The 120,016-nt window shown below is 34.5% G+C and overlaps 14 protein-coding genes and 1 long non-coding RNA gene across 30 annotated transcripts; 10 read left to right on the top strand and 5 right to left on the bottom strand.

Annotated features, from left to right (window-relative positions):
• Positions 1-1,573: 1,573 nt before the first annotated feature.
• LOC108215828 (OVARIAN TUMOR DOMAIN-containing deubiquitinating enzyme 12) lies at positions 1,574-7,751 on the bottom strand. 2 transcript variants are annotated; one of them, XM_017388415.2, is made up of 11 exons: positions 7,527-7,751; positions 6,452-6,899; positions 6,194-6,366; positions 5,863-5,936; positions 5,339-5,393; positions 4,700-4,774; positions 4,500-4,573; positions 4,364-4,412; positions 3,645-3,729; positions 2,765-2,821; positions 1,574-2,014 (listed from the first exon to the last, which is right to left on the bottom strand). In XM_017388415.2, exons 2-11 carry the CDS (start codon positions 6,786-6,788, stop codon positions 1,929-1,931), a joined length of 1,065 nt encoding a protein of 354 aa, XP_017243904.1. In that variant the 5' UTR covers positions 6,789-6,899; positions 7,527-7,751; the 3' UTR covers positions 1,574-1,928. The 2 variants fall into 2 exon arrangements, with proteins under 2 accessions (XP_017243904.1, XP_017243905.1); XM_017388416.2 differs by having other exon boundaries at positions 6,452-6,894; positions 7,527-7,667.
• A 2,557-nt stretch (positions 7,752-10,308) lies between these two features.
• LOC108219593 (protein EDS1) lies at positions 10,309-14,223 on the bottom strand. 2 transcript variants are annotated; one of them, XR_010291492.1, is made up of 4 exons: positions 13,728-14,223; positions 12,481-13,239; positions 11,444-12,261; positions 10,309-11,271 (listed from the first exon to the last, which is right to left on the bottom strand). XR_010291492.1 is itself a non-coding variant. In XM_064092588.1 (3 exons), the coding sequence occupies exons 1-3, from the start codon at positions 14,049-14,051 to the stop codon at positions 11,551-11,553; spliced, it is 1,794 nt and encodes a 597-aa protein (XP_063948658.1). In that variant the 5' UTR covers positions 14,052-14,223; the 3' UTR covers positions 11,419-11,550. The 2 variants fall into 2 exon arrangements, 1 of the variants encoding a protein (XP_063948658.1); XM_064092588.1 differs by lacking the exon at positions 10,309-11,271 and having other exon boundaries at positions 11,419-12,261.
• A 280-nt stretch (positions 14,224-14,503) lies between these two features.
• LOC108219592 (probable disease resistance protein At5g66900) lies at positions 14,504-19,347 on the top strand. Its single transcript, XM_017393105.2, has 5 exons — positions 14,504-15,594; positions 15,691-16,115; positions 16,480-16,853; positions 18,016-18,233; positions 18,347-19,347. Exons 1-5 carry the CDS (start codon positions 14,904-14,906, stop codon positions 19,156-19,158), a joined length of 2,520 nt encoding a protein of 839 aa, XP_017248594.1. The 5' UTR covers positions 14,504-14,903; the 3' UTR covers positions 19,159-19,347.
• Positions 19,348-20,769: 1,422 nt separating this feature from the next.
• On the top strand, positions 20,770-24,325 carry LOC108215934 (protein EDS1B). Of its 2 annotated transcripts, XR_010291493.1 has the most exons (5): positions 20,770-21,299; positions 21,739-22,500; positions 22,587-23,371; positions 23,525-23,610; positions 23,837-24,325. XR_010291493.1 is itself a non-coding variant. In XM_017388567.2 (3 exons), the coding sequence occupies exons 1-3, from the start codon at positions 20,979-20,981 to the stop codon at positions 23,262-23,264; spliced, it is 1,761 nt and encodes a 586-aa protein (XP_017244056.1). In that variant the 5' UTR covers positions 20,770-20,978; the 3' UTR covers positions 23,265-23,423. The 2 variants fall into 2 exon arrangements, 1 of the variants encoding a protein (XP_017244056.1); XM_017388567.2 differs by lacking the exons at positions 23,525-23,610; positions 23,837-24,325 and having other exon boundaries at positions 22,587-23,423.
• Positions 23,612-24,593, bottom strand: LOC108215935 (uncharacterized). The gene is made up of 2 exons (XR_001806015.2): positions 24,197-24,593; positions 23,612-24,103 (listed from the first exon to the last, which is right to left on the bottom strand). It is a non-coding gene; the product is annotated as an uncharacterized LOC108215935 (long non-coding RNA).
• An 11,925-nt stretch (positions 24,594-36,518) lies between these two features.
• On the top strand, positions 36,519-41,251 carry LOC108219083 (E3 ubiquitin-protein ligase WAV3-like). 3 transcript variants are annotated; one of them, XM_017392343.2, is made up of 2 exons: positions 36,519-37,031; positions 38,836-41,251. In XM_017392343.2, exons 1-2 carry the CDS (start codon positions 36,810-36,812, stop codon positions 40,765-40,767), a joined length of 2,154 nt encoding a protein of 717 aa, XP_017247832.1. In that variant the 5' UTR covers positions 36,519-36,809; the 3' UTR covers positions 40,768-41,251. The 3 variants fall into 3 exon arrangements, with proteins under 3 accessions (XP_017247832.1, XP_017247833.1, XP_063947716.1); XM_017392344.2 differs by lacking the exon at positions 36,519-37,031 and adding an exon at positions 37,343-38,170; XM_064091646.1 differs by lacking the exon at positions 36,519-37,031 and adding an exon at positions 38,214-38,734.
• Positions 41,252-42,988: 1,737 nt separating this feature from the next.
• On the top strand, positions 42,989-50,775 carry LOC108217593 (receptor-like serine/threonine-protein kinase NCRK). Of its 5 annotated transcripts, none has more exons than XM_017390431.2 (10): positions 42,989-43,136; positions 45,147-45,277; positions 45,536-45,655; positions 46,223-46,342; positions 47,225-47,497; positions 48,287-48,528; positions 48,621-48,917; positions 49,249-49,482; positions 49,821-50,054; positions 50,339-50,775. In XM_017390431.2, exons 2-10 carry the CDS (start codon positions 45,208-45,210, stop codon positions 50,651-50,653), a joined length of 1,905 nt encoding a protein of 634 aa, XP_017245920.1. In that variant the 5' UTR covers positions 42,989-43,136; positions 45,147-45,207; the 3' UTR covers positions 50,654-50,775. The 5 variants fall into 5 exon arrangements, with proteins under 5 accessions (XP_017245920.1, XP_017245919.1, XP_063947187.1 ...); XM_017390430.2 differs by lacking the exon at positions 42,989-43,136 and adding an exon at positions 43,590-44,077; XM_064091117.1 differs by lacking the exon at positions 42,989-43,136 and adding an exon at positions 44,268-44,364.
• A 1,442-nt stretch (positions 50,776-52,217) lies between these two features.
• On the top strand, positions 52,218-57,639 carry LOC108219416 (protein CNGC15b-like). Of its 2 annotated transcripts, none has more exons than XM_017392862.2 (8): positions 52,218-52,475; positions 53,045-53,120; positions 53,274-53,826; positions 53,915-54,127; positions 54,791-55,083; positions 55,572-55,683; positions 55,863-56,099; positions 56,774-57,639. In XM_017392862.2, exons 2-8 carry the CDS (start codon positions 53,092-53,094, stop codon positions 57,464-57,466), a joined length of 2,130 nt encoding a protein of 709 aa, XP_017248351.1. In that variant the 5' UTR covers positions 52,218-52,475; positions 53,045-53,091; the 3' UTR covers positions 57,467-57,639. The 2 variants fall into 2 exon arrangements, with proteins under 2 accessions (XP_017248351.1, XP_017248352.1); XM_017392863.2 differs by having other exon boundaries at positions 52,335-52,475; positions 53,052-53,120.
• Positions 57,640-67,155: 9,516 nt separating this feature from the next.
• LOC108215826 (uncharacterized) lies at positions 67,156-76,203 on the top strand. The gene is made up of 15 exons (XM_017388413.2): positions 67,156-67,378; positions 68,274-68,326; positions 68,439-68,550; positions 68,625-68,732; positions 71,599-71,703; positions 72,178-72,261; positions 73,000-73,115; positions 73,217-73,318; positions 73,415-73,528; positions 73,626-73,682; positions 74,352-74,418; positions 74,528-74,581; positions 75,076-75,150; positions 75,421-75,456; positions 75,682-76,203. The coding sequence occupies exons 2-15, from the start codon at positions 68,307-68,309 to the stop codon at positions 75,769-75,771; spliced, it is 1,140 nt and encodes a 379-aa protein (XP_017243902.1). The 5' UTR covers positions 67,156-67,378; positions 68,274-68,306; the 3' UTR covers positions 75,772-76,203.
• Positions 76,204-77,152: 949 nt separating this feature from the next.
• Positions 77,153-79,638, top strand: LOC108217104 (UDP-xylose transporter 1-like). Its single transcript, XM_017389953.2, has 7 exons — positions 77,153-77,328; positions 77,413-77,597; positions 77,816-77,883; positions 77,968-78,100; positions 78,451-78,612; positions 78,716-78,985; positions 79,331-79,638. The coding sequence occupies exons 1-7, from the start codon at positions 77,208-77,210 to the stop codon at positions 79,385-79,387; spliced, it is 996 nt and encodes a 331-aa protein (XP_017245442.1). The 5' UTR covers positions 77,153-77,207; the 3' UTR covers positions 79,388-79,638.
• Positions 79,639-80,280: 642 nt separating this feature from the next.
• LOC108218747 (G-type lectin S-receptor-like serine/threonine-protein kinase At2g19130) lies at positions 80,281-83,122 on the bottom strand. Its single transcript, XM_017391836.2, has 2 exons — positions 82,709-83,122; positions 80,281-82,639 (listed from the first exon to the last, which is right to left on the bottom strand). The coding sequence occupies exons 1-2, from the start codon at positions 82,884-82,886 to the stop codon at positions 80,655-80,657; spliced, it is 2,163 nt and encodes a 720-aa protein (XP_017247325.1). The 5' UTR covers positions 82,887-83,122; the 3' UTR covers positions 80,281-80,654.
• Positions 83,123-83,400: 278 nt separating this feature from the next.
• LOC108218746 (receptor-like protein 9DC3) lies at positions 83,401-88,270 on the top strand. The gene has a single exon (XM_064091463.1). It carries the CDS (start codon positions 83,703-83,705, stop codon positions 86,229-86,231), a length of 2,529 nt encoding a protein of 842 aa, XP_063947533.1. The 5' UTR covers positions 83,401-83,702; the 3' UTR covers positions 86,232-88,270.
• Positions 88,271-90,833: 2,563 nt separating this feature from the next.
• On the top strand, positions 90,834-94,349 carry LOC108218750 (GATA transcription factor 8). Of its 2 annotated transcripts, none has more exons than XM_017391840.2 (3): positions 90,834-91,043; positions 91,847-92,069; positions 92,942-94,349. In XM_017391840.2, exons 1-3 carry the CDS (start codon positions 91,018-91,020, stop codon positions 94,109-94,111), a joined length of 1,419 nt encoding a protein of 472 aa, XP_017247329.1. In that variant the 5' UTR covers positions 90,834-91,017; the 3' UTR covers positions 94,112-94,349. The 2 variants fall into 2 exon arrangements, with proteins under 2 accessions (XP_017247329.1, XP_017247328.1); XM_017391839.2 differs by having other exon boundaries at positions 90,836-91,043; positions 91,847-92,075.
• Positions 94,207-98,486, top strand: LOC108218748 (cysteine-rich receptor-like protein kinase 10). Of its 4 annotated transcripts, XM_017391837.2 has the most exons (9): positions 94,207-94,338; positions 94,434-94,668; positions 95,328-96,202; positions 96,317-96,451; positions 96,601-96,722; positions 96,880-97,090; positions 97,430-97,667; positions 97,796-97,949; positions 98,037-98,485. In XM_017391837.2, exons 3-9 carry the CDS (start codon positions 95,734-95,736, stop codon positions 98,364-98,366), a joined length of 1,659 nt encoding a protein of 552 aa, XP_017247326.1. In that variant the 5' UTR covers positions 94,207-94,338; positions 94,434-94,668; positions 95,328-95,733; the 3' UTR covers positions 98,367-98,485. The 4 variants fall into 4 exon arrangements, with proteins under 4 accessions (XP_017247326.1, XP_063947534.1, XP_017247327.1 ...); XM_064091464.1 differs by lacking the exon at positions 94,207-94,338 and having other exon boundaries at positions 94,485-94,668; positions 95,479-96,202; XM_017391838.2 differs by lacking the exons at positions 94,207-94,338; positions 98,037-98,485 and having other exon boundaries at positions 94,485-94,668; positions 97,762-97,882.
• Positions 98,487-104,052: 5,566 nt separating this feature from the next.
• On the bottom strand, positions 104,053-115,098 carry LOC108218706 (uncharacterized). 2 transcript variants are annotated; one of them, XM_017391781.2, is made up of 19 exons: positions 114,804-115,098; positions 113,752-113,855; positions 113,557-113,643; positions 113,357-113,432; positions 113,181-113,255; positions 113,009-113,062; positions 112,047-112,106; positions 111,828-111,944; positions 111,082-111,176; positions 110,783-110,985; positions 110,553-110,650; positions 109,594-109,697; positions 109,292-109,457; positions 108,922-109,044; positions 106,937-107,019; positions 105,721-105,862; positions 105,573-105,602; positions 105,310-105,380; positions 104,053-105,172 (listed from the first exon to the last, which is right to left on the bottom strand). In XM_017391781.2, the coding sequence occupies exons 1-19, from the start codon at positions 114,840-114,842 to the stop codon at positions 104,413-104,415; spliced, it is 2,487 nt and encodes an 828-aa protein (XP_017247270.1). In that variant the 5' UTR covers positions 114,843-115,098; the 3' UTR covers positions 104,053-104,412. The 2 variants fall into 2 exon arrangements, with proteins under 2 accessions (XP_017247270.1, XP_017247269.1); XM_017391780.2 differs by having other exon boundaries at positions 104,180-105,175; positions 114,804-115,063.
• Between the last annotated feature and the right edge of the window lie 4,918 nt (positions 115,099-120,016).

The following is a 120,016-nucleotide window of genomic DNA, read 5'->3' as shown; positions in this document are numbered from 1 at the left end:
AAGTGCCAATAGTTCAGGGACGTTAAAATTAATTTGCCGATTTTCTTATTGTTTTTGTGATATAAGTATTGGCGTGCGGGGTGCTTAGATTTTCACCTTTACAACCACTTACAACTAGGGGTGTAAATGAGCCGAGCCGAGCCGAACTCTAGAGTGCTCGTGTATCGTTTGTTAAAAAATTAGCGAATTCAAACTCGAGCTCGAGTTTTGATCGAGCCAAAAATATTTTTTGATGATCGACTCATTAAGGAATAACTATGTTCACGAACGGCTCGCGAACTGCTCATGAACATGTTTCACGAGTTTTTGCTCACGAATCGCTCATTAACTTACGCTCACGAACATGTCTCACGAATTTTTGCTCACCAACCGTTCCATAATTTTGTTCACGAGCTTGTTTAATAAACTTTGCTAACGAGCTAGCTTATACTCATAAATTTATTTATGAGCTTGTTTGTTATTTAATTTAATTAAAAAAATAAATTAAAATTCAAACAATATTTTAATTTCTGCTCTAAGGAATCATAAATTCATAATAAATCATCCATTAATAAAACTCACACATCCTTAATCCAAAATAAACAAAAAAAACAAAGTTCGACATAAACAAATTAAAATAGAAATTAATGTTGACATCCAAATTAATATATATATATATATATATATATATATATATATATATATATATATATATAATACAATTAAATTTTTATAAAATATCGAGCATGTTAACGAGTTCAATTCACGAGCTAGTTCACGAACTACGCTCACGAGCCATGATCACGAGGCATGCTCACGAGTCATGTTCACGAGCCAAGTTCACGAACTACGCTGAGCCAAGTTCACGAACCATGTTCACGAACTCATGATTCGAACTTGTTCGCGAACTATCGAGTCGAACTCTACTGTGCTCAAGTTCAGCTCGTTTATAAAACGAACCTTAACATTGTGCTCAAGATCGACTCGTTTATGAATCGAACTGAGTTTTTTTCGAACCGAACATCAAACGGTTATCGAGCGTATCAACTCATTTACAGCCCTACTTACAACTCATTATGCAATTAAATGTAATTTTCAATATTATATTTCATCATGCATCATTATGAAATCAAATATAATTTTCAACATTATATTTCATTATGCGATTAAATGTAATTTTCAACATTATATTTATGGTTGCATATAGGGTTGCTACGATACGTATTTTTACAAAAAAAAAATTAAAAAAATTGGTAATTTTGTAAATTTTATTTGAACGATTATAATTTTACATTTTTCTTTAAGAAATTACATATTCTTGAAAAAAACTTTTAAGACTTGGGTATTTGTGGAAAAACCCTATAATAAATTAAAATTTATTTAGTTTTTCATAAGAAAAATACAGAAAACTGGTAGTTGGAGTATATATCAGCTATCAGATTAGTTTGATTTCCTAGCACATATATAATCACCCTAATTTGATTGAAAAATTTAAGAACCAATACTTTTTCATTATGACTTAAGCTATTTTAAACCATCTTATCCACCTGTGTTTATGCAGTTACAATAAAAAAAAAAGCTATACAACAAAAAATGAGGAGAATCAGAAACTGTTTGTGAATACAAGTTTCAGCTGAAATGAACAATTTTACAAAATCTGAATTCTAGATAAATTTAAGACTTTATTGAACGAAGAAAAAAAACCTACCAATTATGCAATCAGGTGCAGTACCCTTCCGGAGATGCTAGATTATGGAATACTTATTTTTTTTATTTGACGACGAGCGAATGAAAGTTGCAATAAAAAGAATTCACAAAGTTCTAAGCATGACATCAAAGGGGAAGGAGAGACTACAGTCCAGTAAGGAACCGACATGTAGATAATTATATGCAAGTAAAATCCTCTCCTGCTGATAGCTGAAAGCAGACAGCAGCATATATGACATCCTTCAGCAGTCATCGTCCTCTAAATCCAAATGCTCACATTGAGAACTCCACCTCTTCTTTTTCTTTGTGCTTACCAGTGAAGGCATATCTGGGTAAGAACACATGACAGAAAATGCAGAATTATAGTTTGCTGCAGATAACCTACTGATGTTTGATAGTTTGCTACTATTCTCAAGCCAACTATATCAATTTGTGTGTCTAGTGATATATGAATGCAGACAAAGGCAGATTTGCAATTTAGATTGCCACCATAAACTTATAGGTCTTAATGCACACGCTACAACTACTGCATATCAACTAAACTGATGAAAGACAGCAGCTAGAATAGTTGTATCAATTATTATCATTCCCCAATTTAACGAGGAAAGGTATTAACATATAGTAAACTACATCTTCGTTTGGCTGTCCTTGTTCATAGAAGTTTATGACTTCGGGAGGTTATTACTGGTTACAATTCTTTCTTCATCAAAAATAATTGAAAAAGATCTCTGGTTATAGATGAGTGAGACTGGTCGCTTGGCATACACAGCATACTTGACTTAATGTGATTCTTCATTAGTTTTCATGTGGATTTTAATTTGTTTCATGTACAAAAGAAAACTGGATGGCATAATATGATAATATCATATGGTGTGCAAAGGATTAGCCCTCTATTTTCGTGTCTCTCCTAAATATATGTGGATTATGAATATCAAACATTGTAACCCAAATAATACGCCTCCTTTTATCTGTTCAGTAGATTCGTGGATATTAAATTGCTGATGAAAACAGAACAGAGCAAAAACAACTTTTATCCCCATAAAGGAAAGAGCAGTATGTAAGTAGAAAATATTTATACCTCCTTCAGGATAAATTGAGTTGTAGTGCACCTCTGCCCAGAAGCTCAAAGAAATAACTGCAAACACAGAAACCTCTGCATGATATTCAATGCTATAGGTTCTAAATAAATTAAGTATGGAAATTTGGAATTTGAACCCATACAGTAAAAGGTAATAAATACTTCCTAAGCAAGCGGTTTCCATCTTAAAAAATAAGAAGCAAAAAAATAAGGGACAGGCATTTGAATTCTAATAAAAAAAGATCAGTTATTAAATCTTAAAAGAGATCACGAAAGAAATGACTCAAGCAAAATAACCGTCGGATGATGGCAAAGAAATAAATTATCTACAGGATTCAAACTTTCAAAAATACCATGATATCCCATCGATGCAGACTGCAGAGTTTTGAGTAAAGATAATTAATTGAATCACCGGTGTGCACTTTCTTCTTATTCTTTTTTGATAAAATAATGTACAGCAAGAAATTACATACTCGATGGAAAATATTATTACAGTTAACCTACACTAATAGACGTTTTGTAAAAAAGAATAATCTAAAATCTAATTGAATATGATGATACATGAAATGATTCGTAATATTCGCCAAACTACCATATCATGATCGAAAGTAAGGCTCCGCTCTCAAAGGCAACTAGCAAAATAAAGGTAATGCTGATGCACTTATTTCTAAATTTTTAAATAGGATTACTTTGAATCAGTTGTTATGCAATTGAACATTATTGAATTAAAAGTAATTTGCATTAAGTTGACAAAGTTAGATGAAGTATTTAAGATACAAATTGCAATAGGTCCCTTTTCATAGGTTTCCTCATGTATGTATCCAATCTTTCTATCATACTGTGCGTCAGATAAGCACATGTAAACCTTAAAGTAGGTTACCTCGGTTGGATCTTTGAACTTTAGGAAGAATCTCGATATAGCAGGTGTCCTTGAATGATGTTATGACAAATATTTTAAGACCATACTGCACAAAAAATATCAAACTGATTGGATCAATTGCTGGGAAGTAACAAAATTTTAATATATTACAAAAGAGAGCTGGTGAAATGACTTATAAATGTTATATTTTACCAACCTACAAGGGGATGTTTTTTTTCATCAACAGAGGAGCTCTATTCGCTAAAAAACTAATAAAACTTATTGAATAATGGTATCAAGAGGGTGAATATTGACAAATTTATGTTAGGTTTTGCTAGCTACCACAAAATATGGTATTACCTTTTTTTAAGCTTAAACCCTAAAACTTACAGCTTAAACAGAAATTTGGAGATGCAAATAGTTCGAAATAGTTTAAGTAGGACTAAGGTGTAATTTGCTCTGTACATTAAAAATTAGGGCATAACCTGATACTTACGTACAACATTATATGTTAAGCCAGCAAGTGGTCAAATTTTTTAAATATGTCCATATATAGAAACAATGTAGCCCATGGCAGTGGGATGGCATTAGTAAGTATGGTATGCATGAAGGATCCTTTTTTTAAAAAAAATTTGGCAGCTGAACCTAACAAGAGTAGAAGTTGGCATACAGATCATTCCTTTTGACATTAAGGTGAAATCAATTAACAGTGTGGATAATATCTTAAATTCAAGACATACCGAATCTGCAGCAGCCTGCAAAGTGACATGATCACCCCATTCACCACCCCTAGAATCAAACATACGGTTGCCAAAGCATATCACAATGCATTCATTATAAACACAATTCAGAAAATGAGATAGGATGGAAAATTACTTGATCATCTTCTTCAAATAATCACCATAAGCCATTGGAACATACGCCTCATATATCTCCGGATGAGACTTAAGCTGACCCAAAAGAAAAAATAAGATGTGAAAACATTGCTTATTAAGTTTACCAAATGAGCCATTTAAGAGACCATTTAATCATTAAAAAAATACTAGATTGAATTGCAATTACCACATGGAACCAACCTGCTTTGCAACTTGTTGTCTCACAAATTTGTGGTGCTCTGGTGTACGATATATCTGATCTGATAGAGCTCGAAACTGTAGAAGATACACGAATATATCTTATCAATACAAAATCTATAATATCCAGGTTCACAACATAAGATTGTGTCTGGGAATATATATTTCAATTCAAAAGTAGAATTACAAATGGCATGATTTGAGTTGTCATTTCAAATTCTCAAGTTTATAGTAGTATTTGAATGTTTTGGATTTCAAATAATATCCAATCCAATTTATTTTTGTCTATCCAAAAATGTTATAGGAGTATTTATCTTTAACAAACAACATCGACTATTATGCTAAAAGTATAAAACTATTACCATCTGATTTCATGATCTGTTAGTCATCACTTATCTCCTATAAATGAGTAAATAAGACGAGCATATATTTAACCATTATACTTAGAAGATTCCAAAGGAGACCCCCCCTGCAGTTAATGAGTAGGGTGAAGGGACCTTTCATATCCCTACAGCTTATGTGGGGCAAGAAAAAAAATCCAACAACGCGATTGAATAATCAATGATGACATGCTTTATACGGACATAAACTATATGCTGCAAACTACACGCAGTTCGCTAGCATGCAAATAATGATGTGTACCTGGCAGTTGCCATCACCTAGAACTTTCATCTCCACTAATTCATATAACTGCAACCTGTGACAAATGGGTTCAGCATTATAGTCAACCTTGGAGGAGCAATTACAATACCAAAACAGTGATACGATTGAGTTCATACAGGTAATAGCTTTGGTGGCATCAAGCCACCAATGCCTTAAACCTGAAATCAAGATTCCCTTGTTACTTAGTGCTTTATTTAAACAAACAATATGAGTTTTTATTAGAACATAAGTATTATAAGGAAATAAATTATTTCAATCTAAACTTAGGATTATCTATCAGCAACAAATGATATTAACTTATATACCACACTCAAAAACAACAAGATCAACTCCACAAACCAAATAAAGCTCTCAATAAAATATAATCACTAGATCAACATGCACTTTCTAGGATTCGAACAGAGTTTAGGGGGAATGAAGCAAACACTAAATATATAAAACAATGTGTTAATATCGAAAAATCCAAGAGACTAGAAGATATCAAATATCTGGACACATGATACCTGTCCAGCAATCTCTGATGATCTAAAGTTACCTCATCCATCGAGGGTATTTCTCCATTGATTTTCGGAATATGCTGCCATGCTCACATAAAGAAAATTAATTTAGAGTATGACTAATATATCAAATAATAATTCAGATGACCGAGGGAACATAAAAATAATATGAAAAAAACTTTAAGCATTTTCAGTTTATAAACATGTAGCATCTAATACACCGATTATAATTGGACAAAATTAAGAATTCCGAAGCACCATTTTCTCAAACATTTGTAATAGATATATTGTTGCATTCTCTGTGACGCTTGAATTGATATTCTAGTTGGTAACTTACAGGAATAGGAACCATTTGATTCAATCTTTTTCCTACTTCACCATCTAGAACATACTCATCCGTAGGCTCTATAGAATAAGCCCACTCCTCCTCACAGTATGACCTCCTTCCAGGGCTAGAACATGAACTGGAATGTCTGCCATCATCTGCCTCTTCATTGCCATAGTTATTACCTGCGAGTTATGGCAGAAATATGGACAATTTAGTAAAAGAACAAACAGACCATGCGAGATTGGATCTCATATAGCTTTCTAGTACCAAAACTGTAGTTTCCCGTTGACTGACACGGCCACTCCTGAGGATAGTAAGCAGTCTGCAACGGCTCTTCAGTACAAGTTCCTTCGGTACACGTTCCAGGTGCATCTGCCATTGACAACTGGGAGAGTTGTTGTATATCATGTTCATTTAACTCATTATTTGCCAAGCTGATGCATCCCATGTCATAGCGGTCCTCATTATAATACTGCTGCTGATAATAATCCTCTGCATTATATTGTGCATTGGCATCACAATATCCACAATCAGGTACTGGATGGCCATCAAAAAGCTGGAGTCCCCACCGAAGAACATCAGGATCTTGCTCATAGGTAATCATTGACACTACTTACAGGTAAACTATTGAATTCAGGACTGTTGTGCAAAGATCTTAGATAAACCCATCACACCCTCAAAAAGACTTCCAACAAAGGCATCACTTACGCCTATCCTGCCAGATAATCACAAATTTAAGTAGCAATCCTTTAAACAATTACAACACTTTTCACGTGCATAAAAATGAGCAAAAAGTTGCAATAAAATTACAACATCATATCAGATCACAAATACCAACAAATCTCACAACTTGCTACAATTTTAATTTTACATGAGCTAGATGCTTAATGCCATTTCCTTAACCTAACTCTTCAAGCCATTTTTAACCGATGCAAGAAACAACAAAGTATCACTAAAATATTTAGATTCTTCAATTGGAAATTATACCAAACTACAAACAAGAACTAGATTCTTAACAAGCCTAATGCATCATATATATACATATAGAATATACATCAACTAAGTAGAGTTGATGTATATACCAAGAACCATATCATATACTCACATCAAAACTAAAATTCTCAACTTTCAATCCATAATCACCTCAACAACAACCATCACATCAAATTACAAAACCCCACCAAAACAAAAACACATAATCATCACCAAACTACAAGGATCATCATAATCACACAAAACAAAGCAAACCCATTAAAGCAACATTAACAAAGAGCAAAACCCATGAACAAAATAGCTTAATTCAATCAAATGAAAATAATCAAGATCGACATGAAACACATACCATTGCATAAGGGGCGCGATGAAAATGTGTGTGTATATGTGTAAGTATATATAGTGGAGAATGGGGGGACAGAAAACGTGAAAGGCGGAAGTCACGAAGTGTAATGAGTAGGGAGTGTGTAAGTATAGGTGTATGTATAGGTTTGTATGTATGTGAGTAAATATAAATGGGGGTAGATTAAGAGGAGGAATGAGATTTGATTGTTTTTAGATGGGAATGTACTATGTACAGTACTACCTACGGTGGACTATATTTAATAAATATCTGTCTTCGTCAGATCTTTTTTATTTACTTGCCTGCAATAAACATTTATTTATGTGCAGTTAAATTTTTATTGATGCCGGAGATTTGGGAATATGCCTCTTTTACCGAGTTCCCTTTATGTGAAAATCTTGTTTGTAAATATGAGATGTGTTTAATTTTTTTATTATGACAATTAAAGATCTCTTAAATTTTAAAGATATGTATCCTTAGAGATAATCTTCTGTATTAAACATATATTTATGTGGAGTTAAATTTTTATTAATGTATGAGATTTTGAGGCATGTGTTGGGTTAATGAGAATTTATCCATTTTTAATATTATTTGACATTAGAGCATCTCTAGCAGTTTAGCTAGATGGTGTCCTAAGAGCATAATGTCATCTTTAGAGTATATTAATAACATACTATTTTTAAATTATAGTCAACCAATATAACCAATGCCATCGAAGCATAATGTCTTACTGGTTCAGCAAATTTTACATAATGTCTTACAGGTCCAATTTAGCCAACGATTATAGCCAACGTCATTGGAGATGCTCTAAGCTATTATTACAAGGAATATGACACAAAACACAACTCCAGCAGAGTCCTAGCAATTCCTTAAAAAGTTAGAATGCCACCTTCATGCCTCATTTTTAAGGACTGTGGAACCATTTTTCATACTATTTTGAAGAATAAAATATTCAACTCTTTTATTTTTCCCACTCTTTCCCTCCTTTCTCTCTCTTATTACAAGTTAAATATAATATTATAATAATTATAATAATAATAATAGGGAACGTAAATAGAGAATGTTGTTCGAGTTCCCATTCAATAAAATGTAGTAATCACTTAAAAGATACATATTTAATATATTTTATTATATATTTAGTAACCAGTTAGGGTTCTGTTGGAGATGCTTTTAATATCATCTTACTTGATGATAAAAATATTACCTCATTATTTCAAAAAAAAAAATATTACCTCATACACATTTTTGAACTTGATATCTTCATATACGTATTTCTAAATGAGCATTGCATGTAAATTATTTATTTATGTTCAAAAATAATTGTTATGCATTCTTAGAATGACTATTTCAGATAAACATTCTCTTCCTCCCAAACACATTCTGAAAACATATATTCTTTAAATTTCATTTTCTTATTCCGTACCAAAAATGTGTATTATACATATCATCGTCTGTTTAACACCAATCATTGTCACATCGTCAATCGTTATTCCACGAAATTGTAAGTATCGAATATGAATAAGGTGGATTACCCGGATGTTATTTCGACTTTCAATTTGAAAATTCATATTTTCACATATGTGCGAAAAAAATATGATAATTCTGACAATTTTCATATGCCTCTTCAAAAATGATGTTTGAGTGATCTTTTGTGTAAATATGAGATATACTTTATACTTAATTTTTATTTAAAATTGATCGGTTCATTATAATTTTTAGGTATTGTTTGGAATTGTTGTTGCCAACAACAATTTTTTGCTGAAAAACATGTGAAAAATTGTTTCAAACAACTTTTCAAAATATCAGTTTTTGGCCAAAAGCTGCTTTTAGAAAAAGCAGGTATTCCTGTACTTTTTAAAAAATAACTGTTTTTCAACTTTTGTTGAAAGCAGTCATAAATTTCACGATCAAGCATCATTTTTTTTTTGTCAGGCACTATCAAACATCATTAAAAACAATAGCTTTTCTAAAACTCAAACAACTACCAAACAAATATCTAATTTCTACAACAACGTGTTTTTTAATCGCACTTTTTCTGACAGCACAATAATTTTTTTAAAACATTAAAAACTTATACGCACACACACACTTCTTCCAATTTAAATAATTTTAATAAATACATTTTTATATAGATACATACATAATATATAAATTTATTTTAAGAAATTAATGAGATTTACAAGTTTGATCAGTCAACTGAACGAGAGCGGTTGAGTAAATTAGGTCATGGGTTTTTTAGAATTTTATGAAACTTGTTAGAAATCTGATATAGCTCACGAATGATTCACTTGATCTAGAAAATAGGTAGTTATATTCGGGGTTCATCTACTATATATTGTTAGTTGTTACCGCTTAATGATACTTGTTATTGTAACATTGCGAAAATTTGAAATGCATTAGATGGATGTGAAAATGATTTTTTCAATTAGAGATTTACATGAAAAATCTATATAAAACAATCTGAGAGTTTTGTCGTTTCAGGATGGGAACATAAATATAAAAATCAGTTAAGTCAATATATGGCTTAAAACAGGCGTCACATAATTGACATCAGAAATTATAATTAGAAATCGTCATCTGAAGTCATTGGAATTTGAAATGTACTATTTGAAAGTAAAAAAAATTAATACTCCATCCGTTTTGAAATATAGGTCGCTTGACTTTTTTGCACACACTTTTAAATTTTTTGACCGTTTAGTTAAAATTGATATATTTTTTTAAATTTTTTTTCCTGAATTATACTATTAATCATATACTTTTATTCAGAAAAAGAAAATTTTAAAAATAATGATTTTAACTATGCGGTCAAAATACTTAGAAATATGTGTGTCAAAAAATCAAACGACTTATATTTCAAAACAGAGGGAGTAACATAAAAGAGAAATGAGCCCGCATTACGTGAAACATTGCGGATGTCTGAAGCATTGTCAGCAACTTACTCGAGTAACCTCAACTAGACTTTCCTGCAAAACTGGCACCTTCCTTCTGAGTCTTGCTGACAATTGTATAACAAAAATGCAAAATAAGACTATTAACTCTTACTCCAATGCAAAATATTTAGCTTGCTGCTAATTATCTTTTCAAGCATTCACAGATAATGCTATACTAGCATTGACTGAACAGCCCTCTAATGCAGGACTCAGATTTATGTTGCTGAGTAAGTGAATTCCACCACTGAGTAAAGGTGGACTTGTCAAAAAACACTCCATTCTCCAACACTCTTGCCTCATGCCAATGCAAAATCTGTCTCTCCAATCTTGTGATCCTTTCCTTCAAACCATCATATGACCCCTTCTTACCAAGAATCAATAGCTCCTCTACCTCGGCCCAGAAACATGACTCTGATATTGATTCCACCGCTAACTTTTCCTTGTGTTCCAACCATCTTTGAGTGAACTTATCACATTAGACCTGCCGATGTTCATGAAAGGTCCTGCATCATCGTTCAATCCCCGTGCATAGTAGCTGCCAATGGCACTAGCTCATTAAGTCATGTGTGCTTGGTTCCCAACTCTATCCACTCTTTATTTCCCTCAAATTCATCTGGAAGCTGATTCATTTTTAACATTTCATTTGCATGATTCATAAATGAATCATAACGACACTCCTTACCGGCATCACAGTTCCTACAGTATTCTTGCAACCAATCCAGTTTCACTATAATTTCTTTTCTGTCTATGTTTTTCTCACAAATTAACTTCTGCTCCTCAAACTCTCATGCTGTTAGGAGGCAAAGCTTAGCTCTCAAGCTCTGCAGTTTCAAGACAACACTGTTAGCTCATCATATATGTAGTTAAGCCTATTTCTTACCTCAGAATCTAGTTGTATAATTGTTCTCAGCATATTTTGCAAACATAATTAACAAGGTAATTGCAAGTATAAGAAATGATAAAAAAAATAAAAAAAGACTGACAGTTGTGTACCTAAAATGCAAATAAGACTACAATTATTCCAATGCAAAATATTTAGCTTGCAACAGAGCTTCTTCTGATTATTTGTTCAAACATTCCTAGAAACAGATGATGCCATACTAATATTGACTGAACAGCTCTCTAATGCATGATTCAGATTTATGTTGTTCAGGAAGTGTATACCACCACTTGGTAAATGTAGAATTTTCGAAAAACACTCCACTCTCCAGCACCCTGGCCTCGTGCCAATGCAAAACCTGTCTCTCCAAACTTATAATCCTTTCCTTCAAACCATCATACGTCTTCTTTTTTTCAAGAATAATAAGCTCCTCTACCTCGGCCCAGAAGCATGACTCTGATATTATTTCCACAGGAAACTGTTCCTTGTGATCCAACCATCTCTGAGTGAACTTAAATACATTAGATCTTCCCTTTATCATGAAGGGTCCTGAGTCATCATTCAATCCGCGTGCATAGTAGCTGCCAATTGCAATAGGCTCAGCAAGTCGTCTGTACATGGTTCCCAACTCTATCCACTCTTTATTACCTTCAAATTTGTCCGGGAGTTGATTCATTTTTAACATTTCAAGTATATCATTCCACATTCCTCCTAGTTGCAGGCTTACCACCCCAGCATGAAAGTCGTCTTCATCTGCTTTGATCCTGAATGCATCATAACAACACTTCTTACGGTGCTCACAATTACTTCGGTAGTCTTCCAACCAATTCAGTTTCTCTATAATTTCTTCTTTGTCTATGTTTTTCTCACAAATTAACTTCTGCTCCTCAAACTCTACTGCTGTTAGGAGGCAAACCTTTGCTTTCAAGCTCTGCAGTTTCAAGACATTGCTTTTAACACTAGTTATATACATCTGCTTAGCTTTTTATTAACATATATATTAAGGTAATTGTAACTTTAAGTTATGAAATCAACTGAAAAAATTATTGACAATTAAAATGATAGAAAGTCGGCACTGAACTTTCTCCCTCCCCTCCCCTCCCCCTCAAGCACAAGATTAAAAACAAGCAGCAAGAAATAGTGTACTCACCAGGCCAAGGTCATCGAGTGTCATCTTTTCTGTCTTCATAAACTCCACAGATGCACTATCCAAATAAATAACACGTTCTTCCTCCACGCTTTCCTGGAATATGTCTTTGTAGCCCAAACTCATTTCTAATACTTGCCCTGCAAACATGGCACATTCATCTCTCGATTGCAGTTGTGAAGAATGAAATAATAACTGTAAAACAGCGTCTGAATTCCTCACCACGACCATCCTTCCATTATTAGAGCAAAATATATATGTTCCAAAAGGTCTGTAAGGACTAAGCTCCATAAAGCTAGAAAAATTGTCCACCAACAAATTCTTGCATCCCGCGAGGTTACATGCATCATAGCTTGCTACAGATGACAAATTTGTCAAAACTTTCTCAACAAAAGATGACGCCTCACTTGACAAGAATACAGAAGAATTCTTGTATAGTACCGATCTTGGGTTTAGAAAGTCAAGAACTTTTTGTAGTTCCTTCTCAACAGACAAATAAGGAGCAAACATAATGCAAGGAACAATGTCATGCCTGATTACAAAATGAATGAAGTATTGACTCCAATTTTCACGCCTAACAGCATGAGGCAATATGCGATTACCAACTAAAGGAGACCCGAAAGTCACACATCTAGGAGTTGCAATGCAGCCGATTCTTGTATATTTTTCCAAAAACCAAAGTGTCGCGAAATTGGCCATTGGACCGCCTAGGCCATGCCCTGCAAAAACAACTTGTTTCTGCTCTTTAACAGCTCCATCTACCTGATTATTATTACACAAATGCATAAATATCACCAGAAAAGAATAATGCAGTGACATGATGATGACTAATAGTTTCTAAAGTAAACTTCAAAGTTTACACCGATTTTCAAAAAGTTGGTCATAGTTCCAAATTCTCAGAAAGGTAGCCAAACTTTGGCTCCGCTTTTTTTAAAATTGTGGCTCCCGTTAAATGTCACTAACATGAATAACGGACAGTGGGGTAAAAATGAGTTCCAAATTCTCAGAAAGGTGGCCAAACTTTGGTTCCGCTTTCTAAAAGTGCGGTTCCCGTTAAATGTCACTAACGGGAGCCATACTTTTAAAAAAAAGGAGTCAAAAGTTTGGCTACATTTATGAGAATTTGGTACTCTGACCAACCTTTTGAAAATCGGTGTAAAATTTGGCCACAACTCTGAAATTTACTCTAGTTTCTATTTTCTAACATACTGCAAATTTAAGAACATAAAATCTGAAAATAAATAAGTTACCTTAACCGAGAGAGAAGAATTTCCAAAAACAACTTTAAATCTACAAAGAAATGCTTCATTAACAAGCGCAGCTTCTTGGCTTCCGATGCTTTTCAGCGACGGAAACAGAGCTAAATCAATCTTTGTTTCCCCATAACTAGAACAATTTTCGGCAAACAAATCAGTGACAGACCAAGCTCCGGCAAAGGAGAACACGGCAACTGCAGTCGAGTCAAGTTGACATTCTTCGTAAAGATAATTACTGGATTCATCACAGCACTCATGAGCTTTCATTGATAACTCACAAGCTTTCTTTATAACCTCTTCACTAACCCCAAAACTCATATTTCACAATTGTTCAATAAGCCTAAATTTTTTTTTCGAAAAGTAAAAAAAAAAACACCCTTTTGCTTAATGGCTGTCTTGTTGATTTGTGTATAGTGATTATACAATAAAATCAAGGCTTGGTTGAACTCCAGGTGATCAGGACAAAATAAGCTGCAGATAAAAAGACTTCAACTGCACTATTTTATTAGCAAGTGCCTAGAAGGTGTCTGAAAACACGTTTTTAAAGTCTCTAACGAATTAACTACTCTACCGTGCTTGGTCCCCGCATTATTTCGGTTCGTCCTGTTTGTAAAATCACCTAATTAATAAATACAAATCTAGACTCGAATCTACTTAAATCACCGAATTTAAATTAGCTTTAAATTTATTCAGGAGCACGAACCAGATTTTTGAAATTCAATTTTAAGAGCCAAAATTTGGGAGGAAAAATGAAATGTGATAGCTAAGATTATTTGATAATCATGATACTACTTAATATATTGAGTTTCGATGATTGATTGATGTTTTAGTTTATTACAAAAAAGGGGTCAGCTTAAGTGGACTAGAAAGAGCAGAATGTAGTTTCATCTTTCACACCATGAAAGTTCCCACAGACCAAGGTTGACCCTGAGTGGAAGAGAAGACCTACAAGTATCTTCTTGATTCTTATTTAATAATTTTGATAATTGCTGTGTGTGTGAATGTGTTACACTATTTATTGCTGAGTAGTGTGTGAATTTGGGTGTGTTTAAAGAATTTGTATGTGTAAATTTGAATTGTGTATAATTTTTTAGAAGTACAGAAATAGAAGATGATTAGTGTGTTTTGGAGGGGAGGAGTTGTTTGATTTCGGTTGTGTATAAAGTTCAAATGGATTTAATTGGAGGGGGTATTATAGGAGTAGCTTTTGCGGATCTAGAGAAGGCATTTTTGAAGGTGATCAAGACGATTGCTAGATTTAAGTCCACTTTCAAGCGCTTAAAAGCCACTATGGATGCCATAAATTTGATTTTCAGTGATATTAAGAAGTTGGAAGAAATCCTGGAACGTCCGGAAAGAGAGATTGATTTCTTTGCAGAAGAGTTGAGAAGGGGGACTGACCTCATTCTCTTGTGTTCGAAGATCAAGTCGTGGAATCTTTACAAGAAATATGTTTACTCGAAGAAGCTTCAGAGTTTTGATGAGGTTTTGACTAGGTTCTTTCAGATTAATGTGCAGGCTCACCAATTGAGGAGTATAAGGCAGGTTTCAAAAGGAGTGAGTGATGTGAGTTTGAAGTTGGATGTAGTTAAACGAGAAATCTTGGATGATGTTCTTGAGAAAATTGATTCTATGAGTGTAACCTGCAGCAGTTCAGCGTCGAGCAGGAAGTATAGAGGCTCTGCTTATGTTGGCGAAATTCCAGAACTTGTTCTTGGATTAGATGTTCCACTTGAGGAATTGAAGGTAATGTTGCTAAAAGACAATGATGTCTTGCCAACAGTGGTAGTGCTTTCGGCTCCTCCAGGTTGCGGAAAGACTACATTGGCTAACATGGTGTGCCTTGATTCGACAATCAAAGGTATTTTCTTTTTCTGTCTATTGCTGCTCATAGTTTGATGTTTTAAAATAGCTTTGTCAATCTCATGTTTATGTTTAACTGTTTTGTGACATGTAGAAAAGTTTAAGGAGAACATATTCTTTGTGACCGTCTCAAAAGCAGTCAACATTCAGATTACAGTTGAAACAATATTTAAACAAAAGGGCTGTCTTGATGAGTTACTCCAGGTTCGAAGTGATGAAGATGCAGTCAACCAATTGGGACAGTTGTTGAAGCGGATAGGAGGAGGGCCAGTTAAAGATCCTATACTCTTGGTGTTGGATGATGTGTGGTCACCAGGTCTCGAAGCTTTTGTGCAAAAGTTCAGGTTCAAGGACATACCAGAGTACAAGATTTTAGTTACATCTAGATTTGCTTCCAAGCTTCATTGGGAATATAAGCTCAAACTATTAAGCGATGAAGATGCCAAAGAGCTTTTTTGCCACTCAGCGTTTCCTTCTGGAAGTGAACACCCTAAAATCTCAGACGAAACTGTAAATAAGGTTCGAATCTGAAACTTGTCATCATCTTCTTTCGACAAACCAATCAGCTCTGACTGTTGTTGTTTGTGTATTGAAGAAGATGATATCATTCTACTTACAAAGAGTTTCTCTTTCTGTGTTACTTCTGAATATTTGTGTCCCAATGACGTTGTAGCTACAAATTTACCTGCATATTTTAGATGACAGTTTGCTAACTCCTTGATCACACAAAATCTACATGAACCATCAAAATTGTAAATTATTTAGAAACAGGGTTCATAAGAGGAACAAGTCATAGTTCTTATTTGCATGACAATGATTAAAAATTTACTGGTATTCGATAGTTAAAAATAGACTTATTTGGATTTGGTGCAATTTCTTGCAGGTAGTTAAAGCTTGCAATGGATTTCCACTGGCCCTGAATGTGGTTGGCCTTTCACTTCGTGGCAAGACTGAGGAGACCTGGAAAACGACATTAATTAAGTGGTCAAAAGGACGGTCTAGTATATTTGATTCCAACAGTTTACTACTGAACAATCTGAAAACCAGTTTAGATGCTCTGGACGAGGAGAAGGGCATGGAAACACTGAAGGAGGGATTTCTGGACTTGGGTTCCTTTCCAGAAGATCAAAGAATTTCTTCCCCTGTTCTGTTGGACATGTGGGTAGAGTCGTATGATTTAGATGAACAGGGCATAGAGACCTATAGTAACCTTCTTGAACTCTCAACTAGGAATCTTCTGAATTTTGTGCCTACAAGGTAATAACAGCTGTTAAGTTTGTTCTATCTACTTCTGAATACTATTTCATACTTTGTTTGATAGATTAGCCTGCACAGCATACTTTTTTCTTGCAAACGGTCTTGATAGTCTATACTGATCCTACTATACAATTCCTAGTTGAGTTTTCATCTTTATAGAATACTTTAGATCTCAATAAACTCTTCCTACACTCAAATGGTAGCACTGGTGCTTACTATAATGATGGGGACTGATGGTGTTTCATAGACAAACAATTCTGAAATCCCAGCAATATCAAACATGATACATAGCATGTACAAAATTAAATTCGCTTGAAGAGGCTAGAGTGAGTGTCGTGTTCACACGCACTCAAGTAGGCTTCCTTAGTTTCTTTCTTTTATACTTAGGTGGATCAGTTCCCTGTAACTTTCTCCTGCATGTAGAGGAAAAACTTTTACTTAAGAGTTAGAAATACAATTCTTACGGGATTGCCTATCAACAAGCCTGCCTCATATTACTTATATCATCTGTTATTACCGATAAAAACTGGTAAATTGGATTTATAAACATAAAGTTTTGGTCTTTTTCAGCTGCAACAGTCTAACAATTTGCCAGGACCCTAAATATTTTTCAGCTGCCTCATATTACTTTGATTGTATGCATTTCTTCAGTCTTTTCTAAAGGAACCAGATGTTCCATATATCTGGGGGCCCTTGAAAATTTTCTCACAATTTATATAGGGCTTCCATTTGTAGCTAATATATTTGGAGAAGTCTGCTGAAAAGCTTCCATTTGTAGCTAATATATTGGGGCCCTTTACATTTGGAGCTAATTTATTCAGAAAATTTGGGTTATTAATTTATATATATTATTAAAACTTAAAAGAACCAGAAGAACTAGTCACTAATTTATGTTCACTGTTCCTAATTATATTCTTAGTTCACTTTTAGTTACTCATGGTCTAACTATATTTCTAGTTTATATAACCATTTGGGACAACATAAATATGAAAATAGTTATGCTCTGTGAAACCCTTTTTTCTGTATTAATTTGTAGTTCAGATACTTTATGTTTGCATAGTTATCTTAATGCATAACTGTATAATGTCATTTTGAAATGGGCGTTTAGTTTTTGGCAGTTGTTAGAAACGTATTCAATTATCTGGTATATGCTTCATTACAGGAAAGATGATTCAGGTGACCTTGATGACCGCTACTGTAATGGCCATTTTGTTACACAGCATGATATGCTAAGGGAGCTGGCAATACACCTAAGTAGCCAAGAGGCTATAGAACTGAGGAAAAGACTGATAACTGAGATTATAGGGAAAGGCCATCCCAAGGATTGGGTTGGAATGTTGAAACAGCCCCTTACTGCGCGCCTTGTTTCTATTTCTACAGGTATGTTTGGTTTCTGTTCTTCCCTGCTTCCCACAATCCACCTTAAGATAAAATTGCATTCAACAGCTTCAACTCTTGTTTCCTATCTACATTATTCAGTTTGTTGACTGCAGATGACACATTCACTTCAAGCTGGCCAGACATCAAACTACCTGAAGCTGAGGTTCTAATCCTCAATTTCAGGTCAAAAAACTATGCTTTACCACAGTTCATGGAACATATGAACCAACTTAAGGTTCTGATTGTTACCAATTACGGTTTCAGTCCTGCAAAACTGGAAAATTTTTCAGTTGTCGGAGATTTATCCAGCCTAAAGAGGATCAGACTCGAGCATGTATCCATTTCTTCGACATTAAACGGTTCACTTGGTTTTCAATTAATAAATTTGCAGAAACTGTCAGTGACTATGTGTCAGATTGGCGATGCTCTGGACAACTGTGCCAATATGTTCCCACATCTCAGAGAATTTGAGATGGAATATTGTCGTGATTTAGTTGAACTACCTGTGGGAATATGTGACATCATTCATCTTGAAAAGATCAGCATTACTAGATGTAACGAGCTTCGTTTGCTCCCTGAGGAGATTGGAAAGCTGATCAATCTGCAGTCTTTGAGACTTAATTCTTGTACAGCTCTAGAGGAATTACCTGAGACTATTGGATGTCTCCAGGAGCTAAGATTGCTTGATATATCTGATTGTTTAAGCCTTGGTGAAATGCCGATACAGATTGGTGATTTAAAAGGTCTAAGAACACTTCACATGAGAGGCTGCTGGGGAATGTTTGAGTTGCCGGCTTCTGTTGAGGATCTGGAGAATGTAATGGTATTTTGTGATAAACAAACTGCTGATTTGTGGGAAGATTACACCAATGTGGACAAAATTCTGGTAAAAGAAGATATTAATCTTAATTGGCTCAACCATTAATCTCTGCGGAAGCTTCTGAAGCTTCTTTTATTGTTTTCTTAGTTTGTGTGTGCAATTTTTTCACCAAATTTGCTTATTGTTTCCTTGTACTCTTCTGTTACTAATAAGAGTTTTCTGCTCAAGTGAGCAAGATTATGTATTAAATTCTTGCCTCATGCCAATGCAAAATCTGACTCTCCAAACTTGTAATCCTTTCCTTCAAACCATGATACAACTGGTTTTTTTTACCAGTGATTATTAGCTCCTCAACCTCTGCCCAAAAACATGACTCTGGGATTGATTCCATTGCCAAATTTTTCTTGTACTCTAACCATCTTTGAGTGAACTTAAACACATCAGACCTTCCCTTTATCATGCAGGGTCCTGCGTCGTCATGGAATCCTCGTGAATACTAGCTAGCAACTGCACGAGGCTCATCAGGTCGCCTGAGCTTGGTTCCCAACTCCATCCACTCTTTATTTCCCTCGAATCATTTGGGAGTTGATTCATCTTTAGCAATTCTATTATTTCATTCCAAATTCCTCCTAGTTGCAGCCATGCCACCCAAGTACGAAAGTCTTATTACTCTGCATTGATCTTATATGCATCATAATGACCACCCTTATGGAGTTCACAGACCCTACAATGTTCTTGCAAACAATTTAGTATGTCTTCTTTGTCTATTTTTTTCCGCCCTCTTTAACTCCTGCTGCTCAAAGTCTTCAGCTGCTAGGAGGTAAAGCTTTGCTCTGCAGATACAAGACAGTGCTTGAGAACATTTAAAACAAGGTAACTGCAACTATTATTTATGATATTAATCGGGAAAATTTTAAATAGATGAGAAATATTGCATTATTGGCCACCCCTCCTCTCACTCAAGCAGAAGAGAGAAAGCAAGCAACAAGAAAGTGTGTACTCACAAGGCCAAGGTCATCAAGTATCATTGTTCAGGGTATGAAATTGGAAAAAATGAGGATATGGGGATATATTCCTACTTTCATACAATTCATACAAATCATTAAAATACAAATAAAATACAAACAAATACAATTAAATAGAATGCTAAGAGTTTTCGAAATATTGTCGAGCCCGACACTCGGGCAAGTATCCAGTTTGAACACTTTCAGCCGAGTCCAGACAAGATAGCTATTACTAATGATGTACAGTAATGATTTTACAAGGGAGGAATCTACATATCTGGTTAAACAAAGAGTGAGCTGTTAGGTAAGTAGGAGTATTATACTGACAAGTTGATTGTACAAGTCTAGTTTTGTACACGTGCACCTACTAAAGTTGATTAGAAGAGCAGAACGAGGTCGTTTTCACACTCATATAACTGATTGTTTAAGCGTCGGTGAAATTTCCAAGAACACTTCACATGGGAGGCTGCTGGGGAATATCTTATTTGAATATGTTTTCCTTCCTGTGTCACTATTTGTTGGAATATTATATGATCCAGGTAATCTCTCCTCCTAACATGAGAATATTAATTATAAAAACGCTTGTGATCCTGAAAAACCCTCCTAACATCTTAATTTTAAAAGAATCGGTCACTTAACATCTTCGTTAATCAATTGAGAAACTTCAAATCAGTAACAGGATTACTTAGGTAAGCAGTGTGAACATAAGCATACCTGCTGTTTTCTCAAAGCACCTGATTACCTACGCGTATTATTCTTTTAATCTTTTCAACTAATGATCCACCTAACATATACTAATTATATTTTACATTTTATGATCATAGTATATACAACACATATCACCAGCTTAAGGTTCAAGCTAAACAGAAGAGTGGTTCTCTCTTGCAAGAGTATAATTGGTTTGATAACATTTCAGAAATAATGAATTTTGGTATTAGTGAAGAGCTTATAAAGAAAGCTTGTGAGTTATCAATGAAAGCTCATGAGTGCTGCGATGAATCAAACCAGTACATTTACAAGGAATGTCAATGGAGCTTGCCAGCGGCGGCCTTGTTTTCTTTCGCAGGAGTTTGGTCTGTCAGGGATTGGTTTGATGAAAGTTCTTGTTACGGAGAAACAGATATCGATCTTGATTTGTTTCCGTCTCTTAAAAGCATTGGAAACCAAGAACCTGCACTTGTTAATCAAGCATTTCTTTGCAGGTTTCGAGCTATTTTGGAAAATTCTTCCCTCTCTGTTGAGGTAACTGAGTCATTTTAGTTCTTGAATTCACATGATCTCAATTCAATTAGGGGTGGCAATATCACATACCACCTGAAACCCGACCTGAACCCAACCTAATCCGCAATCTGATTTACTGAGGCAAAACCCGAAAGTGACCCAGAAATCACCCGATTGATCCGAAATTAAAATTTCATTTCTAAAAACTTCTAATTTTCAGTTTTATTCAATTTTAAGGGATTTTAGCTTGACACGAACACGACCAGTTACTCGAAATTGTCACTCCTAATCTCAATTTTTTTTTTTGCGGATTTAGAATAACCATTTAAGTTGGAGAACAAACTTCTTGTTATGTAGAATTGATTGTCTAACATGCTTAGATTCCCACATTGTGTTATGGACTGGTGCTATAAGTTTGTTGATTCTATTTGAAAAACCCGAATTTGTGATTGTTGTTTAGGTTGATGAAACTATCAGAGAAGGAAAACAAGTAGTGTTTGCAGGGCATAGCTCAGGTGGTCCAATGGCCATTTTCGCAACACTTTGGTTTTTGGAAAAATATACAAATACAGAATGCAGCGCAGCTCCTAGATGTGTGACTTTTGGATGTCCGTTAGTTGGTAATCATATTTTCCCCCATGCTATCAATCGAGAAAATTGGAGTCAGTACTTCATTCATTTTGTGACAAAGTATGACATTGTTCCTCGCATAATGTTTGCTCCTTGTAATGCTTTCGAGGGAGGGCTACAACAAGTACTTGACTTTTCTAATCCGAGATCCATATTTTACAAGCACACTTCTCTTATTACATCAAGAGAGGCATCGTCGTTTGTTGAGAATGTCTTGACAAATTTGTCCTCTGTAGCAAGCAATGTTGCCTGCAACCTCATGGGATGCACAAATTTGCTGGTGCAGAATTTTTCTAGTTTTGTAGATCTTAGCCCTTACAGACCTTTCGGAACATTTATATTTTGCACTAGAAATAGAAAAATGGTTGTGGTGAGGAATTCAAATGCTGTTCTGCAGTTTTTGTCTCATTCTTCTCAGTTACAATCTAGAGATGAAGGTACCAATTTCGCGGGACAAATCTTAGAAGAAAGTTTGCTCTATAACGACATATTGCAACATAGTGCAGAGACAGACAGAGTGATCACTTATTTGGATTCTTTATCTGCTGAGGCTCTGAAGACAGGCGGTAGAGCACTTGATGACCTTGGCTTCGTGAGTATTTACTTTCCTTATCTATAACTGTGCGTTATTTAAAAGGATTTATGTGATGAGTAAACACAATTGTACTGAAATTGCAGAGCTTAAGAGCAAAGCTCTGTCTTCTAGCAGCAGAGGACTATGAGCAGCAGAAGTTAAGACGCGAGGAAAAAATAGACAAAGAAAGCATCAAAGAAAAACACAATTGGTTGCAAGAATACCGCAAGGATTGTGAGCTGCGCAAGGGGGGTTATTATTTTGCAACGAAGACGAAAGCTGATGAACAAGACCTCATTGCTGGAGTGGTAGGGCTGCAACTAGGAGCAATGTGGGATGAAATAGTAGAAATGATAAAAATGTATCAACTCCCGGATGAATTCGAGGCAAAGAAAGAATGGATAGAGTTGGGTGCCAAGGACCGACAACTCGTAGAGCCTATAGCAATTGCTGCCTACTATGTACGTGGATTGAATGATAACACAGGACCATTCATGTTAAATGGTAGGTCTAGTGTGTTCAAGTTGACTCAGAGATGGTCGGATCACAGGAAAAAGTTGCCCATAGAATCAATTACAGAGTCATGTTTTTGGGCTGAAGTAGAGGAGCTAATGCTTCTTTGTAAAAAGAGCTCGTATGAAGATCTGAAGGAGAGAATTCTGAGATTGGAGAACCAGATTCTACACTGGAATGAGGCTAAAGTGTTGCAGGAAGATGTGTTCTGGGAAAAATCTATTCTTCGGCAATGGTGGAATTTGGAAAACACTTCCAGACCAACATAAGTCTGAATCATGCATTAGACAGTTTTTCCAATGATTAAAACTCTTGTTTATAAATCATTACAATCTCCTAATCTTTTAGGATCAAATTACACTCTGATATACCCTAAGTGAGCCTCATTCCTAATCCTTCAATAAATTTTGTCTTGTTTGATTGTCGTTTATTTTCATTTTTTTTGTTTATTCACTTTCGTTTTTGTTTCCTCAACAACCGGTATTAGAGATTCAGGTCGGTTAACTGCTTGAATATGACTTGATTTCAGATTTCATCCTCTTCGTATTTTTTCTGCTTCAAGTGCTTCAGATTCTTGACCCGCTTGTCTAAAGAAATATAACCAGGCAAGAAAAGGTACATATTAAACATATCCATATCCTTTAGTTTACAAGTACAATATCACATAGTATAAGCACACTGCATGCTCAATTACACATACCACATTTACAGATTTACTCAAAGTCTCAAACTAAACACTATTCATTAACAACTGAAACAACTTATTGCTCATATGACTTTAGAAGTTCAACAATACACAAAACCTAATTCTTCTCTTGTGACTTATCACTGTTATCATCAGGTCCTCCACTGGGAGTTCCACCACCATATTTCCCATAGTCCTGCCTCGGAATAAAATGGTGGTTGTTCACATCACTGTTCACACCAGGATGCTCAGAGTTGCTCCCTGCAACAGCAGATAGTTTCCGCACCTCGATGTCGTGGAGATTCATTTCTGCCATCAGTGACTTCACGTTCATGGACATGCCAGAGTTCATCAACATGGTTATCAACAATGGGAGAACAAACACTAGATAAAGTATCCTCTTCATTCTTCAAGGCTCTCACACTGCAAAAGTATATGATTTTGGATACTTTTGAGTTCTATAAATAGAAAGAATTTAGTGGTATGCTATGCAGAATCAGATATTAATTGACTTACCAGAAATGGGCAGTGCAGGCAGGTGATATATCTGCGTTGGTGGGAAGCAAGGACAGAGTTGTGCTGCTTTTATAGTGAAGCTAGTCAGGTGACTGCATGCATATCATGTGCAGGATAATTTTTGTTAAATTACTGTCTCTCCTTAAATCACTTCACCATCTCGGATGTCAAAAAATTGAAGAAAATGACGTTAAATATTGGTGACGGGAAAGATGACCCAAATCTATCACTTTACAATCTAAAATGCTTGATCTAGTGTTTAACGTTTTATTCCAAAAACGTCAGATCGTGTTATATTTTAAGGGTTTCTTAGACCAAAACATAAAACCATCTAGCGTTTTCTTCTAAAAAATTAAAACGTTGGATCATCCGACGTTATTTTGAAACATTTTTTCGAACTCTGTTATTTTGGGTATTACTTGTGTATTTTGTGACATCTGGCACCTTAGCAGAGTTTAAATATCTTCCTCTAGCAGAATTTAATAAATTTTTTAAATATTTTGTCAAACTCCGGAACATCTAATTTGAGTGAATCAACCGTGTACCTGATTATTTTTCTTTTGAAAATGTTACTTTATCGATTCTACTAAAATTTTCGACCATTTTAGGAGAAGCATTTAACAAAGCATATAATAAATCATAACAATTTTATTTACTGATGTAAAATTTGTTGGTGCGCCACAAACGAGGCAAAATTAAGTGGAATGCCCATACTCCACAATCAATTAGGTTTTTAAAGTGTGCAAAAGATGGAGCCAAATGAAACAATTTGTCTCCAATAAACCTAAATAGAGAAATTCCACCATTTAAGTGGATTATTAACGCAGCCCAAAGTCAATACAAAAGAGTAAAGTGGCATCCTCAGCTCTCTGATAAGGGGACAACAACACTCTTCATTTTACAAGTTCTTTGCAGTAATTATAGCTAGAATTAACTAGTGGCACAATTTTATGTGAAACTTTTTCCTATTAATGACACTCATACTTCATGTTGTAGTGTTATGTCGGGACCATGAAGAGATATGGTAAGAAGATGAATCTGAGGGAGAACTTGTTTGGACAGATTTTGATAACCAAATAAAATGTTAAGGAAGATGATCAACTGAAAAAATATTTAATTATGATAATATTGTGTTGTGGCCAACACTATATCCACAACCATTCTATGGTAATTTAGACTCCAAAACATTTAGGTGTGTATTTATGTCCTAGATTTTCAACTAAACTATGATTATATATTTGACGAGTTATTTTTTTATTGTCAGAGACGACACCTCAACGTCCATTCAGCAATTTCAGAAAATTAGAAAAATAACGGAACTCTCTCAGAAATGTCACCTCAACGCTACTTGTTTCTCCTTTGTATACAAGTATATTGAATTCTCCGATCATCTTCCCGTTAGTTAACTATATTTTTTCTTGGGAATTATAAAATTATTAAATAACAAATTTCATGATATACTAAAATTAAAACATATAGGAAATCTGTAATAATTTATCACCTAAAAAAATCATTACTTCTAATTTTATTGGATCTTTAATGACATTGATTAAAAGATCATTGTTTTATAATCAATGAATATGAATCGTTCAGATGATTCAATTTGTTTGAAATCAATCCTTTTACGATAGAATGAAACATAATACAATCCGAACAGAGGAGGGTTTTTGGAGTTAGCTCACTCTCGAGGGATCGCGACCCTTGTGGTCTCATTCATATACAACAATGTCATTGTCTTTCTTCATCACACTTCATTACCTTCTTTCCACTGATCAATAATAGTGATGACAATTTATATCTAACCGAGAGATATTTCATCTGTACCAATCCGATTAAATTTTATCAAAATCGAATATTTGAGGTTTGAATTTAATTTTTGAACCGAACTACTCTCGTATCTGAGGTGAAGTTATATCATGCATGGTAGTGTCTTGATGAGTTTTCTTCTGGGCTTGTAAAAATATTGGTTTTATGAGAATAGTCGAATAGACCAACACCATCACTCTGCTTTTAATACATCCATAATCCGTGTATGTTTTGTCCCATAATTTTTCCTTTTTCATGTGGTAACAAACTTCAATTTTTCTTATGACGTTGTCTTGAAACTTCGACCATGAACATACAGTACTTACCCATACTTGAAGATAATTTCTAGGAAAAGTTGCTCAAAATGTTCAAAATATTCGCCAAAATTTTGTATATAACGTTACACAATACAATGAGACAAAAGTCTTTCATATTGTCACTGTTTTCTTCTTATAAGACGAGCACTCGAGCAGCCTCTTTCATCGTTCAAGGTTACCGGAAGCGTAATTGAGAGTAATAAATATTAGATTTAGGGGCTGGTATTGTATCATGATTTTTAATGACTTTTATTGACTTTTAAAATCTTGGTGTATTCAATTAAAACTTTTAAATACTCTTTAAAAGTAAAGAGGTATTGTATCAGGATTTTTAAAAAGTCTTTCAAAGCTTGAGGTATTGAATTGCAACTTTTAAAGAGTTATTAAAAGTCAGTTGTTATTCAATATATCAATGACTTTGGTGGAAAAATATATTTGATAGACTTTTAATGACTTTCTATGAAAAATTGCATATATCTTTTCAGAAAATTGTCAGGCCATTCTTGAAAAGATTTGACATGACTTTATCTTCCCTCAATTAACTGGTCGCTCCAACCAGTTAAAATGTAAATGACCTGCATGTAGCTAATTGAATTTTTCATAGACAAGTGCACAATAATTTTACACGAATAGCTAATAATTTATACTTCTTGCTGTCGCTAATAATTAAATTGATATCTCCACACAACAAAAACAATATGCTAGTTTTGATAGGACGGATGATACATTAAATCCAGACTTTAGCTTTACGAAGAAAGAAAACAGACATTCAGGAGTAAAACTCAAGGCTCATCGACAACCTATTCATTAGAACGGCAAATGTTACATTCAACTAAATATAATCACTCATTCACTTGAGTTCAAAATTGCCTAGTTTAACTCCACTAAAGCTTCTGTGATCACAAAAACGGGAACTCGACCAAACATGCAGGAACTAATAAAAATACCAGTGACCACTATACGCGTCCAAGTCCAGAACACTCCTGCATTAAGGTTCTGCATTGAGGCAATTAGCAATATTATGTTCATCAGACCCTCAGGTCCCCTGACTCCCACCACGTGGGGTTCTGCCATCGCTGCGTTTGACTAGTTCGCACCATTATAATCTGGCACACAGACTAGTATATCAGGACTGACTAGTTCGCACCATTATAATCTTATATAAACAAAATTAATATATTAGAATTCTTTGATGTACTTGTGAGTTGTGACAAATTGGAGTTGCAATAGTGACATTGTTTTGGTCTATTTATTTCAGATTGCAGTTTTAATGCCTTCTTTTGATCTATTTAAATCAGTTTTGTGCATTGTCTTCAACAGATAGCAAATTAGAGCAAATCTTGAACTTACTCTTTGAAATACAGACACAAGAGAACTTAAGTAACTGCAGTGATAAATTACCTCTAGAGTACTTAAGTAACTTAAGTACTGTTGGAACAGAGATTTGTACAAGGTCACATAATAAAAAGAGTGAAAAACACATAATTCTCGAATCCTAAAATCCGTAAATTTATGGTATCAAAAGTGAATACAAAAATCTGATACAAGGTCACAATTAACATTATGTTTATAAATATGATTCAGTAAATAGTATTATAGTATATATAATACAGCAATAATACCTTGTACTCGATTTTATAGTCACCAGATTTGTGAACATACACCCAACTTGGGTATAGCAAAAGATCGAGAGGGTATAACAAAAAGTCTAGAGGGTTTCAAATAGGCTATTTATGATTTTAATAAAAGTCTATTAAAGTATTTCAAAGTCATGAATTTGTAAAAAAAAAAGTCTGTTAAAGTTTTTAAAAGTCATTGTCTCGGGAGTCATGAATTGTTTTTGAAATCTTAAGAAGTCAACGAGAGTCATTAAAAGTCTATAAAATCCATTAAAGTCATCCCTTCAAAATTTGTCATTAAAAATCATGATACAATACCAGCCCCTTAATAATTTATCATGAAGAAATGAAATCAATAAGACTACATTTATAATACTTCTGACTTCTGAGTATTCCCCTAGTATATTTATCATAATTAAATTATATCTATTTTTTGTAATATATATATATATAGGTTTTTAAAATCACTATGTATTTTCAGAAAAGAAAAATACAAATTCTCTTCATCCGGCTAAAAACAATAAACTCTACATTTTAAATAACTAGTTGAGAAACCGCGCGTTGCGGCGGCCTATAAAAATTATATTAATGATTCAATATTAATATTTATAGAATAAAAAAATTTTGTGACTGTCTATAAAAAGTATATTAATGTTTCAAAGTTAATATTTGTAGGATAAAATAAATTTATATTATAAAAATCTTGTTGTAATACCAATACTAATATATAAAATTGCAAAATTGGATTATAATTCATGGTGAAAAAATGAAAATAAATTTATACACGTAATTAACAATTTCATGCATGACGAATCTTAAATTTTTTTTAAAAAAGTAATCATGTTCTTACATTGTCACCTTCCTCCAATTTTTTTGGATTGATTGTGCACAAAAACATCTAACTTAAATCCGTGAGATAACTGGCTATAACTATCCTCTTATAAGTTGCTTGAACGGAGCAAACAGATAATGCATGAATAATTTTTCTAATATACATAGTAAATCATATAAAAATTAACAACAACAAACATATCTGATGAACAAAATAAATATTATAAAAGAATAACCAACAAACATACATCACTAATAGTTTTTTTTTGTTGATATCAACCATCAATATCATGTCAAGATTATATTCTTTTCCCGTGTTTGGATTTGTCGACTCCAATATAACGGTCTATGACTGCCTTTGCTTGCAACAACCTTTGTTTTTTTAATACTGTATAAACAATCTTCACTTATCGTTGCAGAAAAACGGCACCTTCGAGTTAGAATTCGAGCAAGAGAAAGATAGTTCTAATTTTTGATATTTTTCATCCAAAAATTTTAGAAAATTAGAAAAATAGAACGGAGCGATGTGAGAGGTGCCATCTACACGCCCCTCGCTTCTCCTTTAAAAATCAAGTAAGAGATCTATCACCGAAAAGAAGTAGGTTTATGGCATTGATAGAGGAGGTTGTGTTTAGATTATCCAAAACCCTACGATCTATACGGGTATTTATAGTTGCAAAGAGACTTGTTTGCTACTCTTTCCCATAATTAAATAATCTGAACAAAATCAGATTAAAATTTTCAAGCTACTATATTCCATAAATAATCCGTCTTTCTCATAATTAAATAATCTTAAATAAAATCAGATTAAAACTTTCAAGCTACTATATTCCATAAATAGTCTGAAACAAAATCAATTACTGAAATTCCATAAATAATCTGTCTTTCTCATAATTAAATAATCTGAAACAAAATCAGATTAAAACTTTCAAGTTACTATATTCCATAAATAGTCTGAAACAAAATCAGATTCTGAAACTAAAAAAGATAGTTCAAGTTTTTGATATTATAAAAGAATAACCTTTTATATTAATAGTAATATAAAAGAAAAATAGAACGGAGCGATGTGAGAGGCGCCACCTAGACGTCCCTTCTCCTTTATATAAGTATATTGATTTCAGTTGACTTTTACAATTATATTTCAAGTTTTTGTCTAAATGACCATAACTATTGTTTTTTTTTTGATGAAGTAACCATTATCTACACAAATTTATTTGTAAAGAAACTTTTTAAAATAATACATAATCATATTATGCTATAAACATACAAATACAATTATATATAATGAAAAAAGATGGAGTAGCCGGTTATATAATTACCATACCACTGCTGATAAATTTTTGTTTTAGCATAATTGTTATTATCAGGTGAGATAAATTGCCCAAAGTGGTCAACAAGACTTTTGACCTGTTTTTTTCCCATAAAATTCCGCATCTTCTAAAGAAAGCAGAATGGGCGAATAAAAGTGTTAATAATTTTGACATGTAGCCAACACAAGTGCCATAATAGTTCATTGGACCTTGGTACACTTTGTTGGTTCATGACAGGCTGTGTTTGTGGTATTATCATATCCTACTTCTCCCCAAATGGCATATACAGATAACTTGAGTTAAATTTTGTGTAGTTGGGACTTTGGAGCACTAAAATTTTCAGGCTTTATATAAGTTCATTTTCAACCTATTAGTTGGGTGTTGTATTAGATTTATGGATTCACTGCATCCACGGTTGCATCATCAACACATTTTTATTAATTCGATCTCAATTACCATGAATAACTTATTTTACGTGTTTGTTTTTTTATACGAAAAGAGTGAGACTTCAGATCAACTATGATAAATAACTTATTTTTCGCGTTTTTTTACATGCGGAAAGAGTGAGACTGCGGATCACCTTCTCTCAGCATCTAAAAGACATAGAATAGTCTTCTTTTTGGTGAACCTAAAACATAAAATCAAAAATGTACTCAATTCTACATTTCTTAATACTGATGAATACAAAGTAATAGTGACATGTTTGTAATATAGGGGTGATTTCAGTAGTGTACACTAATGCAAGGGTTTACTACAAGTGCTCCTTAACAATAGGGTTGGTCTATTTGAAAGGTAAGCTAAGCTCCATATATTAAGGGTAAAGCTACAAACTTATAATTCTACAAGGAGACATGTATAGGTGACAGGGGACCCCAAGACATCCATGTTTTTCTTTTAAATCTTACTTCTTTTGAGACTACAATAATTTTGAGCTTCATGCGATGATTTTAAGTTACACTTGTGCCAATTTAGTGGTGAAACCATTTATAAAGAACCCTTGGGCTCTTTTTGTGGGACTAGCCCTTCTTTTTTATTATTTCTAAATCCACCATACTTTTTGTGGCAAGTCAATATAAAGTGTAAAGCAATCTTTTTCCAGGAACATATCTACTCATGGTAACTTTAAAATAAGTGTCAATGGCCTTGGTTTCTCCAACTTTGATCAATGGAAATTTCGATCCAATTATACTTATAATGACCATTTCGCTAAATTTTTCAGAAATAAAGAACTTATTTCTGGAAAAAAATATTAGTATTTTTTTGAGTCCTTATTTTTGACTAAATAACGAATATAAAACACTTTTTTAATATATATATATATAATTTATTAAAATATGTATTTAAGTTTTGGCGTCAGCCCATATGCGTTGGTTAAGTAACAGTGGTATATTTAAGCTCGTCCTCTCACGTCTGTCGTTTAAAGTAAGAATCATAAGTGACGCCTATGTTAATTTTGTTAAACCTAGTAAGGGCCTGTTTGGTTGGAAGATGCTTCTGCTTTTTTGACTCGTATGTGTAAACAAGTGGAAACGCTTTTAAGAAGATTAGAATACGGCCTTTTCTCTCACAGTTTCTACTTCTTTTCCCAACACTTAATTAACTTATTTATTTATCACTTGTACTCTATTTCTTTAATTTAAGTAAGAAGTCAGTTCTTTTAAATTAACCCAACGCTTGTTAGTTTTCAAAGTGTGACTCTTATTACATTTGGCAGGAGGTCAGTTCATGAAGCCATGAATGGTCTAATTGACATGAGAAACGAATTAACAAGACATGTGAGTTACTTGAACTAACGATTGGACCCTCTATCTACATTATTAATTTCACATTCCATTTCTTTACAAATTTCCAACAAGCAAAAGCACTTTGTTTGCTTTATTTTGTGCTTCCATTTATTGCCTTCAACTTCTTTCAAAGCTTTGATCCAATCTCAAGCGCATACAGATGGTTCTTGCTGCTTAGATATAGAAAATTGAGATGGAAATTTCAACAACTTGACTTCCTCCCTATCATAAAAGATATTTGACATTCATCAAATGCACAAATTATATAATAAATATAACGATTCCCATTACAGCAATATTAGAAGTATCAAAATAGCTTAAAAAAACATATTACATGTTTTAATTAATTAAATGAACATTTATATAAGGGATCTTTTATATTTATAACAGAAATCAATAACAATTTGTCACATTACATTTTGAAATATTTTTCTTTTAAATTTTCTAATATTCTCTTACATATGCCAAATATTTTGTTGGAATGAAAGATATTATGCGTTGTATGAGAAGATGAAATTTATTTGAATTCCAAATTTGGTTAAAAAATATAGTTTGAAATTTAAAATAAAAATTCAAATCATATTTTTAAATCTAAAATTTAAAATAGAGTATATGTTCTCAAACACAACCTTTATCTAATTCTAGTTTATTTTGTCCGGAAAAATAATCTGGGATTCGGGTCTTTCTTTGCCGGTTTGGCATATGTTTGAGCAAGAATAAACAGACGACGAATCTAAATGCCAACAACTAATGAGGTGAAGTATCGACAGGGACTGGGATATTTATATTAATCTGAAATCGACATTATATAACAAGTCAAATACTAATAGCTTGTGATGGGAACCACTACTAAATTTGATTTCAAACATCTCATGCGAACTTGAGTGTGAGTGAGGCTACTCATAAACTTTCACCAACATACGGTTGAGAATCAAACCGGTTTTGTGTTTCTTGTATCGATTTTTCTATGTCAAATATCTTTGTAATTATCGTTTGGGGCTGACGTCAGGTCAAAGATAATAATAAAATACGAGCTTCTTTCGTGATTTTATTTATGTCGCTTACGCATTTTTGCGACAACACGCCAATGAAAATTATTAGGGTATTTATCTAATATACCCCTTTTTAACATACTAATTGCAATAATACCACCTCCCCCTGAAACTTGCAGATTTACGATTCAATGCTCAAAGCATGTCTACAATTTGCAAACATACGGTTCTTGCTCTCCCCGTCTTTTCTCACTCTCTCTCATCCCTTTCTCTCTGTCTTTTTATCTTCTCTTTTTTCTCTCTCTCGCTCCATTCTTTCTCAATTAGCTAGTGAGATGAATTGAATTTCATATAGTGGAGAAATCAAAAACAGATTTATACTATGTGTGTGATTGATGGTTATATGTATCTTCGGGGTTGATTGTTTGCGATGGTTTTGTGTTGATTTCGATGGATCGTCGAGGTTTGGAAAAAAAATGGGGCTAGATCGGGTGAAGAAGGCAGCATGAACATGGAGTTTAACAAGACGCCGTTGAGAACGGAATTAAAATTGAAAAATGAGCAGGCATGGTAGTGTGGGTTGTGGGTAAAGGATAGGTTGAAGATGAGATTCAAGATTTTGGAGACAGTGATGGGGAATACGGAATACCAGAGGTTATGTTTAACTGATTTTTTATTTTTTTAAAGTTGCTTTTGTGGTTGTTGGACCCACAGGGTCATTTTTTGATATTTGCAACTAGTTGCAACTTATTATGCAATTAAATGTGATTTTTAAAAGTTGAATTTGTTGTTGCATATATGGTTGCTAACAGTTGCATATATGGTTGCATATGCAACCACCGTATTTTCGCAAATATTTTTTGAAATATAATATTTTTGTAATTTATTTTAAAAGACGACAGTATTTTTGCAAAAATTCTTTTTGACTTAGGTATTTATGAAAAAAGCCCAAATTATTAAGTACAACTAATTGACTAAATTATGGATTACGCATCTACGGTTGCACATAGTATTTTCTAGCAAGAAATTATTATTCCGATTTAGGGAGTGATGTGTCTTTTATTATTTTTTTGTCAGTACTAAAAATAAATAATGTAAATAACTTTTGCAGGATAAAGTCGTAGGCCTGTACGCGGTTCGGATTGGTTCGGTTGGAAGGTAATAACCGAACCAAACCGCAACTTGCGGTTTTCTAAAATCTCAAACCGCGACGAAACCGTTGGTTAAAAAAAACCAACCAAATCCACCCATGTAATTGCGGTTGGTTGCGGTTTGAGTTGCGGTTCAACCGCTAAAATAGTTAGACAAAAAAATTCTATCATACACTCTTATATAAGTTTCCATTTGGAGCATCGAAATAAATTACAGTCATGGACACATTGACTAATTTATATTGGGGCTTGCTCAACGAGTCCAAATTTCAGTAATTTAGTAACTTTTATTTATTTATATGAATATCTATATGTAAATATATAAACATATATAATAAAAATATTTAAATTTATATAATATGTGGTTGGCGGTTGCGGTTGGTTTACTGCGGTTTTAAAAAAATGAATCCGCAACCAAACCGCAAATTAATGGTTATTAAAAAATCCATCTGCGACCGCCCACATTGTGCGGTTATCCATAATACACGGATCGGTTGCGGGTGGTTGTTGCGGTTGATGCGGTTGAGCGGATTGAATGTACAGCCCTATAAAGTCGCATTGTCGACGTGATTATAAAATTTTATCGTGGGCTAATAAGTCCTATACTAGTCATTTGTTTTTTTTTTGAACAAAGTAATTTGTTATTATTATACATCATATACACAGAAGATTAGGAGATAAATGCATATCTTTGACTATTGTTACTGTCGTGATTGATACAAAACCGCAAATATTTAAAGATAGTCCTAAATTTTAGCGTTACATAAATCGGTAATCGGACATAATCGGTTGAGCTACCGATTCAGGGATTAATCGAAAATCGGGGATTAATCGGAAGGATTAATCGGAGTGAAAATCGGATTTATTTTAATATTAAAATATTATTTAATATTTAATTATTATTATATTAGCTATTTAGTAACTAATATATTTACTATATTCATAAACTCTATAATTATACATACTTAAAGTAATATAGTATTTTAATTTTAATAATTTATTATATATACTTCGATTAAGAAATATATATAAGGATTAATCGGATTTCAGAAATCGAATCGATGACTTACTTTGTAGTGGATTAATCGGTTAAATCAGGAATTTTTATAACACTGCTAAATTCTAGTTAGTGTAACGTGATTCTCAGAATTAAGAATCAATCTCGTGAACCGCGATAATATATCGATAACAAATTGTTATCACTATTCCTTCGAAAAAACAAACACAAATAGTTTTAAAACATTGTGTGTATTTATTTTGTTAAAACCAAAAGAACAAAACTGTTAACGCATAAAGAATATTGTATCATCAATTTAATTAACATTGATCTACCGAAGTTATTGTATTTTTTATTGAAAAAATGACAATTATCAAATTAAAATTAATCATTTATTTATCATGTTTTTTATTAAAAAGTTCAAAGCATCTGAAATATATATAAGTTTTTTTATTTATTTAAAGATCGGAGCTTAAACAAGAATTAAATGAACATCAATCGGACAGAGTGTTCGGATTTGATGACATAAAATTACAGCAGTAAGTACACGCAAACCGGCAAGACAACCTTATTCGATTAATTCTTCTGGCCGTAAATAAAACTAGCCAACAAACACCTAACAAAGCGCGCTGGTTGTGTTAATTGTTGTAGTTACCATTCTTTCCCAACTAATCAATCTCCCCTTTAATATTTCCCGAGTCAAAACCCATTTTCCATTTTTACCCCGACTCTTATTTCCATTTTATATGTCCTCTCTCTTCTCTATTTAACTAAATCAACTTACAAAAGTATACAAGTGATTTTTTTCTTTCATAAAAAATCATTATTTCTTTTTTCAAAAACATAAAAACAGTCTTCAAAAAATAATATGACATTTGACCATGTTCTTATGATATTTTTTTAAAAATATATAAACAGAAAATTATTATTTTATGAGAATAAAAAAAATGTTATTTCGGAAATGACATATAAGAAATAATGTCAAACATCACCTATTTTTTTGAAGAAAACATCTATAAACATATTTACTAAAAAACCATTTTCATTCCCACATAATTTCTTGTCCATATTCGATAATATCGTTTATTAGTACTCTCCTTATCCCTTTTTAGTCGTCATATTTCTGTTTTTTATGATCAGATTGACGAATTTTTTATCAAAAATTATAAATCACTCTTACATTATTTAGAACAATTGAAATTACATATTAAAGTAAATTAAAAATTATTTCTGCTGACATATTTTTTTTATTTTATCAATTGATTAAATATTAATAAATTTCAGTCAAAATTTATTTGACTAGTTAAAAGTCAAATGTGACCAGAGTACCTTATTAAAATCTACATGAACAGTTCTGTGATTCTGTCAAAAAAAATTTACATGAACAGTCAAACCAACAAATAATAAAGACAAAATAAATCAATTAACTAGCTTCCTAAAATAAGATGGTCAAACAAGAAATTTCCAAATTTACCCCCTCTAGTTCCCTTTAATCTCTCCTCTCTTCATATCCACATACACTCACTTCCTCGTAGACATAAACTCATCTCTCTCGTCTCATCTCTCTCTCTCTCTCTCCACATCTCCGCACAATCTCATTACATACAATCAACTCCCTTACAAACCTCTCGGCAATCGCGTTACCATAACCCATCTCATCCAACACGCATTTAGAGATCTGTTCTCCCTGTAAACCATTGTTCCCTTTCCTTATATAATCACCACAACATGTGTATATATACTCGCTACGTGCATGCATTTTGCGTACACCACTAATACTCTCTCCCTCTCTCTCTCTCTACAAAAATGGGAAGCAAATGGAGAAAGGCCAAGATGGCTTTAGGCCTCAACAGCTGCTTGTATGTCCCCAAGACGTCGGATGATGCTTCTCCGGCCGCCGGAACTAGAGTCTCCGATGCTTCTTTGCTCTCTCCGACGAACCCTCCGGCGGATTCTCCCCGTCCCGCCACTCCTGCTCCGTCGTCTTCTGGGTTGCGTCTGCCTAAGCACGGCAGTAAATCATCAAAGGTATTTGCATATTTAAAATGATTTAAATGTATTATTAATGTTTATATTAAATTTATACTGATTTTAAAAGAATTTTTAAGAAAAAATGGAATGAGACCATGTGTGTGCAATATGTGTTTGATCTTAATTTTAAAGCTATGATATTGTTAAATTGAGTAGATGAGGTTGACAACTATAATTTTTTGTTTGTGTGGATATGAATTTGTTACATGTGACCCTTATTTGTTTGTGTCATTGTGTATATTTGAATGTAGAATTTGGATTTACAGAAATTTAAATACCCACGCACGCACACAGACGACAGTCGGCGTGAGATATTTAAATGCTCACAGTGTTTGCAACATTGACCTCTTGGGACAAGATGAAATTATGCATTAGTTTACTATGCTAGCCAACATTGTGTGAAACTATGTACTAGTGATCTACTAGTATTACAGTGGACTTGTGGGGATGGGTAATTGTTAAGTCATGTAGCTTTCAACATGCTCACTGTGGTTTTTGTGGAGTGCAAGTAGGGGAAGAGTAGGACCATAGCCACTGTCTTTAGCCATATTATACAAGGAAAACAACAAGGAAATTGAAGTGGCTTGTATAGTCAGCAACTGCAGTGTTTTCACTAGCATACCTGTCAATCTCTTCATGTCTTTCTCTCCTCTTTTGATAATAAGTTTTGGTGGGCATTTTATTTTTAACTTTCTGTTACTAAAATTTATCAAAGTAAGGAAGGGAGTTGAAAAAACAGTAGGAATTTTATGGAGTCTAATGATTTTCTGAGTCTTTTGAGAATGTCTCTCTGATCATTTTCTTTTTTGTGCCTCAAAAGCTTCATCACTACTTTGGGTGGTTGCTTGATCAACCTTTACTTTTCCAAAAAGTTTACTTGTTGGGTTGTACTGTTTGTTACCAATTTCTCTATTTTGCTTTGACTATGTGAAATCTACAATGAGTTGTTTTTTTCTTTACCCAAGATTCTTTTTTATGTGATCTGGGTTGTGCCCATTTTATCCCTGAGAAGGTGGTGGTACCATTTCTTGAACTATCCAGTGGGCCTTTACACCACATGGGAGTTGGGACTGGCCAGTGGCCATTGATGCACTCGAGTAACAGTTTAAATAATGTGACTTTCCGGAGACACAGGGGTCTGTACTAACACTATGGTTATGTGATATGTTTGATTTTTGCATCAATCTAGTGGGAGCAATCATATGACTATGTTGCTCATTACCTGTAAATGATGCTCTTTTATATGAAAAAGCTTGGTTTCTTAGATACTTATTCGTAGAAGTATATCATTGGAGTTGGTTGGCTGAGGTGGTTCGATTTTGTTTAATCTGAAAATGTAATAGGGGAATTCAAATTAAACATGAATGAAGTGTATCTGAAAAAGATGCCTGTAAATTTGTATTTGTTTATTTAAGTACACATATACACCGAAATTAAAGATAATGAATCACTTTATGAACCGGGTATTTACTGTTACTCTCTTTTTCCTAGTAGTAACTAAGTAAGAACGTAATCTAGTTTTTGAATGTCATGACTAAATTGCTCTGTGATATGCCAACTATTTTAATCTCTATTTTAATCTCACACTGATGCTATGCCAACTATTTTAATCTCTATTGACATGTAATTCCTGTTGTCCACAATTGAACTAGTACATAGGTATATATTCTTGCTTGAATGTTCGCATCAAACTGATCAAGGTTCTGTCTTTGTGTTTGATAAATTTTTCATATTGTCTTAAGTATGTTTTGAAGTTGCACAATAATATCTTCACCTGATATGCACCCCTTTTTCATTCCAGAGGATCTGCTCAATATGCTTGACCACTATGAAAGCAGGCCAAGGTCATGCCTTATTCACTGCAGAATGTTCACACTCCTTCCACTTCCAGTGCATTACATCCAATGTAAAACATGGTAACCAGATCTGCCCCATTTGTCGAGCAAAATGGAAGGAAGTTCCATTCCAGAATCCTGCTTCTGATCTCTTTAATAGACGGTCTAGAATTAGTCGTGGTGTTTGGCCTCAAGATGATGGCTGGATGAATGTTGTTCCACAGATCCCTCATCCTCGTTTTGATGCAAATCGGCATAGCGCTCCGCTCCTTCAAGCCCATGAGCCAGGTGTGTTTGATGATGATGAACTTTTCGCCCCCCAAACTGAGGATACTGCTTCACATGAAAATACTTCAACTGATGACCGGTCTATTGGATCAATAGAAATCGAGACATATCCTGAGGTTTCCGCTGTTGCAAGATCAGCATCTCATAGTAATTTCAACGTATTATTACATCTAAAAGCTCCAGTTAATGGTGGAGAGCAACGCTCTGATGCAGACCAGGCAAATCCACTTTTAATTTCTCAGAACTCTCGTGCGCCAATAGATCTTGTCACTGTGCTTGATGTCAGTGGTAGCATGGCAGGTACAAAACTTGCTTTGCTAAAACGAGCAATGGGATTTGTCATACAAAATCTAGGACCTTCTGATCGTCTTTCAGTCATTGCCTTCTCCTCTACAGCTCGTCGCCTCTTTCCTCTACGTAGGATGACAAATGATGGAAGGCAGGAAGCACTGCAGGCTGTTAATGCGCTAATTTCAAATGGTGGTACCAATATTGCGGAGGGGCTGAGAAAGGGTTCCAAGGTTATGACAGACCGCAAGTGGAAGAGCCCAGTCAGTAGTATTATACTATTATCTGATGGGCAGGACACGTATACAGTATCAAGCCCCCGTGTTAATACCCATACTGCTCAGCAGTCACTTCTCCCATCGTCTATGCGTCGTGATAGTGGTGCAGGCGCCAACATTCCAGTCCACTCATTTGGTTTTGGTGCAGATCATGATGCTGTTTCAATGCACTCGATTTCTGAAGCTTCTGGGGGGACATTTTCTTTTATAGAGGCAGAGAGTGTGATCCAAGATGCTTTTGCACAATGCATTGGAGGGCTTTTGAGTGTTGTGGTGCAGGAACTCCAAGTTGTAGTTGATTGTGTTCATCCAACTTTGTATCTCAACTCAATAAAAGCTGGAAACTATAAGACGAATTTAACGGCTGATGCTAGAACGGGATTCATAGAAGTTGGGGATCTGTATGCTGAAGAAGAGAGAGATTTTTTGGTGGTACTCGATATTCCAGTTGAGAAATGCACTAATGACATGACTCTGGTAAAAATTAAATGTCATTACACAGACCCTATCACAAAAGAATCAGTGACTTTGGAAGAACTTAGGAATGTAGTGATTGAAAGGCCTGAAACTACTGGAGAACTTTCAGTGTCCATGGAAGTGGACAGACAGCGAAACAGGCTTCACGCAGCAGAGGCAATGGCAGAAGCACGAGCTGCTGCTGAACGTAGTGATTTAACCGCTGCAGTGTCAGTCCTTGAGCATTGCCGCAATAAGTTGTTAGACACGGTGTCAGCCCGAGCTGGTGACAGGCTGTGTGTGGCATTGGGTGCTGAACTGAAAGAAATGCAAGAGAGAATGGCGAACCGTCGTGTCTACGAGTCTTCAGGAAGAGCTTATGTCCTTTCAGGTTTAAGCTCACATTCATGGCAGCGGGCAACTGCAAGAGGTGATTCCATGGATAGTACAAGCCTGGTGCATGCTTACCAGACCCCATCAATGGTCGACATGGTCACTCGATCCCAGACAATGTTTTTTGGCAATCCATCATCGCAATTTACAGCCAGACCTGCTCGGTCTTTCTCAACACAACCACAGCCAAGGTAACTGGCGTAATTATCATTGAAGTCTTCTCGAGTCCTCGCCTGTTAAGAGTGGTTCGGAAAAGTGGACAACCTCTTGTCAAATGCAGGTAGAGAGCTACTGGAAGACTTCTGTTTTGCATTTTCATTTCATAAGAATGGGTATGGGTATATTTCCTTGTGTACATGAATAAGATTAGGGGAAGGATTTACGAGGATAATTGGTGGATAAAGGACAAATGGGGGTTAGGATTTACAATCAAAACATGGGTTTGTGTATAAGAGAAGAGAAGGGGGTTTTTTTTTGCTTTGGAAAAAAGTTTGGTGCAATGCCTTATAATTGTGGGGGATACTGGAAAAATTCTTCTCTTGATTCTTTTCGCAAGTCTCTGCTTATGCTGCTGCACTTGTGTATATTTTGTTTTTCAAGATTTGAAATCTCTGCTTATGAATGTTGCAATTGTGTATATTTTTGTTTTCAAGTTATTAAGGCTTAAGCATGTTTCCCATTGTGTTATGTGTATATTTCAGTTATCGCTCGAAGCTTTGGCTTTACTCTTGCTAAAAAGAATTATTCTAAGTGTTTTACTCTGGTACACAATGCTTTGAGATATATTGCATGGATAATTGGATACACATTGACCCTTTCGATTGGTAAATAGTAAATACCCATTGAATTTCATGTCTCAACCCTGATTCTTTTGTAAAAAATTGATGAATTGAATATCTTTTTTAACAATTTTACAAAAATACACTCCGATAGTCTGCACTTGACCTCATGGATGTATGTAAATTACCTGATTAAAATGAATCTTTTATTTGTCACCTCTTCTTATCCGAAAAAAGTATGGTCACCTTACGTCGGTATATGTAACATTATTTATATTATATACTCCCTCTTCGTTAGCCTCATTTTCTATCGTGCTTACGTAAAAATTATTGTTCACATTATAGATATGATAAAATAAGTAAAAAGTTATGTTAATATAGTTAAATATATAATATAATATTTTAATAATAATCAATTTAATGTGAATGAATAAAATGAAATTTCTGATTATGTACAATATTAATGACAGAACGATCGAAACACGAACTACTGGGCCCCAACACCACCAAATAAGCAAACAAAAATGAGGGAAGCACCATCTGCATCTCTTCCCATCTCATCTACGTCATTTCTTAACCTGAAAAAGTAAGATTGTCCGAGCATCTCCAACCATCTAAAACCCTTGTTAAAAAGTGAGTTGACATACTTAAAATAAAAAAATTTAGCCAACAGCTCCAAAAACTCAACTCCAACCATCCTTAGCTGTTGTCTATAAATTTAGTCAACCTCCTATGGATGACTAAATTTGTCGAACCTCTACAGGTCTGTAAGAAAATCTGTAGGAAGATTGTACATCATTTATTACTATATTGAATTAATATATTCTATTTTAACAATTTAAATATTAATAGCATATCATTTTTAAATTATAGCCAACCACTATAGTCAATACCATTGAAGCAAAATATCCAATTTAGCCAACGATTATAGCCAACACTGTTGGAGATGGTACTAGATACATTAAAAATAATAATTTCTGGCAAAATGGACTCGTAGGCTCGTGATGGTTGAATCCATAGGCTCGTGGTGGTTGATATTTGTAAAAACTACTCCGTTCATCATGTTGCTCACGTTCACCTATTTTGAGATTTTTATAAAATATAATTTAATAATAATTTTTTAATTTATTTTTTCTAAATAAAAGTTTAAACGTCAAATTTTTATTCAGAATTTTTATAAAAAGAATACATTATAAAATTATAATTTATAAGAGTATCAAAATGGGTGAAAAAAGTAACGTAAAGAACTGGACGACGGAAGGAGTACTCTGTTACTCCCTCCATCCCATTTAATTGTATACGTTTCTTTTTAACTATTCGACACGCATTTCAACGCTCTTATAAAATATAGTTCCATTACTTATTTTTCAGATTTTCTTTTTCTGTATAAAAATAGAACATCCAAACTTTAATTCAGAAAAAGAAAATTTTAAAAATAAATTACACAACTATACTTTACAGGAGCATTAAAGTCCGTGCCGCGTCCCCGTCCCCCAATATATACAATTCAGGGGGACGGAGGGAGTATATCCTTAATATTTGAATACATATTCGGCCACAGTGGAAATGCGGCATAAATATGTGTGTCCGCTTGTGTGTTGATTTTCGTGATCCATGACAGTAATACTATAATACTACTCCGTACTAGTTCAATTCGGCTTGTGTTGAAAATTTTGTACTTTTGAAATACTGTCTCACTCTCTTCTTCTACTTGTCGAGCTTCTCGTTTCCAAAGGAATTTACTCGAGGAGCTCCTCAGATTACTCCATCTTCATTCACAAGGAGGTACCAACACTTAACCACTGATTACTTCCTTCTCTCTTCTGTCCTTTAACTTCTACATTCAAATATTCCTATTGCTTTTCTCATCCACCATCCACGATATATATTCCTGACTCGTTTATATTTAGTCACTATTATTAATATCGTGAGGACTTTCGTTTCCTTTGTAGTTTAAAATGGTGACCACGCATTATCTTTTGAAGATTACTGCTTGTGTAATAGTTATATTTGATGGACCACCACACACATAGTTATTTACATTTGCATACTATCTGTCATTTTTCTGTAGCAATTTCACCAAATATAGATAGTTAGATACTGTTTATTATGATGCTACCAAATTTATAATCTATGATATATTGCTTGGAATGATTATGCACTTATTCTATTCATTTGGTGAATCAATACCTTAACTCGAAGGAAACGAAATAACACCAACTTAGATGCTAATGAGTGATGACACAGTGAAGATGAAAGTCATTTACTAGTGTTTACTGTTTTATTCTAAGAAAATGTAGGAAGCTAATTTGCGGAGATTTATATTGAGGATGGGTTTTTAATTTTATAGTTTTGTAGTATTTGGTTTGCTTGATTGTGGTACTGCTCAGTTAGTTCATCTGGTCTGTTCTTTGATAAAACAGTGAATTTTAAAGTGGTGTATGGTGGGGTGGGGCTGAGATTTCTCATTTAAGCAACAAGTTCTTTGTTAAATACTAGTTCATTCACATACACACTATTGCTCTTCATACTTTTTGGCCTTTTTTGGTTGATGGGTATGCCCAATTTTGCTTCCTACTTAAATCTATCCTGATGGTCATTGCTTCGGACATTTTGAATGCCTGTCTAATATCTGCATTCAAGCAGGAAGTTTTTAATCTGAATTCTCCTCAAGTGTAGTTTTGGAGCAACTTTGGTCCATTACCCTATTGAATCAGCCTTCACATGTAAATTACATCAACTCGGGTTTCTCCTTTCATGTTTTCTTATGCAGTATTTCACGGATACAAATTGATTTAGAAGGGCATGATTAGCTAAAGATGAGTTTGTTTTTCCTCTTTTATTTTGTTTGTTGCGACCATTCATCCTAAAATTTAGTACTTATACTTTTTAGTTTTTTTGACAAGTAGACTTATGCTTTTTTTGTTTTTGATATTTGGAACAGTTGAAATAGGCCTGTCAGCCGCTTAGCATTATTTTACACTTCCTACCAAGTCAATGCTATGGGTGACAAGTTAGTTGTTGTTTTGATGTTAAAATAGTTAACTGATTCAGTTTTCTAACCTAAATCCTCAACTTATAATATTTGGAAATTCTGAGGCACTTGTGTTTTCCAGAACATACTAAACTTTGAAGACACTTAACATCTACAATCTTAGAAATGTCAACAGTTTGTTAATCAACCAAATACTTAATTACTTTTCCATATATGCTACTTTGCTATTTTTCTCATCTGAGTTAGATCTTTCTATTTTCTTGCATCATCAGTATGGTTCGATACTTTGATTTATGGAATTTGTTATAGGCTGCTTTTAGCATGTAAAGAATTTTATCAGCTGTGGTTATGTTTACAGTTCAGCAAACTTTATAATGATTTTTTGAAATATCCCCATCCTCTTATTTAAGTCATGTCTGTTTCAAAAGACATGGAAAACTTATTTAAGTCATGTCTGTTTCTAAAGACATGGAAAATGTATCAGTATTTTGGACATTCTATCAAAAGAGCAGAATTCTATAAGATAACAAGATAGATTGCTGGAAATCTAGATTATATAACTGGTCTCTGTGGCAAATAAATTCGTTATCACATTGAATTGAAATATAGGATGTATATGCAATGTTTGTAACGTGACACATTTCTTCTGTTTCATTACTCTATGATTCAAGTTATCTAATATACTAGGGGTTTTATTTTACAACAGTGAGTATGCTAAATTATCCAACACTCCAAGAGTTCAAGATGTGGTGATATATATGCACTGCATCATGAGCTAATGAGTCTTCTTACTGTTGTAGGCTTGTGGTATCAGCTTATGCAAGACCTCTGATAGCATGCCTTGCCAGGTTGTTGTTCTGGATGAAGTCACAAATGAAAGCTGCTCTTGCCTGTGTTATTAGCTTCATTTGGATTCAATATAGTCTGTGTGGTCAGTCTCAACTCCTTGTACTATGTCTAGGAATTCAGTCTATTATCGGTGCTAGAAGCAAAATTCTAGTTATGAACCTGCTACTTAATAGTATATATTTTTAGAAAATTTCTCCATATAAACTATATAATTGAAAAGCTTTAGTTCAAGTAAGATCGTGTTCATTATTATTTGTGAATCTTTCATACATGGATGGGATGAGAAGTAGCTCTTTCTTGATTGAAAGTAAAAAAACTTACTCTTCTGTATATGTGGCAGATGTACTTCCTGATTCATCAAGTGGAAACAAGTGGACATGTACTTGTTTTTCTGCCTATGGAGGAAACCAGAGTGCTGCTCATATACCAAGCTGTGCTTCATCATGCAATTGCAGTTACGGTAAAGTGTTTCATGTTAGTATACTGTTCAATTGGTTTCTTATTACATTCTATTTAGGAAATATAAAGCCCATGGCGGTCTAAAAGCACCAATATGCGAAGAAATTATTTGCGATATTAATAAGAAGATAGAAACTGAAAATACGATCATGTAGCTCGTTATTAGCAGCTTTAAGAAGCAAGGCTCTGTTGTTTTGTAAAGCCCCTCATTAAACTCTGAAATATCAATATTTGCGACAATTGAATATGATACTTGCACAATTAGTTCCAACTGTAAAGTTTGGGATTGTGAAATATCACAATGGATTGACGTGCTTGGTCTATTTAGCTTATTCACTCTTTATCCTAAACATATCTTATCTGTATATACAGATATCTGAAGTAGCTACTGATGAGGGTTCATGTTTTTATTATTACATGTCTGACTGCAATAGATCAGTTCCTCCAGTTTTAATTAAGTTAGGATGCTTTCTTGGATTTCTCATGTAGATGTTTAAGTGGACAGGGATATATATCACGGTCCAACATATGTTTGTTTGTTTGATGTGCCTGCATGACATTTTTGCAGCCACAAAAAGATCAGAAGGATATAAATGGGTATGCCTATGCACTTGGGATGAATTACCTAGAATGTCCACAGATGCTGATCATGGCACTGAATGCTTCACGTCCTGCAATTGCAAGTCAGGTATATGTCTTTTATCATATAGAAGAATTAGTGCCAAACAGTGTTATTCTTCCTTGTGTCAACAGTGACCATTTTTCCGCATCGGGATATTGCTCATTACTGCATGCATTATCTACTTATATTCATTGAAAAAGTAGTCCCTTATCGCTTAAAAAAATAAATTACGTGCTTTCTTTCTGTAACCTTATGCTAAGTAAAGGGTTTATTAGATTTCCGGGAGAATGAGCTCGGTTAACTGGAATCGGAACCTCAAACTCGTGTGTTGTTGTTTGGATTAGCAGTTTTTTTGTGTGGGATGGAAAATTCATTCCCTCTTGGTGGGTAAAACATTCATTCCGCACCACTTAGGATACCCATTCCTAATACCCCTATTTCCATACCCCTCAGTTCCATTCCCCCACCAACCAAACTCCCCCTCAGTAATTCATTTACCAATTGAATCATTTAGTTCAAGGTGTATTGGCTATTTGAATTGCTCATTTAGCTGCAACGGAGGGTAAGAATCCTCTTCTTTGTTGATAAAGAAGCTTTGTTTGTTTTTAATAAACAACACTAAATGGCCCTTTCGATACTATCAGAACCAAATTTTTAAGACAAGGTGACTACTTTTGAAAGGAATTTAGCTGCACCTATCACTAGGGCCGTTTAGATTCAGCCCTAAAGTTATAAACAAATGCGCACTCTAGTTCTGTCAGTATAGCCCTTTATGAAACCATCATGTGCTTCTTCTGTTCGCTTTGTCACACTTGCAATATAGCTTTGAAATATATAAATCACATTGTAGTCTTGACATGGAGTGACTAGTCCTATTATTATCATGTTATGATTTTATCAATAAATTTGCACTTTTTTCAATTTATGTAACTTGTTGTTTCTCAACAGGATCTACTGGTGGGGCAGTTCCCACGGAAAAACGAGAGTCCAGCAAATTTCTTGTGCTTATTCTCTTGTTTTCTGTTGTTGTGACGGCCCTCGTCTTTGTTGGTTTATTTGTATGTTACGTCTATCACAGAGACAAATATCCTTTTTCACAACATCTATCCTTATCCGACAAAGGAACAAGTTACAACAGTGCATCCCACCTAATAAGCCATAATGCAACTTCACTGCCAGAATTTAAAGTCTACATAAGCTCACCTGCCACTCGTAATACCGGTACGACTGGAATTTATATGTCTTTGTTTGCATGTTGTAGGTTGGACAATACTGTTATAATATTTTACTATACATAAGCTCTCCCGCTAACCCTATTACAGGTAATATGAGCATCATTTTGAGCACACCCAGATTAACCTTTTAGAGTGTTTTATAAATGCAAGCTATTAGATTTTACCATTTTTCCCCTATAAAAATAGCAAGAAAAATGGTAGTTTGTAGTGTCCACCATGTATCTTTGCCATGATCTTCTTAAATCTCTTTTGCAAGTTTAGCTCATTACTTCCGTATTCACTGTAATTTAATGATAATCTGTACAAAAAGTTATTTCATTTTAATTACACCTTATAATCTGTTAAAGTTCGTCTTCGTTGTACACAGAATGTCTACACCAGTCAGTTCTTTTCCTTGCAAGGTGAGTTGGCTGAAAGGATTTTGATATAAATTAGAAAGAGCAAGAAAGAAGTTCATACAGTGGAGTGAATTTGTGACTGTAGTCATGGATACAGGGTATACAGCTATGACCGGACCTAGTACTACCTTCATAAGTATACGGGCCATATGCAATTCTTATGTCAAATTCTGCTTGATTTGCTGCTTGCCTGCTTCTGATTATAGCATTGGTTTTATCGTCTTCCGGCTGTCCTATATGCTCTTTGATTTGTATGCTTTCTCTTTTCTGTGCGTTTGGTTATGGCAATAAGTGTATAATTTCTTGTAACTGCAGATCTCCTTCACTTAATATTGTGTAGATATTAATAGTGTTCCATGATCTCACATGTTCTGCAGGATGCTTTCAGAAGACTTCACTCTTGTTCAGGAACAGAACAGAAGTAATATACGGAACACTTGTACGATTTTCATACTCTGAGTTGGAAAAAGCAACAAACAAATTCTCCAGCTCTAATTTGATAGGAATCGGGGGGAGCAGCCACGTGTATCTGGGCCACCTCAAAGATGGTACTGAATTTGCAATTAAACGAATGAAAGCCGAGCGAGAGATAGGCGTTGAGAATGATTTTATGACGGAGGTATTTTCTTAATTACCAAAATATGCCATATAGCTTCCTAGGACTATACCTGTTAAAGATGTGAAAACTTTAATACAATTGCAATTATGTAGATTGAACTTATCTCGCGACTTCATCACCGCCATGTAGTACATTTGCTTGGCTTCTGCTTAGAAAACCAAGGAAAACATATGGAGAGGCTACTGATATTTGAGTACATGCTGAAAGGTAATCTAAGAGAACGCCTGGATGAGGCTACAGAAGAGTTCCTTGACTGGAGAACCAGGGTTTGTATTGCACTTGGAGCTGCGAAAGGTTTAGAGTATCTCCATGAAGCAGCTGCCCCGAGAATTATGCACAGAGATGTCAAATCTACTAACATCTTACTGGACGAGAAATGGAGAGCTAAGGTAGGGTGATATGGAACTGATTCTGGAAAATGATGAACATATTCAATTCCAGTAGATAAAATATATGTTATGATGTTGACTATAGGTAAGTTGGTATAAGAACAGCTAGATGTAATTTCTATGGTAGCTTTTTTTAGCTACAGTTCAAAGACGAATGGAACAAGATGGTAAGTGTTATTTAGTTTACCGTTGCTCCTTCAATTTCTGCACCCTCAGTTCAGATAATAAGAAATTATTATTTGTAAATTGCTAACTACCAAGTGGAATTTTTAGCAAAGATAATTACATCTAGAAGCTATTTCTAGTTAAATAGTTTATTATTATTCTGCAGATTAGCGACTTAGGTATGGCTAAGCGCTTGAGAAATGATGGCCTATCAAGCCCTTCAAGTTCTCCAGCTAGAATGCAGGGGACTTTTGGCTATTTTGCACCTGAGTATGCTATGGCTGGAAGAGGTTCTCTGAAGTCAGATGTTTTTAGTTTTGGAGTAGTTCTTCTCGAATTAATCACTGGCCGGCAGCCTATTCAAAAGTCAGCTGGAAAGGAAGAAAGTCTTGTCATTTGGGTATGTATGCTCATCCACATGCTTTATACCAAATTGGTGTCGTCATTTAAACATGTAAACGATAAAAAACTTTGCCAGTCTATTGTTAATGTGATACTTGGTCATGGTTATATTGATATGATTGTCAAGTAAAAGTCCAATATTGACCACCATGTCGGTGGAAAAACATGAGCCCCGGAGAAATTTCAAGTGTATGAAAGTAGAATGTTGTATGCGGTCGATAACTACTTCTAAATTACAAATTATGGGAGCTTAGTTTTTTCACCTAATTCCAGACCCTCATTATCTGATTACATCTGGTGATTATAGAGTTGGCTCCAATTTCTACCTTATTTCAGGCTACTTTGCGGTTGCTAGATAGAGAGAGAGTACTTTTGGAGTTTCCGGACCCAAAACTACAAGGGAATTACCCAGCGGAAGAGATACAGATAATGGCATATTTAGCAAAAGAATGCCTGTTATTGGACCCTGATTCTCGACCAAGCATGAGTGAAGTTGTTCAAATCCTATCAAGTATTGTCTCCGGAAAAAGTGGTGGGAGAAACTTTTCTTTTAATCATATTCAACCACAGGTAAGAAATATTTTCAAATTTCAAAAACTAATTTGCATGCTCAGACTATGTCTGCCTCTGTTCCATTTTATCCGTCTTTACTTCTCACCCCCAAGAATCGGAAAGGTCTAAATTCCTCCATCACCTTCAAATACCTCCTGGAGAACGCGCAACATTGAAGGAAAAGTCTATATCATTAATACCATTTCACATACTTATGTTCCTCTTGGATTTTTTGAACTGATCTATGCACTTGCACGCCTTAGACACTTCAAGACTTAAAAAACTGAATTATCTTTGTGCAGAGCTCATCAACTCCTGCTATAGAGAATGAACCTGACATCGAGATGCCTGTCAAACAGACTCAAATTTCTACCGAGGCTGAGGAGCTCAGGCGTTTCACATCCGATCAATCTCCACCTCCTCGATGCTCCCTCCCCTCGGAGAAAAATGTGAAGAAACACCTCCTCCATACAAGCACAAGAAATATCTCTTCTGAAGCTGAAGAAGCAGTGGACATAGTTGAACCTCAGTTTGAATCCTTCAGTGTTGCACATTCGAGTGAAACTTTAGAGTTACATGTATCTAGTAGGCAAAAACAACTGCTTCGGACACAGTAAACAAGTTCAGTACAGAAGAATTGAGACAAAGTACTATATTTCAGTTCATAATCAGATTAACAAATTATGTATTTACTTGTTTAACTAAAAACATTAGCTTAACAATGTTGTAATTTTTTTGATGTAGTACTTTTCCAACCAATCTTTCTAAAAGTAAACTGAATATTATATTCACATGCACTGGATAATGGGACCACCTCATTACCACAACAATTCCAGATTTGAATTTATAAATTTGAAAATAATATAGAAAAATAAAATAATGGACACCAAATTAAATTTAGGTACAAAATTAGGGACATTTAAACAGGTAAATCAATCTGAGGATTGTGTGTCAATTGAAATTATAAGTGCATTTTGAAATGCACCATCCATGTCCGGTGGCAAGCCCACAGAGCTTTAACTGCATCCTAACTGGGTTGGGCCCCTTCTTTTCTGGCTTAGGTGGTACGGTCCGAATGTCAAGAAGAGGATAATATTCTTTTATTTTTTTTAAATAGAATATCACTTATTAAAATCATATTATATTTTTAATATTCTCAGAGTTTAAAATTTGAATGTACTATGCTTCTGAGTCATCATAATTATATATAATTTTTAATATTATTCTACTAAAGTTTTGTGCTGGTCTAATATCTCCTGCTATGTTATGGGTCTATCTTTGAGTGATATTCACTGTTGTTGTGAATATTAATAAAAAAAGTAATAGTTTAAAAATTATATAGTTATTTAATAATATTTGTAATATTAACATGCTTTTGGGTGTAATATAACAAGATAATATTTTATAAAGTTTGGCATTGTAATTTGTGATAGATTCTCGTAAAAATCAAAAAATGATTTTCTCAAAATAGGGATCCGCTTTCTCTGTCTCATTTTCGAATGAAAAGTTAATATCCTTAAAAAATCTTTTAAGATGAGTCATCTACTTTTTGTTTAGATGGAAGAATTGTAACGGTGAAGTTTTTTTTTATGCGGGATTCAGCATTCACGTACTAAAAAATCTGCTTTAAAATTTATAAAACAACTTTTTATATTTTTCTAAATATGCTAATATTATTGTTATCGAACATCAACACCAGGTATAATCATTTTATATTCTCGATACTCAATATTATGGGAATTTGACTTGAAAATAATTTTCCCAAAGAAAATTCAGCTGAAAAGAAGAGCAAGAGAAAAGGGGCAAAAGCGAAAAAGAAAAGAAAAGGGTCTGAACTGAAAAGGAAAGTTAAGGTAAAGACAAAACAACATGCATGTGTCAAGATACCGCAGGTTAATACAACTGCATATACTATCTGCTAGTCAACTCAACTCCTCGGATCTTTACAAACACCCCCTTCTCTTTCTTTTTTATTTATTTTTTTAGTTTAGTGACCATCAAAAAAATAATCAAATATATTTACTCAACAACATTTTCCACCCCATACACAACCTTCTCTTGCCTGTACTGAGATTTTCCTGGCTCTAATAATATATGTACACAAGCAAACAAAACATAATTATAGCTTTAGATTCAGATATGGCAGATCATACGTGAAGTCTTTGTGTACACATTTAAAGTGTGTCATACTCTAAATTAATTGGATGCACCTCCCTCATTTTGGGATATCTAGCTGTATTATTTTTCTGTTTCTTTTGTTTCTTCCTTTTTCTTTTGCTTCTTTTGGTATAAAAACAACTGATTTGAAGACCCTTTTGGAAATTTTGATTTTGAGAAGTTTGTTTGTTCACAAGAGTTGTATAGAGCAAGAAAATTCTGGGTTTTTTTGTTTCTTCAGTGTTGGCATGGAGGACCCTGAAAAGATTGCTTTTTAACTTGGTATGTTTCACTTTTCTTCAAATCAGTTTTTATTTTAATTTTTGGTTTGGTTTAGTACTTGCAGCTCAGCCTAGTTGTTGATGCTTTTTGTGTGTGTGAATTTCTAGGATTTTATTGTTCAATCTGTTGATAGTGATTTTTAAGGCATCATTTTCACAAATAAAATAGGACCAGACCTGACTTTTGGATTATGGGGTCATAGAGTTGACAAATAAAATTTTAAAATTTCAGTGAAGCATGAATCTTGACTGGTTCTTGTTCAACTGGAAATTGCAAATCTTACTACTACTTCTACTACTAATTTGGTTCTTGTTTGCTCCATATGCATAAGAATTGATAGCTAAGAAATAGGAGTATTCCAAAGGAGGAGTCACATGTTTGACCTCAACTTTGGGTCTTAAAAGGAGAGAAACTATTTATTGCTTTGATTTCAACTTGTTACTTATTTTCCACTGCTTCACATGAATCCTGGTTCAGGAAATCATCCTTAGTTGCTGTCAAGATTTCAATACATGTCTCTTTTCTTTAGTTGATAGTCTGATGTCACAAGATTTGTGGTTTTTCTTAAGACTGCAGATTAGAGATTTTGATAGAAGAGCAAATTGAGTTAGCAGCCATGGCTTATGGCAATTCGAGATCCGTAAGGTATGTCCTAAACTGCATTTCTTCCTGTTTCTGGTTTCTAATGGTATTCAAAAATTGTTGTTTTTTACTACTTTCTTGTTATAACTACAGCCAACTAAAATTTCAAAGTGTGATGAAAATGATTATGGAACTTCACTTTGTTATTGATTTTAGATTTCAAGATGACCCTGAATTTGCGAAGCTTCCAGTGGTAAATGGAGATAATGTTATTAAGGTGAAATTCAAGATTGATGGAACACAATTTGCAGAATCAACTTCTCAGAGGGGTGAGAGGGAGACTGGACGCAGGGGAAGATCCTTGAAAGCTAAAGTACTATCAAGAGTCTTTTCGGAGGACTATGAGAGGGTAAAGAAGAAGATTTTGGATCCTCGAGGTCCAATCATTCATAGATGGAACAAATATTTTTTAGTAGCATGTTTAGTTTCTTTGTTCGTGGACCCCCTGTTCTTTTATTTGCCGGTGGTCAAGGACAACCTTTGCATTGATATTGGGACAACCCTTGAAGTGATTCTTACTATTGTAAGGTCAATTACAGATGCCTTTTACATGATTCAGATTTTTGTAAGGTTTCGTACAGCTTATGTAGCACCTTCTTCCCGTGTCTTTGGGAGAGGAGAACTGGTAATAGATTCTTCAAAGATAGCTGAGAAGTATTTACATAAAGATTTTTGGATTGATTTGATTGCTGCACTTCCCCTTCCTCAGGTATGTTAATATAAGTGATGCCATATCATATTTGCTCGGTTCCTCTGAAGCTACAGCTTTATATATTTTCTGTTTTGGCTTTCATCAGGTGTTAATATGGATTGTTATACCAAGTTTGAGGGGTTCAACCATGGCAAACACAAGAAATGTCCTTAGATTCATTATCATTTTCCAGTACCTCCCCAGACTATTTCTTATATTTCCACTATCGGCACAGATTGTCAAGGCCACTGGCGTTGTGACAGAAACAGCATGGGCAGGAGCTGCCTACAACTTGATGCTCTACATGTTAGCAAGTCATGTAAGTACACCAATACCTTTTCATTCCTTCAGCATACATATATTATCAATGTTGCATGGGGTACATCGTACATTGTTTTGTAGTTTAGTTATGTTTTATTTTCAGACCCTACCCTTATTTCAGTGAGGTCAGCTGGATTTTGATATGATCAACTTTTGGTTTAGATTTCATGTGGTCTATTGCATCATCTCTTAGGTCTTAGTGGGAAGTTTACAATTCTCATTCTATTCGCTTGAGTCAAAGATGTACAGGATGTTGTTTATCTTGTCATATTAAATTAGAACTTGTTTTGATGATCGAGTATTACTGGTAAAAAAATCTGTGTGCTTCAAGCCTTCAACAGACGTAATAATTCATACTCCCCGAGCTGTTGTGGTTAAGGAATCGTAATGGAAATTAGTAGTTTATTGCTACGCACTCTTATTTAGTATCTTGATCTTATTTTGGCCTGTATATATATCAGAATGAATTTTACAACCAGTGTGCTTCAACAGACGTGATAATTTATACTCCCCGAGCTGCTGTGGTTAAGGAATCGTAATGGAAATTAGTAGTTTATTACTATGCACTCTTATTTAGTATCTTGATCTTATTTTGGCCTGTATGTATATCAGAATGAATTTCACAACCAGTCCATCCTCATTGACTTATTCTCCAATGTAGGTTTTAGGAGCTTGCTGGTATCTTCTATCAATCGAGAGGCAGGAAGCATGTTGGAGAAGCTTTTGTGATATTGAGGGATCATCATGTAAACATGAATACTTTGACTGCTGGAAGGTTACTGACCCTGTTAGAAGCAACTGGTTCAAGTCCAGCAATATCACAACAAAATGCAATTCAAATGCCGACTCCTATCCGTTTGGTATCTATGGCGATGCTTTGACCTCTGATGTTACATCCTCGCCGTTCTTTAACAAGTATTTTTATTGTCTATGGTGGGGATTAAAGAACCTAAGGTAAGATATCAGCTCACACTCTCATATATACTAAGCTTGTTAATATTGTACAAATACTTGATCTAGCATAGAACCTTAATCTTCAATCTTCAGCAGTTCATTTTTTCCCAATCTCAATGTCATACTGTCATCAAAGTAACTGTATGAACACTTATATTATAATCTAAAGATATGATAAATATAAATTGAATGATGTTTTAGCAAATCAATTTTGTGTAAATGTATTGGTCATGCCAGGAACTGGAATGACAAGGAGTAGATTGTTGAGAGTTTTTACTGTATTTGTCAAAATATACTCTGGAGAACTGATTAGTTATAATGTATAAATGCTTTTCTTCGCAGTTTTGTATGTTGTTAGTCTCTTAAAGGTGAATATTAGAGGCGTCCTTTTGAACTAAATTGAGGACATATAATATTGATTTAATGCATTATATATGCTTCATATTGCTTCTGCTTCACCACTAGCAAACTTTGGTAATCATGTGCAGTTCTCTCGGGCAAAATCTCGGAACAACCACTTATGTGGGAGAAATAAGTTTTGCTATTGTCATTGCAGTTATGGGATTAGTTCTCTTTGCATTGCTCATTGGAAATATGCAAGTAAGTTTATTTGATGGTATCAATTGGCTATTGACCCTTTTTCCACAATTCATACTGTTATAATTATAACTTCATTATTACTTCTGGCATGTTTAAATCTGATGGTCAGGCCTGTCATACGTTCACTTATCAAGGTTTGACTTTAATATTTTACCATAACTTGTGCAAACTTACTGCAGACATATCTCCAATCAACCACAGTTCGATTAGAAGAATGGAGAATTAAGAGAACAGATACAGAACAATGGATGCATCACAGACAACTTCCTCAAGAACTAAGGCAAGCAGTTAGAAAATACGACCAATATAAGTGGGTTGCTACTAGAGGGGTTAATGAAGAAGCTCTTCTGAAAGGTCTTCCACTGGATCTGCGGAGAGATATAAAGCGACACCTTTGTTATGATCTAGTTCGACGGGTAAAAAAAGAGCTCTTAAATTCTGGTTCTTATTTTATTTCCACAATAGAAAAGATATATTTGCTGGATCCTCAATATATTGTTTTGGTCTTTAGAAAGAACCTAATGCAATTTTGACATACAGAACATTAGTTGTCAATATATGTTTAGTTGCATTAATAATACTAAAAATTATCAATGTCTAATCGCACAAGGAACAAGAAAGTTACAAAATTATGCATAATTCTCTGAGACCCTAAATTATGAATGAGGATATATCCTTATACCAGGTTAGGTAAAACTGTAAAAGATTCATTACGCGATAGCAAAAAAGGAAAACTCACAAGATATGTTTTTTATTCTCTATTGCTTGTTCTTTGTAGGAATCATAGAATTTCCCAGATACAACTACAAATAATGTACTTAATGAATATTGTGTCTCTTCATGTATTATTTCCCTTCTCTTTCAGCAGGCTTTAAAATGTCTTCTTTTAACTATAGGATCTGTATCTAAAAGATCGATAGAAATGGAACCACCCCACTTGGCCTAAAATAAAATACGGTAAAAGAACCTTAGGTAGTCATGACATTCTGATGATGATAATCTTGGCAGTGAAGACTTTATTCGGAAATGAAATGTGCATTTTAGGTCTTATTAGTTTCTGATGTAGTAACTGTTTTTAATCAAATTGAAGGTTCCCCTATTTGATCAAATGGATGAACGAATGCTAGACGCTATATGTGAGAGGCTTAAACCTGCCTTGTGCACCGAGGGCACTTGCCTAGTGCGTGAGGGCGACCCTGTCAACGAAATGCTATTCATAATCCGAGGCAACCTTGATTCATACACCACAAATGGTGGTCGTACAGGCTTCTTCAATTCCTGCCGTATTGGTCCAGGTGATTTCTGCGGTGAAGAATTATTAACTTGGGCCCTTGATCCTCGGCCAAGTGTCATCCTCCCATCATCCACTCGTACAGTAAAAGCCATTTCTGAGGTTGAGGCCTTTGCACTCATTGCCGAGGACTTGAAGTTTGTGGCCTCCCAGTTCCGAAGACTGCACAGTAAACAACTCAGACACAAATTCAGATTCTACTCTCACCAGTGGCGAACATGGGGTGCATGCTTTTTACAAGCAGCATGGCGTCGATACAAAAAACGCAAGATTACTGCTGAGCTTAAAGCTAGAGAAAACCCTGCAGCAGCTCAGTCAGAAGCTTCAAGGGATAAAAAAGTGCCTTCACCGGGTTCTGGTTTCGCTTTATATGCAGCAAGGATGACAGCAAGCACTAGGAGAGGTGTAAATATACATCCTGGATCAAGTACTGGCGTTGTCAACTCATTGCAAAAGCCAGAAGAACCTGATTTCTCTGTAGACGAAGAATAAGTTGACAATGTGTGGTTTCCTTGTTCTTTATCTCTTTACATAGATGTATATGCGCTTCTTTGTTAGTTCTAAACCGGAGAGATTGAAACTTTTTATTATTTTCTTTCTTCAAATATTTATATCACAAGGTGATAGGAAAGATTTACAGATGTATAAACAGAAATTAAGTTGAACTTCCAGATTAAGTATGGAGTAGTGCTAGAAGTCCCGAATTGAATACCAAAGTTCCCGAATGATGTGCAGAAAGGTTTTTTTGTACTAGAACTTAAAAAAATGTTTAGTATAACCAAAAATGATTCCTCCTTGCAACTAAATAAGTTCTGCAGTTTAATTCAATAATCAATGTGAAGTGTTATTTGTAGAAAAATATTAGTGAAAATGATATGTGCATTGTTTATTTTGATTGACAAGAGTGAGAGTGTGACTGAATCTCTTCAGTCAAGCAGGAGGGCAATACTGGAGTCTGGAGATGATGTGCTTGGATGCAATATCACACAGTACAAGGTTTTGATACAAAAGTAAGTCAGAAACTACTTGATTTAACAACTTGCAAGTAAATTATATATCTGGGTTTCTGTGGTTCTTTTATTTGCAAGGAGATTTAAATGCAGTTCTCTTCTCTATTCAAACTTTGTGGTTTGAATAATTTTCTTTAGAGAGATTAGTAAGCTAATTCAATTAGGGATGATCGTGGTGCGGTTTTTACCTACACTACAACAGGAACCGTCAAGGCGCGGTTTTTAAAATTGAAAATCAAAATTGAACCGGTGATTACTGGTGCGGTTTCTGTTTACGATTGAAGTAGATTCAGTTTAAAATGGTGTGGTTCGTTTTTGAAACCAGACAAATAACATTTCTGTTACTACATGTAGCTAGCATAGAATAACAAAAAAGAAGAGAGATTCCATTAATACCGGGGAGAATAGTGAACAATAAGATGTGAATGAATGACTAAACAATGAATCTACACCAGTTATATACATTCCACAATCTGTAACTAACTATCTAACAAACTCATAGAGCTGGCACAGTTCGCATATGCTGAAGTGGCACAAAAAATCAGTTGGTTGTTCATGAATGGCAATATAGTGAGTGGTGATAAGATGTTGGTGAAGCTTTTGACGCACCAAATGACAATCAATCTCTATGTGCTTGGTGTGTTCATGAAAAACGAGATTGGATGCAATGTGTAACGCAGATTTGTTGTCACAAAAATGATTAATAAGCATGATAGACTTGAACTGCAATTCATGAAGAAGCGAGACAATCCATGTTTGCTCACAACATGTGTCTGCATCAACTAATGAACGGGAAGCAACATGCTCTTTTTTGCATTTCCAACTAATAACTGAGCTAGTCAAGGACTATCTTGTATTAGGGCTGCTAGCCCGGTCGGTGTCGCAGTAAGATCTAAGAGATAAAATTGCTACGGCGAATCCAATGATCTAGAAGTGAAGATGAAGTTTCAAGTTTCTGATACGATACATCCACAAAAACTAGCTTAAACTTTGAGGACAACACAATCTCCATTGAACAACTCCATTGATTGAAGTTTAATTCAATGAGCACAACAATAGTAATCTGCATTCTTTGATTATCAGACAAGTGTAAATAATACAGATGATGCACATCCAAGCTCAACAACGAAGACATAGTAGTAGATCCTAGTATTGTACGCAACCATAACAATCGTCAAATTTAGCGCAAAAGCAACTGAATAACAAGAGCATTCAATTAACAAAATGAACAACACTCGAACACACAATCAGTTGAGCAATCAACAAGATCAACTAATCAAATCGATCAATTGAACAACACAATTAAGTGATCAATCAAGATGAACAACGATCACGAGATAAACACAACGTCATGAACACAATGAGAGATCGAGCGTAATGGATCTGATACCATGTTGCTAATAATGATGAACAAGAAAGAAGAGAGATTTCATTATACAATAACTAAAATAAGAATGTGAATGAATGATTAACAACTGAATCTACAATAGCTATATACACTCCATAATCTGTGACTAACTCTTCAACAAACTCATACAGTTGACACAACTGGCATCTAATGAGATGACAAAGGTGGTGTTTTTTTTATTATAATCTCAGCTATAGCAATAAAGTCATCAAATTCCTTCGTTGGAACTGAAGTTTCTTGAATAGTATAATTATTAAAAAATATTATCGAACCATGATTATATTACATTTAATTTCAGACCCATAAAGTACTAATGGCTTCCGGACGGTTACTCAGCCTTCTTTTGATGACTAATTAATTGCGATCACAGTCTTCTCTGCCGTATATCAGTTTATTGAGAGTATTGGTATGCGTTATTAGTTTGGAAACCACTCAGATTTGTAATGTCAAATTGTGCAAGATCAGAATCAATTCAAGTGGTGGCCATTCGAAGAAGGAAAGAAAAGGCCATTACATATCAATTGATCATCACAGATGTTGGTTCATCGAAGGATTTGACAAGGTTTCACGCAGTTCCAAAATGCTTTTGGCATGACAATCGTATTCTTGTGCATAGATAAAGGAACATGGATGGATTACACAAGAAGTAATCAAGTTAATTGAAGAAAGTGTGCAGTGGCGATTTTTATCCGGTTAGAAATCTCCGTCTCAGATCATGGATCGACAAACAATACTGTTTAGGTAAGTCCCATGTGAATAAGGCCATGAGCTAAGGTATTATATTACAATTATATCACAAACAATTTTATTTCTTGTGCACTAAGCTGATGGTCTTTATAGAAACAGCATCAGCAGGGGCATGGTCTGCGTACATCTTACCCTCCTCAGACCCTGCTCTAAACGGGATATACTGAGTATGTTTGGTTTGGTTTGGTTTATTCAAATATAAACATGATTGATTATAAAAACTATAATATTTTAGTAAAATGGAATACTTACGGCGCACGATCAAAATAGCTAAAACATTCCAAATTTAGAATATTTAAACATAACATATTAGAGCATCTCCAACGGCGTTGGCTATAATAGTTGGCTAAATGAGACCTGTAAGACATTATATAGAATTTGCTGAACCTATAAGAGCATCTCCAACGGTGTTGGCTATAATCGTTGGCTAAATTGGACCTGTAAGACATTATGTAAAATTTGCTGAACCTGTAAGACACTTTGCTTCAATGGTATCGACTATATTGGTTGGCTATAATTTAAAAATAGTATGTTATTAATATTTTAAATTGTTGAAATAGAATATATCAGTTCAATATGGTAATAAATGATGTACAATCTTCCTACAGATTTTCTTACAGACCTGTAGAGGTTCGACAAATTTAGCCATCCATAGGAGGTTGGCTAAATTTATAGACAACAGGTGAGCATGGTTGGAGTTGAGTTTTTGGAGCTGTTGGCTAAATTTTTTTATTTTAAGTAAGCCAACTCACCTTTTAGCCAAGGGCTTTAGATGGTTGGAGATGCTCTAACACATTTTACTTCAACGATATTGGCTATATTGGTTGGCTATAATTTTAAAAAAAGTATGTTATTAATATTTTAGATTGTTAAAATAGAATATATCAGTTCAATATGGTAATAAATGATATGCAATATTCCTATAGATTTCTTACAGACTTGCAGAGGTTCGACAAATTTTGTCATCCATAGAAGGTTGGCTAAAATCAAAAACAACAGCTCGATATGGTTGGAGTATGAGTTTTTCGAGTTGTTGGCCAAATTTTTTTATTTTTAGTATGCAAACTCAGCTTTTAACTAGGTGCTTTCAATGATTTTGGAGATGCTCTTATTGCAAAAAGTTTACAATATTTAAATCGGTTTTTCTGTGGTGTGCCCATGGGCACACACTAAGCGCTAATTTTCATGAGTATGGTGCATTTTTATTGGTCCTCCAATCATAAATATGTTGGTTATTTTAGTGTAAATTGAATTAACTAGTTGATCAATGTAATCATAATATTACATCGAACAAGTCAGGAGAGTACGGAGTGTATGCTTAGTTCGAGTTTATTATGATTATTAGTGCTTATGAGGCATGTTCATTGGTATTAGACACATCTATTGGAAGAGAAGTGTCTATTGGCATTAGATTTATCCATTGACATTAGACACATCTATTGGGATAAGATGTGTTTATTGCCATTAGACAAATCTATTTGGTTGAAGGTGTGTCTATTGTCAAAAGACACATCCGTTGACATCTATATATAGATGTTGCATTGATCATTTCAAGAGATATGGTTCATTTGAAATACACAACAAAACACATTCTCTCTTCTTGCAGAATTTCTGATTTTATCCGATTGAATTATTTGGTGAACCACAAATAACTTCAATCTGAAAGTGTTCACACGACTTCAGAAAAATCCAAGTCACCACCAAATTATACAACAAAGATTGAAGTTATTATATTCTGAAGATGACGAACGGAGAATCTGCAAAAGACATGACAAGTAAGTTTGCAAAATTGGACAAGTTTGAGGGTCAAGATTTTCGAAGATGGCAAAAGAAGATGCATTTTTTGTTGACCACGCTAAAGGTTGTGTATGTTCTAAGTACTCCCATGCCCGAAGAGATTGAGAATGAAACTATTGAACAAACAAGGCAACGCTGCAAATGGGAAAACGATGACTACATCTGTCGCGGTCACATCCTAAACGGTATGTCTGATTCCCTTTTCGATGTATATCAAAATGTTGAGTCAGCGAAAGAATTGTGGGATTCTCTTGAATCCAAGTACATGGCAGAAGATGCTTCTAGTAAGAAGTTTCTTGTCAGTAATTTTATGAACTATAAAATGGTCGATTCTAGACCGGTGATGGAACAATACAATGAATTGTTAAGGATTCTGGGACAGTTTGTTCAACACAATTTGAAGATGGATGAATCTATCTCTGTTTATGGTGTTATTGACAAACTGCCACCATCATGGAAGGATTTTAAACACACCTTGAAACATAATAAAGAAGATATGACATTGGTTGAACTTGGAAGTCACTTCCGAATTGAAGAGGCTTTGAGGACTCAAGAAAATGAGAATAATCCTAAGGGCAAGAACCAAGTCGGTAATTCTTCTGTGAATATGGTTGAAGATGGTGGATCTTATAAGAATCCTAAAACCAGCAAGGGTGATAAACGGAAATTCAAAGGAAACAACAACAACTTTTCCAACAAGAGGCCTAAGATTGCATGTTGGAAGTGTGGCAAACCTGGACATTTCAAGAAGGATTGTCGGGTTGGTAAAAGTAAGCAAGAAAGGCTTAATGCTGGTCCAAGTGGATCCAAGGATCCAGAAAAGCAACAAGGTCAGATTTTGATCAAAAATTGTAATTCTGGTCAGAATTATGTATCATTGATATCTGATGCATTTTATGTGCAGGATGATAATGTTGCTTGGTGGATTGATTCTGGAGCAACAAGTCATGTATGTAAAGATCTTCGTTGGTACACGGAATTTCAACCAATTGAAGATGGATCTATCTTAAAGATGGGAAATGTTGCAACTGAACCGATCAAAGGGCTAGGAAATGTTAAGCTAGTGTTTACTTCTGGAAAATGTATATATTTGAATAATGTGTTGTATGTTCCTGGGATTCGAAAGAATCTCTTGTCTGGTGTTGTATTAAATAATTGTGGATATAAGCAAGTTTATGAAAGTGACAAGTATATCTTGTCAAAACATGGCACTTTTGTTGGCTTTGGTTACTTATGTAATGGCATGTTTATGTTGAATGTAAATACTCCATTTAATGATGAATCTTCTTGCATGGCTTCTACTAGTACTAGCCTAAATTTGAATAAATCAGAATTATGGCATGCTAGACTAGGACATGTACATTATAAAAGAATAAAGGAAATGTCTAAAATGAGCCTCATACCTGCTATTGATTTAAACAATGAAAAATGTAAAACATGCATGTTAACAAAGATAACTAGAAAGCCCTTTAAAGTTGCTAATAGGGTGTCTGATGTATTAGAATTGGTACACAGTGATTTGTGTGATTTTCATTCTACACCATCATTAGGAAATAAAAAATATGTGGTTACTTTTATTGATGATGCTTCTAGATATTGTTATGTATATTTGTTGCATGCGAAAGATGAAGCTCTTGACTCCTTTAAAATATATAAAGAAGAAGTAGAGCTACATCATCATGGTACCTTGATTAAAAATCTACGTACCGATAGAGGAGGTGAGTATTATGATCCGGTATATTTTCAATCTACTGGTATAATACATCAAACCACGGCTCCTTATACACCACAACAAAATGGTGTGGCAGAAAGAAAAAATAGGACTTTGAAAGAAATGGTTAATTCCTTGTTGTCCTACTCGGGTTTGAGTGAGGGTTTTTGGGGTGAGGCTATGTTGACAGCCTGTTATTTATTGAATCGAATTCCTAGTAAGAGGAATAAAATTACCCCTTATGAACTCTGGTATAAAGAGTCACCAAAATTGAGTTTTCTGAGAGTTTGGGGATGTAGAGCAGTTGTAAGACTCACTGAACCCAAAAGAAGAAACTTGGGTGAACGAGGTATAGATTGTATCTTTGTTGGTTATGCTGAGCATTCCATCGCATATAGATTCTATGTGTTAGAATCTAATGACTATGTGCCTGTGAACTCGATTATCGAGTCAAGAGATGCTATCTTTGATGAAACAAGATTTACATCTATACCTAGACCGAGGGACATGCTTCAATCTTCTTCTAGTAGGAACTCAGTTTCTACTGAAGATGTTCATCAACCGTCTGAACCGAGGAGAAGCACTAGAGCTAGAAAAGCAAAGTCTTTTGGAGATGAATTTCATCTTTATCTAGTTGAGGGTTCTAGAGATGAAATTAAAGATCAATACCAATATTGTTTTATTATTGAGGAGGATCCAAAAACTTTTACCGAAGCTATGACATCGAGAGATGTTGCATTTTGGAAGGAAGCTATCCAGGATGAAATGGATTCTATCATGAATAATAATACATGGGAATTGAGTGATTTGCCCCCTGGCTGTAAAGCATTGGGGAATAGATGGATCTTCAAAAGGAAAATAAAGGTGGACGGTTCGATAGATAAGTTTAAAGCCAGATTGGTAATCCAAGGCTTTAGACAAAAGGAAGGGATTGATTATTTTGATACTTATGCTCCTGTTGCTAGGACTTCAACTATTAGGTTGTTAATAGCACTTGCTGCTATACACAACCTTGTCATTCATCAAATGGATGTAAAAACTGCATTCTTGAATGGTGAATTAGATGAAGAGATTTATATGAAACAACCTGAAGGGTTTGTTGTGCCTGGTTGTGAGAACAAGGTGTGTAAATTGAAGAAATCAATTTATGGTCTAAAGCAAGCACCTAAGGATTGGCACGATAAATTTGATAAAGTGGTCTTGTCTAATGGTTATGTTATTAACCAAGCAGACAAGTGTGTATATAGCAAATTTGATTCTTCTGGTAAAGGAGTTATAATTTGTTTATATGTGGATGACATGTTGATTTTTGGTACAGACCAAAATCAAGTGGATAAAACCAAGAAGTTCTTGTCATCTAATTTTGATATGAAAGACATGGGGGAGGCTGAAGTGATTCTTGGTATAAGGATCAAGCGTGAGAATAATGGTATTTCAATCTCTCAATCTCATTATATTGAGAAGATTTTGAAAAGATTTAATTTTAAGGATTGTTCTCCAGTTAGCACTCCTCTTGATCCTAGTATTAAACTCCTACCAAATAAAGGTGTTTCAGTGTCTCAACTTGAGTACTCAAGGGCTATTGGTAGTCTTATGTATGCCATGATAAGCACTAGGCCAGATATTGCCTATGCTGTTGGAAAGCTTAGTAGGTACACTAGCAAACCAAGTTCACATCATTGGCAAGCCTTAAGCCGAGTATTTAAGTACTTGAAAGGAACCATGGATTATGGTTTGGCGTATACTGGATTTCCTTCGGTTATTGAAGGTCATTCAGATGCAAGTTGGATTTCCAATGAGGAAGATCATTCTTCCACAAGTGGATGGGTATTCCTCCTTGGGGGAGGTGCTATCTCTTGGTCATCAAAGAAACAGAGTTGCATTACAGACTCAACAATGGAATCTGAATTTGTGGCATTATCAGCTGCTGGTAAAGAAGCTGAATGGCTAAGAAATCTGATATATGAAATTCCATTGTGGCCAAAACCTATATCACCCATATCAATAAGGTGTGATAGTCAATCTGCCTTGTCTAATGCTTATAGAGAAGTGTTTAAAGGCACATCTAGACACATAGGTGTTAGACATAGTATGATTCGTGAGCTTATCACTCACGGTGTTATATCAGTGGAGTTTATAAGAACTCAACATAATTTAGCCGATCATCTTACCAAAGGATTGAGTAGAGATCTTGTGCACAAGTCGGCTGTGGGGATGGGATTAAAGTCCGTTTAAAAGTCTCTCATGTTGAGAAACCCAATTCTCACCTAAGATTAAATCAGATGTTGAATTCAATGTGGAAACTTAACATCTAGAGACTGGAACACATTAAAGCAGCATCCCAAGTTATGTGTTCAGACCTGCAAGATAAGGAGGTTGAAGTCTATCTTCTTAATAGTTCTTTTGAAAAATCGCATATGCAGGTGCGAGAATAAAAGAACTACCTATTTGAGCATGAAGTTTAGCCGCTTCAAGAAGCTTGGACTTGGCTTTGATATGCTTAAGAAGGATTGGGACACAAGGCTAGTCAAATATAGTGTCAAGTAAGAAAATTTGAGAATGTAAAGTTATGTGTATATTATCTTCATGTATTCATTGTGAATAGTAGAGGTTCAATCCATCGCGATACCTTGATATTCGAATATTTGAAATGTGTAATATACTAATGTGAAATTCAATCGTCATGATATTTCATTTATGCATAACTTTGTTATTTGTTGTGATTTTGTTTAGTTGATTATGGATTACACTAAAATGGGGGAGGATTGTTGGTTATTTTAGTGTAAATTGAATTAACTAGTTGATCAATGTAATCATAATATTACATCGAACAAGTCAGGAGAGTACGGAGTGTATGCTTAGTTCGAGTTTATTATGATTATTAGTGCTTATGAGGCATGTTCATTGGTATTAGACACATCTATTGGAAGAGAAGTGTCTATTGGCATTAGATTTATCCATTGACATTAGACACATCTATTGGGATAAGATGTGTTTATTGCCATTAGACAAATCTATTTGGTTGAAGGTGTGTCTATTGTCAAAAGACACATCCGTTGACATCTATATATAGATGTTGCATTGATCATTTCAAGAGATATGGTTCATTTGAAATACACAACAAAACACATTCTCTCTTCTTGCAGAATTTCTGATTTTATCCGATTGAATTATTTGGTGAACCACAAATAACTTCAATCTGAAAGTGTTCACACGACTTCAGAAAAATCCAAGTCACCACCAAATTATACAACAAAATATGGATGGCCCGCCCTGCATTTGCACCAAATCCACCAATAAAAACCAACCAAACTCATCAAAATCAGTGTTTATTGTGTGCCCTTGGGCACACATTAGAAAGACCCTATTTAGATTAAACAATCATATTCAAATTTATTTTCAAACGATGAAATTATTAAATGCTGTAAATCTAATTAAATCTGGGGACAGATGGCGCCTTCGCATTTTCTCTTTTTATAAAAGCACCTAGTAACAACAACAACACTGTCAAAACTAGAAACAAAACATATTTGATTTGATTTGATTTCTTTTCAATTTCAGCTTCACCAATACACAAAACACACAGAGCTATACATACAACATATAGTCATATACGTTCATATTTTCATTAATTTTTGCCGATCTCTTCTTCTCAACAACATATTTAAATTTATATCAACAACCCACTTGTATAACTTGTGTATATTGCTGCTTCTTCTCAGCCCATCTGTGTATGTCATAACCCTAATTTTATTTTTTTTTCTTGCTGTGTACTTGCTCTTTTTTTTTTTGATGATTTTGTTGGTGGGAAGTGTGCTAGATTTGATTAAGGTTTCTGGGTTGTTTTTGTTCTAGTTTATTGTTGTGTTGAATTGAGGTTTTGAAATAAAAATCTGTTCTTTAAGCACTTTGATTCTCATTTTTGAGGTTTATTATTGTGTGAACTGTGAAATTGCTTGATGTGTTATGAGGGTTTGCATTGTGTGATGTTGATTGTAGTTGCGTCTGTTTTTTAGCTTCTGAATGACACTGATGAAGCAAAGCAAGGATAGTAAGTAGGAACATATCTTGTGTATCTGGTTTTATGGAGGGTGAAGTTTTATGCAGACCGGAGAGGTTGTTTTCGTAAAAACCCTAAATTTGGCAGTATATGACATAGATTGATAGTTTGATTTGAAGTACAGACACTTTGATCTGAAAAATGTCTCTTAATATTTTGGTTTTTCGAGGTGTGTGTAGGTTTGGGAATGGCTTCATGTGTATTTTTGAATGTTGCTTATCTGCTATAAACAAAATGAGAATAGATGTTATGAACTTTATTTACATTCTAGTATAAGAACCTAGGCTAGATGGTTGTCATAAATGTGCGGCGTGCTTGTTTGATGGGCATGATTTTGTGCTCGGTATATCATGAAATTTAATGTAGTCCCTGTCCTCTTTATGAATTTCATGAAAAGGTTCTTTAATATGATTGTATATTTACTTAATATCCATCGATATAATTAGTGATTAGTGATTTTATTGGGAAGAAAAGGTCAAAGAATTTATGAAATGTATTATATGCTATAGTTTACATTGAGTATTTCCTTTTGTAAAGATTCTTAAGAAATTGTTTGTTATATTTAGGCCTAGCTGTTTGAACTGAGCAACTTTACCAGAATGGCAAACTTCAATCGCAGGTGTGTGAAGATGTGAATATCACTTTTTTATTGATATGCATAGCAATTGTGGGTTTTTTTAACTTGGTTTCTAGTTACGCTGACCGGCTTGATTTGGTTTTCGTCTTTCCAGCGGTGGTTTAAAAAAATCCAATGATAGTGTCAGACTTATTATAACAACCATAATGGGAATGGTGTTTGGTTATTTTATTGGTATTTCATTTCCGTCAGTTTCCCTTTCCAGGGTAAGTTCTTTCAACTATGGGCATTACTTCTATATTATACAATCATTTATTTCATTTCTCTCGTGTTTTTTCAGATTAACCTACCCTCAAGCCTTATGTCATTTCATGAAGATATTCTCAAACCCAGTGATCGCAGTTTTCCTGAAAATCTAGGGTCAGGAAACACACCTAAAATACCCAAGGTATTCATCTCTTGCCATATATTGGGAGTGAATAGTCTAATATATTTTATGTAATTACTGACAGTAATCTCAGCTTGTTGAAACTGATTTCTCTATGTGAAAGATAAAATCTAATTGTCTTTGTACTTAGGTATTGAAAAGCTGATTTGCATATATTAACTCATCACATTGGCTACCTAATTAGATGTTAAATCATAAAAGAATCTGAAAAATTTTACATCCACTATATTGCATATCGTTGATGATTGGTATTTAATTAACTACTTAAAAATAAATCAAAATAAATCATTGCTGATACGGTGTCAACATAACTAGGCAAAAAATTTCTTATGGTGTCTTACTCACCATTGTGATTGCTGCATGGCATCCCCATGACGCCCTTATGGTGTTTTTGTACGCCATGGCCCCATGACCCAAGTCCCAACTAAAGTCGCCCTATATCTTTCAGTATAATTGGCCCAACCGGCCCATAAATCTTATAAACAAAGTACTAAACCCTAATTGAGCTCATGCAGGATAAAAGGATTTTGATTACTGAATTCTACATCATCTGATTTATTCATCTGGTGGAATACTGGATATGTGGAATTCATGATTATCATCATTGATATCATCTGGAGTTGGATTTGTGGGACATATATAGCTAGTACTTAGTATGTATAACTAATCATATTATATATATTTATTTTATTTATGATAGATATGTTATTATATATATAATACTTATGAATATATTAAATCTTACAAAATGAGTGTATCAAATGCCTTGTCATGGCGTAGACATAGATGTACTGTTTTTCAGTTACCTTTGTCTTATTTTTATGCTGACGCCGGAAATATTAAATACGGAAAAGTAAGACAGAAACAATTATCTACATTACAACTTGACCTGGTTTTTGGCAAAAAGAGCAGAATTTTAGCAACGGACTTTGCTGGCTTGGGAACCTTGCACTGGGTCCAGCTGGTATAATTTGTTAATATAGTTCATTATGATTAATTAATATATTAATCTTTATGTAGAATTATAGAGCGGATTATATGCACTGTTGGTAGGAGATTTACTTCTCAGAGATTGAAGGAAGATGATTTTTCCAATCTTTGTTTAGGCGTAATAATAAGATTGTGAAAGGTGTTGGAGGACTTACATTTTTCGTCATTTTGGATTTCATTTGATACTGCATATATTATTAATAGACCTACTTAAGAGTGAAGGAGGAAAATGTATGTATCTTTTAGTTACACCTCGGGAATGTTAATACTGGGTTAGGAGCTTAGGTTTGAATCAGGTTGATATTGATGCAGTGAACAAATACCAGCAGAAGTGGGATGCCCCTCGCAGAAAACAGAAATCTTTATCAATTATCAAGTTTTTGTAGTTTCATAGCTATGACTAACATCTAAGGAGTCACAAGCTGTCGGTAGCTCATAATTAGCAAAACAGGTCACAGCTGTTGAGTACCTTCAGTCAATAAGTTAAGCAGCTTATAAGTTACTGTGCGCATGATAAATTGATAAAAACTTGGTAACTGCTATTGATGATAAATCCTTGTCCAGTATGTAGTGTAAAGCCAGAATATGTTGAGAAATGGACTTTCTGAACGCCAATTATATATGTAAATACAAATGTTGACAAGCAAAGGAGGCTCCATGCCTATTCAACAAATGATGGGAAATCCCTTTAAAAGGCAGACGTGCGCGCGGGGGTGGGGGGTGGGGGGCAGCGTTTTGGGCCTTTTGGCGGTGTTTCTATTTTGATGTTTCCAGGAGCCTCAAGCAGAAGGTTTAGGCATACTTGTGTTACCTAATACAATTACAAAGGAAAAGTTGTCATTGCATGTCGGCAAAGATTAGGGGGTTGTTTTTGAAGTTATCTGGTATCTTTAGAGTGATGGCAAAATATATGTTAAGAACTAAAAAATTTGTGGTGATAGGTGAGGATGTACTGGATTAGGCCATGGTAATTGACGTCTCCCAGTTATTCAGGCATATTTTAAGAAAAAAAATCAATAGTACTCTGAAGTCTGTACATAGTCCGTCAAATTGGATATTGCCCTTCTTACATATAGTAAAAGGATTCTGAGATCAAAGTACCAAGTAGATTTGGCATGAAATTCTTGTAGTGTATTGTTTGGGTGCACTTTATTCAGTCCGGTATATTTTTTTTCGTGTGAAAGTGTGCAATTTAATTTACCTATTTCTTGTGTGCTGGTGCTTTACTCGTTATTGCTCCTGTTCGCTACATCTGTGTGTTTTTGTTTGCGACTTCGCTTGTGTATTAAGTTATATTTATCAGCCATCTGTACTTAATCCTGTATCTGTACCCGCGCAAACATGAGTACAGAAGAATGCTTATGGATGGTAGGACCTATTCAATATATCGAAGAATTATCGGTACTTATAATAAAACCTTGTATCTTGCTTTAATTTTCTCCAACACGTATTAAAGACTTCTTATGTAAAATATGTGATGTGAAATAAAAAGTAAATCAGAAAACTAATACTACTTTATTTATTTATCTGCATAATAAAATGAAATACATTAATGAGCCTTGTATAGGGACTAACATCTAACCGTATCTAAGTGATGAACCACGTCCACCAAAATAGAAGGAAATCTCTTATCTTGACTATTTAGTACATAATGTACGAACATTATTACTTATTTTAGGTAATTTAAACTATTAATTAAGTTTGAATCAACTCTCAACGACTGTTTACTCCCTTAAAGTTTGAACATTTATTTTTCCTCTGTCTTTATTGAATCCTTGGACCTGCAATACTCAGTTATACAAGCATCACATATTCAATCTTATACTTCTTATACTGTATTAAATGTGTTCTTGAAGTTCTTTTCTCATGCTCCCAGATATATGTTCCAACAAATCCCCGCGGTGCTGAGACGTTACCTCCGGGAATTGTAGTGGCCGAGACAGATTATATGTTGAGAAGATTATGGGGTGACCCAACTGAGGTATGCCTTTCTATCTTCATGTATGAGGTTAAATACAGTATAGAAGGAAAGTAGTGTAGCACTTGTTAAATTCCCATTGTAGGCAGTAACTTGCCAATTTTTATCTTCATGTATTGGTTTATTGTTGGTAGTGTATGAATTTGTAGGTTTATTGCATCAAGATTTTTTTGAAGTCATATAACTGTTGCTGATATGTTAATTTTGTTCTTATGGTTACATGAATTTGTTTAAGTCATTTGTCTGTTGCATTTATATTACTTTAGTTCTTATGGTTACGTGCTTGGTTGTGAAGCTAACGTTTAAAGAGACAAGCACTGATATCCAACAGTGTTGGATTTGCTTTGACTATTGTCCATGCTTCTTGTCTTCTCCATTTTTTGCTGTTTACTTATTTGCATGGCTACTGTCGTAATATTTTTCTGGACTAGCCTTCCGTGGATTTCAGCAATTACATCCCATCAAATTTCTTTTCAGGATATAAAAAAGAAGCCAAAGTACTTAGTAACTTTCACAGTGGGATTTGATCAGAGAAACAACATTGACGCAGCAGTCAAAAAGGTAATACATTATTATTTATATACTAGCCTTCGTAATTTATTATTTATAATTTCAATTTTAACTTCATTTTATTAGTATTTTAATATTAATGAATTGAATTTTAAATAAATTATATTAACAAACGGCTTATATTTTCTCACAAAAATTTAGCTTTTACAATTTATTATCTATTTATAAATATTTTTCTATTATTAATATGTGATAATTTATTATTCAATCAATTTTAAATCAGATTTTTCATATTTCGTATATCTTTATATGTATGAAAAAAGATATTTGTCGTGTAACAGATTAGAGTTAGAAAATTCGTGTTTGTATTGAAATAGAACATGTTAGAGTTAAAAAGAATTATATGAAGGTTCTTGTTAAAAAAAGATATTCAAAATTATATATTTATAATTTTATTTTTAACATCATTATAATTTTTTTTATGAAACATTATATGATAATGTAATATCATGAATGTTTTTAGCATTTGAAACTGTTTAACAATATAAGAGTAAGAGATCAATATATTATCACGAGTGTTTTTAGCATTTGAAACTGTTTAACAATGTAAGAGTAATAGACCTCCACATGTTGTAGACTTGTAGTTGCAGAGGGAGCGTACCAAACAAAAATTATAACTAAAAGTTTGGACTATAAATTGTACCTATGTTGGCTTATTATAGTATAGTATAGATTGCATAATAGAAAGCTTAGTCAGTATTAATTCTTTGGGCCATGTACTTTCTGCAGTTCTCTGAGGATTTTCAGATTTTGCTTTTCCATTATGATGGGCGAACTAGTGAGTGGGATCAGTTTGAATGGTCAAAGCGTGCTGTTCATATCAGCATAAGAAAACAAACAAAGTGGTAAGGTTTCAGTAGTCTGATAATGTACTTAAATGTAAGGTAGATATGTGGAAGTAGAAAACTAATACTGAAGTTTCTTTTCGGCCTTCGAACTTATCAAGGTGGTATGCAAAGAGATTTCTACATCCTGATGTTGTAGCAGCCTATGATTATATTTTCATTTGGGATGAAGATCTAGGTGTTGAGCATTTTAACGGAGACAAGTATATTCTTTTCCTTTTTTGTGAATAAATCGCGCATGATTTTCAGTTATGATATCTGGTTGATTCAAGAAAATTTATAAAGCGGATGATCTGTAGGTTTATTGAACTGGTAAAGAAACATGGTCTGGAGATTTCTCAACCAGGTCTTGAACCCAATAATGGACTAACATGGCAAATGACAAAGAGGAGAGGCGACCGAGAAGTTCACAAGTTCGTTTATATCCCTGTCTCTGGTTTAATATCATTATTATTCCTGCGTGGGAGATAGTAGACTTTGCATACAATTTTTTAATGATTGTATTATCAGGAATACAGAAGAGCGACCAGGGTGGTGTAGTGATCCACATTTGCCTCCATGTGCTGCGTAAGCCTCTCTCATTTTCCCCACCGATTTGAAATCGGATGTGTTGCTACCTTAAAAACGTCTATCAACTTCATTGTAGTTACTTGCTTTAGCAGGATCCATCTATGCGGGTTCAACTGTATGAGCATTGTTTATTAGTTTATAGGTCAGACTGCTTATTAGTTTAAAACCGATAGCCCCCTTCTGTTCTTTGATGTATTGATTTCTTCCTCTCTCTCTCTCTCTCTCTCTCTCTCTCTCTCTCTCTCTCTCTTAAAATCACTTCTCCCAGTCCAACTTGTAGCTCTTACTGTATCAAGTAATTAATTAAAAAAAGGGTGGTCTCTGAAGCAAGGACGGTTGTTACTGAATCAACACTTTTCCTGAGTTAATTTTGATGTCAAATTCTAATGATAATTGTTGGCAGTCCTCTTTAGGGGTGTCATTCCTGCCTTATGACTAGCGGCAACCAATTATTAATTATCGTCATTCCTGCCTTATGACTATCGGCAACCAATTATTAATTATCCAATATATGATGATCCATATTTTTTGTATGAAATTAATAAAATTTGAAACTTTTAAGCTAGCAAGAAGAATGCTCTAGCAAATGTTCAAAAAACTGTGTATACTCGAGATTCTTGCTCTGGCATGTAACTAATTTGTACGTCTATTTATATTTTTATACAGTTTTGTGGAGATCATGGCACCAGTATTTTCTCGACAAGCCTGGCGGTGTGTGTGGCATATGATTCAGGTATGCCAATTCCATCCCATGTCTAGTATTTGCACATATATTGATAAATTTGTATATCTTACTTTCCTGTTCATTCAATTACTCATTGGAGTTCTTAATATCTTTGTAGAATGATTTGGTGCATGGTTGGGGTCTAGATTTTGCCCTCAGAAGATGTGTGGAGGTTAGTGCGTATTTGCTGTTCTGAAAATGTGTTATATTCCATCCTTTTGAGCATCTTGGTGGTTCTTAAAATCTATCATTGTCAATCAGCATGTGTTTTTACCTTAAAGGTATATATATGTGTGTCTATATGGGTTCTGTTCACCCACAAACTTTTACAAAATGCAACCTCGACAAAGTTATGGAGTTCTTCATATAAATGCACAGTACTTATCAAATATACATGAGGATTCACGAAAAAATTTGAACCTGAAATTTTGTTTGTAAGATATAAAATAGTCTTTACCCGGTGAAAGATGGCTTCTTGTCATTTTCATTAATCTTTTATTCTATCTATATACAAATATAATCTGTATTTTTCAGTTGTCACTTGTCAGATGATTGATCCATTTAATCACAGTGTGATAAATTTACAGTGTGATTATTGATCAGTGATCACTAATTATAATTTATAATCACCTCTCTTTTACTTCTGTCTTTGCCCTTTCTCTACAGCCTGCACATGAAAAGATTGGCGTTGTTGATTCACAGTGGATTATTCATCAAGTAATCCCTTCTCTTGGAAATCAGGTGAGACATATTTTTAAGACTTGTGAAAAAGCTGTCTTTTTAATACTTTTTGACAGTTCCTTGTGTACTAATTCAGTTATTGGTATCAAGAAAAAAGTTAAAATGTGGTATTTTCCGTATCTATATTGTTATGCAAGTATTTGACTTGTTCATCGTTAAGAATTGTGTTTCTGGTGTCACTGCTTACCGACTTTTTCTTGCTTATCCTACATCTGTTGATGTTTTCAATGAGAGCTTCTCACTATACTTCTTAAATTAATATGTTATCAGGGTGTGTCCGAGGATGGTAAAGCTCCATGGGAAGGGGTATGTATACTTATTATCTATCTATTGCTTCTATTTTAAATCCTTGCTTAGATTATAACGTCATGTTCTTGGAACTTGAATATTTTTGAACTTTTCTCATAAAATCTTGGGTATCCTTCTAAATGATTAAAAATAATTTTTGTATATTCCCACTAAAAGGTATCAAAACTGGGAGTATAAGCTCTAGTAGCTTGAAAGCTGAAACTACTTGTTTTATCTTCACAGGTGAAACAGAGATGCAGAAGCGAGTGGGCCCTATTTCAGGATCGCCTTGCAAATGCAGACCAGGCTTATTTTATGCAAAAGAAGGGTTGATGCATTGTAAATGTGTAGTAACTTCACCATGTACATTTCTGTTGCTCGTCAACCCATCTCCCCATCCGAGGTGCGAAGGGTGTTTCGGTAGTTCACAGCCCTCGGCTTCAAATACCAGGAAAATTATATATCAAAGGGGTGTTCACCCACATTCCATGTACTATACGAAGCGTCCAGAAATGTAGGCTGTTTGTGCATATAAATCGTTGCTAAATTTAGAGGCTCAACTTTTGTACTATATTCTGCATGGTTGCATGTTTGCAGCTGTGCCACTTGTTCTGTTCTGCAAATTATTTGGTTTTTCTCGTATTCTCGACACGTAGCAGTTAATACTTGAGTATAACTGACAAATAGCTGAAACAAGATTCAAGAATGTATGTTTCACCAGATTTTGTAATTTATTTTTTTAACAGACATCCTCTCTTCTTTTTCTTCCTAGTGTATCAGATATATCTTTGGTTTTAACTTAGATATGAAGTTTTTGAAACTTCTTAAATTGGTTTGCTCTATTTAGTTGGAATTGGTAAAACCAAGTCCAAATTGAATGTAATTCCCCATTAATTTGTAGGAAAAAACATGTAAATTATATTTTTTCATCAAACAAGTTAAAATATAAGTTAAAATGTAAAGCTCAATTCCACTACCACTCATTTTTGTCATATAACTACAATTTACAGCTTTTTGTTTGGTTCAATCAACTTTCTCATATTTTTCACCTAAAATTTAATTCATAATTTTTACAATATCATTTGCGGCCTGCGGGGGATATATGTTGAGTAGGCCCGCTTTAATATTTTTATTTTTGAATGTAACAATGAATTTTTGATTTATGGGATACTCCTAGAATAATACTTTATTCCCTTAAAACAAAATATAAAAATGAATTAAGACTGAGAATCGAACGTTCGAACACAAATTTTTCTTGACCGAAACTCAAACCTCTCCCAACCTGTCGAAAGGTAAGGAATATCCAGTATGCTCCAATGGTGGTATGATAATTGCATTATGATCTTTCCATGATTTGTTATTTTTTAAATTAAATTGTCAAGTACTGTAAACTCCAATGCAAGTTCATTTCTTTGTATCCAACATCATAGATTAAAAAGTTCACAAGCATTCTATAAGCTACTCATGTTAATGAAAATATCTTGTAGTATCTGTTTTCTCCTTCTGGTTTTCAATTAAGAAAGAAATTTTCATTTGTACATGTCTTTATATAGACACCAACAAACATCAAGCTGTCTTTATAAGAACTGGCACTGAGGTTTGTCACCTTTGCTCATTGTTCAATAATAATTTCTGATTGTATGTTGTAGCCTCTAATTTCAAGTTCTTTCAACTGAATTTGTTTTCTTTAGGACGATTTTTCGTATAGTATGCAACAGATGCATTGATCACTGGTTAATGATTGAGTTTTTTGTGCAGGGCAACTTAAAATGGAGAAGATGATGGGGTTCCAAATAGGTGTGATTGGTGCATTGTTTCTATCTGTGGCCTCATCAGTGTCCATCGTCGTCTGCAACAAAGCTTTGATGAGCAATCTTGGTTTCCCATTTGGTATGTTTTATGATTTCTCTAGAATTGTTGTCAATTTGTTGCATTATTATTTGGATGATTAGTCTCTTTGATCTTGATCATCAGCTACAACATTGACAAGTTGGCATCTGATGGTAACATATTGCACATTACATGTGGCACGACGCTTGAATTTCTTTGAGACTAAATCTGTTGATATTAAGACTGTCATCATCTTCGGTGTTCTTAATGGTGTTTCCATCGGATTTCTTAATTTGAGCCTTGGCTTTAATTCTATCGGTTTCTACCAGGTATATCTATTTCTCCATATTCTGCAGCTGAGCCCTTGTACATAGAGTTGTCTGTTAATATGCAAAAGAAAAATAAGTATCACCTAAGACCGGTGATCTGTAACACTGGGACGGAGAGCTGTAGTACCATGACTGATGATTTCTAGTCGCAACTTTTCCTTTTGAGGTGAAAAATGTACCCAAAGTACTCAACTATGGTTTGGTTTCTGATTTTGCAGATGACCAAATTAGCAATTATACCTTTCACAGTGTTACTGGAAACCATTTTCTTGAAAAAGAAATTCAGGTAAACACATCTGCATTTGGGGGAATTCATTAAACTTATATTATTGTTGTTTTAAAATTACTAATTCTATTACTAAGCATGCAGTAAGAAAATCAAGCTATCTCTTTTCGTCTTGCTTGTGGGAGTTGGGGTGGCTTCAGTGACAGATCTGCAGCTCAATTTAGTGGGAACAATTCTTTCTCTTATAGCAATTGCAACTACCTGTGTTGGTCAGATTGTATCCTTTTTTATATCTGCACTATATAAATGTGTGTTAGTAGCTTAACAAAATATACGATTTTGGCAATTTATTAAAATCATAAACCAATCTATTAAATGATTGATATTTGCAATATTTCCCAGATATAAAAGTTAATTTTGTTATGAGTAGTTATTTATAAGAAAATAACTCGTATATTGGGAGACACGGCTGCTGGTTTTGGCATAGGCGTATGTTAAGGTATTCGTACACCTTACCCTCCAGAACCCTGCTGTACAAATGGGGTATGTTTCGCTTGGTGCCTTGGTATAGTTTTAAGTAGTAAAGGAATGATGAGAAAGTTGATTCTTAACCGGAAATAATCTCAGCTCACAAACACTATACAGAAGAGGCTAAATGTGTCATCTACTCAGCTGTTGTACCAGTCATCTCCATTTCAAGCAGCTGTTCTGTTTGTGACAGGCCCTCTACTAGACCAATACCTCACAAAGCAAAATGTCTATGCTTTCAGCTATTCTCCGCTTGTCTTGGTACAGATAGATGCACATATTACTCTTCTTACTTAATGCACATATATTAGAAATTCATCAAGAATATTATTATATACAATGTGAAATTATACATATGGTGCAGGGATTCATAGCACTTTCCTGCATGATCGCTGTATCAGTGAACTTCAGCACGTTTTTGGTTATTGGGAAAACATCACCAGTAACATATCAAGTGCTAGGCCACTTGAAAACATGCCTTGTTCTTGGATTTGGATATACTTTGCTACATGACCCTTTCACAGCCAGGAATATTGTTGGAATTCTTATTGCGGTTCTTGGCATGGGCTTATATTCTTATTTCTGTACAAGCGAAAACAAAAAGAAGCAATCGGGTGATCTCTCCACTCCTCAGGTCACAATTCTTTGTCTACGCTTGTAATTAGACTGTTTTGATGTATTTTATCATTATAGTAGGTCTTTAGCAAAACTCTACTGTGACACTCACACCCATGTAACATGCACACTCGAACACTCAAGCTCTGGCTACCAAGGCTGTAATGCTAGGGATCAATAAATAATTTTTCTTATTACGACCTTGTAAAATATACTATAATCTGCAGACAATAAACCTTATATAACATTGTTCAAGGAAATAGGAAATAACATCATTTGAGAAATTCTACACCTAGCTTTTGTCATAAAACCATTTTCGACTTGCCTGTTAAGAAAGTAATTGTTTCGTTTTTCATATTTTCAGGTTAAAGCCAGAGACAACGATACACCTCTTTTGGGGACACCAGGACAAAGAAGTTGAGGTGAAAAAATTAATTAAGGTTTCTCTTGTTTGAGATGTTAGAATATTGATATCAAGATTTTGATCTTTTATGAGGTTTTTTCTTAAGGATACTTTTATTTTGCCTCACAGAAGTGATTGATTAAACGACTAAATGGTAGTGATTCTTAAAAACTACAGAATTATCAAATAGCCGCAGTTATAGATTCAAAGCTCCATTCATGTGGTATATATGTGGAGGATTTTAAGTCCTTGCACCAAACCTGCAATTTGAATTATCTGCCTCAGATTATCCATGATCGTAATTCATAATGATATACATCGATTCAATATTTCATTAAAAATAATTTCAAACAATTTAAAATATACATCTCTACTCTATCGGTTTCATTTCAGATCATGTACAAGCAAAAATTACCTATTTCTGCAATTTTCAGCTAATTTTAGGAAAATCCTAAAATTCTTTATCGCATTACCTTACTAGTCTAGATTTCTTCATGTTTTAGATGATTGCAGAGAAAGCTTAAATCAAATTTGGAGTTGCAGGTTGAAAATCATAAACCATGAAAGTCGTATAAAGAATAAAAGATCAACTGACAGTTGACACCCAATACTTACTAAAGATGTATACTTTCAAAATTTATATGCCCAAAGAAACAACATAGACTTCAGATCACAGAATTATAAATTCTGAACTGCAAAATTCATCTTTACAAATATGTATAGTCCTTTATAACATTCAATACAAAATTTTTTCTTCAAAATATAATTATATAAACAACACCTAGCTCAATAAAAGATAACAAGAACATGACATAAAAAAACACTCAAGGCAAGTTATTATTTTACTTGACTAATTTTCTGGACATTCATAGAATATGAGCTTCTCCTGCTAGAACGGCTGATCTCTTACCAGAGTAATACAAGCGAAAATGAACTAGGAAAAAAAACTAGGCAAGATAATATATCAATATGTCAAAAGATTGTTAGAGCTGAATTTTCATTTTCTTTATTTCTGTCGTCGTTAATTTTCAGCTGGAATTGGTTGTAAGTTGTATATGCAGAATGCAGGATATAGAGTTAAGTGAGAAAAATAATATACAACAGAGGGAATGGAACAGAAACACTAGGCTGTAAGTTGTCAGTGACTATTTCAAGTTACATACTGGTAATACATTGGATGAAGTAGGTATTAGGAGGCGAGTCAGCCACTGATTAGTGTTTGTTGATCTTCATGGTGTTTTATTAGATGAACTGTATGTTTGTTTTTCTGTTCCTACTGGACAATTCACACTTGGTTGAATATCAAAGGCTTTTGTTGCGCGGCTTCAGCAAATAGTGGTTTTGGTGACCAAGAACTTGCCTTATCTTGTGAGTTCCAACTTATGGATGAAGATGTGCTAAATGTGTAGTCCTGGTTAACTCTGGGTTGAGATTTATTTTGCTTTGTGAAGCCTAGGAGCAAGAGCAACCGAGGAATTGGAGGAGTCCCCACTTCTAAAAGTCCCTCCAGAATCTGAATCACAAGCCCCATACTTGGCCTATCTTTCTCATCATCCTGAATGCACCAGCAAGCCACTTTGCAAGCTCTAGCCAATTCGCTTGAATCTGCTTCACCTCTCAATCTTTTATCTAAGAACTGCGTTAATCCTTCTTCCCCTTCGTTTAATTTCTCAGCAACTAGAGCTGGAAAGTAACTTCCATCATCTGAAAACTCTATATTTCTCCTCCCTGACATAATTTCAAACAACAGCTTTCCATAGCTATAAACATCCACCTTTGCAGTGATGGCATCGTTTAATATCCATTCTGGTGCAAGGTATCCTCTTGTTCCTTTAATTGTTGTCAAGACATGGCTATATTCTCGGCCAAGAAGCTTGGCTAGGCCAAAATCAGCAACTTTGGCATTGAAGTCATCATCCAGCAATATGTTATCAGGCTTAATATCACAATGTATGATACAATCCCTGCATTTTTCGTGAAGATAATCCAACCCTCTAGCTGTTCCAATCATAATTTTGTACCTTGTTTTCCAATCTAGAAAAAGATTGGAATTTTCATGAAACAAGTAATTTTCAAGAGAACCATTCTTCATGTAATCAAATACCAAAAGTCTTTTTTCACCTTCTATGCAGAATCCTTGCAGACGAACAAGGTTAATATGTTGAATTTGCCCGATTGTGCTCATTTCTGCACGGAACTGCTTCTCTCCTTGCTGTAAATTCTTTAGCCTTTTAACTGCTATAGCTCTGGAATTTGGTAAAGTCCCTTTGAAAACTGAGCCAAACCCGCCTTCGCCAAGCTTTTCTGAGAAGTGCTTGGTCAATTTTCTGATGTCTTTGTACTTGAACACCACCAAATCCCCTGATTCCCAATCATAACTTCTCACCTTTTCTTTTCTCAGATGCAAGATAGCTAATGTTACTATGCCAAGCATAATGAAGGACCCTCCAGTAGCTCCTACAACAATCCAAACCCGGGTCTTGCTACCTGATTTCCTCATGCACCCATCATTATAATCTCCCAATGCCCAATTTTTTGACACCCTCGGTTCATACCCTTGAAAACAAGTACAAAAAGGTTCTTTGAACTGATTGCAAGTAGCATAATCACCACACAAGCCCAAACCATCGCAATGGAGTGGCCACACCCAAAAGGGAAGCCATTTGCGTTCTGGGACTTCCTTCCACCACACAAACTGCCTAAGTAGTCCACTCGTATCAACCGTGAACTGTGTGAAAGTTTCAGGAACAGCAATCTTATAGGTGAATATGCTCTCATTCACATTGGAAATATAAGTAAGATTTGATATATAAGTGTTATGACTCAATTCTGGAACAAGTGCAAAACTTGTTCCTGTCCATGCACCAGAAGACCAGTACCGTTTAGTCCTATTGTAGACTAAAATATGACTAGTGCTATTCGTTTCCACCTCGAATGAGAAAAGACCAGGTGCGGGATTTTCTGAATTTTTCCATGAGGTTAGATAAATCTTCTCCTTCTTTAGTTTGTTATATCCAATTTTTCCTCCAGGAAGCCAAGTGTCTGTCGGGTGATCAAAACTTTGCCATATAACATTAGAGGAATCTTGATGATCTTGTATCACAAAATTTCCGCTGTCAAGAAGAATGGCTACCGTCGAATTATCTGTTGTTGCAGTAGCACCCGAGGACCAAATTACTGTTCTTGCCTCATTTGTCAGAGCAAGATTTCCATCAGGCAAGAGTTTCAGTTCTGAGTTGTAAGGATCAGAAACTGGATAGTTTCTATTTGCTACCCACACAAAAGTTTTAGTATCTACACTTTTATACCATATGCCAATGTAATAGTTTTGTGACTCACCTGGTTTGAAGAAACCTAGCTCAAATGTCCCATTCTCTGACGATATCGTCTGGTCTCCAGAGAGAGTCTGACCAACTCTAATGACATTGGTTCCTTCGTAAAGACGGGCTTCAAAGAAAAGAAGAGAAAGGAGGCAAACCAAAAGATTGAAGGATGTTTTGCTGGCCTTCAGGACCATCTTCTTCTTACTCAACTAGATAAAAATCTTAACCTTATTCTTTAGGAGTATAAGAAAGCTTATACCAGAAGTAGAACTGCAAGAGGTATGTAGAAAATTCTAAAGCAGGTAAGAACTTGGACTTATTCCTAGTCAAGTCGATGACAAATTTCACTTTGCAAACTTATTATGCTGCTTGTTTATTGGTTTGTTGTACAACTTTGACTAATCACACTGAATTTTTTAACTTGCAGCATGTTCTTGTGTCAAGATCATTGTTGCAAGGTGTCTCCTGAAATGGTCCATTGTCAATATTTATTTGGCATGAGAAATTAAAATTTTTTCTGAATACAATTATTTACGTAATTTACACCTCAACTTCGGTGCAAATAAGCAATCAAATCTGAACAGCAGAACGTACCTCAAAAAAAGTACTCTATATCACATTGAATTTTATGCTTTAACTGTAAAAATTGTTTTTTAAGTCATCAGTTGTTAGTTGAGAGAGAGGGAGAGAGGAAATAAGTTAATTTGAGTTGAACCTGAGTTAAAGGACTAATGTAGCAGTTAAAAGACTAGCATTATTTTCTTTGGAAGATAAAGACCTTCAGTATTAGGATATGGTCTACACTGAAAACCAACCACAAATTCTTGATAGTGATTTAGGATTTTAAGTCACCATATGAAGCCCGGCTACTGAGTGGTAATGAGGGCGTTATCTATGGACACAAAAGTCATGATAGTGATTTTGAATATGAAGCACAGCAAGCTACTTAAAATCATCAAGGGTGTTATCTATGAATATGCGATCCTGAATTGTATAGAGAAAACAGAAAAATGTGGATATACATGTGTTTCTATTCAATCATGATGACCTTGTTCCTGCAAAATCATCTAGCTATTTCATCATCTTATGATGAAAATGCAACTCATCTGAGTCCTAAGATGCAAAAGCTTGCATTGTTTCAGTTTAAGCTTAGCTTCACAATAAATTCTTCCACTGCTGAATTTTGTGAAGATGCTCCTTCGGTTTCAAAGACAATGAATTGGAGCATGAGTTCTGATTGCTGCACGTGGGACGGTGTCACCTGTGACCACATGACAGGGAATGTGATTGGACTGGACCTGAGATGCAGCCACCTTGAAGGTTCCATCCGTCCCGACAGCACCCTCTTCAACCTCTCTTTTCTTCAAAACATCATCTTTGATTCTAATAGTTTACATGGAGAGTTACCTCTAGAAATTTTCCACCTACCCAACTTGGAAGTGCTAAGCTTAGAATTCAACTCTCAGCTAATTGTTAAGTTACCAAAACATAAGTGGGGAAGTAGTAGTAATCTCCAGCTTCTTGCCCTTACGCAAACAACCTTATCTGGAGGAATACCTGATTCAATAGGCTACCTCAAGTCCCTAACCTTTTTGTCTATCTTTCAATGCAATCTCTCTGGCCCAATTCCAAGATCCATCAGCAACCTTACACAACTTACTTATTTGAACCTTGGTTTCAATCTTCTCAGTGGTCAAATCCCTGATTCTTTAGCCAACATTCAAAACCTAGGAATCCTTTATCTTAATAATAACAATTTCTCTGGGCCGATTCCAAGATCAATTGGTAATCTTACTCAACTTTTGTTATTGGACCTAGATTCCAATTACTTAACTGGACAGATTCCAAGATCAGTAGGCAATCTTACTCAACTTACCCTATTGCAACTGTCTTCCAATTACTTAACTGACCGTATTCCTGATTCTTTAGCTAGTCTCCAAAACCTACAATTACTTAGCCTTGGTCGTAACAATTTGATTGGTCCGTCCCCTTCTTGGATTTCCAACTGCAGAGAACTCTCATTTTTAGATCTGTCAGAGAACTCACTTACCGGACCCCTGCCTTCCAACCTAATTCTTCCAAATCTGACTTTTCTTGATTTGTCTCATAACTCACTTAATGGAACAATACCATCTTGGTTCTTTCATTCTCCATTATTAACATACATATCCATTGATCATAATGAGTTCACAGGACAGGTTTATGTATTCGGTTCCTTGGAGATGTACTCATTGAAATATTTGAGTCTTTCTCACAACAACCTGACAGGTGGTCTTGAGCATCTTCCCTGGAAGATATTGACTTATCTTGACCTCCAATCTAATATGCTCCAGGGATCATTGCCTGCCTCAATCTGCAATTCGAGCTCTCTTGATATTCTCAATTTATCTCATAATAATTTAACTGGTGTACTTCCCTCATGCACAAGAGGTTTAAACTACAGTCTTTCCGTGTTTGATCTACGGATGAATAGTATTGAGGGAAGTCTTCCATCAGCTTTGGTAAATTTCCGTAAACTGAGAAGTTTGAATTTGCATGGAAATAAACTGGAAGGTACAATTCCTCTTTCTTTTTCTAAATTTGATTACTTAGAAGTTTTTGATGTTGGAAATAATCAAATAAATGACACTTTCCCTCTATGGTTAGAAACCCTTCAAAATCTCCAAGTTCTTATTTTGAAATCAAATAAATTCTTTGGTATCATAACCAATGTCTCTAAGATAGAACACCCATTCCCTAGCCTGAGAATCATTGACCTCTCCAACAACGAGTTTTCGGGTCCTTTACCAGCAAAATATATCCAAAACTTCAAAGGGATGATGAATAAGGATGCCAACAAAATGGAAAGGACTTATATGGGGAATTCTCTTTATAGTGACACAATGATGTTGGTGGTAAAAGGGGTAGAGATTGAGTTCATTAGAATTCTAACAATATTCACAGCCATTGACTTGTCGAGAAACAAGTTTGAAGGGGAGATTCCTGAGTACATTGGAAATCTTGAGTCACTCAGATACCTCAATCTATCTCACAATAATCTCACAGGCCATATACCATCCTTAGTCGGAAAATTGTTGATGCTAGAATCACTAGACCTCTCTTTCAACCTACTGGTTGGAGTCATTCCTCAAGAGCTCACAAGTATATATTCTCTTTCACATCTAAATCTCTCTCAGAATGATCTTACTGGTCATATTCCACGAGGACCTCAGTTTAGTACATTTGAGAATAGTAGCTATGCCGGGAATTTTGGGCTATGTGGACCTCCGCTGTCCAGAAGATGCATTAGAGAGACTCAACAGGAAGAATTTGAAGATGATGAGGATGATGGTTTCTTTTTTAGCGGTTTTACTTGGGAATCTGTGGCTATCGGATATGGGTGTGGAGTGGTGGTGGGATTCGTTGTAGGATACGTTATGTTCATGGCAGGAAAACCAAAATGGTTCACGGGAATCATTGCCAGAGAATTGGGCCTCAAGATCAGAAGACTGGAGATCAGTGTTGGGTATCAACCCAATATGAATAGGATTCTGATTTGAGTTAGAAATTAGAATTGGATTAGGATTATGATTAGGTATATTAGAGTTAGATTCTGATTTGTCTAAGTTTGATGGCTATATATACATAGTCATATTGTTTGATAGGTATGCTTGAGTATTGGTAGGCTTGAGTATCCTAGTTTGTTGGATTGTATTATTGATAACGGTTTTGATTAATAATACAAGTTGGGACGTGGATTTTCCGCGTCATATAATTTTTGTGTGTGCTTTGTATTAGAAGATTGATCTCGTATATTATTCCTAACAAGTGGTATCAAGAGCTAGGTTCATGATGGATAAGATGGGAGGAAAATTCGAGATTGAATTGTTTGATGGCAGAAACAATTTTACTTTATGGCAGAGCACAGTGAAAGATTTGCTAATTCAACGAGGATTATATGCAACTCTCGAGGATAAGAAGCCCGCTGATGTGGATAATACAAAGTGGGAAGATATGAAATTACGTGCTGCGTCGACTATCCGGTTGGCTCTTGCACCGGAAATCAAGTATGATGTTCTCAAGGAGAATAACCCTAAAAATTTGTGGGAGAAGTTGACAAAGACATATCACTCAAAGTCTTTGGCCAACAAGTTGTTTCTCAAGAAAGATTTGTTCGGACTTAAGATGGAAGAAAACGGAGATTTGAGAGATCATCTAAATCGTTTTAATGGGTTGATCAACCAGCTGAATAATTTGGATGAAAAATTAAAGGATGAGGACAAAGCCATTCTTTTACTTGTTTCCCTACCATATAAGTATAATAATGTGATTACTTCTTTAATGGTTGGAAAAACGAAGTTAACTTTGGATGAGACTACTGTTGTTATTCTTGAAGCTGAAAGATTGATGAAGCAAGGATCAGGTGATACATCGGACGGAAGTGCACTTATGATGGATGCATATAACAGGAAAAAGAAGTTTGATAAGAAACATAACCCTAATATCAAGTGCTTTTATTGTGAAGAATTGGGCCACCATCAATTCATATGTCCGAAAGCAAAAGAAGACCTAAAGGAGTTAAAGAAAATTCGAGAGAAGGGTAGTGCTTCGCTTGTTGAGACGGTTGATGATGCTCTTTTGGTTCAAGAAGACAAGGGATCAAAAGAAGAATGGATACTTGACTCGGGATGTTCTCATCACATATGTGCTAGGAGGGAGTGGTTCTCGTCCTATAAGGATTGTGAGGGAAAGATGATAGCTTTACCAAATGGTAAAACGATAAAAGTTACCGGCGTTGGTGAGATAACAATGAAACTTCATAATGGTCGTATTCGAAAATTAGCTCAAGTAAGGTATGTACCGGAGCTAAATCGAAATCTAATTTCATTGGGTAAATTAGTTGATTTGGGATGTACTGTTATGATGAAGAACGGTTGTTTGAAGGTCACCAAACAAGAATTGGTGATACTCAAAGGTTGGAAGGATAAGAGAAATCTTTTTATGCTAGATGGAAAAGTTGTTACTCAAGGGGAGGCATTGGCGGATGGACGTCAACGTCTTCATGGTGATCGTTAAAAGATTTTGAAACCGTATTGGGTTGAAGGGGAGGATTGTTGGGTATCAACCCAATATGAATAGGATTCTGATTTGAGTTAGAAATTAGAATTGGATTAGGATTATGATTAGGTATATTAGAGTTAGATTCTGATTTGTCTAAGTTTGATGGCTATATATACATAGTCATATTGTTTGATAGGTATGCTTGAGTATTGGTAGGCTTGAGTATCCTAGTTTGTTGGATTGTATTATTGATAACGGTTTTGATTAATAATACAAGTTGGGACGTGGATTTTCCGCGTCATATAATTTTTGTGTGTGCTTTGTATTAGAAGATTGATCTCGTATATTATTCCTAACAATCAGAAGCAGATGAAATAAAGATTTGGTTATGTCTGTCCTTTTTTTTTATTGGTCATTGCAAATTTGTAACCCTTTGGTATAATATGGCTTCTAAGTTGTGCTGCTACATTATTTGGATTTTGGCTCTGGACTTATCGAGCAAGAAGTGTAATAAACTCTGCCTATATATGCTCTGTCACCACCTAGGATTAAGCTTTAGCATTCCGGTTCACCTTAAATTAACATTTGAGACTCATCTCAGGAAACTCAAAAAATCTTTTGCAATTGACAATGTTTTTCTCTAGCTGTTCAGACAGTTCATACTTTGAGACCAAGACTGCTTCTTTGTTCGACGTCAGTCCATTGGATTAGGGATGTTCTTCTTTGGATTTTGCACCTCTGTGCAAGGAGAAACATAAAAGCACTTTGTACATAGTTGTTGCTTGAAGCAAGGTCAAAGAGCAGATTATGAGAAGAATGAGTACAATGTCTGTCTGCATTGATGTTGTTGCATCTCGTAGTAGTTTCGAGGCAACTTGCCATATTTTAGCGATGCTACATTTTTACATACACACACACTAACACCTATGCCAGAAAGTTGGTTGATTGTTTAGGATATATATTCTCAATTGAGGTTAAGCTATGCATGCGATGCTTTGTTTGCACTTGAAAGTTTAAAAAACCTATATATATAGTAACAATTCCTAATAGGATTATCCTTCTATGAATGTTGAATGATATAACGTTATAAAATGATATTTGCGGTCATATTCACCCAAGGTGATATTTGAGATATTATTACTTGTGATAAATGGAGTCGGTATCCGATAATCTTATTATTTATGTCTACCGGAGTTGATTTCATTTTCCAAAAAAAAGGATGTTGTTCCGATTTATCATTTTTTTTAAAATAAGACTCCTAATTATCATTATTGGGGAAAATTGCCCCAAATATCATTTTGGGATGGAAAACACTGGATCGCGTGGAGTTCTTCCCTATTTCACTTTCAGATCGTATAGCGTGTTGAGATCCTAATCGTTGTTTCATGTAATATTTCACTCCAAAACGTGAAATCGTGTTATATATTTTATAATAATTACTAACCCTGAATGCTATATCATATTTTCTTTTAAGAATTAAAGCACTAAATTATATAATATTAAATAAGTGATATTTCGAATTATTTTCCAACTATTTCAATGTTAGTTAAAGAAAATGTAATATACTCCCTCCATCCTATTTAATTTTATACGTTCATTATTGGCACACACTTAAAATAGGATGTTGTCCTGGTCTATCATTTTTTTCAAGAATAAGACTCCTAAATATCACCTTTGGTCTTAAAAAAAGAAAAATATCACTATTGGGAAAAATTGCCCCAAAATATTATTTTGCAGTCGAAAATACTAGATCATTTAGAGTTCATCCTTATTTCACTTCTAGAGGGGATACCGTTTTGAGATCCTAATCGTTATTTCATGTATATTTTACTCCAAAACGTGAGATTGTATTATATTTTATAACCTAAATGCTATATCATATATTTTTTTTAAGAATTAAAATACTAAACTAATTTCAAAAGCATTTGTAGTTGATAGCTCAAACGGAGTTTCTGGAAAAGATGGTGAACACAGAGTAAGGATCTATACATATACCATCATTAATTTCAAAATCGCTTATTTGTCTCATCTTGAGTATGAAAACATGCATGTTACTTTTTTCTATGTTTGTTCGACTCGATCATTTTTGTAGATGCAGTATGACTATTATTTATTAAATAATCTTCTTTTCTTAAAAAAAAAACATTTTCCACCAATTTCAACATAGTCAAAGAAATTGTGATATGATCACAGGAGAGCAACAACATAGTGAAAAAGTAGCGTTAACAACCTAGAGAAAAGTAGCGTTGACTGTTGCCACTTGACAAGCGGAAGAAATCAATAAATCATGCAAATATGGCTAAAATAACATGAGTAGGTTGTGAGACGTGGAACAAAACTGGCATATAGGGCCAAATGAACATGCCACCCCACATTTATTCCACATCACTTTTACCCAACCATCCCATCCATATCTTCTCCTTCTTCCTGCTTCATCTGGATCTACCATCCGTGCGTCCCATTTGCTTATGTTAACTTTTTATTATATTCGGCTTTGTCTGCCATTTTCACTCTTAATTATTGAGTATATATTTTTTTATTAAAACATAATAATATTTCATCACTTCTGTGATTCACTTTATAATAATTTTAAAATGGGTATGTGGATAACAAATGATATGATAATTATGAGAAATTCGGTTCAAACAATATAAAAAGATATAAATCGAAAAAGTACAAAAGATATTGATAGAATAAACTTATTGCAAATGTAAAATATTGATTAATAATAAAAATCGTATTTAGAGATTAGTATAATGCTGATTTTAATTCAAACTACATTTTTAACAAAAACTTCAATAAAATTTAATTTAAAATTAATATATAACTAGTTGAGTTCAATTAAATTGGAGCTAATAGTTATATTTAAGATAGGAATCCGTTCCAAATTCTAATAAATTTTTAAAGAATTCTATTAATTATTTAAAATTTTGAAAGCGATGACTCGATGAATATAAAAATTAAGTTTTTCCTTTTTGAAAAGCAAAGAACGTAACATTGATATTAATATTAAGTTAATATTTTGATAATTCTGCATCGTGAAGAATTTATAAATAAATAAAAAAAATAAGAATTTTAAATTACTGAAATTATAAATTCAGTTGAGTGTGTGTAAAAATAAGAACATAAAAAGTAGGCAAGAGTACATGTATTCTGTTAGTTGAGTTAATAGACAGACACAGATTCCTCTTTGATCAACAGCCCAACATCCTCGTTTTTGCCTTCCTCTTCCTACCCCTCTTTTCTCTGCAAATCAATGGCTTCCATATTGTTTCTTCATTCAAGATGAAATTTCCACAAGGATTCCCAAGGTTTGTTCTTCCACTTTTCCTGATTTTTATGTAATTGATATGTCAAACTGTTGTATATGATTCTTTAGGGGAGAGAGAGGGAGAGGGAGAGAGGGAGAGGGGGAGAGAGAGAGAGAGAGAGAGAGAGAGAGAGAGAGACGAGAGAGAGGGATAGGGAGAGGGGGAGAGGGAGAGAGAGAGAGAGGGATAGAGGGAGAGAGAGAGATTACAAATGTATGTCAGTGTTGGCAGAATAGCTGATGAACCAAGCCTTGCTAATTTCTTACTTTGAAACAATTCTGATACATGAAATGAATTGAACTTTACAATATCAAATAGGCCTCAGTTTTAATAAATTTTTACTTTCAAGTAATTGGGAAATTCTGGATAGCTTAGTGGCTAGGCTAAGAATTCTTGCACTCCTCTAAAAGATAAAGTTTTGATATTGCTATCACCTTAACTAAAAGAATTAAGTGCAGAATAATACTTTAATTGAAGTTAGATTAAGAGATTACTTATACATAATTTTCTTCTTCTTTAAATTACGTATATAAAACAGTAAACCTATATTTTGTGTTTGAAACTCAGATTTTTCTTGTGCATAGATAGTTTGTTCATTTGATCCACCTTTGAGTGAATGCATACTTGATATGGTGGATTCTTATGTTATATATATAAGAATAAACCTGACGGGTACTTAAGGCAAACTGAAGAGTCCGACTAACATAGCTTCTTATAGTGTATAAGGTGTTGATTGGTAGACAACAATAATCATTTCTTGATTGCTTTCGAACTATTTGTTTAATATACTGGTCTTATTTCAGTATGAGCAGGGCAGGTGGATATTGGGACAGGTTCGTTAATGGTGATGATTCGTTTCATAATCTCATTAATGTATTGGATTTCCCTTTGGAGAGTGTTGAAGAGGATAAGGGCATCACTGACAATTCGGATCCTCAGTTTCAACGCCCTGGACTGTTTAATTCGGATGTTTCGCAGGGACTTCCTCCTCTTTTTAATTCTGACATTGCAGAGCATGATAACTATGTACAGGTTACTTTTTTTTTTTTGATCTTTTTGTTATTTTAGAAAACATTTGCAATTAATATATTTGGTCCTACTCTATCATTTATGTATCAAGTTAGAGTAATAGATGGTATTATCTTGCTATATAAGATAGTTTTATTTGAAAAACTGCTTTAATTAATTGATGCAAATGCCTGTGGTTTTGGTTGGTGACCACAAGCGACAGGATTAAGTGTGGCTAGTAAAGTTAGAAGCATTACAGGGGGAAAATTTAAGCAAAATAGTGCCCCAAAAGTTTTCGCTACTTTTGTTGCTGATCAATATCAATTCAGCATTTTTTTAAATTCCTTACTGATGACAATTTAGTTGTGTTTAGATCTGACATTGAGGTTCTTAAAACTCGCTAGCTAGTTGAATTGATCATAACAAAGATTCTAGAGCCTTGAAATTGTAAAGATAGTCACCAGCTTACCTTACCAGGAAATCTTACTTCTGAAAGACACAAATCAATGATGTTTACAAATTTGTTCTATCGAAGGGAAACTATTGCATCTCTGTCGGATCATATTGGCTTGAATGGATGATACAGGTTCTGCAAGTGCAAGGATCGATATACTAATTGTTTTCTTTCCTAAAATTCTGCATTGAATAGAAAAATCATGATTCACAACTTATTATGGATTCTGAAGTCAAATGATACTGATTTATTGAATATTAGCACAAAAATGTAACATGTATTATAATCGCCACATCCTACATGTAGTAATTGGTAGTCATTATTTTAATTTATTTGTATGTTGATTGCATAACTGATGGCCTGCTGATAGTAAATTAAACAATTTTCTGATTTTCTGCAAGACTGCATCTGATTTGTTGGTGATATTATCTTTCAGGATAATTCTGATACCAAACAACTGCCAGTTGCTACTGATATATCCAACACACATCTTCCCCTTGATTCTTCTCATTTGACAAATCCAACCTCATTCCAAACACAAAGCTCGTATTATGTGGTTGAAAGCAGCAGCTCCTGCTCAGCGGAAAAAAACTTTCTGCCTTACCCTGAACTCCTTGTCCCAGTCAAACCTCGAACAAAGATTCTGCGGAGCTCAACCTTCAGCAGATGGCATTTGCTCTCTCTTTCAAAATCTCCTAAAAAAATATCAAAGTCAAAAGGAAAAAAGAAGATGAAGAAACTATCCCAGCTTCCAAATGAATCCGAGTTTTCTGAAAACTGTATTCATCAGCATATGTCATCTAAAAGGTGTGCGCATTGTCAAGCTGATAAAACACTACAATGGAGAGATGGACCTATGGGGCCCAAGACTCTTTGCGATGCATGTGGAGTTAGTTATAAGAGTGGATGCCTCGTTCGAGGGTCTCGTCCGATAGCAAGTCATCGCTCGAAGACCAAAAAGTTTTCACGCAGTCAAGGAAAAGAGAAGAAAACAAAATTGTCAGGTGATATCAAGGACGATTCAACAAATCAGCTTCAAGAAGACTTCACTAACCCTCTTTCATACAAAATATGTACTCTGTGTAATGTTAAGGGAAACCTGCCATGGAAGGACGGACCAGTGAGCCCAAGCTCACTCTGTATTGCATGTGGAGATCGTTATAGGTCTGGACACCTCTTGCAGGAGACTCATCCAATAGCCAGTCAAGACCCCGAAAAAAATGGAAAGATGAACACAAGAAACAGAAAGAAGAAGAGAAAGGAACTTCCAGGCCTTCCTAATGACTCTCAGCCTCTGGGAGTGGCAGGTCATCAGAATGGGCCAGGTAAAAGATGTGCTCATTGCCAAGTTATGAGAACCCCTCAATGGAGGGACGGACCAAATGGCCCGAAAAGCCTTTGCAATGCATGCGGAGTTCGATACCGGTCAGGCCGACTCCTTCCTGAATATCGACCAGCAGCCAGTCCTACTTTTGTTCCATCTTTGCACTCTAACATTCACAAGACAGTTATAAAGATGAGAGAGAAACCTATACCGAAAATCATCATGCCTGAGAATGACCCTGCAATAACTGCACCACCAGAAACTGTTCCGGCAAGCAGCTAAATATTAAACTGCGTGTAAATTAATGGGTTTGAGTTAATCTTATTTTCTTTGCTGAATGTTGATTTTGCTAGATTTATAGTGCAAAGTCTCTAAAATGCAAATGTGCATTGCGGAGAGTTGCAATTTGGGATTAATTGTGTAGCATTAGCTGCAGGAATACATAAATGCTAAAGAGATCTTTCAAGTCATGATCTGTGGATCATTCAATACTGGAAGTGCTTATTCAGGTTCTTTTTTCCTTTGATGAAGTCTTAGGTGTCATAGTTTGTTGTTGGAGGTATTTGATAACAACGAATAATTTGGAGAATTGTCTGGCAATCAGAGTTATGTGGCGGCTGACAATGGCAACGATTAACGCAGGATGGTGGTGGGTGCAAGGGTGTTTTAGAGGCTTCAACACTTGCACCACCCTCTTGTTACCGCTAAGCCAACTTCCCTTTGGTTCACTCAAAGGCGAATCGGCGTCACCTCATAGGGCGTTGTCCGACCAGGGATGTGCATCATCTCCACCCTGGACCAAAATTCAATGATTTGTTCCTGTACACCGCAGATAACAGGTAGAATGTCGAACATATATGGAACAGGACTTGTACTTATTAACAAAATTGAGTTGATTCATTTTCCAATCCCAGCTACTTCATTATCTAGGGTCGTGCTCAAGAGGAAACCGGTCCTTAAAATAAAACCATAGAACCACTAACGTCTGGCTACAGAACCCTAAATTTTAAATAGATTTTTAGGATCTAAATCTAAATTCATGTTTTTTGAATGTTTTTTCATCGTTGTGTATGTTCAAAAATAAGTTTAAAATATAATACATAGATATTGACATTTTTTTTGCATGTGAAGTTCTGTTACGGAATTCAAACTAATACTTAAATTCTGTTGCAGAACTCTGCTTAAACTCTGCTTAATACTAGAAATAAGGTAAAGGTTATATGGTTCTCTCTCTAATGGTTCTCTCTTCAACATGACCCTCGTTGTCTATATTTCAATAATACGAACTTCCCTCGATACTCACCTTAGCCCGTTTTCACGTCCATGGGTCAATAGTTTCCATGTCATCATTGACTTCCACAAAGCAGAAGTTAGGAAGCTTCTTGTTTTCTACAATAGCTGCTGTATTGTATATAACAAACCCTTTTATGCACAAGCCTTAGAAGTTAGCAAAAAGGTTTCTATTTCCATATATATAATCATATTTGTAAACTTGTAGTTATGTGGAGTTGCAATATGGTTGTTCAGTTCATGCTCTGCTGCTGTCTACTCATAATCGTTCCCTGCTCTGGTGCACAACCTGATTACATCTATCATATTTGTCGCAACCGCACAACTGACAGTTTCAATAGTTTGTTTCAAGTCAACAGAGAAGTCCTCCTATCTAAATTGGCATCGAATGCAGCAGAAAATCAAGGGTACTATAACTACACCGCCAGTGATCAGAATTCTCCAAGTAGCGGATCTAAGTTACAACTTACCAACCCTCAACATTATATGGCTTTTCTCTGTGTCGAGGAGATCTTTCCACAAGTGAGTGTGAAGAATGTGTGACTGCAGCTACAAAAGATATTAGAACTAGGTGCCCAAATGAAGATCTTGGAATCATTTGGTATGGTGAATGCATGGCACGCTATGACACCAAGTTTCTTTTCTCTTCTTTTGATCAAGAAGAGGAAGGGCTAGCAGTTCTTATGTACAATACAAGAAATGTCACAGACGAGGGTCAGTTTCAGAGAGTGCTACAGTCTACTATGAATAAGCTTAAAGCCAGGGTTTCAAAAGGGATACCCTTAAATAGTCGGACTATCAAGAGTTTTGCATTAGGATCTACAAACTTAAGTTCTCTAGAAACTCTGTATGCATCAGCTCAGTGTGTACCTGACTTAACTGAGGTTGATTGTAATCGCTGCCTTAACGTGGCAACTAATCTTCTGCAGGATCATAATAATTCAGAGGGTGGGAGTTTTGTTTCAAGTTGTACTGTTCGTTATGAGTTGTACCCATTCTACAGAAACATAGCCGTTGAACCTTCCCCATATGATCTTCCTCCTCCTCCAAAGACGGCTCCAACCTCCATACGTAGGGCTACTGGTAATCTACTTTTTATTTGACTAGCCAAAGTTGCTTCGATTCAAATATACGAGCATAGCAGGCAGCCTTACAAATTTGTGTCATAATAAAACTAGATGCTTGTTATTTGTGCAGGGAATGGAGGAATCAGGTTGAAAGTGATTGTCGCTATTGTGGCTCCCGTTTCTGTTTCCCTGCTTAGTTGCTTGGTGTACTGTATTGTTTTTCGGAAGGCCAAGACAAGGGGTGCCACACCACAACAAGAGTTCGGTAATGAGAAACTAATTTAATTCATTAAAGTTGTTGATCTATTTAAGTTGGTTATAATGTTCACTCTTATCTGTCAAATATAATTAATGTGAGGATTTTCCGCTTTTACAGTCCTCTTTTACTATGTATTTTCATTGTCTTTCTGCTAGGCGATGATGAAATTTCGACTATAGAAAGCTTGCGGTTCGAGTTAGACAATATTAAAGCGGCCACCAATAATTTCTCTCCTGATAATAAGATAGGTGTGGGAGGATTTGGTGATGTCTTTAAGGTACAATCTGAAAGAAGTAGATTACAAATTCTTTTGAATAGATTAAATTTTGTTCAGACAACATATGTTATGAAAATACCAAAGCTACAAAACGAGTCAAGGACTCATGACACATTACAAGAAATTTAAGTTAACATCTGGCTCTACAAATTCCCAGGGTGTTCTCGCTGATGGGAAAGAAATAGCGGTGAAGAGGCTCTCCAAAAGCTCTTGTCAAGGTTCCAGAGAATTTCAAAATGAGGTTGTTTTAGTGGCGAAGCTTCAACATAAAAATCTTGTGAGAGTTTTGGGTTTTTGTCTCCAGGAAGATGAAAAGATACTTGTCTATGAATACATTCCTGACAAAAGCCTCGACAACATCCTATTTGGTAATTATGCTATTTTTGAAAATGAGATTACTTATTAAAAACACATTATTGTACAAGGCTATATATTATTTAGTTGCATATATTCTACTTCTTTCACTTATCTTTAGAGTTCTGTATCGAAGGTATTTGTCACTTGTCGTTTGTCATTCGAGATAATATGTACAAGGCTACATTATGATGTATTGTTGGTATGTAAGAGTACAAGGTCAAGTTATGTGAGGAGATATAGGAAGCAGAACTAGTTTCATATATCTAATAATTTTAGAGATCTTACAGATGAATTATGTTATAAAGTGAAAATTCTTCATGATTGAAGTATACAATTTGGGGTGATGGCAGATCCTGAGAGGCAAAGGCAACTGGATTGGGCAACACGTTACAAAATTATTGTGGGGATTGCTAGAGGGTTGGTTTATCTTCATGTAGATTCCAGACTGAGAATTATCCATCGGGATCTTAAAGCGAGTAACATTCTGTTAGATGAAAATTTGAATGCAAAAGTATCTGACTTTGGCATGGCTAGAATACTTGGTGGGGAGCAAACTCAGGGAAATACAAGTAGAATTGTTGGAACATTGTAAGTCTTCTATTTAATAATCTATCGTCCTTAATTACAATGTAATATTGTAATCTATAGATATTGACATTGGAGGTTCATATAATATTGTTAGAAATTTCTACACCAACTTGATGGCTTCGTTTTAGTGGTTACATGTCTCCGGAGTATGCAATGCATGGACAATTCTCCTCAAAATCAGATGTCTTCAGCTTTGGAGTCTTGGTTCTTGAAATCATTAGCGGGAAAAGAAACAGCAGTTTTTATCAATCGGACCAGGGAGCTGAGGACCTCCTTAGCTATGTAAGTAGACTAAGAACATCTTCTTTTTTTCTGCATTCTTCGTGTAGCAAATCAAATTTTCTTATATTAAAACAATACAATTTCCAGCCCTGGAAACAGTGGAAGAACGGCACACCATTGGAGGTAATGGATCCTAGTTTAATGGAATCTTATTCGAGAGCTGAAGTACTAAGGTGTATCCAAATTGGGTTATTATGTGTTCAAGAAGATATGAGTGCCAGGTCCTCAGTAGCTTGGGTGCTGACAATGCTGACCAGTCACTCTGTTAGCATTGCCTTACCTAAACGACCTCCATTCTTTTGTTATAGTAGATCGGAAACACAAGCCTTAGGCGAGCTGATATCTGATCACCCCGCAAGCAATTCAGCGACCTTATCTGTTGATGATTCATCAATTACTGGGATTTATGCAAGATAAAAGTATGAAAATACAATGGTAATAATTATACTGAACTATGTGTACACTGAATACAACTTTGTTATTACCACTTGAAATTATATTGTTACAATAAGATGTATTAAACTTTTGTTATAATCATGACCGCTGGATATTCATCTACCGGCTCACAAACCATATGCCATCTAAACCGGACCTGGCAGTCGACTGTTAGGGACCAGCACCCTTTTTTAAAAATCTGAACACGTTAACAAGAAACTTCCATTTTAAAATGCTAGTCACCTCATTCCAGACCCTCTTCTTCTTCCTTGATTATCAACCCCCTTCCTCAGACTCGTTGTTTATACCATCTAGCATCGAGGAAAATTTAGAAATTCATAAGTAGTTTCATAAATCTAATGTACTTACGGTATCATTTACTCGAACCTAAATAAGTGTAAGGTTCAAGAGATTTTATGTAACTACACAATTTCCGGGCTTGGGAATATTTTAGAAATGACACACTATGAAAAAAGTCGAAATTAGGTTCTGCATTCACCGAACATAAAACTCCAACAATTTATTCAAGCATTGTCGAGAATTAATACACATTGTCCAACAATTTATTTTGATGATGGATATTGATAGTATAGGAGTTGAGATTCAATTTGATTACTCATAGTCATACTTGAAAATTGGATGTCAATAACATATTAAAATTAGATTCGATCCTCAAGAACAATTTAAAAATGCAAATGAAAATTACTGATTTATCCTTATTTGACTAAAAGTAAAGATCAAAAGGGTGCAATCTGAGAATGCAAACTGAATTCTGCGTCGTCCATTTTACACTTAGCCCAGACAAAAAATACAAAATGCAAATAAATCTATTATTAATCATTTTAGTAAGTTGGCAAGTCCGTCACAAAGTTGAATTGTCAACATAATTATGTACTTACAAGCTATTTATCAACAAAATATTGTGTGATTTTAATTATGGGGTAAAGCTTTCCTATTTATCATTGTGATAAATTTATTTTTAAACACAAAAAATTTAAGTAATATTCACTGTAATCAGAGGGCTGTAATTGATTTTATATCATCAAGCATCACATGTTCCTAACATATGGGGTCCCTTGGTTTGAGACTTCGAGGAGTGGTATGAGGTTAGAATCAAGAATCGGGTTAAGTCTTTATGGGTTTGAGTTATTATATCTGATATCATGTGTCTGGTTGACTGCTGAAATCAATATGTATAATTCTTGTAAAAATTAGTTATCAATTTATATTAATTAAAAATATTAATAAAATTATTATTGTTATATATTTATGCATCATTCATTTAATTTTGTATTCAACATTAATATTTTATTATAGAAAATGTAAATTATAATGCATATCTCATGTTTGGAATGTACAAATCATATACCTGATTCTGGATATTAATGAACGAAACTATCCCGTATACTTTGGGAATCGGAACCTTCATCCTGACAAGTGTTTGAATTAGTTATTTGGTGCTATGGAATGGGAACCCAATCAGATTTCAGATGGTTAAATCATACCCTTTTCATCATGATACAGCTTCTTCTTTTTAAACAAAGGAAATCATTCATCAACTCAAATCAGCTAATAAAATGACTTGAAGCTAAGGTGGATTAAAAACAAGAAGATTTAGCCAAGTAATCAGCAGCTTGGTTTCCGGATCGTTTAACAAACGGAATAAAAATACTCTTGAACTTTCGGATTTAGCCAAGTCTAAACAATCACCAGTTATCACCCCAGCAGGGTTATCACCTGTAACTAGGGGTGATCGCGGTGCGGGCGGTGCGGTTTTTCATCAAAACCGCAAACCAAACCGCGTATGCGGTTTGCTTGAAAACTCAAACCGCAACCGCACCGCGCTAGGATAAAAACCACGTAAACCGCACCACAAAAATGCGGTGTGGTGCGGTGCGGTTTGTGCGGTTTGTGTATGTTTAAGAATAAATATTTTTAGTTGAAGTTAGTAATAAAATTTAAATATAAAATAACTAAATTTTTTTCTTGTAATGAATTTATATGATATTTATCATTTCAGAACTACAACTACAAAAATAATGCACATAAAAGTGTAAATATAATAATAAATATGAGTACTAAGAAACATATTATTATAATATAATCATATCATACAAATTTGGTATAATGGTAATATAATGGTAATGCGAGATTGATAAAATAATAATTAGCTATTGTTTAACAAGATATAAAATATATAATATAATTTAACATAATATAATTTTATTTGACATAATTATAAAAAATATATATATATATATAATTTTATTTTATTTGACAATCACCAATATATTAATATATATATTATAATACCATGGTGCGGTGCGGTTTAAACCGCACTAGCAATATGCCAAACCGCAACCCGCACCACACCGCGCGGTTTGTGAAAAAATCAAACCGCAACCGCACCACGAAAATTAAAAACCGCGTTTTGTGGTGCGGTTTGGTGCGGTGCGGGCGGTTTATGCGGGTTGGGCGGTTTTTTGATCACCCCTACCTGCAACAGAATAACAGGTGATAACACAGGCTTGGCATTCTTGATTGCTTGGATTATAAGCTGGCAGTCAGACTCTAGTATGTAAGAAATTTGATTGCCACTCCCTGACGATATAGTTTTTTAAATGCAATCAAAACCATCATAATTTAAGAACCACTAGCCACTCGTACGACGACTTCCAAGTCGAAAATCCAAATAATTAAAAAGCTACCGCGTTAATATTATAAAACCATCAAAGAGAAAACTACGAAGACCAATTTTTATCAATTTTTTGAAAAAGTCATAGTACTATATAGGTAAAGGAAATATTTAATTAAAGATCTACGGTATTAATTTACTACTCCCTCCGTTTTTTTTTCTCGTTTGATATGTCGGGACTGTTCATAACATTAGAGAAATTCCTAATTTATGTCATAAGTGATGTTGTTGGATTCATATTCAACGATATTTTAATACGACGAAATTTTTATATTTAATACTAATACGAAATTAAAAATATTAACAATAAAGAATATGTGTTTGAGAAATGTGATAATGGCAAACATTAAGAGTATCAAGGGACGGACGGAGTAATAAAACCAAATTATTTTGAGTTCATGTTTGTTTGCATTGTTCACGTCCAAGTAAACTCTCTCTCAGCCAACAGGCTACAAGTATGCCGAAATCAGTAGCCTCCTCAACCACAACTACATCAGAAAGCCGATCATACATGAGTAATTTGTCACACGACCGATCATCTCTGGGTAGCTCGTCATCTTTACCTTCAGCAGGGACGTCGTGTACCTCAGCAAGCCTATCACTTTCGAATAGATTGTCTTGGGCAGCCTCGTCGAGGGCATCTCACGGTCGATCATTTTCAGATAACTCTTCCTCTAAGACTTTGAGCGCCTCTTTGCTGAGCAATGATAGCTATGCAACTGCCAGAAAATTGTCCGCGATGACTGATAGACCGCGACACTCTAAAACGCACTCAATTTCGTTCCCCCCAGCAAGTCATCATCAATCCATATCTCAAGTGCGTCCCCCTGTTAAGTCTGAAACCCCTACGACTTATCAGCATACAAATCTTTATCAATCTAGATCTCAAGTGCGTCCCCTTGTTGAGTCTGAAACCCCTACGACTTATTAGTATACAAATCATCATCAATCTAGATCTCAAGTGCGTCCCCCTGTTAAGTCCGAAACCCCTACAACTTATCGGTTCACAACAAATCTTCTTGCATCCATTTCCGACATTCGCCCACCAGAAAGGTCCATCACACCTCCAAATACAAATCATTTTTTACCAACCGACAATTTTGGCTTAATGTCTCAGATTCGGCCACCGGTAAGATCTGAACATGCATACAATCAGACAATCACTAATTTATCCCACTATGGAGCTATGGCGCCGTTCCATATGCAATCTCCACCGGCACAGAGTGTGGAATCACTTTGGGCATCTCTGGATTCACAATCTTCATTAGGCGCCCCTCTCCCCGTGCAAACGACTCAACCATCTCCTCCTGATTTCGCATATCATGGGATACCTACAAATACAAATTATTTTTTACCACCTGTTAATTTTGACTTAATGTCTCTGATTCAGTCAGCGGTAACATCTGTGCATGCTAACAATTATGATCAGACATTCACTAATTTATCCCCCCATGGAGCTATGGGGCCGTTCCGAATGCAATCTCCACTGGAACACAGTGAGGAATCACTTTGGGCATCTCTGGATTCACAATCTTCATTAGGCGCATCTCCACCCATGCAAACGACTCAACCATCTCCTCATGATTTCGCGTATCACGGGATACAAGGTCCTCTGCTTGTGGAGACACATGATGCAGAAGATAATGATGCAGAAGATATGCAAAGTTCTCCAAAGTCATCAAGTGAGATCCAACCGCAAAGGGAAGAAGACATGCAACGTTTGGGAGAGGAGCTACTTCTCTCGTTAACATCTCCAACTGAGATCCAAGGACAAAGCTCAGCAGCAGCACCAGCACCAGCTGAGAATAATCAAAGACCCCTGTTCAAATTAAAGAAATATTTCAGAAATGTATTCGAATTTTAGGTAAGAATATTAAAATTTTCTATTTGGAATAAGATGTATTTTACTTCGTTCCAATTTGAAAATACAATACTATCTCATAATCAGTTTAGATCCGGACCACAAATATCCGAAATCAGTTTATATCTGAATAAAATGACCCCGAATCAAATTTGGACAACACCAAAATAATATAATCTGATACTTAACAGAGTTTATCCGGATCATTTACAGAGTGGTTTTTGCTTGTCATCATATTGCTCAAGTCTGATGCTCCGAGTCTTTGACGAATGCCCTTTTAAAGTGCAACACAGCTGATATTGAGAGCTGTTATTTCGATAATTAACTCAAATAGTATTCTTTCATATATTTTTTTTGGGGCATTCACTCGTAGGCAATTTTACAAACTGCAATTGTACAGGGTACTGTAAAACTTAAACCGAACTGTTGATTCGACCGCAGTTGCAATTTTTACTTTTAAAAACCCAAGAGGAGACTCCAATCCGATTGATCGAGCAACACTCACACGGTTGGTTTTTAAGACATCTTTCTGCAATTCCAACTTATTTTGTACCTATATGTAGTTTTTGGTGGGATGTAATGAAACTAAAAGGAACAATGGATGTCAGAGGTAGTATCTTAAAAGAGGTTTGAGCCCTAGTTTGGGAGAATACTGGTTGATCAGAAATGGAATGGAGTTTGGTCTTAAAAATTGTATACATTTACTTAAAATATATTTCAAATCACATTAACTAAAATTTATAGATTCAGCCTAGTTTCTGCACAGAGCATATAAAACAGCAGCAAGAATGAAAAAGAGCAACGTTGAACAGCAGGCTCACAACAATATAGGCTCCCCTCCAGATAGATCACATATTTACCGTATAACTAGACTAGAACAGGCAAATAGCAAAAGAACTTGTAGAACAGTATCAGACTAAATACTTAAACCCCTGTCCAAGTACTCAAGTAGGCAGCACAGTAAAGAAACACAATCAAACATAATAATCAAATCTTGCATATTCAATTCAACTATATATGAAAAATGTGACAAGTTTCTGCACAAAGAATATAAATCAAGAACCAGAATAAGAACCAGCAAAAAGAAACAGAAGTTTCACAACAGGCTCAGCTCGAGATAATTCACATATTTAACAAAAATAAACTAGTCTAAAACAGGAAAAAGCCAAAATGAAAACACCTAAAGATCAGTCTCAAACTGAATACATAAACCCCTGTAGCAAGTAGCACAACAAAAAATCACAATTAAACACATTACTTTCTAGGACTAGTTAACCTAGTACTGAAAAAATCTATACTTTGTGCAAACTATTGCATATAAATTCTAACATATCAACTCCTATTACCATTATCAAATTTTTATCATCTGGGTTGGGAAAAAGTTAGGTAAAGTTTTAACTGAGAAAGGCAATAGGGATGTAGGTGTCCCTCCCTTGTATGTGGAGTGAATTTACTCGACACAACTAGCCATCTCAATCTGATACTGCAACCCCCTGCTCAACTCTCCAGTAGTTTGTGTCATTGAACTCATCCGGTCCAGCACCTTTTTCATCTGCACTTTCCTTCTCCGGCTGTTTTGAGCTAGTGTTCCTCTTCAATGGCCCTGCTTCATCAACAATTCCATCCTTAAGAGCCTGATCCATTGCCTTCTTTGTGCCCTCTAACTCAACCCCAACAGTTTCAACATCATCATTGAACAGAGGACGAGCCCTTTGGCTCGAATCAGATCCTTCACTAGAAACTGTGGGAATTGAGCTGCTGTTTGGAAGAGATCCTCCGCTCGCTCTGTGACTAACAGGTGCCAAAACGACATCAGCTGGACTGGCAGTATCAACACTTGATTTGGTATAGTCTTCAAAAGGGTTTATACTTGATCCACTGACCGGCTTATTTCCAAATGTATTATCATTGTCTGTTGTCTCTAAGCTGAAAATGCTTGTATCAGCAGAGGAACTAGGCTTCTCCTCCTGAAAATGCACGTCAGCAGCATTCTTTGAAGCATTTTTATTGACATTATTGTTTATGTCACTGAAATCAGATTTAATAAAAGCAGGGCGGATGCCTTCAGCCAACTCATCATCCTCTCCAACCACCACCTCATCATCGCTGCTGCTACCACCACTATATGCATTCAAGTTGATTTCATCCATAATCTCATTTGGCGAGGTGCTCAAAGCTGCATCACCTACTCTATCATCTTGGAAAGCAAACCAGTTGGAGTTTGTAAACAAACTGCTACAGCATGAGGGAAAACGGTTAAGATACAAAATCAAATACCTACTAACACACAATATACAGTATACAGTTTAAAGTTTGTCGTGTCTACACTGTAACTCTTTTATAACCTAATAAACAAAACACATGACTACCTTCCTTGATCATCACCCTGTCTTAAGGATGATATCACCACCTCACCAGAATCATCATCAAAGTAAGTCTCCTGCGTAATAAGACATTAACAAGAATTTAGAATAATTAACAAACTTTCATTATGTGTAGGGGTCACAGAACCTCACAGCTGTAAATGAATGCTTTCCTCGTCATAACCTCACAGCTGTAAGTGAATGCTTTCCCCATCTATGAACTATCGATGCAAATGAGCACAAAAGGAATTCTTAGAATATAATCTTACCTCATCATCGTGATCAAGAGTTCCATGGCCCTGCATATCAGAATGGCAAGCACACATAAAATAATTATGATATACAGGCAAAGAAATATAAATTTAACACCCATCCAGGCAAACATTTATATAAGAAAAAGAGTTCAATTATACATACATCCTCAGCATCATCATTATCGAAATTTCCGTATCTAAATGCTGCATTGAAGTTATTTGCTAGAGCTGCTACATCATAATCCCTGTCATGAACATCTTCATCATCACTATCCCTTATCCTATCATGCAGAGCAGTAGGCCGTCTGCAAAGAATTTACAGAAAAACAAATATTAGTATTAATAGGCAATCTAGGGGCCTACCTACCTGCATACTCATATATCCTCGGGTGAAAAAGAACAGTATGCACGTCGAAAATGTATCCAATCAAGTTTCCGTATATTGATGCAATATAGCTTTTGTACATCGAGTACAACTTAACTAAGGATGCCAATATTTAAATTACTTCCATAGTGATGGCATATTGCTAATAGTGGACAGTGGGACATAACAGAACCAAATAATTTGAATTTTTCAGATGACAGTGAGAGCAACGGAAAAAATACGAATCATGAACTACAAGTCCTTCCGATGATTATTTAACTTAAAAGGTGTAATCTATTTTTCAAACTCAAACATACTTGGCATATCAAAAAACTTGTAATTTTGATAAAGATAGTCTCAAGGTACCAGAAAACAAGGAAAATGTAAAATAGAAAGCATACTCATTAGTCATTACTCATGTTTTACCATAAAAATACGTCTTTAATATGACTGATGCACAAACAATTAAAAACTACAACCGCTAAATATTCCGTATATTGGCTCTATACTACCCAGGTAGTATTTAATAGTAAGAACACCTTTCCTTTTGAATGGATCCAGGGAGTCGGCCGACCACTTAAATCAACAAGAAAGGTCTAGCAATACAAGTTATAGGAGCTTGGATGAAGAATTTAAATGGACATGTGAACCTGAAAATGTTCCACGTAATAACTCCTAAACTTAAACTTCTCGAAATTTACGTTAAAAAAATTGAAGGCCCAAAATAGTATCCTTCTGCAAGTAACACGATGCAATTCAAGTAAACAGATGTTCATCCAATAAAACAAAGTAAAGAGTACATGCAATATATCTAACAACAATCTAGGCAAACTGCATTGAATCAAATCAAAACTATCATCCAGGAAGTACACAATAGAGACAGAGACACCCTAAAACCCATAATGCTGTCTGAGGAACAAAGTACACAAATCAAACCAAAGTAAAGAGCCTATGTAAAAGCGGAAGTATGGAACAACAATAATTATAGCCATATGGATGGTCAAAAGAAGCATACCCACAAGCCCAACGGTAAACATTCTCGACCACATTACGCTCCTGCAAAGCTGTAGACTGCCAATCACTCCATTCGCTGTTTCCCTAAATAATTGTCAAATATACATGAGAAGAGTAAATGCTGAAAGAAAAACCTAAATTATTAAGTGTCAGATCTTTTAACTGGAATCTGAATACTCTGACCAAGACAAGTGAGATAAGTAAGATGAGAAGACATTGCCAAAGCTTGTACAGCCACAAAATCGTGTTCAACTAATTTTTACTGTTGTTTTTTTCCTCTATCAAACTTTTATCCAGTATCAGAGACTCGTTCCCAACAATATGACAGAGTCCACATGTACCTAATATTTAAATATTCCGAAACGGAGACTCGGAAATGCATTATGCAAAAATTCCGTACCCAAGTTTTAGTAATATAGTACAGAGACATTGATTACAAACCTTTCCTTGAATGAATCATAGCATCTCTTGAGACGAATCACATAATTTCCTCGTCTCAAATTCTTTGTAAGCCACAATTTTATTTCGCGGCCGCGGGTTGAGGCATACTCTTAAATAGGAAACTGGAAACCTTGTTCAAGGTTTGTAAATTCTCCCAACACTCAAGGTCGAGTTATGTTTGAAGGAGGGGTTGAAGTGTTGAACGAAAAAGACGTTAAAAGAATTTAAAGTAATAAATACTAATTATTGATTAGGAGCATTCCAGTACAATCAGCATTATATACAATTGGGAGTTATATTTTACAAGTAGGGAACACATAAGAGCTTTAGTTTAAGTGGAACTAGCATAGGACAACTACAAATAATAAAATATAATTGTGACATTTTAACATTCCAGATCATTATGATTTATTATGTTAGGACTAAATTGTTCTTTTATAAGATTTTGCCTTCTAATCTTTTTATAAGTAGAAATTGTAAGAACCCTTAACTTTCTCTTCTTAATTTATGTTTTTATCTCCTTTAGAAAAGGTAAATGGAACTTCACCTTTTTAATTCATTCTCAGGTACCGGTTAGCTTTATAGAATTTGGAATTCCCAATCAATGCATGCACAAGACTGATATGTTTAACAAAAGCTGAATCCAAGTTAAATCATCAGGCACGCAGATTCTCATTTTTGTTTTGCATTTTCCTGCCACTAGTTCTAATTTTGGAGTGATCGAAGGACAACTGGTAATGCAACCAAATAGCGAGCTAGGTCAAACAATTTTTTGGTAAGTAAATGCTATATGGGAAATAAGACCACCTAACACACAACTTCTAGTTCTAGGGGAATTCCAATTTACTAGCCTTAAACCCGTGCAAAGCACGGGCGACTATATAATTTTAAATTTATTATATATAATTTAAATTTCAACATCATTTTATTAGTGTTTTAGAATTAATGAATTGAACTTTTATTAAATTATATTCACTCTTATAAATTTAGCTTTAACAATATTTTTTTCTATTTTAAATTATTAGTATAAACAATAAATTTTTTCATTATCCATATGTGGATATTTTTCTAATATTAATATTTGATAATATGTTTTTTGATAAATATTAAATCATACTTTGCATATTTCATATATTTTCATTTGTAAGAAAAAATTATTTTGAAGTAGAAGACATTAGAGTTAAGAGGACATTAGACTAATTGTATTTATAAATTATAATTGTATTTATAATTATTTTGTAATATTAATATATGTTACTGATAGTAGGTTTACCTTTTTTTATAAAGAATAATGGTGGAGTTTTTATCTTGTATTACATCACATGTGTTTGTAATTTAAACTTTATAAAATTGTTTAATGATGTAAGAGTAAGAGAACTCTACATGTTGGAGACTTGTGATTATACCCATGTTGGCTTATTATAGTATAGTATAGATTAATTTTGTGTAGTAACTAATTCTAACCAGACATGATATAACAAGTACCAAATTATACTGGATTAAGTCTGGCAATATTACAATAAATGTGTTAAGCATAACATATACCTCAAGATGCACCTTAATGCGGCTATCTGTGTTTCCCAATTGCACAAGCTTATTGGAAATACGCGTGATGTGCCCCAGGTTTCCCATTCGAGGTGCACGTTTTCCAGGAGCAGGTAACGTCGGCTGAAAATTTAAAATGATGTATGGTAACTTATTCATTCACCTTCTTAAGTAAGAAACAACAATTACTCTACCAACTACATACTGGCAGATGCTTAAGAAATGAGAAAATGCAGACTTAAATAGAACTCAATAGTTACAACAACAAAAAGTAAAGCTCCATTAAAGCAGGCTAATGCCATGCAAATGTGCAATAGAGATGCATGGCTGTTCAAGGATGGAATGAGATGGACCATTATAGAGAATGTACCTTGCTCGGATCACTTAAAATGGTAGAACTTTTAGCTGCTTCCAGGATTTTAGAAACCAAACCACACTCTTGTAGAAGATTATTGAGAATAGTTGTGCTTGTGCTTTCTAAGCATGAACATATGATGCTTTCTACCTGATGATGCAAAGCATTGTTAAAAGGGTACCTGCATAAGTTGAGCATATATCAGAAACCGTCCATGCAATGTGTATATACTGTAGCTACAGTCTTCTCCTGTCTTCCATCGAAGGCCTGACACATTCTTATTCATAGATTACTTAAAATGTGAAGTAACATCTTACTCGAAAAAGAGATCGATGACTCTTTTAATTGTTCCTGATCTAACTAATTCCTTCTCTGCAATTTCATTTCCAGTTTTCAGCAGCAGAGCAATAAACTCCACAATCTACAAACAGGTAGCACAACAAGATAAGATATGATTGTAATAACAATAACAATATCAAATTGCAGAATAGCAATAACGCCAACAATTTAAGAAAAAAACTACAAATTTCAGCACAAACCTCATATAACGAAATAACATACACACCATACCCTTCAAAAGAGTTCCCTAAATGCATATACACATGTTGTAGAGAATAGAGTCTAAAGAGGCTACAAAACAATACTTCAAAACCCAGTGCCAAAGGGTAATACACACACAAAAAACAGTACGCGTCCCTACAAAGAATTTCTTAAAGAATATCAAATGGACTGCAAAAAGTAAAAATTAGTGTACAAACTCAGAACATGACCGTTCAGCCAAAATATTCTTAGTTCCATTCATTCTATACAATCAACCAAATTCAATATACAACCTTCATTATTTTTCCCAGACTCCTCTTACCACCAACATAAGCTGTCAGGGTTTCCACCACAGATTTGTGATTACTTAAACAACAAATAGCACAACAGTCCAAAATAAAAGGCTATTTATAGACTACAAAATCTCCATTTTGCATATAATATATGTTAGAATTGCTTTTGAAATTGGAATGGAAGCCTCTCCAAGCTAAAATTTTAATTTTTAAAATTATGATTACTTCAAATTTTACTGCTCAAGTATATGACGTTTATCTTACAAAAGAACAATAACAGTTTTTTATATAAAGTCACACATAAGCAGCTGAAACCCAGCACTAACCAATTTTGTGACATATAGGTTAAGCTATTAATTATCTACACCAAGCAACAGCACCTTATAAATGACACTAAAACCAATGTTACTTCTCAATCATCTAAGTAACGAACGATTTCTGACCTTTAAGCGGTACTTGCCGAGCGGAGGTTTCAGCTCACCATAGGTTGTAGGCAAAACCTTTTCATCATATGACACATTCAGTAGCTTCAGCAAGTCACCTGCACCAACAACCAAATTAATATTATAGTATTCATATTACAAGACCCAACCCAGAGACTAGTCAATGCAAAACAAAAAAATTACGAGGATTGAATTGCCTCCAATAAAACTAAGAGACATTCATTAATTACCGAGTTTTGGCAGCATTGCGTCAACAGTTTCAGAACTGACATGTACATTTGACTCTTGCATAGGTTGACTCTGGAAGGAATAATTCATGGGAGGTGTTGATCTTTGGGGATCCAATAAGGAGATACAGATAGACAATGAATGGACAAGGCTTGATTTTGAATGAGACTCCTCCAGTGCATGATCAAATATTCTAGAAACAAAACTGCAAGGGACGGAAAACTTTCAAGCGTCTCTAATAGGAGTTGCAATTAGAAACAACAGCAAATATTCTTCATATAATAAATAACATAAATCAAACCTTACACTAGACAGTTTAATAGCCAAAGGTGATGTTGCATTCCGAGTAACAGCACATAAAGTTTCAGCTGCATTAGCATGTACTTCAGGAGGACTCTGCATAAATAAGTATCAGTTAGCTCAGTTAGCTGCATCTTTTTGAACATTGTGGACCCTAATATCGTAAGCCAAACAGACAACCATCTATTTTAATTCTTAACTATAAAATATATTATGGTTAGAGCAAAATATCAGTTTTAGAACCTACAGTGATGTGCATTTTAGAGAAACTACTACTGTCAAATACTCAAACTACTTTGAAGTCTGCAAAGAGACAACCTGATAGATACTAGTGAATCCTAGTAACATAAAATGCTTGGTTTTGTGCAAGTACTGAAATCTCTTAATAAAGATATTATTTTCTTGTATGGGAGCCAGCTACAACTTCCAATCCAACCTCAACCTCAAGCTAAATAAGTGAACAGCTCAAGATATAAAAATTGACGGGTAAATATTGAATTACTATTTCCGGTAAAATTAACATCCAATAAAACTCGAAAACTATTGAAGCCGCAAGGGTGTTTCCTAATGGATTTCCATTGCTAAAACTAGATGATACAGAATATCATAGTAGTTAAACTTCACCGTTTGCTAAATTGTACTTAGGTCTGCCTTCATGAGGAACACTAAATGCAATTATCACAAAGAACAGAGATAAATCGAGTTTCTATAACCAGATTAATAAATTAAAGTGAAATTTGTACGTACTGATGGACTCAGTTTATTAACAATCATCTCTAGCAAATCGCTACTCGCAAGCCACTGCATCACATCCAAAGAATTGGGATACATGTGATCATCAACACCTACAAGACGCACCATCACCTGTGTGAAGAGTACAGGAGGAAAAGAAAATAAGCCAGAGTAAATTATATCAGAACAGCAATAGCCAAGTCCTAACACTTACATAAAAAATTAGACACTAACCTCCATAATGGATTTGATACCTATTAAATCAACTAGCTGGCCAAAGACCTTCTGGTGGGACTGCCAAAGAGCAAAGTAAAATTTAAACAAGGTGATCTTAGCATATATAAAAAATTAGTAACTACTTAATACAGCATCAAAAGCCTTAAACTACAACCATAAAGCAGACAAAACATTTATAACCATTAAGCTCATCCTCTCAGCAAAAGACTTGGAATAAATGAAAAATACATAATATATTAGAGGTAGTGCAAATTAAATTTATTCACAAAGTGATTTCATCAAGGTATTTATTATACCTAATAAAGGGCAGCTGCAACCTCAAAACACATATTATGAAGTGTACAGCAATAAATATACGCGAGTATTGAACTTAAATTAAAAGTATTAGCTCAAGATATCCTAGCAGATCGATATCTTCCAGAGAAGAATTAGCTACTTTAATAGATCTTGATTGCCCCTGTTAATCCTGTAGTAATCACCTACTGAAGTTTAACTTTTCACAGTTTTTCCTCTAAAATCTGAACTTAAATGTTGGTAACTTGGTATGATAAATAGACTATTCAGCATGTCTACTTAATATTATAGGACAACAAGCTGAGGTCCACTCTTGGCCTGAAGAATGTGATTTTATATATTGACGTCCTGACAATTTGAATAACAATATATAGTCCACATCACAAATAAGAATACAAATAAGCATAATTAGATATATACTTTTTTAATATATACCACAAGCTAGACTGCATCAATATATACGCACTGATCAGTTTAATCACCTACTACATTATGCATAATAGATATAACATATAATCTTCTCTCTTAGAGCAAGTATATCACAATTCAGCAGACAAGACAATCTTCCAAAATGAGGTATATGATTCCAACCAGATCTAGAGAGAAAGAAATAAATATTACTCTAACTTCTTATAAAGTGATAATATATCTAAAGATTTATTTACTTGAACATAAGTCATAAGCTGGACCGTCTTCCGCGACATGAGACAAACCACAACCTGCAGCCAAGCAAGAATTTATCAGGCAAATAACTATTGGGTCAACATGCATATTGCATCCATCATAAACAAAACAGTATCTCTCACAAATATTGTGATAACAGCAAGATTCGCTAACCTTGCTGAAATATCCTGCGAGAACGGTGCTATGAGGATGCATCGGTTCCAGGAAGGAGAAAAGTAAATCCATTAACTGCAACATAAACAAGAGAATTTAAGACTAAGCATGCATGTTTAGAGATAACAACTTGTAGACATTGATGAAGAGCAGTAATAAGAACAACCGATACATACCCCTTCCTCTTCCACCAAAGTTTTAAGAATAACATCGATCTCACATGAAATTATCTCACAGGCAACAAAGGGAAACCTAAAAATCAGACAAAAATAAGTATGCTAAAACATATTACTTTAAATCAATTATCATATATTATAATATAACTCACAGAACACAGTAAAGTAATTGACATATAGATCCAAACACAATTACATACTTTAAACTACGTCTGCTCTCAGCATCCTCTGGAGGCTCATCCACAATATAATGCAATAGCTGTTCCACCTGAGCTCTATCTCGCAGACTAAGACAAAAGGATATCACAAGTCAGTCAAAGTACAACTAAATTTATATTAATCCAGCATCAGAGTGATATAACCTAGCAAAATATTAGTTAAATAGAGTTAATTACAAATTTATAAGACGGCTATTCAAAGCTTTGCATTCTTGAATAATATCATCCTCGTCAAGAAGCTCTTCCAAAGTAAAATTCTCCTTGTCTAGCAATGACTCCAACTGCAAGAAAATCAAGCAAAGAAGATGGTCAGCTTGCCACATCAAGCAAAATATTTTATCTTCATCCCCAGACGTACAAACTAAAGACAACCACTAGATGATAATGAATTTTGTGGAAACTTTACGAACAGGTGGCATTAATATTCCAGCTAAACCGACCAAAGGCAAAATCTTTATTTTGAAACTCACAGAGCAAGTTCAAGTGGTGCAAACTCGTATGACATATAATTAACACAAAAAGAACTAAGTGCAGCTTATAAATAGCACATATCTGATCCAGAAGACTACAAACTTCAATATAAAACACTTTTATTTTCCATAAATAATAATAACACACACTTTTATTTGTATTTACATGACCAAAACAAGTTACATAACACACATTCCAGATTCAAATTTAACCGACTGATCCTATAATAACAGCATGATTCTACCAAATTTTACACAGCGAAAAAAATATGTAACAAGAAAAACTCAAACTAAACCAGAGTAGAACAAAAGCATACCTTTGCTCTTCAACTAGTAAACTACCATCAGTACAGCAAAAAAACTAAAACTTCAATAAAACACAATTTCCTCTCTTGGCAGGGACAACTAAAACAAGTTAAACAACTAGACACTCAAAAAAAAAAAAAAAAAACTTCAATGAAATTCCTCAAAATTGAAAATTAAAGTTAGATTCATCATAATCAAATCAGTATCACATCAAAATCTAAACTTGAAAACAAGTGCAAACAACATTTCAACATAAACCAAGCAAACAGAACACAAATCAAACATCTTTTACGATATATTTACGGAGAATTGAGCTAAACTTATTCCAGCAACAAACAAACTAACAACAATCACACACATCAACAACAAACAAAAGCTAAAATCAAAGCAAAAACATAAAATTATAGGCAATTAATAAAATCAAATTGAAGGAAACAGGAATTAGAAGCTTACAGGTGATGAAGCAGATAGAGAAGTGAGTTTCCAAAACATGGTGAATTTTCTATATGTATGTGAATGTAAACAACTCTGTGTGTGTGTTTATGAGCTAGGTTGGATCTAAGGGGGACTAATTGAGAAGAAAGGTGATAAAAGGTGGAGAAATTGATGTGAATTGGGGATGAAATTGAAATGAAAAATGGAGTGAAAACCCTAGTTTAATCGGATAGTAATTTGATTTTTGGGGAACATCGAAGAGAGGGGACAATGTTCATAGGACTACCAAATGTGGTCCGGACTTTTACATAACAAATGTTTTAATTTTTCTAAATAAAATTTATAAGCAAATTTTATTTATAAATAAATTATTTATAAATAAATTCCGGGTTCGGACCCCTCAATTAGACTAACACAGATAAATTGGGTATAAATGGTCTTCAAGAAATGTATGTTGTGACTTGTGAGATCAAACTTCTAATTATAATTTTTTTTCCAACAATCTCTACAATTATATAACTAATTTTGTTGTGATGATCAAATTATTTTAGAATATATATTTTAGTTAAATAGATTTTTAATGATTAAAAAATGTGTTTTAGTTAATATATTTTATTAGTTGTGTTAGAGAAGTTTTTTATTTACATGTAACAAGTTCTTATAGTTGAACACATTGAAAAATTAATTAAAAATTGGGTCAAAAAGATATATTTTAATGAGAATATTTAAATATATTTTAATCATAATAAAAATATTCATTAAAACGTGTTCTAAAATTAAATAGACTTCGTATATATAAACTAACCGACTAAAACTATTTAAGAGCCACTGTAAAGAGACTATTGGAGATGCTCTAAATGTCAAATTATAACAAACTAGAGATGTTCAAAAAATCTGAAATCTGAAATCCGATCTGATCCGATCTGGAAAAAAAACTGAAAAACCCGATCCGAAAAAAACCCGGTCTGGCACGGCCTGGCCCGGTCTGGTCCGAGGGCCTAAAACAGGCCTAGTATTTTCCAAAAATCCGGGCTTTTTATACTAAACCAGGCCTAGTATTTTTGGAAAAAATCGGCCCGGCCCGGCCCGATTTTTAAAAAAACCCGGCCCGATCTGGTTTTAAAAAAATCCGGATTTTTTTGCCCGATCTGGATCTGGCCCGAACAGATCTTTTGTGCATCTCTATAACAAACATGTCTTTGACATCCTTCAAAACACAAATAATTTATAGCATCTAAAAAAGCCTTAATTCTCTCATCTCTTATTAGTTAGTCCGCTTCATTCCCACATGCCGGAGGCCCTCTTTCTTATTTTGATATTTTTCTATTCAATAAAATTCATCCTTAAATAGGGTGTGTTTATTCTATCCAATTTTGTGGGTTGTCTAATGTATCCTCTTGTGAAAAATCATTTTGTTTTGAGTTGTTTTGTGTGAATTTTTGGAGAATGATTAACGTGATATATTGAGAAATCTGGAAGGCTCGCAGTAAAATGGCGTGGAATGAAAAACAACGGTTGAAATCGCAAGAACTCTCTTTTTCCAGGGGTATGTGTACCTAGCTCTGACTAAAAAATAAATATTGGACTACATTTAGATCTAATTATGTGAGGTCAATAGTGATGTTATTGTTGTCAAAAAGACATCGAAAATTGGTGCAAGCTGAATCCATTTTTAGTTTTAAGGAAATTTATATTCGGTATATTAAGCCATCCGGAAATAAAGTAGCTAAATGTTTAGCTCTTTTATTTTAAATAAGTTTTTTTGTAGTTTAGTCCATATATAACCCTAGAAACATGTTGTTTTATTGAGGATCTTTATATGTGTTCCAATTGTAATAGACCTATTAAAAATGTTAAAAATTATTGAGATTCGTAAATAAAACCAAATGTTAAATGATAATAGTTTTTTTATATTCCATCTGTAATGATTATATAGAGCGGGAAAAATATTGTGTACAAGAAAAATATTACTATAATTAAATGTAAAATAAGAAATATGAGAGTTGAATAAACTATTTAAGAGCATTTTCAATACTAAAATCTAAACTTATTGTCCATATCAATTACTTATTATGATTATCTTAAACTTTAGCTAAGCGGGTTAATATATGCTCCAAAAAAAATTCTACAATTGTAATTATATAGAATTGTTTCTAACGATTTCTTGGTTGAACAAATATAGTCAATCCATGCATATATTATTTACAAAGTGGATAGATGGTTGGAGTGCAATTTTTTTTACTTATTTTCTAAAAAATGTCACATACATACCACCTAAAGTCCTAGACGCCATGTAGATTGTTTAGTTAAGTTTTTTTACTATTAGAGAAGCTTTAAATAACTTACATAATCAAATTTTTTACGTAATACTATAACATTTTATCAATTATTCTATTATTTTTATTGATTTTTATTCTTCCTTGATTTTTTTTTCATCATGACTCTAGTTAAAGTGTGATTTCCTATTTAGGTATACTATTAAATAATATGAGATCCTCTCTCACTAGAAGCGTAAAGTCATTGTTTGGATTTCCTAAATTTATTTGTGGGCTCGACGAAGATGATGGTTTTGGGGTTTATAATATCCCACATCAGTTTTAATTAATCTCATTCCAATCAACATAAGATGTTAATGTTATGTCTATTCCTAAACTTATTAGCCTCGTCTGATAAAAATCTATTTTGATGACATGTGTGTGTGTGTAGAGAGAGAGAGAGAGGGGGAGAGAGAGTCTTACTCCAATACAAACCAGATTAGCCTATAAACTAAAAACCAGTCTCTAGCCAATTTTTAATCACTATTTTTAACTACAGAAATCACTATAATTTGTACATCACAAATCACTAATTTATATATAGCATATCTTGCGAATATAAATATATACATACACATATATAGAACGTATATAATCATCATCTTCACCCGTACTACAATAAGGGACCTCTTGTCACCATTACCAACATTTTTTTATGAGTTGGCACCACCGATTACCATCACAAATAGCCACCGCCGCTTGTCACAATGACTTGCCACAATTAGCGACTACTTACCACAATCACACGCCTCCTGTCATCATTGACTACCATCATGGACCTCCAATTACAATAATTGATCGTTAATAATCGATCACTACTAGTTAATATAAGTAGATTTCCTCAATTATGAAAGATAAAAATTGCAGATTTTATTATATAAAATAGTGATTAATGCAGTACAAATGCAACTTCTGCTTCTTTTCTTTCTTTTTTTCTAGTAAGACACTACTTCTTTAAGTCACTAAACATTCTAACTAAAACCATCCGCACACTTAAATAAATTATAAGTAATGTTATCCAAAGGTTTTAATAACTTATAAATCCTGACATACTTATTACTTATAATCATCCTTTTTTTACTTGAAGCAATATGTAACTTCTTTTAAATTCAGTCAAATGACCCCACTATGTAGGTATATGAATATATATTACATAACCTTCATCGAATATATGATGATGTCTTGTGTATACTTTGGGGCTACACACGTGATTGAAAGTAGTGAAAAGAATTAGGAAACTGACCTCAAAAATTCCCCAACCCATTCCAACGATCTCTTGCTTCCGTATTGATATATCAGTATCTTCATACGATGTCTCCATTCAAACCAATACCTTTCAATTTGGTAGTAAAATTTCATAAGAAATATTAAATAGTTAAGGTAATTCTGAATAATATATAATAACTTCTTAAAACTTTTATCAAAAACTAATAATAACAATAATTTCTTAAAACTAGTGCTATGTTTTTTTTTTGAAACCAACTAGTGCTATGTTAATAATGTCATTTGTTGTTTTTAATTGTGATTTTTTGTCATTGATTTATAATAATATTGTCCATGCGCATAGTGAAGGTCTATTTTACATTTTTAAAAAAAAAGACTTAAAATATTTTGCAGATTGTTGGATCAAAATATTGGTAGCCAAACTCATTTAAAGTGGTATTTTTGAATTATTGAATACAATAGCTAATTTTATAAATAAATATAATTTGATTGTACTCAAATATATAATTTGTGTTTGTGTGTATGTGATTGTGTTTGTGAGAAAAAAAAAAGGATTTTTTAATATATGTTAAAATTTCAGTTACCGCCTTATTCAATAAGTGTATGAATTTGTTTGGTATAATTTTAATCTTATTATCAAATATGTAAACTAAAACTAAGTTGAATTTTTTACTTAAATTGATGATTCAAACCTACTTTCTAGGACATTAAGCAACACTAAAATATTATTTTCAATGTTAATTTTACAGAATAAATGTTCTAATTATCTAGTATACAGCTTCAATTGCCCAAAATGTCAATGATAAAAAAATACCCTCAGTTTTGAGGATATACACATTACTATAGATTATAACTCATATGCATATTTAGTAACATCTACATACTCCTAATCATATTGGGTATCATGTATATATACCTCATAACACAACAGATCGCTTAATACAGTAATACAGGCACAATTATAATATATATATATATATATATATATATATATTAATTGTGCCTTTATTAAGCGATCAGTTGAATTTGATGTTGCCGAACTTTTTTTTTATGCTAGTCGCGACTATTAGAACTAAAGTGTAGGCAACTGAATTGTCATCGACTTCTTCTTCTTCTTTTTTTTTACTATAATTGTAGTTGTTAGATCTTAGATGAGTAAAACACAATTGACAATAATTGGTTACAAATCTAGCAAGCATATGGATGTTAAAAACATTAAAGATAGTCTCCCACTCAGACATGCGAATTAATATAACATACCTAATTGAATCTGTTACCCAACATTTTCTCTGGCGGTCGTAGTAGCCGGATCTCCGATGAAGGTGACTTGATTCATAAGATTATCTTTAGCAATAGTTGTAGCCGCCAGCCGGTTGTGGACGAGGAGGAATCCGCGCCCCCGACTCTGTGGTTTGAGATTAAGTCTCTTAAGAAAAGATCTGAAACAATTGTTATAGATCTACTATAAAAATGACTATTGTGAAACTAAACATTGTGGGTGTTTGTTTACTGGGCTTATCAGCTTATTTGGAATAGAAGTGGGCTTTACCTTATAATGGACCATTGGGCACGTTGGTTGAAGTGCTCAAAATAATGCTGCAGAAACCCCCCCCCCCCCCCCCCAAAAAAAAAAAAAAAAAAGCTAGGATCCCTATCTTAGTTTGGGCTTGGAGCTTCTTGAACAGAAAAGCA

The sequence above is a fragment of the Daucus carota genome, chromosome 4 (assembly GCF_001625215.2).
Source record: "Daucus carota subsp. sativus chromosome 4, DH1 v3.0, whole genome shotgun sequence".
Taxonomy (NCBI): domain Eukaryota; kingdom Viridiplantae; phylum Streptophyta; class Magnoliopsida; order Apiales; family Apiaceae; genus Daucus; species Daucus carota.
Note: the sequence above shows the minus strand (reverse complement) of the source record. Positions and strands in the feature narration are given on the sequence as shown.

What these genes read in the sequence shown, in the direction of transcription:
- LOC108215828 (XM_017388415.2), bottom strand. Translation starts at nt 6,788, where the DNA reads ATGATTACCTATGAGCAAGATCCTGATGTTCTTCGGTGGGGACTCCAG. An exon ending in ATCAAATGGTTCCTATTCCT is followed by an intron (nt 5,937 to 6,193) that starts GTAAGTTACCAA and finishes TGAGCATGGCAG; the next exon opens with CATATTCCGAAAATCAATGG. An exon ending in TAGGTGATGGCAACTGCCAG is followed by an intron (nt 4,775 to 5,338) that starts GTACACATCATT and finishes TATCTTCTACAG; the next exon opens with TTTCGAGCTCTATCAGATCA.
- LOC108219593 (XM_064092588.1), bottom strand. Translation starts at nt 14,051, where the DNA reads ATGAGTTTTGGGGTTAGTGAAGAGGTTATAAAGAAAGCTTGTGAGTTA. An exon ending in ATTCTTCTCTCTCGGTTAAG is followed by an intron (nt 13,240 to 13,727) that starts GTAACTTATTTA and finishes AATAATAATCAG; the next exon opens with GTAGATGGAGCTGTTAAAGA. An exon ending in CACTCGATGACCTTGGCCTG is followed by an intron (nt 12,262 to 12,480) that starts GTGAGTACACTA and finishes TTGAAACTGCAG; the next exon opens with AGCTTGAAAGCAAAGGTTTG.
- LOC108219592 (XM_017393105.2), top strand. Translation starts at nt 14,904, where the DNA reads ATGGATTTAATTGGAGGGGGTATTATAGGAGTAGCTTTTGCGGATCTA. An exon ending in CCTTGATTCGACAATCAAAG is followed by an intron (nt 15,595 to 15,690) that starts GTATTTTCTTTT and finishes TGTGACATGTAG; the next exon opens with AAAAGTTTAAGGAGAACATA. An exon ending in CAGACGAAACTGTAAATAAG is followed by an intron (nt 16,116 to 16,479) that starts GTTCGAATCTGA and finishes AATTTCTTGCAG; the next exon opens with GTAGTTAAAGCTTGCAATGG.
- LOC108215934 (XM_017388567.2), top strand. Translation starts at nt 20,979, where the DNA reads ATGAATTTTGGTATTAGTGAAGAGCTTATAAAGAAAGCTTGTGAGTTA. An exon ending in ATTCTTCCCTCTCTGTTGAG is followed by an intron (nt 21,300 to 21,738) that starts GTAACTGAGTCA and finishes ATTGTTGTTTAG; the next exon opens with GTTGATGAAACTATCAGAGA. An exon ending in CACTTGATGACCTTGGCTTC is followed by an intron (nt 22,501 to 22,586) that starts GTGAGTATTTAC and finishes CTGAAATTGCAG; the next exon opens with AGCTTAAGAGCAAAGCTCTG.
- LOC108219083 (XM_017392343.2), top strand. Translation starts at nt 36,810, where the DNA reads ATGGGAAGCAAATGGAGAAAGGCCAAGATGGCTTTAGGCCTCAACAGC. An exon ending in ACGGCAGTAAATCATCAAAG is followed by an intron (nt 37,032 to 38,835) that starts GTATTTGCATAT and finishes TTTTCATTCCAG; the next exon opens with AGGATCTGCTCAATATGCTT.
- LOC108217593 (XM_064091117.1), top strand. An exon ending in ACCTGCCACTCGTAATACCG is followed by an intron (nt 47,498 to 48,286) that starts GTACGACTGGAA and finishes CATGTTCTGCAG; the next exon opens with GATGCTTTCAGAAGACTTCA. An exon ending in TTAATCATATTCAACCACAG is followed by an intron (nt 50,055 to 50,338) that starts GTAAGAAATATT and finishes ATCTTTGTGCAG; the next exon opens with AGCTCATCAACTCCTGCTAT.
- LOC108219416 (XM_017392862.2), top strand. Translation starts at nt 53,092, where the DNA reads ATGGCTTATGGCAATTCGAGATCCGTAAG. An exon ending in CTGCACTTCCCCTTCCTCAG is followed by an intron (nt 53,827 to 53,914) that starts GTATGTTAATAT and finishes GGCTTTCATCAG; the next exon opens with GTGTTAATATGGATTGTTAT. An exon ending in TGCTCATTGGAAATATGCAA is followed by an intron (nt 55,684 to 55,862) that starts GTAAGTTTATTT and finishes AACTTACTGCAG; the next exon opens with ACATATCTCCAATCAACCAC.
- LOC108215826 (XM_017388413.2), top strand. Translation starts at nt 68,307, where the DNA reads ATGGCAAACTTCAATCGCAG. An exon ending in ATGGCAAACTTCAATCGCAG is followed by an intron (nt 68,327 to 68,438) that starts GTGTGTGAAGAT and finishes TCGTCTTTCCAG; the next exon opens with CGGTGGTTTAAAAAAATCCA. An exon ending in GTGTGTGGCATATGATTCAG is followed by an intron (nt 74,419 to 74,527) that starts GTATGCCAATTC and finishes ATATCTTTGTAG; the next exon opens with AATGATTTGGTGCATGGTTG.
- LOC108217104 (XM_017389953.2), top strand. Translation starts at nt 77,208, where the DNA reads ATGGAGAAGATGATGGGGTTCCAAATAGGTGTGATTGGTGCATTGTTT. An exon ending in CTACCTGTGTTGGTCAGATT is followed by an intron (nt 78,101 to 78,450) that starts GTATCCTTTTTT and finishes AAATAATCTCAG; the next exon opens with CTCACAAACACTATACAGAA. An exon ending in GCTATTCTCCGCTTGTCTTG is followed by an intron (nt 78,613 to 78,715) that starts GTACAGATAGAT and finishes CATATGGTGCAG; the next exon opens with GGATTCATAGCACTTTCCTG.
- LOC108218747 (XM_017391836.2), bottom strand. Translation starts at nt 82,886, where the DNA reads ATGGTCCTGAAGGCCAGCAAAACATCCTTCAATCTTTTGGTTTGCCTC. An exon ending in GCTAGGTTTCTTCAAACCAG is followed by an intron (nt 82,640 to 82,708) that starts GTGAGTCACAAA and finishes TTGTGTGGGTAG; the next exon opens with CAAATAGAAACTATCCAGTT.
- LOC108218746 (XM_064091463.1), top strand. Translation starts at nt 83,703, where the DNA reads ATGTGGATATACATGTGTTTCTATTCAATCATGATGACCTTGTTCCTG.
- LOC108218750 (XM_017391839.2), top strand. Translation starts at nt 91,018, where the DNA reads ATGAAATTTCCACAAGGATTCCCAAG. An exon ending in TTTCCACAAGGATTCCCAAG is followed by an intron (nt 91,044 to 91,846) that starts GTTTGTTCTTCC and finishes GTCTTATTTCAG; the next exon opens with TATGAGCAGGGCAGGTGGAT. An exon ending in AGCATGATAACTATGTACAG is followed by an intron (nt 92,076 to 92,941) that starts GTTACTTTTTTT and finishes ATTATCTTTCAG; the next exon opens with GATAATTCTGATACCAAACA.
- LOC108218748 (XM_064091465.1), top strand. Translation starts at nt 95,734, where the DNA reads ATGGCACGCTATGACACCAAGTTTCTTTTCTCTTCTTTTGATCAAGAA. An exon ending in GATTTGGTGATGTCTTTAAG is followed by an intron (nt 96,723 to 96,879) that starts GTACAATCTGAA and finishes ACAAATTCCCAG; the next exon opens with GGTGTTCTCGCTGATGGGAA. An exon ending in AGTAGAATTGTTGGAACATT is followed by an intron (nt 97,668 to 97,795) that starts GTAAGTCTTCTA and finishes GCTTCGTTTTAG; the next exon opens with TGGTTACATGTCTCCGGAGT.
- LOC108218706 (XM_017391780.2), bottom strand. Translation starts at nt 114,842, where the DNA reads ATGTTTTGGAAACTCACTTCTCTATCTGCTTCATCACCT. An exon ending in GAGAGCAGACGTAGTTTAAA is followed by an intron (nt 113,433 to 113,556) that starts GTATGTAATTGT and finishes TCTGATTTTTAG; the next exon opens with GTTTCCCTTTGTTGCCTGTG. An exon ending in TCGGCAAGTACCGCTTAAAG is followed by an intron (nt 109,698 to 110,552) that starts GTCAGAAATCGT and finishes ACCTGTTTGTAG; the next exon opens with ATTGTGGAGTTTATTGCTCT.